The sequence below is a fragment of the Nicotiana tomentosiformis genome, chromosome 5, assembly GCF_000390325.3.
Source record: "Nicotiana tomentosiformis chromosome 5, ASM39032v3, whole genome shotgun sequence".
NCBI lineage: Eukaryota > Viridiplantae > Streptophyta > Magnoliopsida > Solanales > Solanaceae > Nicotiana > Nicotiana tomentosiformis.
Genome location: NC_090816.1, coordinates 2,057,173 through 2,201,351, shown reverse-complemented (window position 1 = coordinate 2,201,351; position 144,179 = coordinate 2,057,173). Strand labels below are relative to the sequence as shown.

At 35.8% G+C, this 144,179-nt stretch overlaps 11 protein-coding genes and 1 non-coding gene across 16 annotated transcripts; 8 read left to right on the top strand and 4 right to left on the bottom strand.

Moving 5' to 3' along the window:
• The first annotated feature begins 33,923 nt into the window (after nt 1-33,923).
• LOC104094879 (F-box protein PP2-A13-like) lies at nt 33,924-36,981 on the top strand. The gene is made up of 3 exons (XM_009600926.4): nt 33,924-34,351; nt 34,793-34,911; nt 35,833-36,981. Exons 1-3 carry the CDS (start codon nt 34,028-34,030, stop codon nt 36,254-36,256), a joined length of 867 nt encoding a protein of 288 aa, XP_009599221.1. The 5' UTR covers nt 33,924-34,027; the 3' UTR covers nt 36,257-36,981.
• Nucleotides 36,982-38,691: 1,710 nt separating this feature from the next.
• Nucleotides 38,692-41,736, top strand: LOC138891748 (serine/threonine-protein kinase BLUS1-like). The gene is made up of 2 exons (XM_070175497.1): nt 38,692-39,605; nt 40,925-41,736. The coding sequence occupies exons 1-2, from the start codon at nt 39,009-39,011 to the stop codon at nt 41,582-41,584; spliced, it is 1,257 nt and encodes a 418-aa protein (XP_070031598.1). The 5' UTR covers nt 38,692-39,008; the 3' UTR covers nt 41,585-41,736.
• Nucleotides 41,737-43,272: 1,536 nt separating this feature from the next.
• Nucleotides 43,273-48,161, top strand: LOC104094964 (ATPase GET3A-like). Its single transcript, XM_009601014.4, has 7 exons — nt 43,273-43,780; nt 44,479-44,600; nt 45,755-45,905; nt 46,008-46,118; nt 46,948-47,086; nt 47,227-47,342; nt 47,842-48,161. The coding sequence occupies exons 1-7, from the start codon at nt 43,514-43,516 to the stop codon at nt 48,016-48,018; spliced, it is 1,083 nt and encodes a 360-aa protein (XP_009599309.1). The 5' UTR covers nt 43,273-43,513; the 3' UTR covers nt 48,019-48,161.
• A 610-nt stretch (nt 48,162-48,771) lies between these two features.
• Nucleotides 48,772-51,534, bottom strand: LOC104095180 (protein yippee-like At4g27745). The gene is made up of 2 exons (XM_009601275.4): nt 51,260-51,534; nt 48,772-50,511 (listed from the first exon to the last, which is right to left on the bottom strand). Exons 1-2 carry the CDS (start codon nt 51,353-51,355, stop codon nt 50,284-50,286), a joined length of 324 nt encoding a protein of 107 aa, XP_009599570.1. The 5' UTR covers nt 51,356-51,534; the 3' UTR covers nt 48,772-50,283.
• Nucleotides 51,535-54,319: 2,785 nt separating this feature from the next.
• On the bottom strand, nt 54,320-54,392 carry TRNAF-GAA (transfer RNA phenylalanine (anticodon GAA)). Its single transcript has one exon. It is a non-coding gene; the product is annotated as a tRNA-Phe (tRNA).
• Nucleotides 54,393-84,671: 30,279 nt separating this feature from the next.
• LOC104095253 (protein LEAD-SENSITIVE 1-like) lies at nt 84,672-87,250 on the top strand. 2 transcript variants are annotated; one of them, XM_009601436.2, is made up of 3 exons: nt 84,672-85,240; nt 86,176-86,218; nt 86,388-87,250. In XM_009601436.2, the coding sequence occupies exons 1-3, from the start codon at nt 85,238-85,240 to the stop codon at nt 87,074-87,076; spliced, it is 735 nt and encodes a 244-aa protein (XP_009599731.1). In that variant the 5' UTR covers nt 84,672-85,237; the 3' UTR covers nt 87,077-87,250. The 2 variants fall into 2 exon arrangements, with proteins under 2 accessions (XP_009599731.1, XP_009599666.1); XM_009601371.4 differs by lacking the exon at nt 86,176-86,218 and having other exon boundaries at nt 84,676-85,240.
• A 1,675-nt stretch (nt 87,251-88,925) lies between these two features.
• On the top strand, nt 88,926-91,039 carry LOC104095385 (protein LEAD-SENSITIVE 1-like). The gene is made up of 2 exons (XM_009601542.4): nt 88,926-89,158; nt 90,234-91,039. The coding sequence occupies exons 1-2, from the start codon at nt 89,065-89,067 to the stop codon at nt 90,902-90,904; spliced, it is 765 nt and encodes a 254-aa protein (XP_009599837.1). The 5' UTR covers nt 88,926-89,064; the 3' UTR covers nt 90,905-91,039.
• A 7,987-nt stretch (nt 91,040-99,026) lies between these two features.
• On the top strand, nt 99,027-106,817 carry LOC104112650 (pyridoxine/pyridoxamine 5'-phosphate oxidase 2). Of its 4 annotated transcripts, none has more exons than XM_070201916.1 (10): nt 99,027-99,186; nt 99,301-99,350; nt 99,442-99,499; nt 100,526-100,558; nt 100,698-100,793; nt 101,480-101,644; nt 101,727-101,790; nt 102,825-102,871; nt 105,263-105,503; nt 106,666-106,817. In XM_070201916.1, the coding sequence occupies exons 1-9, from the start codon at nt 99,094-99,096 to the stop codon at nt 105,278-105,280; spliced, it is 624 nt and encodes a 207-aa protein (XP_070058017.1). In that variant the 5' UTR covers nt 99,027-99,093; the 3' UTR covers nt 105,281-105,503; nt 106,666-106,817. The 4 variants fall into 4 exon arrangements, with proteins under 4 accessions (XP_070058017.1, XP_070058016.1, XP_070058014.1 ...); XM_070201915.1 differs by having other exon boundaries at nt 102,825-104,574; XM_070201913.1 differs by having other exon boundaries at nt 102,825-105,503.
• LOC104112648 (laccase-6) lies at nt 103,448-105,516 on the bottom strand. The gene is made up of 4 exons (XM_033660381.2): nt 105,237-105,516; nt 104,760-104,888; nt 103,671-104,612; nt 103,448-103,584 (listed from the first exon to the last, which is right to left on the bottom strand). The coding sequence occupies exons 1-4, from the start codon at nt 105,514-105,516 to the stop codon at nt 103,454-103,456; spliced, it is 1,482 nt and encodes a 493-aa protein (XP_033516272.1). The 3' UTR covers nt 103,448-103,453.
• Nucleotides 106,818-110,693: 3,876 nt separating the features above from the next.
• On the top strand, nt 110,694-111,053 carry LOC138891723 (uncharacterized). Its single transcript, XM_070175476.1, has one exon. The coding sequence runs from the start codon at nt 110,694-110,696 to the stop codon at nt 111,051-111,053; it is 360 nt and encodes a 119-aa protein (XP_070031577.1).
• An 8,683-nt stretch (nt 111,054-119,736) lies between these two features.
• Nucleotides 119,737-123,078, top strand: LOC104112651 (uncharacterized). Its single transcript, XM_009622633.4, has 3 exons — nt 119,737-119,899; nt 122,073-122,155; nt 122,872-123,078. The coding sequence occupies exons 1-3, from the start codon at nt 119,821-119,823 to the stop codon at nt 122,905-122,907; spliced, it is 198 nt and encodes a 65-aa protein (XP_009620928.1). The 5' UTR covers nt 119,737-119,820; the 3' UTR covers nt 122,908-123,078.
• Nucleotides 123,079-124,705: 1,627 nt separating this feature from the next.
• On the bottom strand, nt 124,706-128,846 carry LOC104112652 (uncharacterized protein At4g00950). Its single transcript, XM_009622636.4, has 2 exons — nt 128,307-128,846; nt 124,706-124,783 (listed from the first exon to the last, which is right to left on the bottom strand). Exons 1-2 carry the CDS (start codon nt 128,844-128,846, stop codon nt 124,706-124,708), a joined length of 618 nt encoding a protein of 205 aa, XP_009620931.1.
• Nucleotides 128,847-144,179: the final 15,333 nt, after the last annotated feature.

Sequence of the window (144,179 nt, the reverse complement as noted above, 5' to 3'; positions counted from 1 at the left end):
TTTAAATTGTATGATTTCAATCTCAATTTTTTAGCATTAAACTCATTATATATTTAAAGTTATACGTTCATATTTACTATTTATTATAATTTTAATGAAGTAAATAAATTATGCTCAACGTTAAAAGTATTGGGTTTAAACGAATCCGATAATAATATAAGACTAGCTACGCCCTTGTACCTACTATCTCCTACCAACACAATTACTACTGATTAACTTTATCCATCAAGGCTTATAACCTGTTTGGTCAAGCTTCTCAAGAGGTCAAAAGTATTTTTTTTCTCAAAAGCACTTTTTTTTCCTAACTTGAAGTGTTTGATCAAGCCTTTTGGGGGAAAAAGAGTGTTTTTGGGAAGAAACAGAAGCAGAAAAAAATAGTTTTCTCCTAAAAGAAGAAGCAGTTTTGACTTTTCTTCTTACCAAAAATGTCGTTAACAAAATATAGTATATACCAAAATAACCGTTAAACCTAATACTTAGGATATTAATGTATAAATATTTTTTATTATTTTTAGGATAACTTTCTAATATATAGTGATTTTAGGGGTGAATGTTTTTATATTTGTTGAATAATTTTTAATATATTTAACTTATATTAAAAGAATTAATTAATTTTAAATTTTATTTCCATATTTTACTTAAATAAAATAAAAAGATTTAATTATTGCATGTAATAACAAATTTTTAAGATTATTTATTTACTTATAATATTAACTATTAAGTAAATCTATTCATGTCCTTATTCGTAATTTGATACTTAAAAGTACTTTTTGAAAAGTTTGGCCAAACACAAATTATTGCTCAAAAGTGCTTTTTAGAGTGATTAGTCAAACACAAACCACTTCTCTCTAAAAATACTTTTTTTAAAAGCACTTTTGAAAAAAACACTTCTCAAAATAAGTTGATTTCTCCAGTTTGGCCAAACAGGCTATTAGGCTGATGAAAAGATTGATCTTTCGAACTTCTCAAATAAGATAAAGATATCATAGCTCACTTGAAGTGGAAGTAACTACTCAACGAAAATAACTTTAACCATAGAAAGTAGACCATTATATTACAGCAATTAGTTAACCATTATTGTGCTTTTTCCAAAGAAGTTTGTGAACTAGTATTCCTTTCGTGCACTTGGCTCTAGAACTTAGTTCAAACTCATTTCTTCCCTTTCCCACCCCTCTACTTGGTGTTCTTCAAACCAAATAAAACTGAAGAATAATGTAAAACATTTGTGACAATAGTCATTGGAGAGGGCCGGAATTGAATACTTAGATGGATTCTTTTTTCAGTCAACTAAAATAATCTACTGGCTGGTCTCAGTAGATGGTTCCCTAGGGACCAAATAATGCATGTAATAATTCTAAATAAAATAGCGTTTGTGCCTTTTTTGTTAGTCCAATCTACGAGTCTGGATTAGGGGCAGCATTTTCTTCTTATTTGAAATCTTTTGTTGCTCATGAATTTGCTACACTAATCTATGAAGCAATAATAGAAAGATATATGTCAAGCATACAAGCATGCATATCTCCACCTTACTTTAAGAATAAGAGCAACGTTCGTAAACAACACCTCCCAATCAAGGTATATGGCGGCAGTCTGATCTCATAAGTAGTAGAAATCAGGATGGAAACTGTACATTCTAAATAAGGTATATTTTTTGGCCTATATTGGCTAGAAATGGCGATCCCTGAGAGCACTGCGAATGAATTTGATTTCACTCCAGATATGATGCCATATGTGATCAGAGCAAACCTTAGTGTATGTGAAAGAAAGAAAAGAAGACAACCCCATATGAGTAAAATGAAAAAGTCAAAGAAAGAGAAGAAAAAGATATGTGAAAAAGACAGAGAAAAAAAGGTCGGCAGAATGAAAAGACTGCAAAATGTGAATGCATTAAATTCGTTTACAATTGCGGTGTCGTCGTGTCACATGTCTTGCTGAAGATTTCAGCCGATTCCTCTGCATATAAATAGGCATTCCATTCTTCAGTTGAAATCATCCCTCAACTTCTTCTTTCTCTTCAATTAATAAAAAACTATTCTTTGTGTGTCCGTATAGTAGACAAAAATTACCGAATCACATAAATCTTATCTTGTCTTATGCAATTTATTGCTTCTCTTTTAAATATTTTTTCTATTCTATTAGCCTGACACGCATCCCAACAACTGGCATCAGAGCACAAACAACATAATTCTGGTAGAAAAAATATAGTATTGGTGAAATTTACTATTCATATGAATAGTGCAAGACTATTGGTCACTATTCATGAATAGTAAAGTACTGTTCACAAAATAGTAAAGGCATTATTCATTTTTTGTGTGTAAAATGACGTCGGAAGAAGAAAAAATAAAGATTGACAAGTTCAATGGCAAAGATTTTGGATTCTGAAAAATGCAAATAGAGGAGTATTTGTACTAGAAAAAATTACACTTACCACTGATCGGGGTAAAACCAGAGAATATAGCCAAAACGGATTTGGGATCTATTAGATCGCCAAACTCTTGGGGTGATTCGTTTGATGCTAACACGAAATGTGTTATTTAACATCATTAACGAGAAGAACACTGCAGGCCTCATGAAGGAATTATCAAATATGTACGAGAAACCATCTGCTTCAAATAAAGTCTATTTGATACGTCGATTGTTCAACTTAAAGATGACAGAAAGTGGATCTGTTACCGAACATATCAATGAGTTTAATGTAATATTAACTAAGGTGAGTTCTGTTAATATAACATTCGATGACGAAGTCAGGGCATTGATTCTACTATCATCTCTACCGGAGAGTTGGTCTGCAACAATAACTATAGTTAGTAGTTCATCAGGAAGTACCAAACTCAAATCAAATGATATTAGAGACTTTGTTCTAAGCGAAAATATTAGCCTAAGAGAATCAAGTGATTCCCCAAGATCTGCTTTTAATACCGAAAGCAGGAGGAGAAGCAGTCAAAGAGGACAAAGTCATGATCGTGGCAGATCAAAGTCAAGGAAAAGAGGGCAATCGAAAAATCGCAAAGATATTACTTGTTGGAATTCTGATAAAAAGGGTCACTACAGTATTCAATGTAGAGAGCCAAAGAAGAAGAAGAACGATCAATACAAGGATGATAATTCAGCAAATGCAATTGCTGAACAAATCGGTAATGCACTAATTTGCTGTGCAGATAGTCCGGTCGAATCTTGGATTCTGGGATCAGGAGCATCCTTTCATTCTACCGCATGGAAAGAATTATTGCATAATTATATTGCTGAAAAATTTGGGAAGGTTTATCTAGCAGCCGGCGAACCCCTGGATATTGTCGGGAAATGTGAAGTTCATATAAAGACTTCACAAGGGACGCTATGAAAATTGTAAAATGTCCGACATGTTCCTGGCCTCAAGAAAAATCTGATATATATGGGTCAGATTGACAGTGAAGGATACACAATGGTATTCGGTAATGGATCATGGAAAATAATCAAAGGAAATTTGGTTGTGGCATGAGGCTTAAAGAAGGGAACATTTTATGCAACTGCAATACAGAGAGATACTATAACAATAGCTGATCATGGTCGTGATACAACATTGTGGCACCGACGGCTCGGGCATATGAATGAGAAGGAAATGAAGTTGTTGGCATCCAAAGAAAAGTTGTCAAACCTAAAGCATGTTGAATTAGGTTTGTGTGAAGATTGTATTTACGAGAAACAAAAGAGAGTTAGTTTCTCAAAGGCGGGAAGGACGCCAAAGAAAGAGAAGCTGGAACTAGTGCATACAGATGTGTGCGGACCAGCTCCTAAAACTTTTCTGGGAGGCTCACACTATTATGTCACCTTCATTGATGATTCTACAAGAAAGGTGTGAGTTTATTTTCTAAAAAATAAATATAATGTGTTTGTTACCTCTAAAAGATGGAAAGCTGAAGTTGAAAATCAAACAAGTCTAAAGTTAAAATGTTTGAAGTCTGACAATGGGGGAGAGTATAGTCAAAAGTTTAAAGCATGGAACAAAATGGTGTTGCTGAGAGGATGAACATAACCCTGAATGAACGAGCCAGAAGTATGAGAATACATTCTGGATTGCCGAAGTTTTTTTGGGCCGAGGTTGTTTACACGACAGCTTGCCTCATAAACAAGGGACCCTCTGTACCGTTGAATTTTAAAATTTCTGAGGAGGTATGGATTGGAAAATAGGTAACTCTCTCGCATCTGAAAATTTTTGATTGTGTTGCTTATGTGCATGTAAACTCTAATGATAGAGATAAGCTAGATCGTAAAGCCAAGAAATATTTCTTTATTGGTTATGATGATGATAATTTTGGTTATTAATTTTGGGATGATCATAATAGAAAGATCCTAAGACACGGGGATATCACATTTAATGGAAATGTGATGTACAAGGACAAACTTAAAGTAGAACCAACCAACACCAGCAAACAGACATCTGAAACAATTGAGTTAGAAGAAATCTCAATAAATGAAGTGGCTAGAGGGATTACAACTAATTCTAAAATTGAAGATGAAGAACTAGGAGCCGAATCTGGATCAAAATCAGAATCGGAACCAGAGATAGAATCAGATACAAAACCAAATCTGGCGTCAGGACTTGAATCAAATTCGGGATCAGTTACTCGTAAACCTACATTAAGGAGATCTAAAAGAGTCACGAATGCTCTATATAGGTTAACTCTCTCTCCACTATTTACTTCTGACTGATGCTGGAGAATTAGAATATTTTGTTGAAGAAATGCAAGTCATAAACTCTGATGAGTGTAAGTTAGCCATGAAAGAAGAGATGAATTCTCTTCAAAAGAATAAAATATGGATACTTACAGAGTTACCACAAGGAAATAAGGCATTGCAAAATAAATAGGTGTACAGGGTCAAGGAAGAGCATGACGGTAAGAAGAGATACAAAGCACGATTAGTAGTAAAAGGATTTTAGCAGAAGGAAGGAATTGACTACACCGAGATCTTCTATCCTGTAGTCAAATTAACTACTATCAGGTTGGTGCTAAGTATCATAGCTGCAGAAAATTTGCATTTGGAGCAGCTAGATGTTAAAACTGCTTTCTTGCATGGTAACATTGAAGAAAATATCTACATGAAGCAACCTGAAGGTTGTCAAGTTTCTGGTAAAGAAACCTTTGTGTGTAAGTTGAAGAAGAGTTTGTATGATTTGAAACAAGCTCCCCGATAATGGTTCAAGAAATTTGATGGATTCATGCATAACAATGGTTTCACATGATGTGAGATGGACAATTGTTGTTATATCAAAAATCTTGATGAATCATATATCATTTTACTGTTGTACATTGATGATATGCTAATTGCAGGATCTAGCATAAATGAGATCAACATGGTTAAGTAACAACTAGCGGAGGAGTTTGAAATAAAAGACTTAGGACCAGCTAAGCAAATGCTTGGTATGAGGATTAGCAGAAATATGTCGGAAGGAACCTTAAAGTTGTCTCAAGAAAAGTACATTCAGGAGGTACTAAGCATGTTCAGTCTTCATGATGCAAAGACCAGAAATACTCCACTCGAAAGCCATCTTAATCTGTCAAAAGACCAATCACCAAAGACAGATGAAGAAAGGAAGTACATGTCCAAAGTTCCATATGCCTCATCAGTAGGAAGTTTGATATATGATATGGTATGTACTAAACTTGACATAACCCATGCAGTTGGAGTTGTCAGTAGATACATGTCAGATCTAGGAAAGCAGTATTGAGAAGGTGTAAAATAGATATTGTGATATCTCAAAGGCACCTCACGTATGACACTTTTTTTAAAAAGAGCAATATTATCTTACAAGGTTTTATTGATACAAATTTAGGCGGCGATCTGGATAGCCAAAAAAGTACCACAGGATACGTGTTCACTTTGGGTAGTACTGTTGTTAGCTGGATGTCCGGACTTCATAAAAGTGTTGCTCTCTCTACCACTGAATCAAAGTACATGGCAATCTCAAAAGTTAGAAAAGAGATGATTTGACTCAAGAATTTTCTTAAAGAGCTACGTAAAGAGCACGACAATCGTGAGCTTTTCAGCGATAGCTAGAGTGCAATTCATCTTGCCAAGAATCTAGTATTTCATGCAAGATCGAAGCATATCCAACTGAGATATCATCATATCCGAGAGTTGATAAGTAAAGGAACTCTTTCCCTGCAGAAGATACCAGTATCGAAGAACCCGTCAAACATGTTGACCAAAGTTATCGGTATTGACAATTTGAGGCCGTGCACTGCCTCAATTAACCTTCAAGATTGATAACGTGATGGCGCCACCAGAGGATAGCAAATTTTTTTTTTAATTTCTTTCTTGATGTAGCATAGGTTTGAGGGAAAATTGATGGGAGAAAATCTTGGTGTATGTGAAAGAAAGAAAAGAAGACAAACTCATGTGAGAAAAATAAAAAAGTCAAAGAAAGAGAAGAAAAAGATATGTGAAAAAGACAGAAAGAAAGGTCGGCAGAATGAAAAGACTACAAAATGTGAATTCATTAAATTCGTTTACAATTACGGTGCCCTCTTGCCGCATGTTCATATCTTGCTGAAGATTTCAGCTGATTCATCTGCATATAAATAGGCATTCCCTTCTTCAGTTGAAATCATCCCTCAACTTCTTCTTTCTCTTCAATTAATAAAGAGCTATTTTTTGTGTGGTCGTGGAGAAGGCAAAAATTACCGAACCACGTAAATCTTGTCTTGTCTTGTCTTGTGCAATTTATTATTTTTCTCTTTTAAATATTTTTTTTCCTTCTAATACCTTGACACGCATCCCAATAATATGATACGATAAGCTTTCAATGTAGGCAGGATATATCTGGCCTAATGATATGGTCGAAGAAAAAGATGCAATTTCTAGAAATTGGAGGGAGATGTAGGCTTCAACAAAACATAAGTCGCAATTAAGAAATGCGACTTATAATTCGCAATTTACCAAAGTGATTTATATGTTACAATTGACGAATGCGATTGACGAGTCGCATTACCTAAATACGATTTATAGATCGCGTTCTGGATAGCCATACAATCTCCATCCTCAAATCCCGTTTTAGACTTTCTAATTAATTACACTTAAATTTTCTTTTAAAATATTAACTCTTTATTTATAATTCTCAAAATAGAGAATGATCTATATAAAAAACACGGTTATCCTCTAATGGTAATCATTTATATAATTTATGATTATCAATTCTTTTGATAGAAGTAGAAATTCATTTATATATATGGTATCAATACAAGGAAACAAAAGGAAAAAATATATATAGTAGCATTATCACTCAAACAATGAACTTTGAAGAGAGTAAAGTGTGATACTTAATAGGTGTTTGGACATGAATTACAAATTTTTTTTTTTAAATTTGAAATTTCACTAAAATTTGAATTGAAGATAAAATTGTGTTTGATTATAATTTTCGCAACATATTTGGATGTCTTCTTTTCAACATAATTTGTAACTAAACACTAGCAACCTTCCCATTTTCAATTAAAAAATTGGTTCTCACTAGTTTTTTAAATTTGAAAATGCATTTTCAAGTTAGATTGGAAAAATTGTAAGATTTTGATAACCAAACATTGTTTTAAAAAAAAAAACTGAAAAAAAGAAAAAATTTCTTATGTCCAAACGAGCTCTTAAAGAATTAACTCTATAGAAAAAATGAAGGGGAATCTTGGAATAACAGTAAAATTATCTCTGTATGATTTATAAGTTATGGGTTAATACCGTAGAATCAGTCATTGATACGTGTATCAGAGTAGCTTACCTACATCATACCCCTTTGTCATTTCATGTGTAATAAAGGGAAGACTAACAATGGGAAAGCAATTTGAGCTTACAAAAGGGACAACAAAAAATCTTACCTAGTCAAGACTGATAAAAAGTTATGCTTTTCCAACTTAGCAAAGACTATTACTCAAAAATATTTTGCAGCGGGTACAAAAAAAGAGAAGGTTAATAAAATAAGTATTGTCGCTCCTAAGCTTCACTGGACGAAAAAACTGTGAAGAAAATGAACCTTGGTAATTCTATTCAAACGCTTGCTCATGAGGTAAAGATTTTTCGAAACTTTATATGAGACAACAACTTATCATGAAAAATTGAGCTCAATCAATCTTTCGATGATCGGTTAATTATCGATTCGATATGCGTTTTAAGTCAAATTAACAATTATGAAGCTAAGGGTTTCTTTTTCCTTTTGGAATTTTTTTTCCGGAAAAGGGCCAAAAATGTCCTTGAACTATTTGAAATAGCTCAAAAATATCCTCTGTTTAGTTTTGGTACCAAAAATATCCTTGTCGTCTATGTTTTGGATCACAAATACCCCTTAAACCATTAGTCTTGCCATTGAAATATGGCGGTCCAACTGTGTTAGATTTGCTTACATGGCCATCCACCTAAGCAATCCAGCATGGCGAAAAGTTTGTTCTTTGTTCTTGAATCCTAATCAGAAAAAAAAAAGAAATCAAAAAATTAAAAAAATACCAAAATAGTTCTTGATTGTCTCTATCATTTAGCTTTGATGCTTAAAAGATGTGAAGAGACAAATTTAGTTCTTAATTGGGAAAAATGTCACTTCATGGTAACAGAGGGAATGTAATTGTTTTGCTAAAGGAATAGAAGCTGATAAGGCTAAAATTGATCTTATAACAGGATTACCCCCTCCTACCACTGTTAAAGGCATTAGAAGTGTCTTAGGGCATGCAGGTTTTTATAGAAGGTTTATAAAAGATTTTTCAAAAATTTCAAAACCTCTGACTAACCTACTGATGAAAGATGTGAAGTTTGAATTTTCAGATAATTACAGGAAAGCATTTGAGATTCTCAAGGAACATTTAACTAATGCTCCAATTGTTGTTTCTCCTGATTGGAGCGAAACATTTGAAATAATATGTAATGCAAGTGATACAGCAGTTGGAGCGATATTGGGACAAAAGAGAGACAAAATTTTCAGGCCTATTAACTACGCTAGTAGAACCCTCCATGAAGCTCAAAAGAATTATGCCACAACTCAGAAGGAGCAACTTGCAGTAGTATTTGCATTTGACAAATTTCGTTCTTATTTGATAGGAACGAAGGTAACAGTATTCACTGATCATGATGCTTTAAAGTACCTCTTAGCAAAGAAAGATGCTAGATCCAGATTGCTAAGATGGATACTTCTTTTGCAAGAATTTGATCTTGAAATAAAAGATATGAGAGGTTTAGAAAATCAGGTAGCTGACCATTTATCACGTTTGAAAAATCCTCCAATGGAGACAACAGATATCAAGGAGGAATTTCCTGATGAGCATGTCTATACAATCACAACAATTGCAAATCAACTACCTTGGTTTGCTGACATTGCCAACTACTTGGTTGGAGGGTGGATCCCAAAAGATTTGTCTTACGAACAACGAAAAAAACTCAAAAAAGAAATAAGATATTATTTTTGGGAAGATCCTTACTTGTTTAAATTTTGTGAAGATGTCATGATCAGGAGATGTGTACCAGAAACAGAGATGAATGATATCCTAAACCACTGTCATGATAGAGTTGTAGGAGGACACTATGGAGGAAGACGAATAGCCGCAAAAGTGCCTGAAGCTGATTTTTTCTGGCCCGCTTTATTTAGAGATGCGAGGAATTAGGTCGCCACTTGCGACAAATGCCAGAGAAGTGGTAACATTTCAAAAAAGGATGAGATGCCTCTTAACTCTATCCTTGTATGTGAAATATTTGATGTATGGGACATTGATTTTATGGGTCCTTTTCCTCCTTCAAATGGATGTGAATATATTTTAGTTGTTGTTGACTATGTTTCAAAATGGGTAGAAGCAGTGGCTACTAGGAAAAATGATGCTCATGTTGTTTGTGCTTTTCTCAAGAAAAATATATTTTCTAGATTTGGAACTCCAGTTATCATAAGCGATCAGGGAACTCATTTTGTATATAAACAATTCGCCAGTTAGTTGTCAAGATATGGAGTAACTCATAAAACAGGAACTACATATCATGCTCAAACAAGCGGGCAAGTTGAAGTATCAAATAGAGAATTAAAAAGAATTTTAGAAAAAACTGTCGGTTCTTCTCGAAAAGATTGGTCTTTAAAGTTAGATGATACTTTATGGGCATACAAAACTGCTTTCAAAACTCCCATAGGTACATCTCCTTATAGACTAGTTTTTGGAAAAGCTTATCATTTACCTGTGGAACTAGAACATAAAGCATATTGGGCTATAAAGTTATTAAATCTAAATTTGCCAGATGCAGGTAAAAATCGTCTGTTGCAGCTTGATGAATTGGAGGAGTTCAGCCTTGAAGCATATGAAAATGTTAAATTGTACAAAGAAAAGACAAAAAGGCATGATAACTTCATTCGCCATAAGGAGTTTACAGTTTGAGAACAAGTTCTTTTGTACAATAGCCGGTTGAGATTATTTCCTGGAAAATTCAAGTCACGTTGGTCAGGACCATGCATTGTAACAGAAGTGACCCCCTATGGTGCCATTGAAATACAACGTACAGATGGGGGAGACAAATTCAAAGTAAACGGTCATCGTTTGAAGCCTTATATCAGCAGATTCTTCGACAAACAGGCTTCAACAATCCTTTTTTCCTAATTCTTAAAATAAGTCGAGCTGGCGAAGTTAAACTCAGAATTATTTTCTCTCCCTCTCTTTAATCTTGTAAGTAATTATTAGTAGTAATGTCACGACCCAATTTCACCTATAGGTCGTGATGGCACCCAACACCACATTTAGGCAAGCCAACTAGTAATTTAAACATACATCAATTATTTTCAGAATAATTTTCTAAGTAATTTTATTATTTTACCAGCAATATTAAAGAAAATAGAAAAGATACCAATCAATTTAAATCCAAGAAAAAAAAATAATCAACTCCCAATTCTAACAATGTGTATGTCAAAACCCGGTGTTACAAGTGTATGAGCATCTAGTAGATTATACAGAACTCCAAATACTGTCTGAAATAAACTAGATAGAATGCAAAGAAAAGAAGAAGCACTGGTAGCTGCAGAACGGCTCAGAAAGGCAGCTCACCACTAGGCCTCAGGATAATGCGGGGGTGTGCGATGATAGGGCTTCCATTAGTGTCTGCCTCAGATCCTGCACAAAAAGTGTAGCAAGTGTAGAATGAGTACGTAAAGAACGTGTACCCAGTAAGTATCAAGCTTAATCTCGAAGAGGTAGAGACGAGATGACCGACTTTGACACTCACTATGGGTTAATAATAATAATTGAAATAAAACTAGAATATCTAAATAAACATGATTCACAGAGTTAACAATAATTTATTTAAACAACAGAAATAATTTAATTCCTTCAAATACAACAATTTCCAATCTATTAACTAGATTCGCAAGCTACAATTAAAATACCAAGGTATTGTGTAATTATAAATTCTATTAGGCACGATTTCTGCCGAGGTCGTACGATCCGATCCAGAGTGTCGTGTACACTGTCGAGGGACGTGCGGCCCGATCCATAGATGTATCTATACTGCCGAGGCGTTCGGCCCGCTCCATAATAAAATAGGATATTTTTTTATGTACCTCCGGAATGAGAGTATATTTATTATAAGATAAATTCGAGAGGATGAACAATTTTTTTTAACAATTAATTAATTTAGACAGAAAATTAAGCATATGAGATTTCCATCTCCTACTATCTTTCCCTAACAATTCACAATATATACCAAATAATTTAATTAAATAACATATACAATTTACACAAGTAATTTATGCTTTGAGTCATAAACTACCCGTACTTTAGCATTAGTAGTTGCTATGCACGGACTCTCGTCACCTCGTGCATACGTAGCCCCCACAATTAGTAACAATTATTAATTTAATTACCTATGGGGTAATTTCCCCCTCACAAGATTAGACAAGGAACTTACCTCAATTTTCTCCAATTTAATACAATAGAAGGCCTTTTCCACGATTATCCAACCCTGTCTGGCTCGAATCTAGCCAAAATAATTTGATACAATCAATAAAAATTATAGGAATCAATTTCATAAGAAAATACTACATTTTTCAATAAAAATCCAAAATTAATTCAAAAAATCATTCATGGGGCCCATGTCTCGGAATCCGGCGAAAGTTATGAAATATGAACGCCCACTCAACCACGAGTCTACCCATACCAAAATTACTAAATTCCGATAATAATTCGGCCCTCAAATCCTCAAATCTATCCAAAAAGGTTTTCAAACTTTTCCAACTTAATTCACCAATTACATGATAAAAACAATGATGGATTAGGGAAATTTAACCAATATTGAGTTAACAACACTTACCCCATTATTTTCTCTGAAAATTTCTCAAAGTCGCCTTAATTCGAGCTCCAAATCGTTAAAAATGAAAAATGTCCCATTTTCAGAACTTAAACTCTTTGCCCAGTGATTTCTTCTACGCGATCGCGAACATCCTCACGTGATCGCGAAGTACAATTTTTACACTGCCAAAATTAACTCTACGCGATCGCAAACAATGCCACGTGATCGCGATGCACAAGGTTCCAACTCTATGCGATCGCATCCCTCTTCACGCGATCGCATAGAGCAAACGTGTGGCCCAGCTTCCTCTCTAGTTTCCCCTACGTGATCGCAAACAACGCCACGCGATCGCGATGCACAGACTGGCCCAACCTACGCGATCGCGGACTTTCCCACGCGATCGCATAGAACAAATTTCCAGCTGCCCAATTAAGCCTACGCGATCGCGTCCCAATTTTCGCGATCGCGAAGAAGCTTTGAAACAAACAAACAGTAGCTACCAGAAATCTCCCAAAGGCCAAAAATGATCCGTTAGCCGTCCGAAACTTACCTGAGACCCTTGGGATCTCAACCAAATATACCAACAAGTCCCAAAACATCATACGAACATAGTTGAACCCTCAAATCACACCAAACAATGCTAAAACCATGAATCATCCTCCAATTCAAGCTTAATGAAACTTAAGATTTTCAACTTCTACATTCGATACCGAAACCTATCAAATCAAGTCCGATTGACCTCAAATTTTGCACACAAGTCGTAAATGACATAACTGAGTTATGAAAATTTTCGGAACTGGATTCCAACCCCGATATCAAAAAGTCAACTCCCCGGTCAAACTTCCAAACTTAAATTCTTGTTTTAGCCATTTCAAGCCTAATTTAACTACGGACATCCAAATAAAATTTCGAATACACTCTTAAGTCCAAAATACCATACAGAGCTATTGGAACCGTCAAATGCCGATTCCGGGGTCATTTTCTCAAAATATTGACCGAAGTCAAACTTAGCATTCTAAGGCCAACTTAAGGAACCAAGTGTTGTTATTTCAACCCGAACACTCCCAAATCCCGAACCAACCATCCCCGCAAGTCATAAATTAATAAAAGCACCTACAGGGAGTTTTATTTAGGGGAACGGGATTCTAAAAGTCAAAATGACCGGTTGGATCATTACATTCTCCACCTCTTAAACAAACGTTCGTCCTCGAACGAGTTTAGAATTGTACCTGGAGTGCTGAATAAGTGTGGATATCTGCTCCGCATGTTTTCCTCGGCCTCCCAAGTCGATTCCTCGACTGGTTGGCCCCTCCACTGGACTTTTACTGCAGAAATTCTCTTGGACCTCAACAGGCGAATCTGTTTATCAACAATGGCAACTGGTTTTTCTTCATAGCCCAAACTATTAGCTAGTTTAACTGTGCTGAAATCTAACACATGTGATAGGTCAGCATGATACTTCCGGAGCATAGATACATGAAAAACCGGATGAACTCGTGATAGGCTAAGAGGCAAGGAAAGCTCTTAAGCAACCTCCACAACTAGTCTCAACACCTCAAATGGGCCTATAAACCTTGGGCTCAACTTTCCCCTTTTCCCAATTCTCATAATTCCCTTCATCGGCGAAACCTTCAAGAGAACTTTTTCACCCATCATAAAAGATAAATCACGCGCTTTCTGATGCGTAACTCTTCTGTCTGGACTGCGCTGTACGAAGTCGCTCCTGAATCAACTTTACCTTTTCCAAGGCATCTTTCACCAAATGAGTACCATATAATTTATCCTCACGGGCTCAAACCATCCGATGGGCGAACGACATCGCCAACCATATAAAGCCTCAAATGGAGCCATCTCGATGCTGGATTGGTAACTGTTATTATAAGCAAACTCGGCCAAAGGCAAGAAACGATCCCACTGACCTCCAAAGTCAATCACACATGCCCTGAGCATATCCTCCAAAATCTGAATTGTCCACTCTGACTACCCGTCGGTCTGCGGATGAAAATATGTGATGAGCTCTACACGGGTCCCCAATTCACTCTGTACTGCTCTCCAGAAATATGAAGTAAACTGAGGGCCTCTATCTGATATGATAGAAATTGGCACACCGTGCAACCGAACTATCTCCTGTATATATATATATATATATATATATATATATATATATATATATATATATATATATATATATATATCTAGGCTAACCTCTCTAAAGTATACATAGTCACAACAGGAATAAAGTATGCCGACTTGGTCAACCTGTCAACAATGACCCAAACTGCATCAAACTTCCGCAAGGTCCGCGGCAACCCAACTACAAAGTCCATAGTAATGCGTTCCTATTTCGACTCCGCTATAGTCATCTGCTGAAGTAGGCCACATGGCCTCTGGTGCTCATATTTAACTTGCTGGCAATTTAGACACCTAGCTACATACTCAATTATATCCTTTTTCATTCGTCTCCACCAATAATGCTGCCTCAAGTCGTGATACATCTTCGTATCACCTGGATGAATAGAATACTGAGAACTGTATGCCTCCTCTAGGATCTTTTTCCTCAGTCCATCCACATTAGGAACACATAGACGATCCTGGAGTCGTAGAACACCATCCGCTCCAATAGTAACTTCCTTGGCACCACCCCGTAGTACCGTTTCTCGAAGAACCATTAAGTGTGGATCATCATACTGGCGAGCCTTGATCTGTTCAAATAGTGAAGACTGGGCTACAACATATGCAAGAACTCGGATGGGCTCTGAAATATCCATCCGCACAAGTCTGTTGGCCAAGGACTGAATATCCAAAGCTAATGGCCTCTCCTCTGCTGAAATGAAAGCCAAACTACCCATACTCTCCGCCTTTCTACTCAAGGCATCTGTAACCACATTTGCTTTGCCCGGATGATATAGGATAGTAATATCATAATCTTTCAGTAACTCCAGCCATCCGTGCTGCCTCAAATTTAGGTCCATCTGCTTGAACAAATGCTGCAAACTGTGATAATCAGTGTAAACTTCACAAGACACCTCATAAAGATAATGCCTCCAAATCTTAAGAGTGAAAAATTGCAACTAACTCCAAATCATACACCGGATAATTCTTCTCGTGGGGCTTCAGCTGACGTGAAACATATGCAATAAGTCGCCATTCCTGCATCAATACACAACCCAAGCTAATGCATGAAGCGTCACAATACACTGTATACACCCCCGAACCGGAAGGCAACACTAATACTGGTGTTGTAGTCAATATTGTCTTGAGCTTCTGAAAGCTCACCTCACAATCATCGGACCATCGGAACGGAGCACCCTTCTGGGTTAATTTGGTCAAATATGGTGCAATAGATGAAAAACCTTCCACGAACCGACGATAATAACCTGTTAAACCTAGGAAACTCCTGATCTCAATCGCCGAAGTAGGACGATGCCAATTCTGAATTGCCTCAATCTTTTTGGGATCAACCTTAATACCCTCGCCCGATATAATATGCCCCAAAAATACTATAGACTCTAGCCAAAACTCCCATTTAGAGAACTTAGCATATAGCTTTTGTTCCCGTAGCAACTGAAGCACCATTCTCATGTGTTGCTCGTGCTCTTTCTTACTGCGCGAGTAGATCAAAATATCATCAATGAAGACAATGACAAACAAATCAATATATGGTATGAATACCATGTTCATCAAATTCATGAATGATGTCGGGGCGTTAGTTAAACCGAAGGACATCACCAAAAACTCATAATGACCATATCTAGTACGGAAAGCAGTCTTCGGAACATCCGCATCCCGAATCTTCAACTGATGGTACCCCGACCTCAAGTCGATCTTAGAGAACACCCTAGCACTCTGCAACTAGTCAAATAGGTCATCAATATTGCAACGGGTATATGTTCTTAATAGTGACTTTGTTGAATTGACGATAGTCAATGCACATTCGCATCGTTCCATCCTTCTTCTTCACAAATAATACCGATGCACCCCAAGGCGATACACTCGGTCTGACGAACCCTTTGGCTAGTAATTCTTCAAGCTGTTCTTTCAATTCTTTCAATTCTTTCGGAGCCATGCGATACGGTGGAATAGATATAGGCTGGGTATCTGGAGCCAAGTCAATACAAAAATCAATATCACGGTCAGGTGGCATACCTGGAAGATCTGAAGAAAATACATCGGAGAACTCCCGAACTACAGGCACATCAATAGTCGGAGTCTCTGCAGTAGTATCCCGTACATAGGCTAGATAAGCTAAACAACCCTTCTCAACCATGTGTTGAGCCTTCATAAACGAAATAACCCAATTAAATGCACTAACAGACGAACCCTTCCACTCCAGCCTAGGCAATGCTGGAATAGCCAAGGCAACAGTCTTGGCATAACAATCTAGAATAACATGATATGGAGATAACCAGTCCATGCCTAGAATAATTTCAAAATCGGTCATCTCAAGCAATAGGAGATCTGCTCTAGTTTCATAATCACATAATGTAATAATACAAGACCGGTAGATCCGATTCATAATAACAGAATCGCCCACAAGAGTGGACACATAAACGGGAGTACTCAAGGACACACGAGAAACACCCAGAAATTGAGCAAATAGAGAGGACACATATGAATATGTAGATCCTGGATCAAATAATACGGAGGCATCTTTGCCGCATAGAGCAAACGCGTGGCCCAACTTCCTCTCCAACTTCCCCTACGCGATCGCAAACAACGCCACGCGATCGCGATGTACAGACTGGCCCAACCTACGCGATCGAGGACTTGCCCACGCGATCGCATAAAATAAATTTCCAGCTGCCCAATTAAGCCTACGCGATCGCGAAGAAGATTTGAAACACAAGCAAACAGCAGCTACGAGAAATCTCCCAAAAGCCAAAAATGATCCGTTAGCCTTCCGAAACTCACCCGAGCCCCTCGGGACCTCAACCAAATATACCAACAAGTCCCAAAACATCATATGTACTTAGTCGATACCTCAAATCACACCAAACAATGCTAAAACCACGAATCATCCTCCAATTCAAGCTTAATGAAACTTAAGATTTTCAACTTCTACATTCGGTACCGAAACCTATCAAATCAAGTCCGATTGACCTCATATTTTGCACACAAATTATAAATGACATAACGGAGCTATAAAAATTTTCGGAACTGGATTCCGACCCCGATATCAAAAAGTCAACTCCCCGGTCAAACTTCCAAACTTAAATTCTTGTTTTAGCCATTTCAAGCCTAATTTATCTACAGACTTCCAAATAAAATTTCGAATACGCTCCTAAGTCCAAAATCACCATATGGAGCTATAGGAACCGTCAAATCCTGATCCGGAGGTCATTTTCTCAAAATATTGACCGAAGTCAAACTTAACATTCTAAGGCCAACTTAAGGAACCAAGTGTTCCTATTTCAACCCGAACACTCCCAAATCCCGAACCAACCATCCCCGCAAGTCATAAATTAATAAAAGCACATACAAGGAGTTTTATTTAGGGGAACGGGGTTATAAAAGTCAAAATAACTGGTTGGGTCTGTCACAACCCAATTTCACCTATAGGTCGTGATGGCGCCAAACACTAAAGCTAGGCAAGCCAATTGATAAATCAAACGTACATTGGTTAAACTTTTAATCCAAAAAAATAATAAAATACTAAATTCTACCAATGTGTGTGCCAAAACCCGGTGTCACAAGTGCATGAGCATCTAATAGATTATACAAAACTCTGAATACTATCTGAAATAAAATAGACAGAATATAAATATAAGAAGAGATACTGGTAGCTGCAGAACGGCTCATAAAGACAGCTCACCACTATGCCTCGGGATGACATGGATATGTGATGATAGGTCCTCCACTAGTACCTGTCTCAGATCCTGCACAAAAAGTGCAGCAAGTGTAGTATGAGTACGTAAACAACGTGTACCCAGTAAGTATGAAGCCTAATCTCGAAGTGGTAGAGACGAGATGGACAACTTTGACACGCACTATGGGTCAATAATAATAATTGAAATAAGACTAGAATATTTAAATTAGCATGATTCCCAGAATATAACAATAATTTATTTATTCAGAAGAAATAATTAAATTCCTTCAAAATGCAACAATTCTACGTATATATATATATATATATATATATATATATATATATATATATATATATATATATTAAATCCTTCAATTTCAATAAAATTCCAATATATCAATAAGTTTTACAAGCTACAATTCAATTTCAATGAATTTCCAAATTATCAAATAGCTTTACAAGCTGCAATAAACCGTCAAAGTATCGTGTAATTATTACTATTATTAAGCACGATTTCTGCCGAGATCGTTCGGCCCGATCCAGAATATTGTGTACACTGCCGAGGGACGTGCGGCACGATCCATAGATGCATCTATCCTGCCGAGGCGTTCGGCCCGCTCCACAAGAAAGGAGGACATTTTCTTATGTACCTCCGGAATTAGAGTATATTTGTTATATGATAAATTCAGGAGGAAGAATAATTTTTCTTAACAACTAAATAAATTTAAACAGAACAAAACAAATCAAGTATATGAGATTTTCATCCTCTAATATTTTTATCTAACAATTTACAATATGTATGTATATATATCAAATAATATTAATTAAACAAAGAATATAATTTACACAAGTAATTCATGCTTTGAGTCCTAAACTACCCGGACTTTAGCATTTAATAGCAACTATGCACGGACTCTCGTCACCTCATGCGTACGTAGTCCCCACAATTAGCAATAATTATTTAATTTTTAATCACCTATGAGATAATTTTTCCCTCACAAGATTAGACAAGAGACTTACTTCGTCTTGCTCCAATTTAATCCACTAGAAGGCCTTTTCCACGATTATCCAACTCTGTCTGGCTCGAATCTAGACAAAATAATTCGACACAATCACTAAAAATTATACGAATCAATTCTATAAGAAAATACTACATTTTAAATAAAAATCCCGAAATTAATTAAAAATTTGTCAGTGGGGCCCAAGTCTCGGAATCCGGCAAAAGTTACGAAATCCGACAACCCATTAAATTACGAGTCCAACCATATAAGTTTCACTCAAATCCGACTCCGAATCGATACCGAAATTTCCCAAATTCGTTTGTATAAGATTTCTAAAAATCTCCCAAATTTCCATCTCAAAACACTAATTAAATGATGAGAACAATGATATATTTATGTTTATAGACCAAATCCAAGTTAGAATCACTTACCCCAATATCTTTTCTTTGAAAATCTATCAAAAATCTCCTCTGTTCAAGCTTCAATTTGTTAAAAATGGCAAATGGGACGAATGTCCTCTTTTATAAACTGCCCAGGCAGCCTTCGGAATTGGGCCTCGATCGTGGCTTCAATCGTGGCCCTCGAGCCTGTAGCTTCGATCGTGGCCCTCAAGCCTGTGGCTTCGATCGTGGCCCTCAAGCCTGGGCTTCGGTCATGGCCTTGATCAGGGCCTTGAGCCTGGGACTCGGTCATGGCCTCGATCATGGCATCGAGCCTGGGACTTCGATCGTGGCCTCGATCTTGGGTCTTGATCCTGGCCCTCGAGCCTTGCCTTCGATCATGGCCCTCGAGCTGGACCTTCGATCGTGGCTATGATACTGAGCCTCGTCCCTGGCTTCGACTCAGGCCTCGATTGTGGGCTCGATATCTGTGCTCGATTTGGGGCTCGATCACAGCCCAGAATATACAGCAGAAGGGAAAATTGCAGCAGCTTTTTTTTAAGTCTAACTTTTGATCCGTTAACCATCCGAAACTCACCTGAGGCCCTCGGGACCTCAATCAAATATACCAACAAGTCTTAAAACATCATACGAACTTATTTGAACCCTCAAATCACCTAAAACGATGCTAAAACCACGAATTATGCTCCAATTCAAGCTTAATGAAACTTAGAATTTCCAACTTCTACATTCGATGTCGAAACCTATCAAATCAACTCCGATTGACCTCAAATTTTGCACACAAGTCATAAAGGACATAACAGAGCTATAAAAATTTTCAGAACTGGATTCCGACCACGATATCAAAAATTCAACTTCCCGGTCAAACTTCCAAACTTTAAATTCCTATTGTAGTCATTTCAAGCCTAATTTCACTACGGACTTTCAAATAAAATTTCGATCATGTTCCTAAGTCCAAAATCAACATGCGGAGCTGTTGAGATCATCAAAATTCTATTTCGGGGTCGTTTGCACATAATTAGACATCCGGTCACTATTTGAACTTAAACTTTTAATTTTTCATCAAAATTCCATATCTCGGGTTAGGGACCTCGGAATTTGATTCCGGGTATACGCTCGAGTCCTAAATTACGATACGAACCTACTGGAACTGTCAAAATACTTAACCGAGTCCGTTTGCTCAAAATATTGACCAAAGTCAACTCAATTGAGTTTTAAAGCTCTAATTCATATTTTAATCCATTTTTCACATAAAAACTTTCCAGAAATCTTTACGGATTGAGCACGCAATTCGAGAAATAATAAATAGTACTTTTGAGGTCTTAGAATATATAATTAATTATTAAATTTAAATATGACATTTTAGGTCATCACAGAGTCATTACAAGTAACATATAATATTTCCTTTCTAGTAAATATATATAATAAAATTAGTTTTTTAAAAATAATATAAAAAATTAAAATAAAAATTTAATAATTGCATGTTTGTATTATATTATATATGTGTGTGTATGTAGTATGTATTAACATATTTTTCCATGATAAAGAAGCACTCCCATTATTTCGACAATGAAAGTTTTCTCCTATCATGAAAAAGAATATTTTCTTTGCCATAATCTTGTCTTTGTTATATGAGAAAAACCTTGAGAAGCCAAGAAAAAGGAAATGAGGACAGAATCGAAAAAAAATCAGGGAAACTCCTTTATCTCCTTTTATTTTAAATTTGTTTATCATGAGAACATGATATTATTTAAGCTTGGTGATAAAGGAATATGTTTGTTATATATATGTTTCTTTAAAGTTTTTTTTTCTCTGTTAAAATCAAAAGGTAAAAAAAAAAGTACATGTTACAACTAAAAAAAAAATATATGCTTTAGTAAATTTTTTTTTTTTTAAAAAGAAAACTGAATAAACTTGATAAAATTTGAGTTGCCTTACTCCTAATGCGACTTATTTCATGTACTTCCATGGATTTCTTGTTCGGTTCTTTTCCATGGTCGTAATATTTTGAACTGGACATTTTTTAAAACTTTTAGTTGTTTAATTTGTTTTGGTAAATAAGTTGGCTAACTTGATTTGACTTGAAAAGCATGAGACTTTTTTAAAAAAAAAGACGAATTTGATTAACTACCATTCATGGGTTTTATGATCACCTTTCTAAGCTCATACTTACTTATTGGTGATTGAAATCATAATTTTCGTAGGTTCCAAGCGTATTGTGCCGTTAGCTTATATTGTCTAGTTTCCTGCTTATTTGGAAATCTAGAACTTGCCTTGAATGTGGTTTGAAGCGAAATTCTAGGTAGATCTTTGAGTTGAGAAATGAAAGTAGGCCTTCTTTGTTGAGCCACAACCTAAATTAACCTACCTTAATGATCTTTATCCCTAGTTAGCCCAATTGAGCCTAAATAAATTATCTCTTCTTTTTTTTGTTGGTCGCCAAGCTTTAACCCTTAGCTTGTTTGTTGTTACGACTTATTGTTTATTCACCCAATTCCATTTGGGCACTTTAAGAGTTGATCTAAATGTAAAAATATAGGGATAAGGTGTAATTGATGAAAGAACAATTATTTGAGTTTGTTGATCTCTTGAGATTTTTTATGAGAAGAAAAAAAAAACAAAAATAGTTACTTCTGAAATTCTGGAAAAAAATTACAAAAGAAAAGGGAATAACAAAGAGATATTGTCATCTCCATTTAATTAAAAAAATGAAAGTTGTGAATTGGTTACAAAAAAAAAATAAAGGATATCGATTGCTTAAAGAAATACGGAAGACAATCGTGCTTGAACGAAAAAAGGAATTTGAGTCACTATTATCCGTATGTATCCTTCCGATCCCTAAGCCTTCATTACAACCTTGTAAAAGTCCTACATGATCTCAAATCATAGACTCCTATATTAGTAGAGAACTACATAATAATCAAGCTTATGGCTATTTCCAGTAGCTTGAGATACTTTTTTTTTTGAGAGTGAGCGAATTTTTCTATTCATGCCCTTCTATGTTCTTTATCTATACATTGTATGATATATGAGTATCTCTCTTCATCTAGTGAGACACACTTGGGATTAGAAAATATTATGATTTCGATACTGTGAACATGAGTACGGTTAAAAGTTGTTTGAACTCGTGCATTGGTCTTAGTTAATTCTTCTACTTTTCATGATTTCACTTAAAGTGTTTAGCTACCATGTTTATTTGATTTTTTTTTGCTCGAGGACAAGCAAACATTTAAGTGTGAAAGAATTTGATAAGAGAAAAATATCATGCATAAGTTGAGTTGGAATCTAATTTTTAGTACTAATATTTTTTCTTTCTTTGCAGGAAATAATTAAACTAATAAGAAAAAGGAACAATGAGAAGAAAAAATTTACTTTCCAAATATGCAAAAAAGAACTATAATACTGAAAATTCAAAAGCAAAGTGATGTATGACTTTACAAATGATGAAAGTATTTGTGCACATGAAAATATCCAAGCAAATGACCCACTTGTCGATTTGGAGGATTACTGCCAACTTGGGAACATACATGCATGATATATTTTTTCATCTATAAATAGCACTACATTGAGCTTCTCATAACATACAAAAAATTAGGAGGAGAGCTTCTTCTTTTCCTTGCTTCTTTCAGTACTTTCTTTTCTTCTTTTAGTTATTACATTATTTTCATTTCTAGTTCTGAATAAATTATAATGTTAAAAATTACTCTAGCACCTATTTTTAATTAAATAGGGGAAATTATTCTCTTGAATATTTTTTTCTATTTTCTTATTTAATGGGTAAGAATTGTCACGACCCAAAATTCATTAAAGGTCATGATGGCGCCGGACACCGCTGTCAGGCAAGCCAAAAATAAATACTTAATTTGGTTCTAATTTTAATATTTTTGAAATCATATCTCCTTCAATTAAAAAGTAAAAGATGGAATTTACAAAATAAATAATAATATTTTTAACAATTTCAATACAGGGCAACCCCTAATCACCCCAAGACCCGGTGTCATAAGTGTATGAGCCTCAACTAGAAATGTAAAATAAAATTACAATATCTGTCCGAAATACAAATTTGGACAGGAGAAATATAAATACTCTGAAGGAGACTCTGCTGGTTGCACATCGTAGTATAGAATGCATCTCACCTAAGTCCCTGCCATAACCGCGCCTTTGCGCCCACAAGGCTACTAAACATATATGTACCTGCACAAAAATGTGCATCAAGTATAATACAAGTACGTAAATCAATGCGTACCCAGTAAGTATCCCGTCTAACCTCGAAGAAGTAGTGACGAGGGGTCAACCTCGACACTTACTATGGTTATAAATACAATATCAATGATATAATTAAGCATGGATTATATAAAACGGTTGCAAGCTCAATACTTTGAAGTAAGTAAGCAATTCTTTTATAATTAAGAAATCTCCAAATTTATTTCCCACTATTTAACAATTTATCTCAGGCCAAGGAGGCAATATCATTTATTATAAATTCCAAAGCAATCAATTCAATCATGCGCAAATCATGCCGAGGTCGTACGGCCTGTTCCAACATTAATATTTAAAATGTTTACTGCCGAGAGTCGAACGGCGCGAACCATAGATGCATCTATTAAATCTGCCGAGGCATTCGGCCCGCTCCACAAAACGATAAACACATTCAAACAACCAAGTCAAGAATTTATTAAGGGGCAATTATTCAAGAAAATGCCAAATTCTCATTTAACAGTCAAGAGAACAAATTCTATCCTTTTAAAAATTCCTTTATCAAGTTCAATGTGATTTAAGCAAATCAAATTAACAAGAAGGTTGCAAACATCACAAGTATAGCATGATTTGGATCCTAGACTACCCGGACTTAAAGCATAATAGTAGCTACGCACGGACTCTCATCACCTCGTGCGTACGTAGCCCCCATAAAGAGGAGCACATATTGAATTACTTCACATATGGGGTCAATTCCCTCTTACAAGGTTAGAAAGGAGACTTACCTCGCTCTGAAGTTCCATAGCCGGCTCCCAAGCCTTTCCAACAACTCAAACCGATGCCCAACGCTCCAAAACTAATCAATAAATATGCAAACCCATAAGAATATACTCTAATACTCATAACAATTCGATTTAAACAAATTCCCAACTCCGCTCGAAAAGTTGATAAAATCACCTTTGGGCCCACGTGCCTGGATTGCAAAAATTTTTGAAGATAAACTTTACCCATAACCTCACGAACTCAAATATATAAAAAAATTTCCAATTCCATGCCCAAATTCGTGGTCAAAATCTAAAATACCAATTCTAGGTTTTCTACCAAAAATCCCACAATTTTCCCAAATTTTCCTCCTTAAATCCACATATAAACTTTACATTTAGCTCACAACAAGTAAGAAACTATTTACCCTGCGTTACATGATGAAGACTCCTCAAAATCGCCCAAGAACCGAGCTCCAAAAATTCTAAATGAAAATGAAGAAATGACCAAGTTCGATCCCTTATGTTTTGCCCAGTTTCCGCTTCTGCGGATCTCCCATCACTTCTGCGATCCAGGGCTTCCAGCTCATTTCCAAATATGCGGTCTCCCATGCGCAGATGCGCATCCGCATCTGCGGATCTGCTTCCGCACCTGCGCCCCCAGGCTTTCTCTCAATCTCGCACCTGTGACGCATCTCCGTATCTGTGACCTCGCAGGTGCGGACAACCCTTCGCACCTGCGGTAACTGCCCAGCTTCACCCAAACGACACCTGCGACCATTTCCTCAGTTCTGTGGTCACACACCTGCAGTCAAACTTGCGCAGATGCGATTATACTAGAACTGGTGCACTTCATCCATTCCTTAAGTCCAAAACTTGCTCCGTTAACCATTCGGGACCCACCCGAGGCCCCCGGAACCTTAACCAAATATATCAACATGTCCCAAAATACATTACGAACTTGGTCGAGCCTTCAAATCACATCAAACAACGCTAAAACCATGAATCGCACTCGAATTCAAGTTTAATGAACTTTAGAGTTTCAAACTTCTATATTCGATGCCGAAACCTATCAAATCACGTCCGATTGACCTTAAATTTTGCACACAAGTCACATTCGACATTACGAACCTACTCCAACTTTCGAAGTCGGAATCCGACCTCGATATCAAAAAGTCCACTCCAGGCCAAACTCTCCAAAAACCTTCAAATTTTCATTTTTCGCCAAAAGACTCCGTAATGACATACGGACCTCCAAATCCACTTCCGGACGCGCTTCCAATACCAGAATCACCATACGGAGCTATTTCTAGACTCGGAATCCCAAAAGGACATTGATAACATTGAAATACACCTCAACCCAATTCTTTTGAAATTCTTCCAAAATGCCAATTTCCATAATAGGCGCCGAAACGCTCCCGGGTCATCCATAACCCGATCTGGACATACGCCCAAGTCCAAAATTATTATATGAATCTGTTGGAACCTTTAAATCCCGATTCCGAGGCTGTTTACTCAAAATTCACACTTTAGTCAATTCCTCCAACTTAAGGCTTCCGAAATTAGAATTTTCTTCCCAAATCAACTCCGAACTTCCCGAAATTAAATTCCGACCACTCGTACAAGTCACAATACTTGAAGTGAAGCTGCTCAGGGTCTCAAACCGCTGAATGACGCTTTAGAACTCAAAACGACCGGCCGGGTCGTTACATTCTCTCCCACTTAAACATACGTTCATCCTCGAACGTACTAAGAACTGCTCTGGAGTTATTTGAAATCACTGTTTAACACCTCGTGCACCTACCCGTGCTACCACAACCTAGCTGAGCACATTAGCATGAGCAAATCTGAAGATCCTCCCCTTTATTTAGTCAATTAAGCCTTAGAGCCGAATTCCAACATCTGAAATTCTCTACCAGGTCTTTTTCCAACATACGAACACCGCATCCATCACTATCTGATGTACCAACATATGAGTGTATACCCTTACTGAATTCTTACCATGCACTGCGTAGCTCGTTTGCCTAAGGCAATCTTTCCAAGGCACAACAGCTAAAATTTCCACTGACCTGAAGCCCGTGGTGTACTTCATGACCAAATAAGCCTTGCTTTAACTCTTGCAATACTGCCACGACAGAGAAGATGTGCAGAACTCATAGCCATCTGCCGAATCACAATTTATGGAGTCTCTCCTCCCGACAAGAACCATTACCTCATTTTGGACTGATTAACAATATTTGCTCTTTAATATGCTTCATATAAATCTGATCGCACCGATCCCAAGTCCAATAATCTCGTCTCACCCAGTACAAGTTGCTCTGGCAATAAAACGGGTTCTCTGCCCCTGCGGGGATGGAGCGACAGAAGTTTTTTTGAGAATTCAAGAGAAGGTCACGGCGAGACAAGCCGTTTATCATTACGATAGGTGTCAAGTGGAAGTGCAGTGATGTATGCAGCTGAGGCATCCTAACAGACCGGTAGACTTGAACCTTGTTCCTACATGACCTGATCAATTCGATCAGGCACTCGCCATTATTTTCATTGTTCATACTTGAATCTGCATTGGGGATGGGATTGCCTACCTGTCTAGTTAGCTTGAATGAAAGCGTAAGGCAAGTGCAAGGCTTAGTAGTAAGGCATTGGGGATCGTAGACCACTAAGGAGAGAGGCCAGTCTTCCTACTCAACATAGGACTTAGCTGGGAAGAGACTTTCTTCTTCTCTCCCTGTCGATCTGGGAGCAGCCTTGTCTTTTCATTTGTACTATTTGTAGTTGATAAAGAATAAGCTCTGGAAGTGGATAGGCCGATGGTAGGGAAGGCTAGCACACATCATTTCTCTAAGAATAAGTGAGTTTCAACATGCCACCTCAGACACTGCCAAAAGCCTCATATGATACCACGATGTGTCCACAAGCTACAAACTCGAATATGATACATAAGGAAACGAACTCTGGAAAGAACTACTCAACCCACGTAACTAATTAAACAACCGTAAAGATGTTATGAACTTTCCTCAGAAAATGAGAAGTAAAACACACAAGAATAGGTATAAGGAACTGTACTTAACCTCACACTGTTGCGGCGTGCAACCCGATCCACACATGACACCGTTTGCGGCATGCAACCCGATCCAACCATGATACCCGTTGTGGCGTGCAACCCGATCCAATCAACATCTCCGTGGAGGCGTGCCACCCGATCCGCACATAGTAATAAATGTGGAAATACCCATCAAGCCAGAAATGTTTATACCTTACGAAATGCTCGAATATCAACCATAAGCACGCCAAGTGCATAATACAAAACCTGAGGAGACGGTTAGCACCATACGCTATAAAACTTAAGCACAACTAAGGTCGATATATGATCTGCATCTCGAGAGACATCCCGCTCACATAACACCACCGCTACGCGGGACCTCAACATATTGTACAAATAATCAAGCCATCTCACAACCCACACGGCACAATAGAGCATTACATGAAGTAGTTGATGACGAAATTAACATCCAACAATCGAATACTCCTCAATAAGGAACGCTATGCCGAATGAACATACCCAGGTTGGTGTAGAGCACACATCCACATTTGGACCCATCAACGGACCCCAAACCGATTTTGATCCTACTATGCTTGGCTAAATAGCCCCTCAAGTACCCACAATGACCTATTCACGACACATAAGAACAGTCGTCAAATCCAGAACAAACTTTCACATTCCACAACCAAATGAACCGAGCGCCCTTCAAGCATAAATCCTCACATTAGCAATAGTACCAAATCTATATACTTGGTTCCAACCTTTAATCAATAAGGTGACTACATGTCACACTTATGCCATCTTCCCATGGGATACACTCCCACGACCTTCCGCACCAGGTAACAAGTCTGCACATCCATACCACCGGCGCCGAAGACGTGCCAACTCAGGTGGGGGAGAATGTCATGGGCAGCTTTCCAGTCATGTCCCATGACCCCTTGGACGCGCCCCATGGCGTCCTAGCAATCAAACTTTCTTTTTTAAGTCATGTACTTCCATTATGTTCCTTGAGCTTAGTTAGGTCAAGTCATGTAACTTTGGTTTATTTTTTTAAGCATTATCAGGGGAATCAAGCAATCAAACTTGCTAGCAAGCAAGCAATTCTCTGTACCGGTGCCTCTCCCCCTCGACACCGTGTTACTTTTCTGTAATAGTTTTCATTAATGCAATCAACCTTTCTTTCATTCTCAATTCTCTTTTCTGTTCTCTCAATTGCTCTTGACATTGATTTTTTCGTACAACACTGACAATCTAGTCTAGCGTACGGAGGGGATCTCAGTTGGCTGATAATAACTATACGGACGTCTCTCTTCCAAAAAATTTCAGGAAGGTGCCGCGTAGCATAACACAAGAGGTGAGGATTATCTAATAACATAAAAGGAGACAATAGCTTATTCCCCAATTAATCGCGGGACACTTAACACAAAGCAGTAGACAACCATTTCCCTATTCGCGATATCAAAGAAAAATTGAGCTCAATCAATCTTTGAATGATCGAATTATCAATTCGATATGCGTTTAAGTCAAATTAGCAATTATGAAGCTAAAGGTTTCTTTTTTCCTTTTGGATTTTTTTTCAAAAACAAATTCTAGACAGAATTGAGTGTGGAGTCAGAACAAAGCTTCCATAGAAGCAATTGGGAGAGACAAAAAATAATGAAAAGGAAAAGAGCCTTTGGAGTATTCCTTTTTTTTTTTTTTTTTTCCTTTTGGTTTGTGCTTTAATGATTCCAATAGTGGGTAAAGTTCAAAAATAGTTATTTTCCAGATTTGTATTTAGGAAATAGCAACAGATTTAAAAAATATCACGGATTCAAAAATCATCGAAAATAGTTAATTTTTAGAATTTATAATTGTATTATGGATTTTGAATTTAAAAAGGTGAAATTCCATAATAATATCGTGAATAATCGAACCGAAAATTGAGTGAACCAAACTTTGAATTTTCAATTTACCTAACAACGAATTCAATAATAAGAACCTTAAAAATAGAACTTATCGAGCCAAATTCAGAATCCGTCTCTCACCACAAGCATATATGTGAATTGGAGTTTATTCCAGCAGCTCGTTACGTATTAGCGGATAGGATCGGAAGAAATTTGTGGCCAAGAAACATTGCTGACTCAAGTACACATGCAAAATTGTGGATTTTGGTCATTATGTATAATGTCTTTATGCAAATGACTCATTACCAAATTCAATTGGGATTATTAAAATGTTACTTTGTTGCTTTTCAATTAATTTAAGCTGCAAAACTACTAACTTGTGGTGAGTAGAGTGATTAAGGCAAAAATAACTTTTTAATGCTAATAAAAAACTAGCACTTTTTCTCTAATGGAAGATAAAGTGCAATGTGAAAAGGAAAGGATGGACCATCTTGAATATTTTATGTTTAGTTGATTGATGACCATAAGAAATTTTCCTCACTATTCATTTGGATAAAGGAGCTATATTCTCTATATAAGGTAAGAATTTAGCTACTACATTTTTGTCAATTTTATGCTCATTTAATTCAACATATGATATATGAAGAATTAACATAAATAGTCGTCCATCACTCAACCGCTTAAACTAAAATAGTCTACGAATGTATAATATATGTATAATAAATTTATAATCATATATAATCAATTATATATTAGTTAAAAAAAATAAACGGTAATACGATCGTCTAGTTGCGTGAAGATTTCTTTATTTGTTGGTACCGGCCAGAATCCAATTATTTTGGCTCCCAGCTATTAGATCATCTGACAAACAATGGCCAAAATGTATGTGGTATTTGCACTTTGCAGCATCCAAGGAAATTGATTAAAATATGCAATTAGAATCACCTTTTAAGTAGGGGCAAGGGGCATATATATATATATATATATATATATATAGGGTATGACTATTCTTCCCTTAACCAGAGGTCTCGAGTTCGAGCTTTATGAAAAAATCGTTAGTAGGTAACGCTGAGTATTAAAATAATAATAAGATGTGCATCAATGACAAGGAAATTAACTATTTAAAGACAAAAACGTCATTTTTAGAATAAGGAATTTTTATATATAATCCGTTCTTTGTTAGTCACCACATAAATTAACCAAATTTGGTATGTGCACCAAATAAATGTTTGTGAAAAGAGAAGAAAAGGGTGTATGACTAGGATGTGGAAAAGAGAGGGAATTCTTATCCGATTAGCCATGGATTGTAGGACGGGTCGTTACGCGCTCGTTAAATTCGTTAAAGACACGTAATGACGATAAGCAGTCAGCTTGATACGCTAATGCACTTATCAGGTATTTTGGTTTGGATAATAATACTCGATCCGGTCCATAATAAATGATTTTTTGATTGTTTTCACACAGATTAAGAAATTCATATTTTAACATTAATTAGCAATAAAATTGACCATATTAACATTTACTATCTCTTCACATAAATACTCCTAACACATACTCAAACACTATTTACTCTAAGGGCAATATAAAAAAAATTAATTATAAGAAATATTTTAATTTGAAGTATATTCTTCTAACTTTTTGAGATACAAAGTTGTTAATTATCTTTTTTACAATCGATTTTCTGTTATAATTCCTTTTCAATTGATAATATAGCCAACTCATTTAATTTTTCTTTAGATATTGTTGATCTTAGATAAGATTTTATAGAGAAATAGAAGTATAGAATATTTGGAAGCTTAAAAGCATTGTTGAACACTTGAACTAATGAAATTTTGGAGAAAGAAGGTGAAAAGTGAAAGCTTGGAGAAAGAAGGTGAGTAAAAATATCAAAGAGAAAGACAGAAAATATGTAGGAGTTTCTGAAATATAAAAAGATTAGAAAACAGAAAGATTGACTTGGACAAATTAAGGATGAGAGAGTAAAATTTTTAACGGAGTAAAAAGTGGAAAAATTGAAACGTCGGAAAAATTATTCATCTATCTTTTTTAAGCAAGTCAAATCGTTACTTTATTTATATATCTAAAAAAATTCTTTTATATTAAAAACTCTACTTTTGTATTAAAAACAGTGTTTTAAAAGGCGTGGGCGTAAGACGGGGCGTTTTACACATGTCTTAGTGAGGCGTAAGCCCCGAGGCACGGGGAGTAAGCCCCATAGGTATTTAATTTTTAATATTTTATAAAATAATATAATGACAGTAAATATTTATAAACAGGTAAATTTGCATAAAAAATGAAGAAACTATATATATATATATATATGCTCTATCCCCGCAAAAAATTAGTCAAAACAATCTATTATACGCTACTTACAAGCACAAGTAACTTGAGTTTAAAAGAATAAAGTTTTATATATGGAGGAACAAAAAAAATGACTAACCTGCAATTTGAACTTTGAACTTGCTGCTACGAAGGAGAGTGGAGTTCTCTTTATATTTGTAAAAGAGATTAAATATTCGTTACATTTGGGAGATATTAGTAGACTAGCGGACAAGATAAAGAATTGAGAAAGACCATGAATTAAGACTTCAATTAATAAAAAAGGTCTTGACTTTTAAATTTAATACTTTTGAGTCCCTTTTAAACTTTTGAGTAATTATCAAACTGACTTTTGAGAATTTGGGTATTATATGAAGGACTTATTCAACAAATTTTGTTTTAATTTGAAAAGGTCTCTAGGGCTTACTCCTCAGTAGAAAAACGCGCCTTGAACGCCCGGGCGTATATCCCGAATTGCTGGGCGCACGCCTCTTGAGACTTTTGCCCCACACTATTGCCCCAGGGCATTTTTGGTACGCCTCGCCCCGGGGCGAGTCTCAAAAACGCCTTTTAAAACACTGATTAAAAATACTAAATATTACTTCTAAAATACTTACGAACTTATTATCTTTAAAAAATGGGGTCCCCCAAATTTGGGGATAAGGCACAAGCCTTACTACTTATAACATTGGAGCTGGCACTGAGTGCCACCGTGTCAACCCCCATATCCCCATATAGGGATGGCAATGGGACAGAGTGAGGCGGTTTTAAGTGTATGCAGGTGCGGGGCGGGGCGGGCTGATTATAACAATTATTTTTTAAATTTAGGTGGGGCGGGGCGGTTTGCGGGTTGAGAAATCCAATCTAATGCGACCCATAATTTGAACTAAAACCCAATTACCTAAAATGGAGTTTTCACTTTTTCTCAGTCTTTCCAACTCTTTATTTGCACGAATGAAGGTATATGAAGCATTAGTTTATATATATATATCAAAGTTTATCAAAGTTTTTTTTTTCTAGACTAACTGTTCCCAGATAAATTATTAAGAGAGTGTAGTTTCATGCTAGTCCAAAACTTCAAAGTTTAATTCTGAATAGTTAGCCAACAGTTTAGTTAAATGAACTTTGATATTTCAGAATTTGTGAAAAAATTAAAATAATAACTATTGTTTATGGCATTCTCAAACATTTTACCACATATCAAAAGCGAAAGAGTAGCAAACGATTGGGAAGACAGAATATTAGTTTGAATTTCTTTAATCTAGCTTATTTATCTAAATCTCTCACCTGGGAATCATATTACAAGCTAGATAACAAGTTAATTAAGAGAAATTAAGAACTCATTAAAAAAATAATAAATGAAAAAAAAAACTTATGCGGGGCGGGGCGGGTGGAAAACAAACAAAATCACTTTGGTTTCATTTCTTCAATCTCTCTAATGGCATCTCTATTTCGGATGAACTTAATATATATAGGTTTTTATGTCTTCTTTATGAGAAAAGGATATAAATACAAAATTTTAATAGCAGTTTGTTGAGTTCCACTTTAGATATGAAAGTGTCTTTATATGGTCTGAACAATGTACTCATTTATTTTGATATATTTGATCCGAAATGAAATTTAAGAATTTTTTTTCTTCATAAAATGTATGGTGTACAAGAAGTTACATACTGTGTAGCCAGCGGCGGAGCCAATGTATAAGTTACAGGTTCGGCCGAACCCACTAATTTTAGTCTAAACTCTGTATTTGTTCTAAGAAATTCATTGAATATATACAAATTATTAATTTAAAACTCAATAACTTAAAATGACTAAAATCTAGAACCCGTAAACTTTAAATCCTGACATGCAAGGTCCCATAAACTAGAGGCGAATGTAGAGTACCGGTACAAACAATGACGGATCCAGAATTTTCATTAAGGGATGTTAAAATATAAATAATTAGATATATCGAAAAGTCAAGGGGAATCAACGCATAGCAAATATACATAAAATAAAATAAAATAATCTACCAAAATAGTGTAATTTTTCGGCGAAGGAATATCGCTTAACACCCCTTGCTTCAATGTGGCTCCGCCTCTGGCTACAAATTCATCTGAACGATCCGTACTTTTCTCATATAGTATAAACTTATGTAGAAAAATTACTAAAATTATAAATAGTATACTCAAGTGAGGTAATATGGGGAAGATTGTGTATACCTCTATCTTTTATAAATAAAGTGATTATTTTCGATACAACCTCGACTCATACCAAACATGACATTTGAGACAAGGTCCCAAAATTTAACACCTATAAAAAAGAACCAATATTTCTCTTCGTTTCTACATTTTTTCTACTTCTCTTTTGCTTCTCATGGGCGCTAACTCTTCTTCCATAGACTCAAACTCTGCTAATGGCTCAAACCATCCGCCATTGAAAACTAAGCTTGAAGATATACCAGAAGCTTGTGCTGCTCTTATTCTCTCTTATTTGGATCCACCAGAAATCTGCAAATTAGCCCGTCTTAGTCGGGCCTTTTCGGCCGCTTCTTCTGCGGATTTTATTTGGGATTCCAAATTGCCCTCCAATTATCGGTATATTCTCGAGGAATTGCTGGCCATGAGTATTGCAGGCATGGGTAAAAAGGACATTTTTGCAAAGCTTTCCCGGCCCAATTCTTTTGATTCTGGCACAAAGGTCTGTTTTTTTTTTACATTGTTTTCATTTGGTGAAACGGTAAACTTGTCTCCGTGTGATATATAAGTTATGTTGTCCGAACTCTTTAAAATATTTTTCCATGTCGGATCCTCCAATACACCACTGTTGGAGGATCCGACACGCACGCACAGGGGCGGATGCACCGTACGGATCAACTGAACCCAGTACTTTCGACACGGAGTATAAATTTATGTGTAAAAAAATATTAAAATTAAAATAAATAGTAGATATGAACTCATAAGCTTAAATGTTGAACCCATAAAACTAAAAAGTACCCCTTGTAGTGCGGCACTTCTTCGGACTCTACGTGAATGAGGGGTACTTTGTGCACCGGACTGCCATTTTTTCATTTGCTTATGAATTTTTATTAAAGTAAAGAAATGTTAAATCTTAGAGTTGATTTTTTTTTTGGTAATTCAGGAGGTATGGATTGATCAGAATAATGGAGGGGTTTGTTTGGCAGTTTCAGCTAAAGGAATGACGATTACCGGAATTGATGATCGGAGATATTGGAATCATATTCCGACAGACGAATCAAGGTATGTTAATTTACCTGTTATTTTATGTACTTATTAGAAATGATGTTTTTGAGTTTTTTTTCGTCATATATTGAGATTGAAAGCTAAACAATGGTTTGGTTGTGATAATGATCTGTTTTGCTATGCATATCCAATTTTATAATGTGATTCGGACCTCTTAATTTTATTTCTATGGAAGCACACCTTATAATCATATAATGAACATTAATGGAATTACAAAAAGAAAGCCTTTTTAAGGGAAAAAGTCTAATTTTACCCCTGCGCTGTCTGAAATTGCTCAATTTTTTCCTTCCATTAAACTTTAATCAATTTATATTCTTGGGTTAGTAAATACTGCCCTCGTCCCAATTTATATAGCAGTGTTCGAATTTTGAGAGTCAAATGAGTTTTTATTTGACCATAATTTTTTAATTTTTTATGTCTTTTAAATATTTTTAATTATTATTTATTGTGACTTAGATTACATTTTATTTAATTTTCAAATATGTAATTTTATTTCAGAAAAATATAAAAATTTTATGTCCAAATTTACAGTTAAAATACTCTCAAACTCCGCAAACCGCCACACAATTTGAGACGAAGGATGTATCTTGTATTTACCCTTGCCTTTAACGAAGCTCCCATACGAACTGAGTGGACCCCAGTTATTTAAATTCTTTGACAAATAAGTTCCAAATTTGCCTCACTGTTTTCGAATGTGATCTAAACTAACCCTCAACTTCGGGCATCATTACGGGTCAAGGACCAAAAAAAATGAAATTTTTTCCTAATAACAAGGTAATATTAGACCAAAAGTTAAGTAAGAAAGTTGCTCAACTTCGGATAGTATAGGAACAAACCTGACCTTTTTCCCCTTTTAATTCATTTATAAAGTTGATTGGACCTAATTTAAGGTACTTATTTTTCTTATTCTTCATGTAGATTCGGAATTGTCGCTTACCTTCATCAAATCTGGTGGGTTGAAGTTGATGGAGAATTAGAGTTCCAATTTCCTGCAGGGACATATAGTGTATTCTTTAGACTTCAGCTTGGCAAATTTACCAAGAGGTTGGGACGTCGAGTCATCACTAACACTGAACAAGTTCACGGTTGGGATTTAAAGCCCGTGCAGTTCCAGTTAACGACGTCTGATGGTGGATGTGTCATGTCCAAATGTTATCTAGATAATGTAGGAACTTGGGTACATCACCATGTGGGAGATTTTGTGGTTAAGGATTCCGCGGCCATGACAAAGTTAAAATTTTCTTTGATGCAGATTGATTGTACACACACTAAAGGTGGTTTGTGCGTAGATTCTGTGTTAATATGCCCGATAAGTTTAGCAAAAGAGTTGAGATCTTCCTGATAGTTTCATAACAACCACATTATTATTTGCCCCCAAGACTTTGGTCTAGTGGTAAGAGCGCAACGCGTGATAAGTGGGTTAGGTGCATGTCACGGGTTCAAAATCTGCCGCAGATAAAAGCTTGGTATTTAAGTGGAGAAAGGTAAAAGGACGGGTTCACCATCCATCGAATTTTGAACCGTCCGCCAGTTAACGACGTCTGATGGTCGATGTGCCATGTCGAAATGTTATCTAGACAATGTAGGAACTTGGGTTCATCACCATGTGGGAGATTTTGTTGTTAAGGATTCCACGGTCATGGCAAAGTTAAGATTTTCTTTTATGCATATTGATTGTACACATACTAAAGGTGGTTTGTGTGTAGATTCTGTGTTAATATGTCCGATTAGTTTAGCAAAAGAGTTGAGATCTTCCTGATGGTTTCATAACGATGATCTTTTGCGCCCAAGGCTTTGGTCTAGTGGCAAGAGTGATGAGCGAGTTAGGCACACGTCAACTAGGCACACGTCAACCGTTGAAATCCTGTCGTAGACAAAATCTGATATTTAAGTGGCGAATGATAGAAGGGCATGTCGATTATCCACCAAGTTTCGAACCGTGCCCACTATCCTCGGGAATTTCTCAGTTATAACAAAAGGGGCCTATGATCTTTGGGAGCCAGAATGTTTTTGCTCTAAGAGTTAAACCAGTGTGTATAGTTTGCTTTTGCTGATTTCTTCTTTTTATACCCTTTTTGTTCTGCCTCATCGAAGTCCTTCTAGTAGTAGTTCCTATTTGAAGTCTGGAGCTTCAGATTTTGTCCTGTACATAAATCTAATAGAAACTTTGGTAGTTGATTTTGGTTAGAAATTAAATATATCCGTGGTGTATCTTCACCAGCCTTTTAGCTCCATTTTTTGGACATAGATTGATTTTTTTGGTTAGAAATTAAATTATTCCAATTGCACATGATTTCATATAATTTTTTTTTTGAAGTTTAATTAAGTCTTATCCAGCGCATAAAGTATATACTTTAATAAATTCAATCAAGTTGGTTAAAAATTAACTGCAGTTAAATGTTTACATCATCAAATATTGATTAGTAATCCAGAAAGAGTGGTAGTAAACTAGTAATGTTTTGGAATTTTTTACACAGTTAACTTATTAAGGAATAAAACTTACACGCTTCCTTTGATTATTTGGATGAAATTAAAGAAATCATAATTGTAGATTAAATAATCTATAGACGTTATTTTAAAACTTCTTTTAATTTTTTTTTAATCTCTAGACGTAAATAAACTTCTTTTATAACAAATGCAGGCTTAGTCCTTCTGGCCCTTTTTTCTTTTCACTTACTGAGGGTCTTAATGTAAATTATTCATATCTCAAGTACCCTTTATTTGTAAATGGACATAATGAAAATTAATCGATTATAGTACTTCAACTACAGTACGACAAAAAAAAAAAAAATACAGTCCGACAACTTTTTAAATTGAAGATATTTCTAGACGCTTAAAATTTTAATGGGTCTATATAAAAAAAAAAATTGAAAAAAGAGATTCAATACAAAACGTGGCTAAGTCCTAAAATTCAAGAAATATAATGGCCGGAAAACAACATTGCGGGTCAATAAATTTGATTTCTTTTATTTATGTCAAATTACATCGATATAGTGAAGTTCAATTACATTTGATTTAGTCATTAGTTAGCTTTTATAAAATTATCCCTCGAACCTTGGGAATGGAAATATCCTAACGGGGAGCGATTTTCTTTTAATGAACCTTACATGGTACGAACCTGAATTAATCGAGACCCCAAAGTAAATATCGAATATCGATTAAGAAAAAAAGCCTTTGAAGAATAATACTATTATTTGAAAATTTTACATTTGAAATAATTGAAACACCTCCATGAAATACTTAATAGGAGTGTTATTCATGTTTCAAAATGAATGATAAGGATTAGATTATGAGTGTTAAGCTATTAAATTTGGAGTTTAAGTTATAGACACGTTAGTTAAAGAAAATTGTTACACTATATAGACTCGAATGTACACTCACGTTCAGTTGTGATTCGAAGCTAACCGCGATGTATTTCAAGAAAATCTTATATGTATCTATGTATTCAAATGATTTGAAAGTATCAATAGATTAGATTGAACCCGATAGAAAGTTTACCCAAGGATAACTCTAGTAAGCTTCTCTTTTTATCTTTTTGGGATTTATAATCTTAAAAATTAAAAAGGTTACTCGGTAAAACTGGTAAAAGTAACCTCATGGTATACAAATGAGCAAAATACAAAATTGACTTTTCAGTCGAAATTAATTGCATTCGCTAGCCAAAAATATATAATATATATTGACTGCTATTTATTAGAGCGGCTAAAAGTATACATTTCATAAAGGGTAAATCCTTACATTAAATATACCTTAAACTCTTAAATTTTCAGCCTCAATTTGGACATATATTATACTAATTATAGAATTAAAACTCACATAAAAATTATAGAATTAAAATAAGTCGGTGCTTCTGTTTAAACGGACTTTATAACAATTCTTATTCCCCCCATTTAAGAGAAGCTTAAAAAGAAAAACTGAAAACCGGAACTCAACCGCGCTATTCTAACGGCTTTTCGGACTCAACTTCTTGATTCTGTTAATCATATAAATACACTATAAACCCTTCATCTTCTACTTCTTCATTTCTCTTAACCTGAAATCAAACCCAAAATCTTTCTCACAATCCAAAACCCCCAGAAATTTTTCTCCAAATTATGGGTAGAATCACAAGAGCTTATCGTCCAGAAGTTGGAAGACTAATCACAGATCCAAACACTGATATTACTTACTTATTTGAAAAAGTAATCGGTATTTCAGGTTTAGATTATGTTTACAAAGCTGCATATTACGCACGTGATAAACATACCAATAAGTTTTCTACTGGTTATGTTACAGTAAAATATCTGAGAAAAGGTAATCCAGATATTGGAACGAGTTTTACTGCAACAGATAAAATTCCAACTCGGAATATTATTAATATTGAATCTTGGTTTATACATAGATTTGACGATGGGTATTTGGTTGCATTACCATATATGTCAGAAGGATCTTTACGTTATATTCTTTCTTCTAATTTTTACTATGGTTTGCCTGAAGATTGTATTGCTATTGCACTTAAAGAAGCATTATTTGGTTTATTGGATATTCATAATTCTGGTCGAATTCATAAGTATTTCAATGCTGGGAATATTTTTGTTAATAAATCTAAGGCTGTTGAGGAGATTGAGATTAAATTGGCTTTTGGAGCAGCTGTTTATGATTCGGATCTTCAATTCAAAGTGAATAAAGAAGTAGATGCTGGAGACTCTTCGGTACGTAATATTCAGTTTGAGAATTTCTAATTTTGATTATTTTTTTGACTAGTTTCTATTTTTTTCCACATAATTTGTTAAGTCAAAATGATATAGTAAATTATGTGTTTAAATTGTGGTAGTAGGTTAATTTTTGTTTAGATTTTAGGCATGTTTAGTTTATTGTTTTCTTTGATAATGCTCATTTGGTTGATATTTTTTGAAATTGAAAAAAAAAGAGTATTTGAAGTTGGAAATGTGAATATTAATCAAGAACGTCAATTTGATTTCAAAGTTTGATTTTTGTTTATTTGAGTAGTTTCAGTTAATAAGTCAATATAATATAATAAATTATGTGCTTAAATTGTGCTAGTAGGTTAATTTTTGTTAAGATTTTTGGCATGTTTATTTATTGTTTTCTTTATACTCATTTGGATGATATTTTATGAAATTGGAAAAAAATGAGTATTTGAAGTTGAAAATGTGAATATTAATCAAGAACGTCAAGGAGAAGATCAGGGTTCCTCTTTGGTACTGTTGAATATTAATATTTCAAAGTTTGATTTATTCGATATTTTTGTTTGTTTAAGTAGTTTCTGTTTTTCTCAATTTGTTAGTCAAAATGATAGTACTATTAAATTGTGTCTGTTATAAAATTGTGCTAGTAGATTTTTCTTAGTCAGGCATGCATGTTCGCTTTATTGTTTTCTTTGATAATACTAATTTGGACAATATTTTGTTGAAATTGAAAAAATAAATATTTGGAGTTGAAAAAAAATGATATTTAATGTTGAAAATGTGAATATTATTTCCTCTTCGGTACTGTTGAGTATTAATATTTCAAAGTTTGATTTAATTACTCATTTTTTTTTTGTTAGAGTAGTTTCTGTTATGTTAGTAAAAAAATGATATAGTAAAATAATTATGTGCTTAATCTGTGCTAAGTGTGTCTTTCTTATTTAAGCATGTTCACTTTATTGTTTTCTATGATAATACCCATTTGGACAATATTTTGTTGAAATTGAAAAAATAAATATTTGGGGTTGAAAATGTGAATATTATCCTCTTCTTACTGTTGAATATTAATATTTCAAAGTTTGATTTATTCGTTTTTTTTTTTGAGTAGTTTCTGTTTTCTCAATTTGTTAGTCAAAATTATGTTTGGACATGATGAATTTCACTTGAAGTTAAAATTATAATGGATAAGAGTGTAAGCCAAATATTGATTTATATCCAAATTAAATGCCTACTTAAGTTAGTTTTCACCTTTTTTTTTACTATCTTAATTAGCCTTTTATTCCTACAATTTATATTCTAAGTATATTTTAATTTTGAAACAGGTACCACTTCTAACGAATATTTCTGCATGGGCAGCTGCACCAGAGGTTTATTATATATATGAAGACTCTGATTCTGATGATCAAATTGAGAATTACTACAGTGTTAAATCTGATATTTGGTTAGTTGGAATTACAGCATTGGAATTAGCATATGGGAATATAAGAGTAAGTCATCGTGAAGATTTTGATGATATGATCAACAAAATAAGAAAGTCAAAAAAATTGCCAAATAGATTAGAAGATTTGTTTGAGGAAATTACTTATCCAATAGAAGAAGAAGAAGAAGAAGAAGAGGAGAAAAAAGATGGGAAAATGAAAAAAGTTGTGGGATTTTTTAAGGATAAGTTGAAATTAGGAAAAGAGAAAGAGGGTGATTTGGTTGAGGAGATTAATGATAAAAAAGGTAAAATGAAGAAAGTTATGGGATTTTTTAAGGATAAAGTGGGAAAAAAGAAAGAAGAAGAAAGGCTATTTTCTAAAGAATTTGAGAAGGTGGTTGTGGATTGTTTGGCTAAAAACCCAAGAAAAAGGCCAAATGTGGAAAGGCTATTGAGGCAACCATTTTTTGAGAAAGCTAAGGACAAGAATTGGTTTCAACGTAATGTGTTACATGCCAAGAATCCAATGCCAATAATAAGTGATTCTGATTCTGATGATTAATTTGAAGTTTTTTTTGGTGATAATATTACACACTTATATTCATATAGTATAATTGGTAGCTAGCTTAGATTCTGTTTTGTGACTGAATTCTCTATGTGTAAAAGCTAGTTATATTGTTGTTGGGATTTTATGTGACAATTTTTTGAGGATGGTTTAAGCAGGAAATAATATGTTTAGAATAAAAGAAAGATATGTTCATAGTATTGATAGCTAGATTCTGTTTCTGTTTGAATTTTCTCTTTGTGTCAAAAAATAGTTATTCTGTTAATTTAAGTAGGAAATTATGATCTGTTTAGAGTAGGGGAGTTAGCTTAATGATCTTAGAGAAAGTTTTCGAATGATCTAATGTACCCTTTAAGTTGTTACAAAGAGTACTTATTATTTAGACAATAAAAGTTTTTAAAGGAAAATATGGAGTGTAATTCTTTAAATAATTATAAAGGGGTCGGTTGGTTTACTGTTTAGTTATATATAAATTATAAGGCAGGGATTGTGTGACGAATAATAATATAATATATGAATTGCTATACATTGAATAACAATGCAGGAATTGTGTGACGAATAATAATATATGAATTGCTATACAATGAATAACAATGCAGAAATTATTATAGAAAGATTCTCTGTTTTAATGATATTTTTATCTTTACATACTCTTAATTCACTCACGTATTCTTATTTCATAATTTATCTCATATTAAATACTCCATAGGTTCATAGATATAAAGCCGTTATTAATAATATGGGGTTTGGTTTCCAGTATTAAATTTAAAAGAAGATCTAGTGTTTAAACGTAAATTCTTGTTTGGATGGTTGTTATCTGTTGTATTATGTTATATTGTTACTTTAAATACAATATTTGTTTGTTTTGATTGTTATTTAAATTTTATTGTATCGTGTCGTTAAATCTGTCGTTACATAACGACGAAAAGTATTATTGTAAGTAATAACCTATTTGGTGTGGTCGCATCGTTACCTTTTTTTTTCCTTCTCGTCTTACCCTTCATTATTATTAAATAATCCTATTTTATTCTTTATTATACCTTTTTATATAGTAATTCTATCTTGTACCTTACTTTTTTTTTTGTAGTATTGTAAGTTTATTCTTCATATTGTTAGTGCATGACATCATAAACGGTGACAAACAATTCAATCTATTCAAACATTGTAAACATCAAAACAATAAAGTAATATGCATTAAGAAATGATACATAAACCATCCAAACAAGGTGTAAGCTAAAAAAAAATTATACATTAAATGTAATTCTTTAAACCAATAAATTGAGGTTATGAATTTTGTTACTTTTGGAGATTTAACATTTTCATTTTTATGCCTCAAAATGAATGATGAAACAACAATCGAGGTTATCAGAATCAGATCCCTTACACCCTTCTTAATCACCATTCACCGGGCCGGAGCTACCGTATGACTCACGGGTTCGAACGAACCCATTAACTTTTTCGGAAATCTTTTACAAATACCCACTCACAGACAAACTATTTACTCATCCCTACCCATAAAGTTTTCTTCCTACCCAATTTTTTTAGCCAAGCCAAACCAATGCGAACCAAGTCAAATCAAGCTAAGTTAGGTTAAGTTATTAGTTTTAACTGGATATATATATATATATATATATATATATATAACTAAATAATTTTCAAATGGAGATGGTCAATGAGTATTTTGTATAAATTTCTCTTTGTTTTAGACTCTATACTTGTATTAAAAATTTATTAAATATATATAACTATTTAATCATGAATTCAATCGCTGATTGATAACCCATAAACTTTATACCCTAATCCCACTATGTTAATCACCGGTACTAGCCAGTGATCAACTATATAATTAAACTGTGGTGTGATTTCCTATAATTGGACTCTCCCTCTTTCTAAAATTGTACTAGAGATTAGTCTCTATTTCATTTCATGGCTTTGAGTAATAATCAAGAAATACCAGAAGGGACAGTGCAGAATTTAATGGAACAAGACACGTTAAAGTGGGTATTTGTAGGTGGAAAAGGTGGCGTTGGGAAAACAACATGCAGTTCTGTTCTTGGAATCCTTCTTTCTCAGGTCCGATCGTCTGTTCTCATAATTTCCACTGATCCAGCTCACAATCTCAGCGATGCTTTTCAACAGCGTTTTGCAAAAACTCCCACTGTCGTTAATGGCTTCACCAATTTGTACGCCATGGTATTTGCTCTCACTCTTGGTTCCTATCGATCCTTTTTATTCGTAGAGTTAGTATTTGGTACGACGGAAATTATTTTCTGGTGTTTCGTTACCCGACTCGTGGGAAAAAAACATTTCGGATTGAAAATTATTTTGTTGAAATATATTCCAACTTTTGCTCCATGCGCATTGTTTCAATCAGGGTGCATTGTTATCAGCTTGTAATACTCAGAATTATTATCCAAACAGTGACATTAGACCGTAGGATTTAACTTATATACACTGCAGTGTGAAGAATATTTACATTATTCGTGTGATTGAAATTGAAAATGTAAACGGGAGCAGCCTTGCCGTAACTGGTAAAGTTGTTGCCATGTGACCAGGAGGTCATATGTTCGAGCCGTGTAAATAGCCTCTTGCAGAAATGTAGGGTAAGATTGCGTACAATAAACCCTTGTGGTCCAGCCCTTCCCCGGATCTCGCACATAGCGGGAGCTTAGTCCACCGGGCTGCCCGTTGTGTGATTGAACACGTTATAACTAAAGAGTGCCACATAAAATGGAACAAACAGAGTAATTACTAGTAGTCCTTTTCTCTTTTATCTGGAACTGAAGTTTGACCCTTTTAAATTTTGAGAAATACTCATTTTGAGCAATCAATTCTGTTCTGATATGCTGCTATGGGGTAATGATTTTTATGATTGAAGTTGTGTTCTTTAGGAAGTTGATCCAACTATAGAGAATGAAGAAGGCGGTTCAGAAGGAGTGGACGGTTTTTTCTCGGATTTGGCCAATGCAGTTCCAGGAATTGATGAAGCCATGAGTTTTGCTGAGATGCTAAAGTAAGTAACATTTCTTCAGGGCACACAAATCAGATTATAGCATTTTCTCCACCAAAAAGATGTTAAAGAAATAAGTTTAAGTGTTCTTAGAACTATCATTTTCTTTCGAAGTATTAAAGATACTATGCTTAAACTAAGCCTTATTTGATTCCTAAACAATAATAATTAGCAATGAACTAAACGATAATATACAATGTGGTATTAGTCGACTGGGGTGAAAAAGGGATGTTTGGAGATAATGCAAAGTAAATCAAGCAACTTAAAGAGGGGCCTTGCAACTAATTTGTTTCGTTTTCTAAAGACTCAGGTTTGACTTATTTCAACTGAGGTTAAGAGTTTAGGCATTTTGCTTGAGTTTAAACTTTCAGCATTATATCTTAATCTAGATTAAGGAAAGAACTGAGATATTACCTTCAAAATTGTGAGGTTCAAAGCTGTGTCAGCAAGTTAATGCTACACCTTACATTACTACATGAGCTGCCCTGAACACCTGTAATGTAAAGGAAAAATCCTTTCTTTAGTGATGCATTCCATAAGAAACGCTGAAATGCCAACTTGGAGAATGATTTGAATTTTGTCTTGGTTGATCTTATATGCAGACTGGAAACTGGTTGATTTGCGCCCAAGTCTTAACTCGTGTAGTGTTTATTTCTTTCACAGATTTATAGCATCTCTTAGCTGCGTCGCCCTTTTTTTTTCTTATTTTGCATGATTTCAGTTACTTTGCAGAAAGATCTGGAAAATCAATTTTAATTGTAAGGAAGTCCACTATATAGTTTTGGATTATAGTTTTTTTTTGAAGTATCTTAGTCAAAAGTAACCAATTTTCCTCTGTCGGGCAGCTCATTTGAGCTATTTCATTCAGTAGCATCATATCTAGAAGCTTTAGAAGTAGAGATCACGGAGATTACCTGTATTATTTTCACTATATGGGATCGCATTGCCAGACACTTGCCATTTTTTTCCTGGACATCAGAATCATATGCAGCTAATCATCTTTCTAACATTCTTCATTGCTAAGTTTCATCTTGTTATGGTACATTGATAGTGCTTTTAAGCTTTTTATGATTGATATACTGTTTTCTGGTTATACTTACAGTTCTGGTGTTTTCTTTATAATCTGACTTGAACTTTATTCCGTTTGCTCTTTATAGATTGGTGCAAACAATGGATTACTCTGTAATAGTGTTTGATACAGCACCAACGGGACACACTCTCCGGCTATTACAGTTCCCGTCGACACTAGAGAAAGGGCTCGCCAAAATAATGAGTTTGAAGAGCAAATTTGGTGGTATGCTGAGTCAGGTAACAACCCTTCCTCCCCTCCCCTCCCTTCCCCCCTTGTAGGAATTGGATGATATGTTTCTGTATATCTCTTATTAATACACTTAGTACTGTCTATTGCAGATGACTCGTCTCTTTGGTGTTGACGATGAATTTGGTGAGGATGCAATTCTAGGCAAGCTTGAAGCCATGAGAGATATTATTGAACAAGTGAACAGACAATTCAAGGATCCAGTAAGAGTTTTCCTTATAATGGTCATTTGTTATTATGAAGAACTTGTTTTTATATTCGTTAATGTTGGGCGGGAGCCATAGTGACAAAACTAGTCCAGAGTCCAAACCTTATATTTGTATTAAGAAATTTCAATAAATATATATAAAGATTAAATTCAGAACCCAGTTACTAACACATGTTGTTTCTATCCTAGAATTTAGAGCCCATAAAGTTCAAATTATGGCTTCGTCTCTACATGCACCAATTTATAGATTATGGAAAATTTGAGTCCAGAGGTTCATGCTATCTGAGCCTTTATTGTTTCGATAGCAATGTATGTGAGACCTCGCAGTAGTAAATAGTTTCTCAATCCAGTTGAATATTTATTCATTTGATTTAATGTCCGAACTTTATGCTCAACTTTTTCTTATGTTTTGAATAAAACGGGAACAATCTCTCTGCCCTTCCAGGGTAGGGGTAAGGCTGCGTACATCCTACTCTCCCCAAATTCCACTTGTAAGATTACACCGGGTAGTTGTTGTTGAATACAACGGGAGTATATTGATATTTGGATGAAAGCACATAAATATACACAACACATATTCTGCTGATCTTTTTATTTGATTGTGGAAAAATCTACTAAAATGGAGTACAAGTATGTGTTATATGTACGCATGTGCTTTAACTATTTAGAAAAAACAAACATAAAGGAAATCAGCTTCTTGTCCTGTGCAAGGCAAGGTAAAGATCATTACAGTGATTCTTACTAATGGCTAAATACTGACTTTCCTTAATGTTCTTTGTTAACTTTGAGTTCTGCTTATGAGTTTAACACATCTTTTCTTATAGGAAATGACGACGTTTGTTTGTGTTTGCATTCCGGAGTTCCTCTCTCTGTATGAGACTGAAAGACTTGTTCAAGAACTCACTAGGTTTGAGATTGATACACACAACATTATAATTAACCAAGTCCTCTTTGATGTAGAAGGTACACAAGCCCCCTCCTTTTAGTGATTCCTCAATTGTTTTCCCCTTTAATCTGTTTTCTTCTTCGATCTCACTTTTGTTTATGATAATTAGTTCCTGTGCAAGAGAAAACATAATTCTTGGACTTGTGACTGTTTTCAGTTGTTGAATCTCAGTTGCTGAAAGCTAGAATGCGGATGCAACAAAAATACTTGGATCAATTCTACACTTTATACGACGACTTCAATATCACGAAGCTGCCTTTGCTTCCGCAAGAGGTATGAAGATACTCATGTAGATATTACAACTTCAAAAGTACGAGTTTTGAAGTCATCAAGTTTAAATCTTAAATTCGTCTCTGATAACATACCTCTTTTTTTCTTTTTCTTTTTATTTTGGTGCATTCAAAGAGGATAGTAGTGTATTGGAAACAACATCTCTACCTTCTAGGTAGGGCTAAGGTCTGCGTACACACTACCCTTCCCAGACCCCACTTATGGGACTATACTGGGTTTTGTGTTGTTGTCGTTGTTGCATTCAAAGAGGATAGCGACCATAAAATCTTCTCTAATCAGTAAGATGGTGCTAGTGCACCATAGCATCCATGTTAGATCAGACATTTCTGGTTTATTCCTGAAACAAAAGTTGATGATATTTAGGTGATTCTATTCTGCCTTCTGCTTTTATGTAATTCCAAGCAAGAAACTATGGAGATTGGGCATTACATTTCTTGTCAAACCAGTTGTAACTCACATTACTAAGTTCTTTTGTTGATAGGTTTGTGGTGTTGAAGCTCTGAAAGCATTTAAGTATCATTTTCTAACACCGTACCGACCTTCTCGTGTGCGAGCTTCAGCAGAAGAGCTGGAGAGTGGGATAGCTAAACTGAAAGAACAGTTGAAAGATGCTGAAGCAGAATATGAAAGAATTAGGAAAGGGAACAATCAGGTTTAATCTAGAAAGACTTTTCAAATGTTAGGGGAATAGTGTCATTGAACAAATTATTCTGTTCTTTCAGAGGATCATGATATATAATTGTTTCATTTATAAAAGTTCATATGTGCTTTTCAGAAGATAATGAATCTAGCTTACGTGAATTGACTACCTTTATCCGAGCTTGAGACCGATAATGTGAGCAAACTCATACGACCGGAGTTGGGCATCCCAAATACACAATAAGAAAATTCTTTCTATGTAATCCAATGATATCTTACACACTATGCACAATCTCTACAGGAACTTGGCGTCCCCCGTGAGGCCGTGACGGAGGCAGGATTTTCATCAAGGGAATTCAAAAAAAAAAAAAAAACACGTGAAGATGCCAAGGGAACTCAACATCTAATATTTATACATATCTGTTGCCTTATATAAATAGTGTCATTTTCCGGCAAAGAGAGTTGCCCCCTCCAAAAGATTTGGCATTTGGTAAGTCTCGTATCAGGCCATAACTATCAAGCTTTAGATTATAGATGGGCTGAGTAAAATTATTGTTGGGCCAGACAAGTACAATTCATATCCTGGAATTACAAAGCCCAAGAGAAGCTAGCTTTGACATTTGGTCAACTGGTGGCTGAGAAATTATTCTGTTTCTTTTTTGTATCTCGTGCATTAATTCCCACCACAATTTTCAGAAACTCTGCTTCACTTCTTCACCTATACTTCATTTCCTTTCTCAAAAATTCCTTACCAAATTAATTCCAATGGATACTCTCTCCACCTCAGTTTCTTCACTCAAAGTTCCAACTCTGCGTAGGAACTCGGCTGACCTTTACTCATCTCATTTCAACTTCCCAAATCACCACTTATTCCCTACTTTCACAAAACCAACTTCAAAAATCTTAAACAAAACCAACTCTTTTATCCAAACCAAGACTTTCAATATCCCTACTTCCGTTCCATGTAAAAATCTACCACTCAAACAATCCTCCTCAAGACATCAAACAACTCATACTAGAGCTTCAAGTGGTTATGCTGCAGCACTAGTCGATATAGCTAAGTGCAACAACTCATTAGAAATTCTTGAAAGGGACGTTATTAAGCTATCCAAATGGCTAAGAAAAGACCCTTTTCTTTTCTTGGAAGATAAAGAAAAAGGGTATGTTCTTAAGGAGATATTGTCAAAGGGGAAATTTCACAAACACTTGGTGGGCTTGTTGAAGCTTTTAGTGGAGAAGAACAAAGTGGGGATAATAAATGAAGTGTTGATGGAATTTGAAAGAATTTATGATGAGGTTTGTGGGGCACAAATTGTGTTGGTTTCATCAGATGTGAAAATGGAGAAAGATAAAATTTTTGGAATAGCTAAGAAAGTACAAGAACTTAGTGGGGCTGAAAAAGTGAAGGTTAAGGTAAGACATTTGGTTGATGATAATAAGAAGAGGTCACGCTTCTCTGCTCTATAACTAATTAACTTTCTATAGTGATAAATTCAAGATTTAAAGTCCGTGTATTCCATTTTGTATATGCGTGCCAGTTTTTTTCATGTCTATGTGTTGAATATATGGTCCAGATCCTGCATGAACGGGAGGTGCTTTGTGCACTGGACTGCCTTTTTTTTGGTTTAATATGTGGCGTCTAGTCCGCCACTAACTTATGAAAAATGCTCTAAACTATGGTCAGGTGTAATGTTTAGATTGTAATTGCTGTATAGTTTGGAGCTGCAAAGGTTTCACCTTTGTGAATGATAGGTAACATATTGCACTTATGAATGATGAAAAGCCAAAAAAATTATATGAATAAATGTACAATTATAGTATTTTGCTTAGAGTGCAAACTTTACACAAATAGCCGGCTGAAATCACTATTTACTTTTTCTGGTCGGTATACATAGATTATGTTCTGATTTTACACGATTATACATGAATTATATTATTATACTTCTGCCAGCTATTTTTAGCTTAAACGGCTGGGTGGACGGCTATTTAGGTTAATCTTCTATTGGGGTGCGGTCCCACTTATAGTATTATATTGAATTTGTTATTGTTGGGTTGCGTGATATACACTTATTCGATAAAAGTGATCAAACATTAAAGAGGTATGTCATGTAAAAAGTTGCCCGTGAAATTGGGGTGTGTCATAAGAATTTGTGTAACTCGTTCTCTGATCTAATTTAAGTTTATTTATCAAACAAATAATGTTCAAATTCTTTGTACAAATTTTCCAATTAGGCACATACTTACACTTTAAATATGTGAAATCAACATCAATTTCCCACACAGGCTACCAATTATCTTTTACAATCTTAAATCTTTCGAAAACAAATTTTCCTTCTTTGTATTTCTGGCTTTCATCATATGCTCTTTCATATTTCCATCCTAAAACTTCCCCACAATCAGAACACTTAACATCTGCCACAGTATGCAAACCTGTCATTAGGTGCCGATCTTCCTTCTGCCCTATTACTACATTCATGGCATGTGTAAATAAATAAGCTCTCCCTGTTCTTGCCTGTCTTTCACAAAATACTGTGTCATAAATAAAGACGGACATAATACGAGTTCAATAAGTTCAACTGAACTCAATATTGTTTTGCACAAAACACAGAAATATGTACGCGAAAAACAATTACTTACTAAATTTTTTAACAAATTTCAAATGCTAAACTTGTAATTTCAAAACTATAATTGAACCGGCGTGAGAACCTCAAAGATTGAACCTCATCATAAACAAAGGCAGATGTAATATAAGTTCAATGCGTTCAACTGAACTCAATGTCAGGGGAGGAAATAGGGAGGGCGTACGGGGGTTCATCTTTACCCCCTTCGCCAGAAAATCACATCGTATATACGAGATCAAAATTTTGTTTTATGTATATATATTAGCTGTTGAATCCCCTTGGTGAAATCTCGCCTTTACCACTGCTGACAACAACAACTCAGTGTAATCCCACAAAGTGGGGTTTGGGGAGGATATTGCGTAAGCAAATCTTATCTCTACCTTGTGAAGGTAAAGAGGTTATTTCCGATAAACCCTCAACACTAGAAGAGATGAAAAAGAAGCCGAAACAACAAAACAGTAACAACAACCGAATGTGAATGATCACTAAAATTTTAAAAAATATTAACTTCTAAACTCATAAATTTCAAAAGTTTAAGGGTTTCATGGCGTAAGAACTTAAAAGGTTGAACCGTCAAGTTCAAACAGAAAAAAGGAAAAAAAAGAGAAGCTTAAGATTAAGTGAAAGAAAATTCATAACCTGAAAATTTTTGGAGACGATATCATCATGAAAAGCAATGTGATTTCTGCATTTACAGCAACTGTATATCCGTGGACCAACTAATCCTTCTTCCATATGTTAGAAAAAATTGAATGGTCTCTCAAAAATGGAGGATCTTGTAGTTGGAAGCAAGTAATAAGTATGATTATTTTTAAAAAAAAGTGTGATTAATAGTAATTGAATTCGTTTGTAGAAAGATTTGTTGTTTGCTTGAAGCAAAAGCTTTCTTCAAGTTGCTGGCATCAATAATTAGACTGAAAATGAGATGAAAGTGAACGAATTAATAAGAAATTGAAACGCTTGATTGAAGATTTCTAAATTAAACAAGTAGTAGTAGGCTGCAATCAACCACCATTAGATAAAATAATTAGGTGTTGATAAGGATGAGATTAGTCACAATTTAATTTTCCCCTTGTTCTAGAGATAATGATTAATCTCATTATTATAACTTACAAGTAGTAGTAGCTAGTAAGTATATAAATTTAAATTCTTTACAAAAATAGCACCATGACGTTGCTACTGCCATGGTCCAAGAAACCTTTATTCTTTATTATTATATTATTCCTAAAAAAGAAAAATATTGAACGCGATAAAGAACTAATTATAGGTTGAACAAATTAATTAAAAGCGAAAACATAAGCTTGAATTAATGATTAAATTCAAAAGTAGCGAAAATAAAACAGTGGGAATTTCAAAATAATTTGGAATGTCTTATAGTGAGTAGTGGGGCGAAGTGCACCGGTAGCAACTTTTAAGCATGCTGTTTAAATATATTCATATTTTATAATTTATTTAAAGATTAGTCAATTCACCTAAACTTTAGAATTAATAACATGTTTGACCAAGCTTCTCAAGATGCCAAAAGTATTTTTTTTCTTCCCAAAAATACTTTTTTTCCCCTAACTTGAGGTGTTTGACCAAGTTTTTTTGGGAAAAAAAAAGTGATTTTGGGAAGAAACAGAAAAAAATAGCTTCTTCCCAGAAGCAGGAGCAGTATTGACTTTTCTTCTTACCAAAAATACCCTTAACAAAATATAGTATATACCAAAATAACCGTTAAACCTAATACTTAGGATATTAATGTATAAATATTTTTTATTATTTATAGGATAGCTTTCTAATATATAGTGACTTTAGGGGTGGATGCTTTTATATTTGTTGAATGATTTTTAATATATTTAACTTATATTAAAATAATTAAGTATTTTTAAATTTTATTTTCACATTTTACTTAAATAAAATGAAAAGATTTAATTATTGCATGTAATAACTAATTTTTGAGACTATTTATTTATTTATAATATTAACTATTAACTAAATCTATTCATGTCCTTATTCGTAATTTGATACTTAAAAGCACTTTCTGAAAAGCTTAGCCAAACACAAATTATTGCTCAAAAGTATTTTTCAGAGTGATTAGCCAAACACAATTGATTATCTCCAAAAATACTTTTTTCAAAAACACTTTTGAAAAAAGACTTCTCAAAATAAGTTGATTTCTCCAGCTTGGCCAAACATGCTATAAGTATCCTGAATTCCAAATTCAGGACTTAGTGTCCTCAATTTTTGAGCTGCTAATTTTAAATTCAAGACTAAGTGTCCTGAATTTCTGAGCTGCTAATTTAAAATTCAAGACATAAGATTCAAACTTTTGGACATAATTTTCGAACTTTAGGACATGTTGTCCTAAAGTTTGAACTTTGAGGTTTAAACTTTAGGACGTCGTGTCCTGAAATTTGAGCGAATTGACTAATCTTTAAATATATTATAAATTATGAATATATCTTAAACAACATGCTTAAAAGTGCCTCCATGATGTCATTTTCACCGAATAGTGATATCTAACTATCTCTGAAAATTACACATATCTTTGTGGTAAGAACATATATCGCATCCGCATCTGGTATTTATACCAAACCAATAATAATATGACATGACGTAAACCGTAAACGCCGAGTACAAATAAATTTTTACCAATCTCTAATGTAGATTCAGTCAGTGCGTATCACTCAAAAATCAAAACTCTTCTGCTAGGAAAATAAAACAGAAAGAAGAGAAGAACACTGCAATAGATGCATAGTGACTAATTGACTATGATGAGATATGTATTTGGCCATATCTACCAGGCCAAAGAAATACTAATTACTTTGAAAATTATAAACTTGATTGCATAAAATGAAAGTGGAATAATTTCCTTATAGGCTTTTATGCTCTAATCGTCAACTTTCGTGGCTTTTTGCTCGTTTGGTTTCATTATTTCATTCGTGATTCTCTCTTTCAGGCTTCTTCGTATCTTGTGGATTTCTTCTCATTCCGTTTTCTGTCATAACAAGTGTAATTATGGACAATATTTTGACTAACGGAGTCCATCTCACATAAACATAAGTATCTTTGCAAAGTATAAACTTTGTTGTCAATATTCTTTGGGACCCAAAAATATTGCATTGTGTGGTGGACATTATTTGCACAAGTTATATCTCTTCTTTTTTTTACATCTAAGAGGCCAAGATTTTTTTGCTTATAAAATGGAAGGCCATTAGTTCATTTTATACTTACCAACAAGACTTGAGTCTTCATTTCTTGTTTCTTCTTTTCCTCCTTTATTAAGAGTGTTTTGTATGAGAGTTAGTGTTGGGAAGCACTTGTGTGAACCCTTTCTTTGGAGTGATCTTGTGAGTTTATTCTCTTAGAGTATTTGGGATTAATTAGAGCGTTTACTCTAATTTTGTACTCTCTTTTGTACTCTTGTTGGTATAGTGAAATTGCTTCTCTCCGCTTGTGGACATATGCCACTTTGACCGAATCACATTAAATTTGTATCTTCTGTATATGCTTTAATTGGCCGTTGTTATCAATTTACATTGTCTTTGTTATTGTCATTATACCGTTGTTTGGCTAAATTTCGCACTACGCGGTTCCGATCCTAACAACAAGTTTTATTTTCAATCTATTCTTGTCTGATTAATAGAAACATTGACAAAAAAAATAAGAAGAAAACAATTAAAAGTTCCGCTTGTTGGAAAACGGATAAAATGTATTTGCGGTGAACGTGGATCGAACACGTGACCTTCAGATCTTCAGTCTGACGCTCTCCCAACTGAGCTATCCCCGCTGATGTTGCATTTAATACAATGAAAATTTGATATAGATAACTAAGAATACCATGGCCTTTGTCTTTTTAAAGCTGAAGTATTAAGATATTGTCTCTGAATCTGAATATTAAATAATTATTAATATTATTTATTTTCTAAAACTCAAAAAAAGAAATTATGAACTAAATTATTGGAGTACCATTTAAAAAAGAGAAATAGAATAATAATAACTACACTTCAATCTCAAACAAGTTCAAACCGCTATATGAATCCTTATAATCCGTGTTTCTGCTTTTAAAATCATCTCACACCAATATTGTACAACAGAAAATAAAAATACTCGAAATTCTTTATATATTTGCTACTTGAATAAAACCTCTGCTAGGGTTAAAAAGACTCTTACAAAGCATAGGACTTAAAGTAAATGTGCTAACATGATTAAATCATATTCCCAACTAATTGATACCGTCTTTTTCTTTCATTTATTACTCTATGTATTTGGGCTATATTTATATGGATTCAAGAGATTATAAGTGTTTCAAAACAACTTTCCTTTCATTTAATTTTTAATTTGCTTTGTCTTTTTAATACCTTCATTCACCATGATTTCACCCTTATGCATATGGGCAAAGCTACATTGCCTTGAGGGTGGTCAGTTGACCATCCTTTATTAAAAAATTACACTGTGTATATAGATAAAAATATTAAGTTTTAGATGTGTATAATATATATTGAATACCCTTTGTCGAGAATTTTTTTTTTCACTTCTTTCAAGTTTGAACATTCTTAAGAAAATTCTTGGCTTCGCCCTTGCTTACGCACCCATGCATATGAAAGTTGACATAAGATATGACCAAATCACTTCAAGCTACTCTCATTTTATCATCAAGGTATGTTACACCTTTTCATGAGTGCGATCATTTTACACTTAAAAAAAAATGTAAGATGCACAAAATTTGTGTAGTATAATACTGCTTTGAATTTTTCAAGGCCAAAAGGCTAGTTACCTGCTTCCCTTTTCCTGAGGTCATGAATGACTTGGGTATATATCTACTTCATATTAAAAAACCTTCGAAAATTTCAATACTAGTAGCTTAAAATCCATATAATCTAAGAAAAATGACACTATATAGCCGTTATAAAAATAATAGCCGAAAAATGTATAAAATTTGTATATCTTTTGTATATATATACATTCTATATGTTATATACAAAAATTATACAAGTTTTATATACTTTTTCGGCTACCAAATATAAATAGTTTATGTCACGGGCTAAAAGTGATAATACCCTATAATTAACTAATGTGGTTGACTTGCAACTTATGCTAACAACACAGTTTTCTTAGAATAATACTTTCTTCATCCTATTTCATAGAAATTTTTATTGTATAATTATAAATCATCTTAATAAGGTTAAAATGAGAAGTTTAAAAGTTCAAATTGCAACAAAAGAAATATAGAGGGGGCAAATAGTAGTATTGGTCAAATTTTGACGGGTTAAAATAGATCAAATTAAACGAGACATGATCCAAATCATCTAATATTTTCTTGTATTAAAACAAGTAGGATCAAATAAAATAAACCTAATTCCCCAGCACAAGCCAACCTCTCTCCTTTCTAATTAATTTTGCTATTAATTTAATTTTGACCGAGAAGACCAAAAATCATAGACCCCACAAAGCCAGAAACCTAACTCAGCCATTTTTTCTCTACTACAGTAATTTATCTTCACCCCTTAGCATATTTCCTCCAAAATTAACAGTCCCTCACAAAAGCTAAAGCTGAAAAAGAAAAAGAACCAAACATGCAGACTCATCATCAGTCATCGTCACGTTATGGATTTTATTAGTATAATAATATATAGTACATCTTTTTTCCATTGGTAACAGTTGTTGAAACGTGTCCATTTGCATGATTAATCAAACATTTGCTAACGTGATTCTCTTCAAGAACAGAGCGGAGAAGATGACAAAAAGAGTGGAGATGAATGAGATCAAAGCATGGTAAAATTCACAATAGGTTGCTGCTGCTGTAATCTTTGATTTCCTCTTTTTATTTTTTTCATTTGGTTTTTACAACAACAACAAATTCAGTGTAATACCACAAGTTGGGTTTGGGGAGGGTAAATGTATGAAGACCTTATCCCTACCTTCAAAAAGTCAAAGAGGTTGTTTCCGGAATACCCTCGGCTTAGAAAAAATAAAAGAAGAACAACAGCAAGCACACCAATAAGAAAACCAAAGCAAAATACAAAGAAACAAAACAAACACTTTTGGTTTTGAGATTGTTAAAATTGTTACTTATATGCTTTCATTGTTTATTTTGCATTTTTTGGCCCTCACATTTAGTAGAGAAGAATGAATTAAATTATTGGAGCATTTGGAAAAGGAAATACAGCAACTATGTATAGGGTAAAATATGTTATATTAAATGATATAAAGAAGTGACACATGGAGCCGAAAGCAGAGGATAACTAAAACTGAAGGCAACTATTCTGTCTGTTACCAGAAAGAATGATACTCATAAAGATGAAATAAATGCATGTCCCCGGTAATATTTAATGAAGAATATTCTATAGCATTTAGTACACTGCCCGTTACAAAGAATATGACATTCATGCTCGTCGTTACACATTCTTCAATGGCCCTCATAATTGACATTAAAGAAGGGCTTGATCCTAGGACCTTATTTCCTAGGTGCAACTATAAATAGTGAGTTTTATTAACATTGTAAGGGACACAAATTTTCTGGCAAACTTACGCTACACTCTATTCAAAACTTTATATAATTTTATCTTCTTGCTTTTTGATTTCATTGCTGTTGTGCCCGGAAGCTCTGCTCCCGGAACTATTATTTTTGTTACTTCATCTCCATCTCAAGGCTAAGTATTGCATATTTATCTAATTCTTCTATTATCTCACGATCAAATTAATTCACCTGTATAGAAATCACGCATAAATTAAATTATACCGTTTTACGGGTAAACAGTTTGGTGTCCACTGTGGGGCCTTGACAGTCGTGTAATTAAGTTGGTCCTTGTCTCTTTTACTAACATATTTTGATTATTTGTTATTAGAAAAAAATCACAGAAAATGGCAGATAATGGTATTAACAACACCCACAATCTTAAGGCCCAAGGAAACTAGCCTCAACACGAGGATTCAATCAGTGATACTCGCAATGAGGGGAACAATGCCACGCCAGTCCACGGCAGGCGGTACCCGTGACATGTTCGGGAGGTGACTCCTGATGATGCTGAAAAGGAGCATGTTGTTGAAGCGGTAAGGGTCCTGCAGGAGCAACAAGAGGTCATTCTAAGCCATCTCACACGGCATGATAAGGTTATGGCAGAACTAAAACTGGCATTATTAGGTTGCTTCCAATAACGCGAATGGGGGAGGTCCAGTTCCTCCCGGTACTCCCGCAAATCAATCAATGCAGAGGATCAACAAAAATACCTCGAGGGGCGAGGCTGGCTTCGATGGGGCCGGGGGAGCGGATCCGATCCTAAAAACGAGAGCGATTTCTTCAAAAGCGAACTCATACGGTTTCTAAGGGAAGTGAACGCCCGCATGGACCAAATACCGGGTGCACCACCGGTGCTGAAAGGGCTAAACTCAAAGAAGTATACTTAATTGTCGTACAAACCAAGCTCGGTACCCGAATTGATCCCGAAGAGGTTTAAAATGCCTGACGTGCCAAAATGTGATGGGACTTCGGACCCTCAGGAGGATATTACCACCTATACAACAGTGGTGAAGGGGAACGATTTAGCTCCCCACGAGATCGAATCAGTTTTGCTGAAAAACTTCGGAGAGACTCTCACGAGGGGAGCCTTGACGTGGTATTCGCAGTTACCTGAGCATTCAATAGATTCCTTTGAGATGCTCGCGGATTATTTCATTAAGGCTCATGCTGGGGCAAGAAATGTGCAGGCTCGGAAGATCGACATATTCATAATTGTACAAGGAGAGTCTGAGTTTCTACGGGAATTCATAACCCGGTTCCAGAAGGAAAGGATGTTGCTCTCGGCTGTTCCGGGTGAATGGGCGGCTGAAGCATTCACCAAGAGTTTGAATACGAGAAGTTTCGATGCTTCCCGAAAGCTAAAGGAAAGCTTGCTCGAATTCCAAGCGATGACTTGGGCGGATGTTAACAACCGGTACGAGTCAAAGATAAGGATTGAGTATGATCATCTTGGCTTCACAGCGTCAGCTAAAGGTCGGGAGAAGAATAAAGAGAAATCAAAAGATAATTTTGACATAGATAGATGGTCTTCGAGTGGTCGGCTTTTACCCTATGAACGGGACGAAGGACGCGGTAGAGGTTTCCGGACTACAAATAGGTTTGCTACTGATAGAAGAACTGATCGCGGAAGAAACAACAGATCACTACAGGACAAAGAAACATTAGGTTCTCGAGATCCTTCCTACCCAGACTTTCAGAATACAACTTCAATGTCAATGTAGTAGAGTTGTTATCGGCTATGAGAAACATTAAAGAAGCACAGTTCCCGAAGCCGATGAGGTCCGATCCCAGCCAGAGGGATCCTAATTTGTGGTGCGAATACCACGGGATGAACGACCATCGGACTGGGGACTACCGACATCTGCATGAAGATGTGGTGACACTACTGAAAAATGGCCATCTCAGGGAATTCATAAGTGACCGGGCCAAAAATAATTAAGATCGTAACCATGATAACATGAAGCCCTCAAAAGCAGGAGAGATCCACCGCGCCAGACGATCAACATGATTTTCGGGGGGAACGAGACTAACGGGGTTACCTTCTCGGTATCAAAAAAGACGAATGTAATAGTAACCCACAACAAGAGGCTCCGGGAAGTCGCTGAAGACGACATCTCTTTCACGGAGGAAGATGCAGACAGATTATTGCTGTCGTTTAACGATGCATTGGTAATTTTTTAAAATTTATTAGATTTTAAAATTAAACGTATTCTGATGGATCCAGGGAGTTCAACCAACATTATACAATAGAGGGTATTGGAATAAGCCAAACCTACCAGAAACATCATTCCAGCCACAAAACTCCTCCTTGGGTTCAACCTCGTAAGCGTGACAACTCGAGGAGAGATCCCGCTACCCCCAAATGTTGAGGGGGTGATGAAGACGACCCTTTTCGAGGTTGTGGACGGTGATATGGGTTAAAATATTATCCTGGGAATACGTTGCACGAGATGAAAGCTGTACCATCGACGTATCATCAGCTACTAAAATTCCTAACTCTTGAGGGGATTAAACAGATAAAAGGCGACAGTCAACAGCAAGGGAGATGAATGCAATTTTGGTCTCCAGTAACAAAGAGAAGGAGTATGCGACATAACAATTATAGGAACCGACGCCCGCTCCCAAATAAAGTAAAGTAAACCAGGGGAAGAGGCATCAGAGTCTTATCAGGTGCCAAGATATTTCCAGGTCCCAGAAGAGACGGGCATAACGAAGTCCACGGTGGAAGAGCTTGAGCAAGTCGCATTGTTTGAAAAGTTCTTGGAGAGGAAATTCCACTTAGGGACAGGTCTTCACCCCTAGCTCAGGTCTGGATTTATTGAATTTATTAAATTTAATATCGATTGTTTTACGTGGTCGCATGTAGATATGGCAGGTATCCCGATGGAAGTAGTCGTACACATGCTAAGCTTGGATCTCAGCATCCCTCCGGCAAGACAAAATAAATGTCCTATTATCGAGGACAAAAATAAATTCGTCAAAGAAGAGGTAACTCACCTACTTGAAATCGGTTCGATCCGAGAGGTAAAGTATTCGGACTCGCTAGCTAACGTAGTAGTAGTTCCTAAGAAGAACAATAAATTTTGCATGTGCATAGACTATAAGTAATTGAATAAGGCGTGCCTATAAAACTCATTCCCACTGCCAAATATCGATCAAATGATTGATGTAACGGCCGAGCAAGAGTTAATGAGTTTCCTCGATGCTTATTTCTGGTACAGCCAAATTAAGATGAACCCGAAGGATCAGGAAAAAACTTCGTTCATAATAAATTTTGGCACATATTGCTATAATGTGATGCCCTTCGGGCTAAAGAACGCCGGAGCCACTTATCAGCGGCTTGTAGACATGATGTTTGAAAAACAGATAGGGAAAACCATGGAAGTTTATATAGACAATATGCTTGTTAAGTCTTTGAATGCAGGTGACCATCTTAAGCACTTGCTAGATACTTTTGACTTCCTAAGGAAGCATAACATGAATCTTAACCCCGAGAAGTGTGCATTCGGGGTCAGCTCCGGCAAGTTCCTAGGATTTATGGTGTCACAAAAGGGGGTTTGAGATAAACCCCAATAAAATCAAAGCTATTCCAAGACATCCCGGACCAGCTATCAAGCGTAAAAGAAGTTCAAAGGCTCACATGGAGATTGGCCGCTTTGAGCAGGTTCATTTCCCGGTCATCGAAGAAGTGTCATCGTTTCTTCGTGCTACTCAAAAAGAAGAACGACCTCAAATGGACCCTGGAATGCCAGCAGGATTTGAGGGATTTGAAATGGTACTTGTCAAGCCCTCCATTACTATCGAAGCCGGAGGAAGGCGAACAATTGTTAATCTACCTAGCAATCTCGGAAGTAGAGGTAAGCACCATATTAGTCTGTGAGGACGAAGGTACGCAATCTCCCATCTATTACGTTAGTAGAATTTTAAGGGAGCAGAAATTCGCTACCCGCATTTGGGGAAGCTGGCCTTAGCTCTCGTAGTCGCCGCTTGAAAGCTAAGGCCTTACTTCCAATATCACTTGATAGCTGTGGTAACCACCTTTCTCCTACGGAATATTCTTCATAAGCTCGAAATTTTGGGTAGGCTGGCCAAATGGGTCGTCGAAATGAGTGAATTTGACATAGAATATAAACCTAGGACTGCGATTAAGTCACAGGTTTTGGCCGACTTTGTGGACGATTTTAGTTTGGGATTGCTGGCTCTAGCAACCAAAGAAGCAGTGATAGTGTCAGAATCGACATCAGTAGTTCGGAACCTATTTACGGACAGAGCTTCCAACTTAAAAGGGTCCGGGCTTGGCATAATATTAATCACGCCTTTGGAAGAAACCCTAAGGCGGGCCATAAAAATGGTCCCTTTGATTAATAAGGAAGCAGAGCATGAAGATTTGATTGTAGGACTCGAATTAGCCCGGGGACTAGATTCCGAGGTCATAAAAATCAAATGCGACTCCCAGCTGGTGGTAAATCGGTTCTACGGGATCTTCGAAGACAAAGAGGATCGCATGCAACAATACGTAGTGAAGGTTCAGGATCTGCTTGCTTGATTTTGGGAGTGGTCAATTACGCATACCCCGAGGGAAAAAAACTCAGAAGCGGGCGCATTAGCTAACCTCGACTCATCAACGGAAATGAAGGGATTAGATTTTGGTACGGTAGTACAACTCATGCAATCGGTTCTGGACGCAGATAGCTACTATGAGATAAATACGACTAATTTGGTCTGGGACTGGAGGAATGAGATCATTGATTATATCGAACACGGGAAGTTTCCCGAAGACCCTAAAGCATCCCGGGCTCTGCGCGCCAAAGCAACACGATATAGCTTCAAAGGAGGCCAATTGTACAAAAAATCTTTCCAAGGCCCGCTGGCCCAATGCTTGGGAGCCTCCGATGCTAATTATATTATGCGAGAAGTCCACGAAGGGATATGTGGAAATCATTCGGGCGCAAACTCCTTAGTACTAAAATGTAAGGGCGAGATACTATTGGCCCCGAATGTAACAAGACGCCAAATCTTTCGTAAAAAAATGCGATAAGTGTCAATGCTATGCACCGCTGGTACATCAACCAGCAGAACCATTGCACTCAGTTTTGTCTACATGACCATTCATAAAATAGGGAATGGATATCGTCGGACCACTGCCGCCGACCCCTGGTATGGTAAGATTTCTTTTGATTGATACTGGCTATTTTTCTAAGTGGGTTGAAGCAGGTCCTTATCAGAAGATCGACGAATGTGAGGTGGTGGATTTCTTATGGGAGAACATAATTTGCAAATTTGGAATACCAAAAGAGATAGTCTGTGATAACGGGCCACAATTTATAGGCACAAAGGTCACAAAGTTTCTTGAAGACTTGAAAATCAAACGAATCACCTCTTCGCCCTATCATCCAAGCGCAAATGGTCAAGCGGAATCAACGAACAAAGTGATCATATAAAATCTCAAAAAGAGATTGGAAGCAACTAAAGGTAAATGGCACGATGAACTGCCTGGAGTACTGTGGGCATACCGAACAACGGCCAAATCGAGCACAAGAGAGACTCATTTCTCCCTTGTGTACGCAGCAGAAGACTTGATCCCGGTGGAAGTAGGGGAACCTACCTTGAGATATTTCTAGGCAAATGAAGAGGCAAACAACGAATCAATGCTAGTCAATTTAGAGCTACTTGATGAGCATAGGGACTTGGCGCATATAAGGATGGAAGCTCGAAAACAAAGAATAAAAAATATTATAATCGAAGAGCCAACCTCCATTATTTCAAAGTGGGAGACTTGGTTCTAAGGAAAGTAACTCAAAATAACAGGGAATTTAACGCTGGGAAGTTAGGTCCTACATGGGAAGGCCCTTACCGGGTTTCAGCTGTCACCGGGAAAAGGATCATACGAATTGGAGAACCAAGATGGAGAGAAGTTACCAAGCAACCGAAACGTGGCACACCTAAAGAGATACTATTGCTGAAGAATATCACGTGTGTTGCTACAGCATACTTTATTATTATGGCACGTGAGTTGTCCGTGCAGATTATAGCGCTTGGGCGGAAGGAGCCCCTCCGGAGTCTGTACACACCCCCAGTGAGCGCAGGTACCTACTGAATGCGAGTGCCGAGTGCCGAGTGATGAGTGACTGGGAGGCATGAGTGATTGTGAGGTATGCCGAGTGGCAAGAGTGATTATGAGGTATGCCCGAGTGGCACGAGTGACTGTGAGGTTTGCCCGAGGGGCTGTATATGAGTGATGTTCTGCCCGAGGGGCTGTTTATGATTTTATCAATGAGTTGCATTGCATTGGCATGCACACATGACATACATGCATAAAAATGTATTTCCTCGTATTGTACTGCATCACAACATTCATGATTTTTCACACATTATTGACAGATGGGCATAGTGATGCATTTGTTTTTACACGGGTTATTCGGAAGGAAAATGAAACATCTTCTTTATTATTGACAAGATTTTGGGAGAAATTTATTGTTTTCAAACTATTCATATTTTTGGCAACTCCAGCAAGCGATTTGGGTGTTCACTGAGGTATTTGAAAGGAAGAACTATAATTTTTGAAACCATTATTTGGCTGAGTATTTTATCCCTGAGTTACTTCTGGTATTATTTGCCTTATGTTATTATGGATTGTTGTGGACTATTGGTTTTGGACCCGACTTGGTGGAAGCTCGTCACTACTTTTAACCCACGGCTAGGTTTGTTACTTACTCAGTACATGGGGTCGGTTGTACTGATACTACACTTCTGCACATTGCGTGCAGATGTTGGCTGTTGTTGCTGTGCTCGATGGTTGCGGGACTTGAAGATGTACATGCGTTCTTATTGTATAGCTGCCTTTTGTTCAGGGTAGCCTTAGATTTATAAAAGCTCTGTTTATGTATTATTCAAACAGACTATGTATTTATTTTGTTTCTGCTTTGTATACTCTATTCTTAGAAGCTCGTGATTTATACTACCAATTCTTGGGGAATGTATAAGGTTAAGATAATTATTCACTTAAATTTCTTTAATAATTGTTATCGGAATTGGATAGTTGAAAGTTGGCTTACCTAGCGGGTTGGGTTAGGTGCCATCACGACTAGTTGGATTTTGGGTCGTGACAGCCAAGCAGCTACCTCGATAATCTCCAATAGATAAAACTCCGAGAACTAGCAACCGCCATGTCCAGAAGTACCTGGATCTGCACACGAGGTGCAGGGTGTAGTATGAGTACAACCAACTCAGCAAGTAACAATACTAAATAAAGAACTAAAAGTAGTGACGAGCTTCACAACTAAGCCTAATTACAGTAATTTACACCATAAGAAAGTAGGCATGCTTGTAAGTTTAACAATTAAGGCCCAAACGGTAATTTCATATCAAGTTCAACTGAAACAAGAGATAATATCTTTCAAAATTTCCAACACAATGATATATGACAATTGTAGTACAATAAGAATGAAATCAAATGCATACTCTCAGGACCATAGTCACTTAGGCATTCCATTCACTCAGCACTCAGCACTCGCACTCAGTAGGTACCTACGTTCACTAGGGATATTACAAACTTCGAAGGGGCTCCTTCAGCCCACGCGCTATAATCCGCACGAACAACTCACATGCTATAGTATCAATATCTGGATCCGCACGGACAACTCACATGCTGCACGAACAACTCACGTGTTGCACGAACAACTCACGTGCTATAGTATAATATCTGGATTCGCACGGACAACTCACGTGCTGCACGGACAACTCACGTGCTATAGTATAATATATGGATCAACACGGACAACTCACGTGCTGCATGGACAACTCACGTGCTATAGTATAATATCTCACAATCAGGCCCTCAGCCTCACTCAGTCATAAATCTCTCCAGTCTCTCAGACTCTCAATAATCATGAAATCAGCCCAAACAACAATGATATGATGCATCAATAATGAACAATAAAGACTGAGATAAAATAAACAAGTAAACTGTGGCTGAGTACAAAACAACAATTAAGAAGATAGTTCAACATGTACACGACCTCTATGGGTCCCTACAGTGCCAACACATAATCTAAACATGATTTGTGGTTCAATTTCTCTACTACATGGAGAATGTACAGATAACAACAGATTATTCAACTACACAGTTCCATGGAATTTGATCAAGTCACAATCCCTATGGTGCACGCCCACACGCCGGTGACCTAGCATATGCGTTACCTCGAAACTGATCACATAACACATAATCCGAGGTTTCATACCCTCAGGCCAAATTTAGAACTGTTACTTACCTCAAGCCGATCAATTCTTTATTCCAATAAGCCTTTGCCTTGCAAATCGGCCTCCGAACGCGTCGAATCTAGTCACAATTAATTCGATTCAATTAATTCAAATTATAGGAATTAATTCCATATGAAAATACTAATTTTTCAACAAAATTCAAAATTTGCACTCAAAAATCGCCCGTGAGATCCACATCTCGGAACCAGACAAAAATTACAAACTATGAACGCCCATCCAACCACGAGTCCAACCATACAAATTTAACTAAATTCCGATATCAACTCAACCCTCAAATCTTCAATTAATGTCTTTGAAGATTTCTACCATTTTCAACCCAATCTTTACCCATTTGAACTCAATAATCTTTCCACAAACTTTATTGGTACGTGTAAGTTTAAATAATACTCTTACATCCAATAATCATACTCCCAATCATCCATCTTTACCCAAACTCGAAATTGAAGACTAGGGTTAGAAATTCCTACCTCTTTGAAGCCCTACCAAGATCCTTGTGAAATCTTCAAACCTTGAACTAGAATTGATGGACAAATGACTAGGTCTTCACTTTTGCTTTAAGATGCTCTCACCTCTCTCTAAACTATCAGATGAAACCCTTCAAAATGACCCCTAATAGTGTTTTATAAGAATGGGGTCGGGTTTTTAAAACCAAAAAAATGAAGCTCCGAAACACACTCTACGGTCGCATATGCGACCGTATAATTCTTCTACGTCCCACATAATGGGTCGCAAAAAGGCCCTTCGGAACTGGGCAATACTGCTTCAGTCTGCGATCATTATGCGTCCTACATACATGTTCTGCGATCGCATAATGCGCCGCAAACCAGACTCTGCAAACTTGGCCTAACCTGCTTTACTCTGCGGCCATTATGCGGTCCGCAGAAATGTATTTATTTATTTATTTTCAAAATTTTCCTTTAGCGCATTGTTCAACCCACGAAACCTTAATTTCCTTAGCAAAAAATTTTCGGGGTCGTTACACATAAGTCAACATCCGATCAACCTTTTCAACTTAAGTTCTAAACCTTGAAATTAAGTGTTTCAAATCATTCCAAAACCTCACCGGGCCCAAACAAATTACCCCGACAAGTCAAATAACAATCGTAAATCAAAATTTGAGCAGTAATTAGGGAGACCGGGTTGTAATACTCGAAACGACCGGACGGGTCGTTACAGAAGATCACTAAAGCAGACATCAAATATTTCTCTCATATCCAGTTTGAACCAAAAAAAAGTGGATGAGGCACTTGGGGACAAAAGATGGATAACTGCAATGAAGGAAGAGCTTGATCAATTTGAGAAAAATAATGTATGGGAACTCATTCCTAAACCACCAAATACAACCATTGTTGGAATAAAATGGGTGTACAACAATAAGTTGAATGAATCTGGACAAGTCGTACGAAATAAAGCTAGACTGGTCGCACAAGGCTATTCATAACAAGAAGGAATTGCTTACGAGGAGACCTTCATCATTGTCTCAAGGTTAGAATCTATTCGCATGTTACACCCTATATTTTCGTACATAAAACTGCGTCGTGAGCAAACTAATGTAGGACCCAAAAAATAAAAAATGAGATCATCTTTGAAAATATATAAAGCAAGTTAATCATGTTACCTTGGAAGTTATAAATATTGAAGATCATGAACAACAAGTAAAAATAGGGTTGGAAGGTTCAAAAGCTAAAGGAATTGAAGTAAATAATGTTTCGTCGAAAGCCGACAAGTTGGGAATGTTATAGCATGTACTTTTGGGGTGAGACCAGGGTGTTTAACATAATAATGAGGTTATGTTATTCGTATGATAGTCGTGTATTATATTTTGAAGTCAAGCGAGTGGTGGAACAAAAGTCGATGAAAGTCATCACAAGTTACGTTCATACGTTTTACTGAAACTTTGGGTCAAATGTAACTGTGATTTTCTCCCAATATCTTAGCGTTATGGGGTGTTCCACCCATAAATTTAAATATCTATGAGTCTATTTTACAACGCATTAAACTGTTTGTCAATACGATATCAGAGTAGAGAGATATGGGCATTTTTGCGAGACTGCGCAGACTGTCACCTACTTGCTTAAACGAGAATCCAAAACTGGGCTAATTCAGGTCGTCCAAAATTGGGCCATTTCGGGTCGTTCATAGAGGCCTTTTGAAAGGCCTATCCCCTTCATATATTAGGATGATAATAGGGCAAAATAACCAGACTTAATCTCTGCAAAAAGCCTCCCAAAAATTTCCCACAAACCCCAATTGATTTTCTCTCCCTTTCAAGTTCTAATTGGAGGTAAAGCCCAGAGTTTGAAGAACCAAGATAGGAGCTGAGTTATCCCACAAATAAGGTAAGTTTACTGCTCTCTTTCATCAATTCTTTATAGTTTTAGATGCATGGTAAGTTGTTCTATATTTGTAAGAACTCACGGGACGGTGATCGGAAGCCGTGAGTTCGAGTTATTCACTTGTAGCGGACTATTTTATGGATTGTTTTGTAGACTGTTTGGTGTTGCTGTTGGGCTACGTGATTTACTACTATTTTGTGGAGTTTTGGAGGAGGAAGTGTGTGGATAAACACCACATAAATACAAGATGTTGGGCTGGTCGTTCATCATAATATTTTCGGGGTTGTTGACACTACTACGGTGGTTGTTTTGTGTATGAAGAGATTGGGGTGTGTTGGGCTGTTTTGTAGTATTGTGTGGCGTACATAAGTTTGGAAAATAATGTATATATGTTGTTATTGTTATTTTTGGTGTTGTTGGTGTTATCTTGAATTTGGAGGAAGTAAGGATTATAGAGGAGAGGTTGTCCGTTTTAATACAAAATAAGCATGTCGTTCGTTGTGCGATAGTTATACGTTTCATAACTTAATGATAATATTATTATCGTTGTTGTAGATTAAGGTGAGAATAGGCGAGTTCAACTTGGTGATTGGAAAGAGTGTGATAAGGTATGTTAAGGCTAAGCCATTCCTTCATTTTGGCATGATCTCATAGCTACGTGTGTTAATAATGAGACATAAAGAGAAGTTCATATTCATGAATTTATTCACATTATTCTAGTCTCATAAGTTACAGTATTATTCATTATCGAGACTCTATATTCAATTTAGTATTGTCTTCTTCCAATCAAGAGAGCAGAGGGCCTATACATATACAGTATTACAGTATTTTCACTACCATCGAGCTATAATCGGTGGGCAGGCCCCTATTGGGCAACCTCTGATCAGATGGTAAGTTATATATACCGAGCCTACTGTGGCCGAGCGCCTATGAGCGAGCCTAGGATGACCGAGATACAGAGCCTAGTATGGCCGAGCGCCTATGAGAGAGCCTACTACGGCCATGCAGTTACACGTACCGAGCCTTATAGGGCCGGACATTTATTTTACTTAATATATTGAAGGAGTTGAGTTAGTATCAGCATGTAAGTATATCTCCAGATCATCTTTGACTCCCAGTTACTTCCAATTATTATATTATCAGTTCAGTTTCAGTTTTCAGTTATGTTATTACCTTACATACTCGGTACATTATTTCGTACTGACGTCCCTTTTTTGGGGACGCTGCATTTCATGCGTGCAGGTTTAGATAGACAGACGGGTAGACCTCCTCAGTAGGTGTTTTCAGAGTTCAGCCTGATCGGTAAGCTCCACGTCCTTCGGAGTTATCGGGTCTAGGTTTTTGTGTACATCTTTTGTATGTATGTATATATGTTATGGGTAGGTCGGGGCCCTGTTCCGATCACAATATATCCATCAATAGAGGCTTTTAGACATATCCTGTCAGTTAGTGCACTATGTTGGGCTTGTAGGCCTGGTATGTATATTTTGGTGGTTACTCAGTTGTAGTAGTTATGATGGCCTTGTCGGCCCAACTTTATATTGATGTTTAGTCAGCGCTAGTTTTCATTCAGTTTTATATTTTGCTTCGCAAATTGTCTTGCAAGGTGGCCCCATGGCCAAATTATGATATTATATGTTCAGAGTCCCTTAATCGTAATTTGGTACACCAGGTTAGTTAAGGCACCGGGTGCCAGTCTCGCTCCCAGGTCGGGGCGTGACATCGCATTCTATTAGCCTATGCTGCTCACAAATATTTTAGACTATTTCAGATGGATGTGAAAAGTGCTTTCTTAAATGGGTTCATCTCTGAGGAAGTATTTGTTAAGCAACCTCCAGGATTTATAAATGAATCCTTTCCAAATCATGTCTACAAATTGTCCAAAGCATTGTACGGTCTAAAGACAGCTCCTAGAGCTTGGTATGAAAGGTTGAGCTCATTCTTAGTCGAACATGGGTTTGACAGAGGTAATATTGATACTACTTTTTTTATCAAACGATCATCTCAAGGTAATTTAATTGTAAAAATCTACGTAGATGATATTATTTTTGGCAGCACTAACCCTGTTTTATGCAAGGACTTTTCAAACATCATGAAAGGAGAATTTGAAATGAGTATGATGGGGGGGAATTAACTTTCTTCCTTGGGATTCAAATCAAGCAAGTACATAAAGGGATTTTCATTAGTCAAACAAAATATACAAAAGAGCTCATCAAACAATTTGGCATGTCCAATGCAAAGTCCATAGGAACGCCTATGAGTTCGTCAACTACCTTGGATGAAGATAACAATGGTAAGAGTGTCGATGAAATAATGTATCGAGGTATGATTGGTTCTCTACTCTATCTTACAGCTAGTCAACCAGATATTATGTTCAACATTTGCAAATGTACAAGATATCAGTCTGCTCCTAAAGAATCCTACTTGACTGTTGTTAAACGTATTATCAGATATATGATAGGGACAGTCGACTATGGATTATGGTACGAAAGCTTAGATGTCTTTGATCTCAAAGGTTTTTCAAATGCAACTTTTGCAGGAGATAAAATTGACATAAAAGTATAAGTGGAATGTGCCAATTACTTAGAAAACCTCTTATATCCTGGCACAACAAGAAACAAAGTTGTGTAGCCCTATCTACTATTGAACCGAAATATTTGGCAGTAAGAAACTGCTGCACCCAAGTCCTATGGATTATGCATCAACTATTAGATTATGATTTACACCTTAACTGCTTTCCTATTATGTGTTATAATACTAGTGCTATTTGTCTATCAAAAAATTATGTGCATCATTCTAGGGCTAAGCATATTGATATTAAGCATCATTTTATACGTGATCACGTTGCTAAAAGTGATATTGTGTTAGAATTTGTCAATACTGAAAATCAGTTAGCGAATATTTTTACAAAACTACTGCTTGAAGAAAGATTATGTTTCCATCGTAACAAAATTGGTATTTGTACAATTGCCGTATAACTGTACTTAGTGTTTTCTATAATTGTCTAAGTTTAGTTTATGTCCATATATATTCTTCATAATTTTTGCCAAAATATTTTTTAGTACTTGATTAGTCTGTGCATGTATTAATTGTGAACTGACGGCGGGCTTGCAGAAGGAAACCTTTTAGTTGCCCTTCACACGTCTCTCTAAGAATCGAGGCTTCCACTCAAACCCTTTCTTAACCCCTTCCCCCTCTATCATATCTCCCATTCTCTCAAAGAAACTCTATCTCTATCTCTCTGTTCATTACTCATGGCCAAAACCAAACCCCCTCCTTCCTCCTCTATACCCAGAAGAAGCCATCGCTTCAAGAAAACCAAAGATGATCTTGTTGATGTAGAATCCTCTGAAAGCACAGACCATCTATTGACCGAAAAGAGGGCAGGAAAACATCCAATGGAGCCCATCCCTAAAAAATCTTCTTAGAAAAGAGGGAAAACTGAAAGTGTAGAGTTTGGCCCTGAAGACAAAATGAACTTCTATGGCCCTAAAGAGAAGGCTAGGTTTGTTGCTTTCAAAGTAAAGTCGATTACTTTTGGCCGCACTGTAAGTTTAAAATCTATACAAAACTCTCACTCTGATGTTATCTCTGTGTTCAAAACTTAGAAACTTGTCTCTCTACTTGCTACTGTTGGTATTACTGTCTATGAAGAACCTGTGCGTATGTTTTATGTAAATCTATTTGTGAATTATAAAGATGATCCAGAATCCATGATTTTAGGAATTCGTATTATTCTTGACTCTTATCAGTTTGAGAAAATCTTTGCAACAAAGTTGGATGGGTATAGTTTTTTTGTGCAACACTCCAAGCCAGATAATTTTGAAGTGTCGTTTGAGGAAGCCAAAAGTATGTTGTCAGAAAACCCCCCTGATATTGGTCCAAAAAGTTTGAAATTTGAACACCGCGTACTAGCCCACATTATCGCTACCACTTTGCTACCCCGTACTGGTTCTCTTATGACTCTGTATCTCAGAGATGTGTTTGTTTTGTACTGTTTGGTAAATGGGAAGGCCATCAATTGGTTTGCCTGGGTACATCAGTACATGCTTGAAAGCATCAGGGATGTCTCATCTTCTGCGAACAGTTTGCCCTATGATTTACTAATCTCTCACATATTAAAAGTTATGAAAGTGGATATGTCCCTATATGCTCTTAAAACCATCTCAAGGACATATGACAAGACTGCTTTTGCCATGATGGGATATACCTTAATTGAGGGAACATAGCTTAAGAAAGACAAAGCACTTGAGTCCATCCCTCATCAGAGCACTGGAGGGATTAAATCTGAAGCCAACAAATCCTCTTCCTCAGATCAGCTGCTGCTAATGCAGTAAAACATTGCAGGTATCAAGGAATTACTAACCTCTATGCAGGAACAGGTGGACAAGATCAGAGCAGTAACCAAGGAAACTGAAGCAGATGTGGCTAGGCTAAGGATCACTCTCCAAGCCACAAGGAAGCAAGGAATCAGGGCTATGCAGGATGTAACTGAGAAGCTAACCAAAGCCACCAAAGATATTGATGCCTCCTATGACAGTTTCAATACCAAAGTGATCAACACCTTGAAGTATTTCCTTGGAAGGAATTAGGTGTCTTTTTATTTTTTGTTTTATGTGGTAATTGTTAAAATTGTTTCTTTTGGTTGTGTCTGGATGAGCATGTCAGTCGACTATGCTCAGTATAACTGCTAGCTGTATATAATTTTTGCCTACTTCACTAGTACTATTATTAGCTATTGTTCTTCTTGCTCTTTTTTGATTGATGTCAAAGGGGAGAAGAAAAAGAGTACAAAGACAAGGGGAGAAACAAACAAGGAAGAGCTCCAAGATAGGGGGAGTACACTCGTAAAAGGGAAGTACCCATAAATTAGTCGAACTCTTTTTAGATTATTGTCATCATCAAAAAGGGGGAGATTGTTAAGTTTAGAATTTTAATAATGATCAATAATCTAAAGAATCCTTGACTAATGGCATCTCATTGTGTGCAGATCTGGAAAGCAACGACAATGATGAAAGGAAAGAAGATCATTCTCAACGGCTATATATTTTGAACTTTGCTTTACATGAAAAATGAATCAATCAATCAAAGAACAAAGAAGGAAAGTCAACCAGTCAGCCCTGTCAAAGATCCTCAAGAGCGCAAGAACGAGAAGAAAGCTAATCATGGCTATAGATCAAATCTAGAACAATCTGCGGAAGTTCAAATCAAGGAGAAATGGAGGAAGCAATTCATCATGATTAAGGATAAATCTAGATACCCTTTCAAGCTAGATTCATGAGGCTACCATTAGGTCTCACTCTTAGATGTCTATGCCTCGGAAGGAAAGATCTACAATAATTATTGTCATATAATCCCAGAAGATAAGGAAACAGAAGACTCATCGAGCTATAAAGGAAGAAGTAGAAGAACATCCAAACGCACGCAACTACATCATATATTTCTACGCCTTTCTAGTTATTAGTACAAACACCGTATTCTTAAGTCTACAAGTGTCACAAAAGATAGTATGAGTTAGAAAAAAAAAATGAGAGTTGTGTCAATACTAAAAAGAATCATTGTTTTTGTATATCGTTAGTGGTGAACGTACTAAAATTGTCACTGTTGTAAACACTTACTAAAAGATCTAAGAGAAACCTTGTGACCCAAGGGAACTGGACGTAGGTACCACACCGGTACTAAACCAGTATAAAAATTATTGTGTCTTCTTTACCTTTCTATCTCATCAGTTTATTTCTACTGCGATCAATCACTATGTAAAGTCTAGTTGACTAAATTCCTACATAGTCAATTAAGATTTTTAAATCAGTTACAATTCACCCCCCCCCCCCCCCGTACTTTCACTCGGTTTGTGTAACTAACTCAACAGATTGAGCAGTCTGTTGAGTTGAGGAAGGTCGTCGTCTTCTGTGTAGAAAAGCCCTTTCCTCGCTGGCTTTTCCATCATCGCCAATCATCACGATATCATTGGCCGGCTCGGGCGGAGGGCTAATCACCACGACTTTTGGAGATGACTCGGGGGTAGCATTTTTCGCCCTCGTATTCTTTCCCCTGGTCGCGGAGGAACGCCTTATCTTTAGTTGCTTGTTCTCCGGTCGGGGAATCCGAGAAGAAGCACTCACACCAGAAGCAGTCTCGGAGACGCCTATCGGTGAAAAAGCCTTCTGCAGCAGCCTCGCCGCATCAGTAAGATTGACCAAAACGTTCTCCTCAGGGACGACAATCGAGTCGTGGGGTAGACTTGAATTCAGCAAAGAGAGAAAGGATTAATTAATTTCCTCACACAAAATGCAGAGATGAGACGAGTCTAAGTAACCATGATTTTTGGCCTTCCACCCGTATTTAAGGGCCAGTTCTTTCCACGTGCGGGTTTCAGGCGTAGTGACGTCCAAGATTTTCCTGACCCACTGGTCCAAGACTTTAACCCTAGGTTGTACCCATCGAGTTGCTAAAACATGCGAAATAAGGAAGGTCAATAATGATATGAGTGTCACGACCCCAAATTCCCTCCGTAGGATGTCGTGATGGCACCTAGTCTCTAAGACTAGGTAAGCCTATCAATGCAGAATAATAATAAATATCTGAAATAAATAAACTACAATTCAAACAATTTCAACTCCCAAAATCCGGTAGAAATAAGTCACAAGCTTCTAAGAATTTATTCTCTATGTCTCTATACATCCGAGTCTAAAGCAAATAAGGAAGATAACATAGTAAGATAGAAGGGGACTCCTGAGTCTGCGGACGCTGCAGATATACCTCGAAGTCTCCTCGTACAACTAGTTTACTAATGCGTGGTTTGATAAAATGTACCTGGATCTGCACAAAAGGATGTGCAGAAGCGTAGTATGAGCACACTACAGCGGTACTCAGTAAGTGCCAAGCCTAACCTCGGTAAAGTAGTGACGAGGTCAGGTCAGGCCCTACTGGAGAATAAATAATGGCATGGTAAAATGTTTAAACAATATTATAAGATAAAATGACAATGGAAATGAATCAAGTAGTATGTCACATTTAATTACATCAAATAATGGCAAATAAATACCTCGTGGAAACAAAACAGAATTCTTTTCAACTTTAAGAAAATCACAACAATAATCAAAGGCAACTGCGGCCATAAATCAATATCAACAAGGGAACTCCCGAGGTACCACCTCGTAGTCCCAAATCATAAATAAGTTCACAATATCTCATTTTCTTATCTCACCGCGGGAGCCTTCACAATTTATTTTAAAGAAAATATTTTTCCGAAAATAGCATCCCACGTTTTAGTCATCCTTATCACACCGCATGACTTCTAGTAGTTCCCCCTACTAGCCACGTGTATCAAGCCACCCTTATCTCACCGCATGCGTTTCAATACCCAAACCTTATACCACCGCATGCGTATCAATATCACAATTTATCACAATTTGCACCTCAGGTGCTCAAAATATTAACTTGCCAAAATAATTCAACAACAATATTTTTTTACAATAAAGAGCTTACGGCTCATGTAAAAAATAATTCAATAATAATATTTTTCCACAATAAAGAGCTCACGGCTCATGTCAGAATAATTCAACAATAATATTTTTTTACAATAAAGAGCTCACGGCTTATGTCAACATAATTCAACAATAATATTTTTTCACAGTAAATAGCTCACTGCTCTATCACAATGAGTACGAAAATCTTACAAAAATATTCAAGAGTAAATAATTCAGGAAAATAATATTTCAAAATCTTTAATACGTTGCTTCAATATCAAGTTTAAAAATGTCAAATACTTCATATTAATAATATTTAATTTAAAGAAAATCAACCTTCAAATAATGCACAGAATAAAAGAAACCAAGTTCCAACTAAACAGATAAAACAATTAGCAGGAAAAAGGTCAAGCAAATTTAAAATATAAATATTAAATCAATAATGAAGAATATAACAAAATGAAATAATTTAATTAATGTGCAACAGTGATCTATACAATTTAAAACATAATCTTTCACATTTAGCCCGTGTACACACTCGTCACCTCGTGTACACAACTTTTCACACATTACAATTATCAATCCTAGGGGAAATTTTCCCCACACAAGGTTAGACAAGTCACTTACCTCGACTTGCTCCAATTTAACCAAGTATTATGCTTTTTCCTCGATTTTCCGACTCCGATCGACTCGTATCTAGTCATAATTAATTCGATACAGTCAACAAAAATTATAGTAATCAATTTCATAAGAAAATATTATATTTTTCAATAAAATTCGAAATTATCTCAAAATTTACCCGTGGGGACCACATCTCGGAATCCGGCGAAACTTACAAAATCTGACAACCCATTCAATTACGAGTCCACCCATACCAATTTTACCAAATTCCGATAACAACTCGGTCTCCAAATCTTAAATTTTTATTTTTGGAAGATATTGCAAAAATCTTGATTTTTCTTCCATAAATTCACGGATTCATGATGTAAATGAGTATGGAATCATGAAATATAATCAATATAGGATAAGGAACACTTACCCCAATGTTTTCCCGTGAAAATCGTCAATAAATCGCACAAGAACCGTGCTCCAAAAATCCAAAACGAAATGAAGAAAATGACCATTTTTGGTCCTTAACTTTCTACCCATCCGTCACTAAAAGTTCATTTTCCGTCACTAAAAGTCCACCGGAACTTGCTTATACCAGCCTTCCTTCAATCAATCATAACTTTATGTATAAATGTCCAAATGATGAATGGTTTAACTTTCTCGAAATTAGAATCAAACTACTACAACTTTCATATTTTGAAACTTTTTCGATTCCTTATGAATTGCGAGATATAAGCTTCCAAAATCGGCTCCACGCATCAGAAATGTCTGGCAAAACTACTCTACCAGCTTTCATTCAATCTAGCATAACTTTATATACAAATGTCCAAATAATGAATGGCTTAACTTTATAGAAACTAGAATCAAACGACTACAACTTTCATGTTTTGAAAGTTTTTTGATTCCTTATGAATCGCGAGATATAAGTTTCCAAAGTCGGCTCCACGCGAAATTTCTGCAACAGAAATTTCCAACAATCCTCTTTGTCCGAAATCCATTCTGTTTACCTTCCGAAATCCACCCGAGACCCTCGGGACCTTAACCAATTATTCCAACATGTCCCAAAATACAATACAAACTTAGTCGAGACTTCAAACCACATCAAACAACATCTAAACGACGAATCACACCTCAAATCAAAATCTATGAACTTTGAACTTTCAAATTTTATATCTTGTGCCGAAACACATCAAATCAATTCGGAATGACTTCAAATTTTGCACCCAAGTCATAAATGACATAACAGACCTATTTTAATTTCCAAAATCGGATTCCGACCTCGATATCAAAAAGTCAACCCCCGGTCAAACTTCCCAAAAATTCAACTTTTGGCATTTCAAGCCTAATTCCACTACGGACTTCCAAATAAAATTTCGATCACGCTCATAAGTCCAAAATCACCATACGAAACTATTGGAATCATCAAAATTCTATTCCGGGGTCGTTTGTATGTAATTTGACATCCGGTCACTATTTGAACTTAAACTTTTAATTTTTCATCAAAATTCCATATCACGGGCTAGGGACCTCGGAATTTGATTCCGAGCATACGCCTAAGTCCCAAATCACGATACGGACCTATCGGAACTATCAAAACACTGATCCAAATTCGTTTACTCAAAATATTGACCAAAGTCAACTTAGTTGGGTTTTAAAGCTCTAATTCACATTTTAACCCATTTTCACATGAAAACTTTACGGAAAATTTTACAGACTGCGCACGCAAGTCGAGAAATGATAAATAGTGCCTTTTGAGGTCTTAGAATAAAAAATTAATTATTAAATTTAAAGATGACATTTTGGGTCATCACATTCTCCATCTCTAAAACAAACGTTCGTCCTCGGACGGAGTTCGAAAAAGTACTTGAGCTGGTGAATAAGTGTGGATAACAGTTGCGCATATCATGCTCGATCTCCCAAGTCGCCTCTTCGACCGGATAACCCCTCTACTGAACCTTCACGGAAGCAATGTTCTTTGGCCTCAGCTTTCGAACATGCCTATCCAAAATAGCCACTGGTTCCTCAACATAAGATAGATTCTTGTCCAACTGAACTGAAGTCTAACATATGAGATGGATCGCCGTGATATTCCCATAGCATAGAAACATGGAATACCGGATGAACTGCAGAGAGACTAGGTGTTAATGCAAGTCTGTAAGCCACCCATCCAACTCTCTCAAGAATCTCAAAAGGCCCAATATACCTAGGGCTCAACTTGCCCTTCTTCCCGAACCTCATCACACCCTTCATAGGCGAAACCTGGAGCAATACTCGCTCACCAACCATGAATGCAACATCATGAACCTTTCGATCCGCATAACTCTTCTATCTAGATTGGGCTGTACAAAGTCGATCCTGAATCAACTTAACCTTTTTCAAGGCATCCTGAACCAAGTCTGTACCCAATAGTCTAGCCTCGCCCGGTTCGAACCAACCCATTGGGGACCAGCACCGCCTACAATACAAGGCCTCATACGGAGCCATCTGAATGTTTGACTGGTAACTTTTGTTGTAAGCAAACTTCGCAAGTGGTAAGAACTGATCCCAAGCACCACCAAAATCTATCACACACGCACGAAGCATATCCTCTAGTATCTGAATAGTGCGTTCGGACTGCCCGTCTGTCTAAGGGTGAAATGTTGTACTAAACTCTACCCAAGTACCCAACTCACGTTGTACTGCCCTCCGGAACCGTGATGTAAACTGCGTACCCCGATCAGAGATGATAGATACCGGTACGCCGTGAAATCTAACAATCTCGCGAATATAGATTCGAGCCAACTGCTCGGAAGAGTAGGTAGTCATCACAGGATTGCAATGAGCTGACTTGGTCAATCTATCCACAATCACCCAAGTTGCATTGAACTTCCTCTGAGTCTGTGGGAGGCTAATAACGAAATCCATAGTGATCCTCTCCCATTTCCATTCTGGAATCTCTAACTTCTGAAGCAATCCACTCGGTCGCTGATGCTCATATTTAACCTGTTGACAATTTAGACACCGAGCTACATACTCCACTATGTCTTTCTTCATCGTCCTCCACCAGTAATGTTGCCTCAAGTCCTGCTACATCTTCGTAGCACCCGGATGTATGGAGTACCGCGAACTGTGAGCCTCCTGGAGAATTAATTCGAGCAAACCATCTACATTAGGCACACATAGCCTGCCCTGCATCCATAAAACGCCGTCATCTCCAATTGCGACTTCCTTGGCATCACCGTGTTGAACTTTATCCTTAAGGATAAGCAAATGGGGGTCATCATACTGACGCTCCCTGATACGATCATAAAGAGAAAACTGAGAAACCACACAAGCCAAAACTCAACTCAGCTCGAAAATATCCAATCTGACAAACTGGTTGGCCAAGGCCTGAACATCCAAGGCCAAAGGCCTCTCTGCTACCGGTAAATATGCTAAGCTGCCCAAACTCTCCGCCTTACGACTCAAGGCATCGACCACTACATTGGCCTTTCCAGGATGATAGAGAATGGTGATATCATAATCTTTAAGCAACTCCAACCATCTTCGTTGCCGCAATTAAGATCCTTCTGTTTAAACAGATGTTATAGACTCCGGTGATCGGTGTAGGCCTCACAATGGAAACCGTAAAAATAATGCTGCCAAAATCTTCAAGGCACGAACAATAGCTGCTAACTCAAGGACGTGGACCGAAAAATTCTTCTCATGTACCTTTAACTATCTGTACGCGTAGGCAATCACCCTACCGTCTTGCATCAACACCACGCTGAGACCAATATGCGACGTGTCACAATACACAGTATAAGACCTTGAACATGTAAGTAATACCAACGCTTGTGTCGGAGTTAAAGTGATCTTGAGCTTCTGAAAGCTCAACTCACACTCGTCTGACCCTGTAAATGGGGCACCCTCTTGGGTCAATTTGGTCTTAATAGTTGTTCATAATCAATTACAGAATCGTCATTTAACCTCATGTTAACAAAAATATCGTTGCAAACCTTCACAATACTGATAACTAGATGCAAGGCATGAAGACCTCATAATTATTTACCTGAATTAACGAGTCACATTTAACGCCACCTGGGCGGGCACCTACCTCGTAGGTTAAAAATTAATAATTACAACACGAATTTGACAACTATGCACAGAGAATTTCATATAAGAATTTTCAAATAAGCCTAACAGGCATGACTCCCTATTAGTACTATAGTACAAATTTAATTTCATAAGGGAGAACTTAAACACAAGAATTTTTCCTCACAAGGATCTCGTCCTTATATAACTTTTACCGCAGCTCGTAGCCCGGTTTAAACATATCAATTTATATAAAAATGTGAGGATCTCGTCCTCAGTTCTGAATCACAAGTAATATGCACGTCGTGCCAATTGAAAATTTCCATTTTCTCCTTTTAAACAATTTCGGTTACACCAAATCACAACACATAATGAACCCCACATCGGTAAGGCATATAATTCACAATTTGCAATTAATTATTCGGAATTTACATCAAAACTTACCGAAATGAGTAACAGAAAGCCACATTTAGCCTCACAGATCTTATTAGTGACCAACATGGAATGATAGGCGTAGTTATCTCCATGGAATCTCCCAACAGGAGTAAACACATAAGTAGATTATAGAATTATGAAACTCACTCATAAGTGGAGCACAATAGGAGGACTCGTCTCGATACTCAAAACCGAATCAAGTTAAGGAAATTATTACTTTATATTATATCAAGGTCATACCTGTAACGACACCAACTGATGTAGCGACCTTCGCCATACCATAAAACAAATATATCAACGGTTGGGTCTCCACCTCTAGGATGCCTTCTACCCGTATGTCCTCCACCCCTAATTGGTCGTGTGGGTGGTATAGCAACTGCAATGGGGCACGTAGCCTGAGTTCTTTGATGAAATAATTCTCTCCCAAGTTTGGGACAATTTTCTCATAATGTGCCTAGTATCACCGTATTCATAACAACCCCTTTGCGGGTTTGGCTGGTCATATTGATTTTGTGCCAGATAACTAGAATAACCATTGTAGGAAACTCATGTCGGTGGTGCATTAAACGAACTTACTGGAGCACATCAAATAATTCGGTGTGCCGACTGGGCTAGCCGACTGCCCGAGTCCCCGCCATAATGATTTATACTTGCAGATTAGAATCCATTGAATCCCCCAGAATCTCGAGACGTCTTAGTCTCCTTAGTTTTCTTTTTCCTCACCCCGAACACATTCTAATATCTTGGCAATTTCTACTACTAGCAGAAATGAAGTATTAGCCTATAGCTCCCAAGTCGTATAAACTTTTACGATTATAATTGGGTCCTTTAATGAGTCTGTGGACTCGCTCTCTGGTCGTAGGAAGCAAAGGAGGAACATGACGGACTAACTTATTGAACCTGATGGCATATTATGACACAGTCATGGTGACCTGACGAACCGTTCACACCCTATGCGCCACGCATTATGGAGAGTCCGGGAAACAAACTCTTTCAAAAGGGTTTCTAAGAACTCAGCCAAGTGGGCGGTGTTGCATTGGCTGGTCTTCCCTCTTAATAGGCTTGCCACAAACACCGATGGAGAATTATCTCTCCCAAAGCCAATTTCTTCTTTTGTTATGCTGACTCAACACTGTTGAGCTAAACCCATTTCTTAACATACTCTTCGATTCTTCTTTGGGGTAACCCTTTTGTTATTCTGTTTTGTTTTCACAAAAAGATGTGCAGAAGAGTAGTATGAGCACACCATAGCTGTACCAGTAAGTGCCAAGCCTAACCTTGGTAGAGTAGTGACGATGTCAGGTCAGGCCCTACTGGAGAATAAATAATGGCATGGTAAAATGTTTAAATAATATTATAAGATAAAATGACAATGAAAATGAATCAAGTAGTATGTCACATTTAATTACATCAAATAATGGCAAATAAATACCTCGTGGAAACAAAACAGAATTCTTTTTAACTTTAAGAAAATCACAACAATAATCAAAGGCAACTGCGGCCATAAATCAATATCAACAAGGGCACTCCAGAGGTACCGCCTCGTAGTCCCAAATCATAAATAAATTCACAATATCTCATTTCCTTATCTCACCGCGGGAGCCTTCACAATTTATTTTAAAGAAAATATTTTTCCCGAAATAGCATCCCGTGTTTTAGTCATCATTATCACACCGCATGACTTCTAGTAGTTCCCCCTACTATCCACGCGTATCAAGCCACCCTTATCTCACCGCATGCGTTTCAATACCCAGACCTTATACCACCGCATGCGTATCAATATCACAATATATCACAATTTGCACCTCAGGTGCTCAAAATATTAACTTGCCAAAATAATTCAACAACAATATTTTTTTACAATAAAGAGCTCACGGCTCATGTCAAAATAATTCAACAATAATATTTTTCCACAATAAAGAGCTCACGGCTCATGTCAGAATAATTCAACAATAATATTTTTCCACAATAAAGAGCTCACGGCTCATGTCAACATAATTCAACAATAATATTTTTTTACAGTAAATAGCTCACTGCTCCATCACAATGAGTACGAAAATCTTACAAAAATATTCAAGAGTAAATAATTCAGGAAAATAATATTTTAAAATCTTTAATACGTTGCTTCAATATCAAGTTTAAAAATGTCAAATACTTCATATTAATAATATTTAATTTAAAAAAAATCAACCTTCAAATAATGCACAAAATAAAAGAAACCAAGTTCCAACTAAACAGATAAAACAATTAGCAGGAAAAAGGTCAAGCAAATTTAAAATATAAACATTAAATCAATAATGAAGAATATAACAAAATAAAATAATTTAATTAATGCGCAACAGTGATCTACACAATTTAAAACATAATCTTTCATATTTAGCCTGTGTACACACTCGTCACTTCATGTACACGACTTTTCACACATTATAATTATTAATCCTAGAGGAAATTTCTCCCACACAAGGTTAGACAAGTCACTTACCTCGACTTGCTCCAATTTAACCAAGTATTATGCTTTTTCCTCGATTTTCCGACTCCGATCGACTCGTATCTAGTCATAATTAATTCGATACAGTCAACAAAAATTATAGTAATCAATTTCACAAGAAAATATTACATTTTTCAATAAAATCCGAAATTAGCTCAAAATTTGCCTGTGGGGACCACATCTCAGAATCCGGCGAAACTTATAAAATCCGACAACCCATTCAATTATGAGTCCATCTATACCAATTTTACCAAATTCCGATAACAACTCAGTCTCCAAATCTAAATTTTTATTTTTGGATGATTTTGCAAAAATCTTGATTTTTCTTCCATAAATTTATGGATTCATGACGTAAATGAGTATGGAATCATGAAATATAATCAATATAGGATAAGGAACACTTACCCCAATGTTTTTCCGTGAAAATCGTCCAAAAATCCAAAACGAAATGAAGGAAATGACCATTTTTGGTCTTTAAGTTTCTGCTCATCCGTTACTAAAAGTTCATTTTCCGTCACTAAAAGTCCACCAGAACTTGCTTGTACCAGTCTTCCTTCAATCGTTCATAATTTTATGTACAAATGTCTAAATGATGAATGGTTTAACTTTCTGGAAATTAGAATCAAACTACTACAACTTTCATGCTTTGAAAAATTTTCGATTCCTTACGAATTGCGAGATATAAGGTTCCAAAATCGGTTCCACGCATCAGAAATTTCCGGCGAAACGGCTCTACCAGCCTTCATTCAATCCATCATAACTTTCTGTACAAATGTCCAAATAATGAATGGTTTAACTTTCTGGAAACTAGAATCAAACGACTACAACTTTCGTGTTTTAAAATTCTTTTGATTCCTTATGAATTGCGAGATATAAGATTCTAAAATCGGCTCCAGGTACCAGAAATATCTGGCGAAATTTCTGCAACAGCAACCCTCTTTGTCCGAAATCCATTCCGATTACCTTCCGAAATCCACCCGAGACCCTCGGAACCTTAACCAATTATTCCAATATGTCCCAAAATACAATACGAACTTAGTCGAGGCTTCAAACCATATCAAACAACATCAAAACGACGAATCACACCTCAAATCAAAATCTATGAACTTTGAACTTTCAAATTCTATATCTTGTGCCAAAACACATCAAATCAATTCGGAATGACTTCAAATTTTGCACACAAGTCATAAATAATATAACAGACCTATTTCAATTTCCAGAATCGGATTCCGACCTCGATATCAAAAAGTCAACCCTCGGTCAAACTTCCCAAAAATTCAACTTTTGGCATTTCAAGCCTAATTCCACTATGGACTTCCAAATTAAATTTCGATCATGCTCCTAATTCCAAAATCACCATACGGAACTGTTGAAATCATCAAAATTCTATTCCGTGATCGTTTGCACATAATTTGACATCCGGTCACTATTTGAACTTAAACTTTTAATTTTTCATCAAAATTTCATATCTCGGACTAGGGACCTCGGAATTTAATTATATTTTAGCACCTTCATTGGCCATGATTTCACTTACAGGCCAGTACATCTGAAGATCGACGCAAGACATGACTAAACCATCTCAAGAATCTTTCTTTTATTTTATTCTTAATGTGTGCTATTTGCACCTTTTACCGAATATGATCGCTTTTAATCCTCTCATTTTACATTTATAATACTGCTTTGCTAAATGGAGCAATAAGATTGAATTTGTCAAGGTCAGAAGGCTACCTACTTCCCTTTTCCTTAGGTCATGAATGACTTAGGTATATAAAAACCTCTGAAAAGTTTAATGCTACTAGTAGCTTGGATCCATGTAATCACAGACATAGAATATATAGCTAAAGCTTAAACATAAAAAGACCAAACCTACAGACTCATATTCATGTCATGGATTTCATTAGTATAAATATATCTATCGTTTTCCATTGGTAACAGTTGTTGAGCAATCATTAGTTTAAATGTATCCATCTTTTTCATTAGAAGGTGAGTCTTGGAGCAACAGTAAAGTTGTTTTCACGTGACCTATAGGTCTTGGGTTCGAGCCGTGGAAGCAGCCAATAATGCTTGCATTAGGGTAAGTTGTCTACACCGTACCTCTTGGGGGTGTGGCCCTTTCTCGAACCCTCCGTGAATGCGGAATGCTTTGTGCACCGGGCTGTCCAATAGTTGTTGAGCAAATTGTTCGTTAAACCATCAGTTTCGGACACGTATATATTTTGTTAATATTAAGAGACGATGAAATGTGTCCATTTGCATATATTATTAATCAACATAAGCAGTGGAAATTATAAAAGATACTAATGACTTTTTACTAAGTACATTGTCTTCTGGAATAGAACAGTTGAGCAGAGAAGATGGGGTTGTTGACAAACATAGTTGAGAGGAGTGAAATCAAACCGGGAGACCATATTTACACTTACAGAACTGCCTTTGCTTACACCAACCATGGTAAAATTCATAATAGGCTACTGCTGTAATCTTGATTTTTAATGTTTCATTTGGTTTTGACAGTCAAGATTTGTCTTTTCTCATAGAATAGGCGCTCCTGATATCTTTCATTGTTTTATTTGGATTTTTTGGCCCTCAAATTGGCAACATTTTACCTGCATCAGGGATTTACTTGTTTATATATTATTCCATTCGATCTTTTAGATCCTGACTTCACCTCGATGGTTAGACCACCTTGCCCTTAAAGTCTATACACGATAGTTTTGAGGAAGTGAGTCGCTTAATTTATACATATGGAGGTTCATATGAGTTATGTCGCTTGGAGCCTTGGACTCTCCAAAAATGCTGCGCGCTAGTGTCGGATACTCCAAAAATACATTACTTTTGGATGATCTGACACGCACTGCGGCATTTTTGAAGAGTCGGAGCAAACACTGCATATGTGTATAATGGCTTGAATCAACAGCTTGTGTGTAATTTTATATTCAAACAATATTGAATTTAGTAGAAGTTACCTACATCAGGATGACAAATTTTCATAATTGAGCAATAAGTAGCTCACTTGTATCTATAGAGGTTAATATGTATATCTGGCTTAAATTGATGTCTTGCATGCGAATTTTGATATAGTTACTGAAATCAGCATGAAATTTTTAGTGTTTATGCCCCGAGCACCTTACTTTTTATGTATGGAGGTTCATATGTGTACAACAACAACATGCGTCAGTCCCAAACAAGTTGAGATCGGCGATATGAATTCATTACTTTCACTGGCATTCAGTTTATATAGGTTTTGTACTACATCATTAATTAGACACTGAAATAAGGTAACATGATCAAAGTAACATGATTAACCATACGAGAGTCCACTTCATCTTATAAATGCAGCCTTAAGCTATGATTTTAATTAAGTACTGTTGCTTGCTCTACCACAGCATGAATCTATTGGAAACGGCCACTCTACCTTCCCATGCAGGGGTAAGGTCTACGTACACACTATCCTCCCCAGACCCCACTTGTGAGATTCCACTAAGTTTGTTGTTATTAATGTTGCTCAACCGCGTACTTTTCTATCTTTCTTGGTGGTACAATAAAACCTATGTATGACTCCTCTGTCTTATATCTTCTGAAAATATGGAATTCATAGGTATTTTTGTTGGTGGAAGCAAAGTGGTCCATTTTAACTGTGTCGAGGCCTCGGCCTCTGCCTCTGCCTCTTCTGATGCTGCGGCTGAGGAAACATCAGACATTTCTTCGTCATGTCCAACTTTTCCTGACTGTGGATTTAAGCTACCTAACAGTGGCGTCGTTCTTTCTTGTCTGGATTGCTTTCTTCGCAACGATTCACTCCACAGATTCGAATATGGAGTTAGTTCACCTGTTTTTCTTGCCAAAGTAAGAGGGGGAACTTGCTCTACTGCAGTGTCCGACCCTCCAGAAACAGTCCTACACCGCGCAATGTATCTACTTCAGAAGGGATTTGGGAACTATATTGTGTTCAAAAACAATTGTGAAGACTTTGCATTGTACTGCAAAACAGGACTTCTAACAGTTGATAGACTCGGCGTTGGAAGTAGTGGACAAACTTCTTCTATCGTTGGCGCTCCTTTAGCTGCACTTCTTTCCTCCCCTCTGAAGTTGCTAATTCCTCCTGTTGGTGTGGCCACAGTAACAACAGGGATGTATTTTATGAACAGATATAAAACTGATTTTGGTGTTCGAAAAGATGTTGTCAAAGTAGCAGTTGAAGAACTTGCAGCGAAGCTTGGCTTTGGTTGCAGAAATGAGAGATCGATTGTAGAATGTGAGGCTTCTAATTCGGGAACTGGTAGATGACATCAGTACTCTAATTACATACAAAATGTTCTTGATATTGTACATTTAGGATGAAAGTTGCGTATTTGATTAGCGTATAATGTGTCATTCTCTTATTATACATATTGTTACAGAAACTGCTTTTTGGTTATTAATGTGTGAAAGGATAATGATCCTCTTCTAAGTTGACAGTGAGTTCTTTTTAATGATGAACCTGCGGTTGATTTTGGCCAAATACATAAGCAGATCCCTTTTTTTCATTTAGACGCTTAAACTAAGTGTTGTTCCTATTAAACACTTGAACTCAAGCTCAATTGTATCTATTAAACACACATGGATAACACGGCACTATGCGTGTAAAACATCAAACTTGAGCGTGTGAGGGCCAGAAAAAAAAAATCTAATTGGTATACTACAGTTTGAGCTTAGGTGTTCAATATGTCAGTCTTAGTTCAAACGTTTAAATGAATTTTTTTTGACAAGTTTAAGAGCCCGTTTGGCCATGACAATTTTTTTAATTTTTTTTTCGAAATTGTTTTACTTTTTTCGAAATCATTATTTGGCCATAAAATTTTCAACTTCCACTTTTAAGATGAATTTTGGAATTTTTCGAAAATTTAAAAAACTCTAAAATATTATTTTTCAAAATTTTCACTTAGGTCACTAATTAAAATTCAAAAACAACACAAAATTATATTCATGTCCAAACACTACTCTAATTTTCAAATATCATTTTCACTTGAATTTTTTGGAAATCTTACAATTCTTATGTCCAAACGCCCACTAAATAAAATATATAACAAAGAGATATAAACATTTTTATACTGGCTCGCGCACCGATATAATATTTACGTCTAGTCCCTTTGGTAACAAGGTTTTCTTATTAGCTTCACAGTGCAAGTTGATTACAGCACTTGTGGTTTTGCTCGTTCACCACAAACGATCTAGTTCCTCTTTTGGTTTTATAAGCTCACCAACGAAACTACAATCTTTGACACACCTTATCTCATTTTCTATCACTAGAGTATGAATTGTTGAGTTGTAAAATTATTTTTTGTCATATTAATATAACTGAAATTTACTTATTATGACACATAAAAATATATTTATATTGTGACTCTCTTTTTTTGACTTTATTGTTAAGATAGGTAATATTAAGTTATTCAATGTGACAAAAAATAGTATTGTGACATTACTAACATAGCGGGTAAATTCAATTAGATTAATATGATTAAAAAAATAAGTTTTGTGTCTTACGGCTTGTTTGGAGGATTGTTACATGTTGTATTGTACCGTATTGTTACTTTAAATACAATGTTTGTTTTGATTGGTACTTAAATTTTATTGTATCGTATCGTTAAATCTGTTGTTATGAAACGACGAATTTGGTGTGGTCGCATCATTTTCTTATTTTATTTTTTCCTCTCATTTTGCTCTTTTTATTATTAAAAAAAATCATATTTTATCTTTTACCCTACCTTTTTGTATAATAATATTACCTCATACCTTAGTTTTTCTTTATAATATTGCAAGTGCATAAGTTCATGATACGACGGCAAACAATACAATCTATCCAAATATTATATACATCAAAACGATACAGTACGATACATTACAATACAATACAATATAATATTATATTATACTATACATTACGAAACGAAACATAACAACCATCCAAACAAGCTGAAGTTACAGACATAGAATAGCTAAAGCTGAAAAAGAAAAATGACCAAACATGCAGATTCCCTCATTGTCAGATAATATAATGTATCCATCGTTTTCCTTTGGTAACGGTTGGTGAGCAGATCGTTCGGTGAACCACTGATCTTCGGACACATTGTGTCTATTTTGTTATCTATATGGGGATTAAGAGACGGTGAAATTTGTCCATTTGCATGATTGACCAAAAGTTTGCACTAGTGGGTCTATGTAGGAGTTCTAAAAGATTGTGACATTTTTGCAAAAAAGTACATTGTTTTCAAGGACAGAGAAGTTGAGTAGAGAAGATGGGGTTGTTGACAAACAGAGTGGAGAGGAATGAGATCAAAGCAGGAGATCATATTTACACTTATAGAGCTGTTTTTGCTTATTCCCACCATGGTAAAATTCACATTAGGCTGCTGCTTTAATCTTTGATTTCCTTTTTTTAATGTTTTACTTGGGTTTGATGGACTTATTCGAGAGGCATTGATGTTTGCATCAAACATCAGGGTAAGCTGCCTACCCTTGGCATGTGGGGTTCGAGCAGTGTAATCAGCCATTGATGCTTGCATCAGGTAGGCTGCCTACCTCACACCTCTTGGCGTGCGGGGTTCGAGCCGTGGAATCAGTCACTAATGCTTGCATCAGGGTAAGTTGCTTACCTCACACCACCTTAGCGTGCGGGGTTCAGGGTAGTTTACCTACCTCACACACACCCTCACACACACCCTGGGATGTGGCCCTTCCCCGGACACTGCGTAAAGGCGGGATGCTTTGTGCACCGGGCGACCCTTTTATGCTTCCATTGTTCATTTTGGCCCTCAAATTGGGTAGAGTTTACCTGCAATCAGAATGATAATTTTTGTCATTGAGAAATGAGTAGTATATGGTGGTTCATATGTGTATAATGGCTTGAGTCAACACCTTGTGTGTGATTTTGGATTCAATTAATACTGAAATCAGTAGAAATAAACGCATTAGGATTCAGAACTCAGAACTTCTTTAATCAATTAGAATAGCCTACCTTTTAATCTCAGTAGAAAATCCATGGTGTTATTATGTGCTTAGATTGAACCATATCTTTATAAACAATACCATGAATCTAGTGCTTGGAAATTTTTAATCTCATACGTTCTTTTATTATATTTTCTTGTCTATCAGAAACAATCCCTACACACTACCCTCCCCAGACCCTACTTGTGAAACTCCACCGGGCTTGTTATTGTTGTTGATCTCGAAAGTGGACATTCCCCCCTCGCCCGAATCTTCACAAAAAAAGGAAAAAAGAAAAAAAAAAAATTCCTGTGGTCAGCTACAAATTTCTAAGATATACAAGTCCATGTTGTTTATATGATTTAACTTATCGTGCTACTTGAATTACTGTTGAATAGTGAGGTCAAATTTTCTTCCTGAAAACTAGTACAATTATTTTTTCAACTCTAAAGTCTTTTGAGAAATCTGGTTGTATTCATAGGTATTTTTGTTGGTGGAAGCAAAGTGGTACATTTTAACCGCGTCGAGGCCTCTGCCTCTTCTGATGTTGCCGAGGAAATATCAGATCTTTCTTCTTCATGTCCAACTTTTCCTGACTGTGGATTTAAGCTACCTAATAGTGGCGTCGTTCTTTCTTGTTTGGATTGCTTTATCCGCAATGGTTCACTCTACATCTTTGAGTATGGAGTAAGCCCATCCGTTTTCCTTACTAAAGTGCGAGGAGGCACTTGCACTACTGCAGTGTCAGATCCTTCAGAGATGGTCATACACCGAGCAATGTATCTTCTTCAAAATGGATTCGGGAACTATGATGTGTTCCAAAACAATTGCGAGGACTTCGCGCTGTATTGCAAAACAGGTCTTGTGACAGTTGATAGACTCGGTGTTGGAAGTAGCGGACAAGCTTCTTCTGTCGTTGGCGCTCCTTTAGCCGCGCTTCTTTCCTCACCTCTGAAGTTCCTAATTCCTAGTCCTGTTGGTATTGCCACAGTAACAGCAGGAATGTATTGTATGAGCAGATACGCGACTGACATTGGTGTTCGAAGTGATGTTGTCAAAGTAGCAGTTGAAGAACTTGCAGTTAAACTTGGCAGCAGAAGCAGCAATGAGATTGTAGAACATGAGGCTTATAATAGGGGAACTGCTAGTTGACATTAGTCTCATTGTCTAACATATAAGGTATTCTTGATATTGTATCACTTAATGATAAAGTTAGTATTTGTGTAACATATAATGTGTAGTTTTCTTATCATGAACTTGCTACATATAAATGTATATACTTGGATATTCATAGTTGTAACTTAGAGTGATTCTGGAAGTATCGACCTAATTTCGTAGAGTCTGAATGCAACATAAAGAACATAAGCCAGATGACATAACGGGAATATATGAGATGTAGAAGATCATAACACGAGAGATCTTGGCAAAATCATGGATCGCCTATGTGTTATCTTGAAATGGACCATATATTATTTATGATCATCTAAATGAATTTCCATTGATCGCTTATTAGTTATACTATGATCGTTTTTATATAAAATGGGAGATTCAAGTAAAATCATAGGTCGCCTATGTGTTACCTAGAAATCGCTCATGCATTATATGATCGTCTAAGTGATCTCTGATTGATCGCTTATATGTTCTTATCCGGATTATGTTTTTATAAAGTGAGAGATCCTGGTGTAATCATAGATTGCTTATGTGTTACCTAAAAATCGCATATGTATTATAGTTGATCGCCTAAGCGATCTTCAATTGATTGCTTATTAGTTATTAGTACGATCCTTTTTTATAATGGTAAAATCATAGATAGCCTATATGTTATCTAGAAATCATCTTTGTTGGTCGCTTATTAGCTATTACTAGGATGATTTTTTTTATAAAGTGGGAGATCCTGGTAAAATTATAGATTGCCTATGTGTTATCTAGAAATCGTCCACGTATTACTTATGATCCCTAAGTGATCTCTGATTGATCGCTTATTAGTTATTATTAGGATATTATAAAGTGGTAGATCTTGGAGAAATCATAGATCGACTATGTGTTACCCAAAAATCGTCCATGTATTATTCATGATCGCTTAAGTGACCCCCAGTTGATCACTTATTATTTATTATCAGGATTATTTTTTATAAAGTGGAAGATCTTGTTAAAATCATAGATCGCCTATGTGTTACCTAAAATAACATATGTATTATTTACGATTGCCTAAGTGATCTACGGTAGAACACTTATTAGTTATTACCAGGATCGTTTTTATAAAATGGGAGATCTTGGCGAACTTATAAATCGCTACGTGTTACCTAGAAATCGTCAGTGTATTATTTATGATCGCCTATGTGTTGTCAAGAAATTGCCCATGTATTCTTTATGATTGCCCAAGTAATTTTTGGCTAGTCGCTTATTATTTATTATTAGGATCGTCTTTTTAAAAAGTGAGAGATCTTGATAAAATCACATATGATCTACATGTTGTATAAAAATAGCACATATATTATTAATGATCATGTAAGTGTTTAATACACTTCACTTTCACGGGCCATGAAATGCTTTTTTGGCCAGTTGAGCGTTACTTGTTCGCCTTTGGGCCATATAATGCATTTTTGTTTCATTTTATATTTTCTTTCTTACGCTAGTTACTAAAAATGAGTATTTATAAGATATTTACGAGAGAAATTCAAAAATTGCCAGATTTATAAGTGGTAATTAAAAAATAGTCACATTTTTAAAAGTAATTAAAATTTAGCCACTTTTCATGTAATAATAAATCTGAACGAAAACACTGTTCAAAATCCGAAAAATATTCCAGCATAATATACTGGAGTTCCAGTATAATATACTGATCCAGCATAATATGCTGGAAGTTCATACACAAGTACTCCAATCTCCAGTATATTATGCTTAAACTTTCCGTGTGTTGGAGTTCTAGCATAATATGCTGGAAGTTCATACACATGTGCATCAATCTTCGGTATATTATGCTGGACCGGTCCGTGTTGCAGTAAAATAGTGGCTATTTTTCAATAATTTTATAAATGCTGGCTATTTTTAAAATACCAGTCCAAAAACTGGCTAGCCCGTGCTATTTTTACGATATTTACTGTGTTATTTTAAGAATCAGAGTAGCCTTAAACTTTGGCATCATGAGTTTAAAATTCAAGATTTTCATATGATTATGCACATTTAAGAATAGTAACTTAGCAAAAAGTTTATTAGCACTCAATGAGTGAATTAAACTAGTAAATATACTATACGTATCATTCTTTTTACGTTAACTTTTATTACTTATTCATGATTAAGCTAAAAAAAAATATGCTAAGAAAAACATTAACTAAATCTTAAAAAATATACTCCATCAAAGAAATAAAATGTAAAAAAAAAACTGAAATATGAGTATTACACCATATCAATAACAAAAAATAGAAAACCATGTCCTATATAAATATTTAAATAAAAATATTATTTTAATATGTAATAATACGAAACCCCCCCCCCCCCCCCACCACCACCATCTTGGAGTAATTATTTAACATTGATGCTAGAGTTATTAAGTTTAAAAAATACACTGGATATTTTAAGTTTTGGTATAAAATAAAGACTTTAAAGTAAAGACAAATATAGGGAGAAACTGATATATTATTCAAACTTCAAATTTATGTACATAATGAACTGAAAACTCCTCTATTTATAGAAGAAAGGAAGCAACTGCGAGGCTTTTCAGGAAGCAGCTGCGAGGCTTTTCTTTAGCTGCTTGTAAGCTGTCTGCATGAGCTGCTTGCAACCTGCCTGTTTAATAAGAAGCTGCTGCAAATCATTTCATTGAGCTACTTACAACCTGCCTGCATCAGCTGCTTGTAGATAAACTTCAGCAGAGTACTAAATGGATAATCTTCTTCAGGAAGATTATCTATAGCGGAGTAATAAATGAACATCCACAATATAATTATTTTCATAATACTCCCCCTTGGATGTTCATTAAAAGGTATTGTGCCTCGTTAAGACCTTACTAGAAAAAAACCAGTGGAAAAAATCCTAGTGAAGAAAAAATAGTACACATATTTAGTAATACGCATTTCTAGCTGCCTCATTAAAAACCTTATAAGGAAAACCATGTGGGAAAAAAACTTAGTAAGGAAAAAAGAGTACATCGCGTATTTTACTCCCCCTGATGAAAACCTTGTTTCAAATATTTGAGTTTCCGCATTCCAATCTTGTATACCATCTTCTCAAAAGTTGAAGTTGGCAAAGATTTAGTGAATAAATCTGTCGGATTGTCACTTGAACGGATTTGTTGCGCATCAATGTCACTATTTTTCTGAAGATCGTGTGTGTAGAATAATTTTGGTAAAATATGCTTCGTTCTATCTCCTTTTATAAATCCTCCCTTCAATTGGGCTATGCATGCAGTATTGTCTTCGTATAAAATTGTGGGTCTTTTCTCACATTCCAAACTATATTTTTCTCGAATAAAATGAATTATTGATCTCAACCATACGCATTCCCTACTTGCTTTATGAATACCTATTATTTCAGCATAATTTGAAGAAGTAGTAACAATAGATTGTTTTGTGAAGTGCCATGATATGATAGTATCTCCACATGTAAACACGTACCCGGTTTGAGATCTAGCTTTATGGGGATCAGATAAATAACATGGATCTGCATAACCAACAAGATCTGCATTATCTTTGTTAGCATAAAACAAACCCATATCAAGAGTTCCCTTTAAATATCGCAATATATGCTTAATCACGTTCTAATATCTCTGTGTAGGAGAAGAACTATATCTTGCTAGTAAATTAACAGAAAATGCTATGTCAGGCTTTGTAGCATTAGCAGCATACATTAGTGCACTAATTGCACTGAGATAGGGTACTTTGTGACCAAGGAGTTCCTCATCCTCTTCTGGAGGTCGGAACAAATTTTTATTCACTTCAAGTGATCGAACAACCATTATACTCAATGGGTGAGCTTTGTCCATATAAAAGTATTTTAAGACCCTTTCTGTATAGGTAGATTGATGGATAAAGATCCTGTGTGCTAAATGTTTAATTTGCAGACCAAGACAAAGTTTTGTCTTTCTAAGATCTTTCATCTCAAATTCTTTCTTAAGATATTCAATTGCCTTTTGGAGCTCTTCTGGAGTTCCAACAAGATTTATGCCATCAACATAAACAGCAAGTATAATAAATTCTGAAGCCATTTTCTTTATAAAAATACATGGACAAATAACATCATTTATGTAACCCTCTTTCAGCAAATATTCACTGAGGCGATTATACCACATGCGCCCAGATTGCTTTAAACCGTATAAAGATCTTTGTAATCTGATTGAGTATATTTTCCGAGATTTTGAATATGCTTCAGGCATTTTAAATCCTTCGGGGATTTTCATGTAAATTTCATTATCAAGTGACCCATATAGATAAGTTGTAACCACATCCATTAGATGAATTTCAAGCCTTTCACGTAAGGCTAAACTGATGAGATATTGAAATGTTATGGCATCCATAACGGGTGAATATGTTTCTTCATAATCGACTCTAAGTCGTTGTGAGAATCCTTGTGCAACAAGGCGAGCCTTGTATCTTTCAACTTCATTTTTATCATTCCTTTTTCGCACAAAAATTCATTTATGACCAACTGGCTTTATACCAGCAGGTGTTTGGACTACTGGTCCAAAGACCTCTCTTTTAGCAAGTGACTTCAATTTCCGATTGAATTGACTTTTGCCATTTTAGCCAATCAGATCTTTGTCGACATTCTTCGATAGATTGGGGTTCAAGATTCTCACTATCTTATATAATGTTAAGTGCAACATTATATGCAAAAATATTATCCACCACTATTTCAGATCGATTTAAATTAATCCCATCACCAGTAGAACTTATCAAAAGTTTCCCACTCACTTGAGTCTCGGGTTCATTGATTTCTTCAGGAATCTCAGAACTAATTAGATCTTGGGTCTCTTCAGGAGATCTCTTCATAATCATTTTGATCATTTGTCGATTTTCTTTTTCTAGGATTTCGATCCTTAGAACCCAAAGGCCTACCACGCTTCAGGCGTGCTTTAGGTTCACTAGCTCTCATGCTAGTAGATGGTCCTGCTGGGACATCAATTCGGATAGGCACATTCTCTGCAGGGATATGTGACTTAGTTATCCTTTTCAAATCAGTAAATGCGTCTGCATTTGATTTGTTATATTCTATAAATGGATGATCTTCTGGACCTCCTGATTACATATAGGGGTACGTGGATCAAAGTGAGATAATGATGAAACTTTTCGCACAATTTCTCTTTTGATTTCCTTTTTCTCTCCCCCTAATTGTGAGAAATTTGTTTCATCAAATCGACAATCTGCAAATCGAGTAGTAAATAAATCTCCCGTCAATGGTTCAAGATAGCAAATAATAGAGGATGATTCAAACCCAACATATATTCCTAACCTTCTCTGCGGGCCCATCTTACTGCGTTGTGGTGATGCTACTGGCATATATACAACACATCCAAAAATTCGTAGATGGGCAATATTTAGTTCATGACTAAAAACTAATTGTGACAGAGAATATTTATTATAATGTGTCGGTCTGAGACGGATAAGTGATGTTGCGTGCAAGATAGTATGGCCCCAAACAGTAGTAGGCAATTTTTTTTCCATAAGTAGTGGTCTTGCTATCAACTGCAGGTGTTTAATAAATGACTCTGCAAGGCCATTTTGAGTATGAACATAAGCTACAGAATGTTTAACTTGTATCCCAACTGATAGACAGTAATCATCAAAAGCTTGAGATGAGAATTCTTCAGCATTATCAAGGCGAATAGCCTTTATAGGATAATCTGTGAATTGTGCCCTTAATCGAATTATTTGGGCTAATAACTTTGCAAACGCTAGGTTGCGAGATGATAGTAGGCACACATGAGACCATGTTGAAGACGCATCTATTAGGACATAAAATATTTAAACAGCCCACTTGGTGGGTGAATAGGTCCACATATATCCCCATGTATACGTTCTAAAAGGGCAGGGGATTCAATGCCAACCTTCATTGGTGATGGTCTAGTGATCATTTTGCCTTGATAACAAGCATCACAAGAAAATTCATTATTTATAAGAATCTTCAGGTTCTTTAATGGATGCCCACTCGAATTTTCAGTAATTCGTCTCATCATTATTGATCCAGGATGGCCCAAATGGCCATGCCAAAGCACAAAAGTATTTGAATCCGCAAACTTCTGGTTTACGATAGAGTGTGCTTCAACTGTACTAATTTTTAAATAGTATAAGCCAGAAGATAAAGTTGGTAACTTTTCTACAATGCATTTCTGGCCAGAAATATTCTCTGTAATACAAAGATATTCCACGTTCATTTCATCTATTGTCTCAACATGATACCCATTTCGGCGGATATCTATAAAACTCAATAAGTTTCTTCGGGACTTAGAGGACAACAATGCATTATCGATAATAAGTTTTGTTTCCTTAGACAGAAATATAATGGCTCTTCCGGAGCCTTCAATCAAACTTATATTACCAGAAATTATTGAAACATTTGCCTTTTCCTTATGCAAATAAGAAAAGTATTTCTGATCCTTAAATATGGCATGAGTTGTTCCACTATCAATTACACAAATATCTCCATGATTGATCTTTGGTCCAAACATAATTTGAGAATTATCCATATTTTTCAAAATACATAAATAAAATATATTATAGTAAATATCATTATCAAAGCAAAACTTTTATTTATGTATAACAATTACATAACCATACCATTTACTACAAACAACCAAAATTAAAATATTTACATTTCTACAGATTCACTACCGATCACATGACTTGTTTCTCCTTCTGGGAGTGCAAAGTAATCAGCTACATCCAAATGCATGAAGTCTAAATTATCTTCAGAAATAAAATTTGCTTCAGTATTTTTCTCTGTCTTCTTCAGGGAGGCTTGATACAACTCAACCAGGTGCTTTGGCGTACGACATGTACGTGACCAGTGTCCTTTTCCTCCACATCTATAGCATGCATTTTCTGGCTTTGCTGCTTGCACCGCTTCATGCTTTTGTTCCTTCCTTTTCCACTGCTGGTAGTGAGGAGGGTTTTTTGGTGCATTATTATTACCACGATTAGAGTTTCCTCCCCAACCACGACCATGACCATGACTGGGGCCACGTCCTCTTCCACGCTTAGCTTGGAGGAAGTTCGTCTCATTCACTTCAGGGAATGGACAAGAACCAGTAGGTCGGCTTTCATGGTTTTTCATTAATAGCCTATTATGTTGCTCGGCTACAAGAAGATGTGAGATAAGTTCAGAATACTTTTTGAATCCCATCTCTCGATATTGCTACTGCAGAATCATATTCGAGGCATGAAAAGTGGTGAAAATTTTCTCCAACATATCATGATCAGTAATATTATCACCACATAGTTTCAATTGGGAAGTAATTCTGAACATAGCAGAATTATACTCACTGATAGATTTAAAATTTTGTAGCCTTAGATGAGTCCAATCATAATGTGCCCGTGGAAGAACGATAATCTTCAGGTGGTCATATCTATCTTTCAAATTATTTCACAGTATGACTGGATCTTTAACAGTAAGATATTCCATTTTTAGGCCCTCATCAAGGTGATGGCGTAGGAATATCATTGCTTTGGCATGGTCTTGGTTTGATGCCTGATTTTTATCTTTGATGGTGTCTGCCAGACCCATCGCATCAAGATGAATTTCGGCATCAAGCACCCAAGACATGTAGCCTTTGCCCGATATATCCAGGGCTACAAACTCAAGTTTAGAAAGATTTGACATTATTTAGAAAAAGAAAGTTCGTACCTCTGATACTTTCAAAGTATTTTCTCGAGATGGCAGAGTCTCGTGCTGATAACGTGGTATAAAATAAAGACTGTAAAGTAAAAACAAGTATATGGAGAAACTGATATATTATTCAAATTTCAAACTTATATACATAATGAACTGAAAACTACTCTATTTATAGAAGAAAGGAAGAAGCTACTAGACTTTTCAGGAAGCAGCTGCAAGGCTTTTCTTTAGCTGCTTGTAAATTGTCTGCATGAGCTGCTTGCAACGTGCCTGTTTAATAAGAAGGTGCTGCAAATTGCTTGCAACCTGCCTGCATAAGCTGCTTGTAGATAAAATTTAACAACATAATACTAAATAAATAATCTATAACGGAGTAATAAATGAATATACACAATATAATTATTTTCACAAGAAGTTTCTATATTTCCTTCTTACCAACAAACATTTTCTTTTCCCCTGAAAAATACAAAAAACCTCCTCAGAATCTTTTAAAAAAAAAAAATAAAGTCCCGAAAATGAGTAGCTCAGCAACAGCGCCATGGAAGCAGCTTCTTCTCAAGTCCCTCAGCTCCAATTCCCATCTTAAGCATTCCACTTACTTTCAGCTCGTAAAATCCCTTCATTATTTCAATCTTTATTCCAATTTCTACTTAATTTCATGAAATAGAATTTACCGGAAAAATCAGTTCTTTATGATCTGATTTTGCTTATTGCATTATCAGGCAACTGTTGGATCCAATGGCCGACCCTCTAATCGAACTGTTGTCTTCAGGTTTATTTTCACCCCTTAAGCTTATAGTAATGCTAAATCCAGTGATTATTTTCATTTTCATTTTGGGTTTTATGGTTTTTGTTTTTCACAGAGGGTTTCAAGATGGTACTAACAAGATTCAAATTAATACTGACTCGAGAAGCCACAAGGTCTGTTTTTCTATGTACCCTCTTCCATGTTATGGCTGGTACTTGGGAAATTGATAGCTTTTTGTGTTAGAAAAAGTTTTTTTTGACATCCTTCTATTTTTTTTAATAAATTTTTGGAACTTTCAAGAATTCATATCATAAACTATTCAAAGTTTAAAACTTTTAGTAAGATGTTACTCCCTCCGGTCCACAATAAGTAATTTTTTGGCCCTTTTTTGTGGTCCAAAATATCTGATTTTTTCAGATTTCAAGAATGAATTAATTGTTTTTTTCCTACATTGCCCTTGGAGTAAATAATGTTGGAGTATGTGATAGGATTGTTTATGTGAAGAGATAGTAAAGGTTAATATGGTCAATTTCATTACTAATTAATGTTAAAAGGTGGATTTCTTAATCTGTGTGAAAACAACCAAAAAATTACTTATTGTGGACCGGAAGGAGTATTTATATTGTGAGGACTCATCATGAATTGGCTAGTGGTACGCTGAACTACTGACTGCCAGCCTACCGCAACTCCTCCTTTATCCGGGCGTGGGACCACCAATGTGAGCAAAAGCTCACACTGGGAGAGTTTGGGAAACATGGTCAGTAGGGATTCATATAGCCGATCGCAACCTATTTGGGACTTAGGCGTAGTCGTCGGCGTTGTTGTTAGTATGATGTTATCTCTGACAAACTAACTTTTTCACTGTTACTTTATAAATAGTATCTTCCACTATTATTTATTTAATATAGGTCACCTATAAGTCACAGGTTCGAGCTGTGGAATCAGCCATGATGCTTGCGTCAAGGTGGGTTGTCTACATTACTCCCTTGAGGTGCGGTCCTTCGCTGGACTTTGTGTGAATGCGGGATGCTTTGTGCGTCAGGCTGCCCTTTTTCACATAAATATCTTATAGTCCATGGTTATTCCAACAACCATCTCATAGAATAGGACAGATGGAGTACAATTGATCTTTTAGTTTTTTCCATTTAAGTTGTGAATCTTTGCTTAGAACTGATGACAGTTTACTTGAACCAGTGCAGATTGAAGAACTTAAGCATTGCCCATTTGCAGAGGTATTTGTTACTTTGTTATTTCAGTGTTACTGAGGATAATATAATATGATTCGGCTCCTTTCTTTTTTATGGCTCGTCAAATGTGAAACATTTTTTTAATTAATCCAATGTCGTTTGGACGAATCTGGTAATGATTCAGGTATGCTGGTATTTCACTGAAACTTGGGAACAATATCGAATTCTTGGAAGAGTAGATATGATTGATGCATCAAATTCTGACCCAGATAAACTTAAGGTAATTCCCGTAAATCTTTACCATTTCATGTGCATATCTTTTACCTATTCTTGTCAAGTTCCTGAGTTTGTATTTGTTTTTCAAGTAATATATCTAGGCCTTTCACCTCCAGTTTCAAAGCTAAGTGCCTCACTCTCATCCTCTGATTTTAAGCTGTCTTAAAAGCTCAATTAAAAAGCAAAAAGTGCATTCAGAAAATTGCTGTATTCAGCACTTGGCTATGTTCAATTACCATGCATATCTGATTGTACTTGGAGCTTTTATACAAATGTTTCACAGTAAAATAGTAGTGGCACTTTCAACCAAATTCTATTGGTTTCATACTTCTGCTCTAGATATCCTTGAGTTATCTGCACAGCCCATATGTTCAGTTTTTGTATTTCAAATATCAAAATATAATCAGCATAATTGGGTAAAAGAGCTAGTTGATCAGATCAGAACATTTTGAGAGTAGTCAACTTTTGCTATTGCCTCAAATGACATTAGCTACATAACTGGTCACTTGATAAGATGCCTTCTATATGTAAGATATTGATATTTATAAAGCAGAGATCTCACTGTCTGTGATGTTGATCTCTACAAAATAGAGATCTCTCGCATCAACTTGATGCAGTAATTAAACTTACTGCATCAATTTTTTCTCTTGGTAAATAATACATTTTTTTTTTCTGGTTATAACAATTCAGCAAAGAGAGGCAGCTTGGTTTGCTGGTTCTGTGAGATCAAGACTACAGTATTTGGGGCCCACTCCAGGACTTCCTTCTCTAGATGAGCAACCATTGCACGACTCGTTGGATCCCTCTGCTGGTCCAGTTGATGCATTCTGCCTTCTATTTCTGGACCCTGAGCAGGTTTGAGTTTTCCCTGTTCATGTAACTCGTACCAAGGAGAATATCACCTCTGTAACTTTTCAGTATTTGTTGTTACTTACAGGTTGATTATCTGAACTTGAAAAGTAACGAGAGGCTATCATTTACGACTGGACAAAGTGTCAATGGTGAGAACTTTTGGACGCAAAATAAAGTCAACCCATGATATTTGATTTGCCATCCCATGGATTATGCTTGAACTATTGCCGGTTCAAAACCCCAATCATACTATTGGCATATGTACCGTAATGAATCTTTTTAGTACTATTGATATGATTCTGAGAGGAACGTTGCTCTCTTTGACTAAATAAACGAAAATATAGCGTTTCATATGTAATACGATCTACCATTACATTATAGAAATTTGATGTCAGAATCATAAGAGACAGGAAGTTCAAGTGTGAGAATTTTATTAATCAGATTAGTCATGGTTTTGCATACCTGTCTACAAAGACCTCCAGTATTCTCCTCTTGCTCCCTCAGTGCGTTCTACTTCTGATTGTACTATACGGATCCATGATTTGAACGCGATATTGCTTGCAAAGCTTCTGTGCAAATGAATATTTCAAGTTATGCCAAATCAGAAGCTTAAAAAAGGGACTGTGACTTTGTTTAATGAGATTGTGTAATACTCATTTTAGCAAGAAGCATCCCCAAGGAAGGGCATGCTAGGTGATTATTCCTATATGTAAAATTAAAGGGCCTATTTATATTAATTTTGGTTAGTTATCTGCCAAATTGTGTGTCATAGTGGGAGTTCGTCGTATCAGCCATGCAAGTTATGGAGTCAGTCAAGTTTCTAGACATTCTTTTATCCTTCTCCTCAGGGGATTTCTTCAGTTGTTAGAATGTGAGATATAACTTGTTCCACTGTGGATTCATTATGGATTTGTTGGTAGAATGGAATTTAACTAAAGCCTATTTTAGATTCCGAAAATTCGCTGAATTTTAAATCTCTAGTAAAGTATTATATACAATCATTGTACATTTCTTGGTTTCTCTAGTTCAGTGGACTACCAAGATGTTCTGGGTTTAATCTGTTATGATGCTCAGCATCTTCAGTCAAGACTATTGAACGTGATGAAATAAAAATATTAGTTATCTGTATTGTTATATAATGACGGTGTCAAGATGCGAATTCTAATCTAATGAGATTTCACAGTTCCTGATGAAAGCAATCAGCTGAAGTTGAAGCACATGTGTACTAAGGTACCTCATCCTAACCTCTAATGCTTCACTTTCTGTTTGTGGTCCTGATATTCTTTCCCTTGTATCATTGTCATTTGGAGAATTCTGGTGGCCTTTGAATTTCTGCATTGGAATCCCTTTTTTCTGTCTTGTGAGTTGTGACTTACCAAGCTGATTACTCGTCAAAGTTTATTATGCTTTGACAGTTTGAATGTCCCAAGTGTTTGTGCTAAGCACTTGCTAGTTTTACTTGAAGGAAATGTTAAAAAGTGAGTTTTAAATGCAATTAGTTGGTACCAACCTCTTCTTCTGTTTTATTTTTTATTATTTGTGGGGAGTAGGGAAGGGACATAAATTTTCCTACTTGCATCTGTCTATATGCCTTATAAGGGCACCTTTGTCATGATGCAGAAGACAAACGGATAAACAGGAAAGACATACATGAACTTAGAAATCTCAACAAATGCCAATTCTTTGAAAAAAGGAAAAGAACAATGTATAGGCTTGCACACTTGGTTGGTCAAAGAATCTCCATTTGGAAAATTATAAACCATCCATATTTTGTTGTTATCAACCTCAACCCTAATAAACACATATATATAGTTAGCATCTGGGCAAGTCTGCTGGAGGATGAGGAAGTCTTTGTAATGGCCCTTCCCCATTCTTCACAATGAACACCACCGATAATCCCCAAGATAAATGTATCTCCAAATGACAGTGCATAAACCATGCCCCTATGCACAAAAAATGGTCCAACCATGAGTTTATTACAACAGACTGTAATAATTAAGAGATGAAGTTCAGTTTCTAAAATTATTACCTGGATTGTCAGCAATGAATCGAATGGCAGCCCATCCACCTACTGGAACTCCAATTGTGTTCATGTATGGTGGATCCACCAGATTGAAGTTGGCTGTTTCGGGATCATAGTTTCCGGTACCATAGCCCACAACATAAAAGCTGTAGCCATGAAGATGAATAGGGTGGTTCTCTGTTGTGATAGTTCCGGTGTCCTGTAGGATAAGTTGAACCCTAGTCCCATAGTCAAGGACATACGTTCTAGTTCCATTTAGAGAATTTGTGTCATTAGGAGCATTATTAGGTGCCCCATTCACAAAATCATAGAACTTCAGGGGTACCCCAGGAAAATCTTGAGTGAAGTACCCATTGATGTTTTTGTAGTAAGCTTCTAAAATTGAAATGTTAGGCTTAATAAAGCTGATATTATTCATGGAAGCAGCCATGACTCCACCCCCTTTAGCTTGGCAATCTTTCTGGGGATTCTTGGACCGGCATTTTTGCACGTTTAGTCCAATTGTCAAGAATAGGTTTTTGTCAATCTCCTTAGGAACAGCGACAGGATTAAGACTTCTAAGCCTGTCCATGACTGTCTTAACTGCAAGATTATCATCGAAACGCGGTAAAGCTGCAGGTAAACTCAAGTCATTTGCTCTGGCGCCATAATATTGGAAGTAAGCAATTGATGATATGTTTTGAAATGAGACATTTCTAGCAGACTGGTAAGGTCCCATGGCCATCGAATATCTTGCTATGGGTTGATCTGCTGTCACTAGGGCGTTTAATGTTTGACCTGGACCGAGCATGACTCGGTCTGTGGTCAGCGGTTTTGTGTACTCTGCATCAACTTCAATGATTATCAACTTGTGATTTGCTATGGCAAAGAAATGCTCCTGGTTCAGAGCTGCATTGATTATCCTTAACAGGTATGTGTTCCCAGGAACCACATCTATTTTATAAAAATCTGAAACAAATCATGACACTTTTAGCTAACACGAAGGGTTTAAAAGTAACAAATATTCCCATTAATGGTAGAAGTTTTAACATATTTTCTTCATACTTGAGTTAAAAGTTTTGAAGTAAAAGTTGAGTAATGGATGTCAAACTTTACCATTGGCGGAGCAATTATAGTTAGGGCCGGGGTGGCCATTGATGGTAAAAGCATCAGCAGGTGGCGGCGCTCCACCGCTAGCTAGAACTCCCTGCTCAACTTGCATGATGTCTTTCATCCAATACTCTCCTGTATATTCCCAAGTTTGAGAATAGTAAAACATTTTTGTGAAAGTCAGTGTATATAAGCATCTTTTAAGAAACTCTTTGGAAATAAGATTGTTTTCGGATTAGTTATTGAAGAAAATAGTTCTCGATAACATTCCTATGCCAAATAGGATTTACGTCATATACAGTCAGTGCATAAAATTTTTACACTACCAGTGTAAGATTACGTTTTATAGCAAGTTGCTTACCATTTACTCTAGGTGATCAATAAACAATTGTAAAATACATGATTGTGTAAATAGTTTTGAGTCCGTTATTACACAGAATTTAAACTCTTCTAAAAAAAGATAACTATATTGAATTAATGTACCTAAAATAATGATATGCTCTTCATAGGGAAACTTGAAAGGGTAAGGGACACCCTTCTTAGGGTAAACAACAACAGCGCCATAAACAGTGGCGCGAAGCCACGAAAAATGAGCATGCCAGAAAAATGTGCCCTTCTGTTCTACCAGGGTGAACTCGTACGTGAAGTTTTGTCCAGTTTGTAGGGGGCATTGTGTAATGTAAGAAGGGCCATCGTACCAACACGATAGCCTCTGCCGGATTCCATGCCTGATAATCTTCAAAAGCTCAGGTAAGTTTTCCATAATGTGAAAGAAAAATAGATGTGAAATAACCTAAGGAAAAAGTTTGTAATTAATCACCAGTGGATTGTGATGTTGTATGGGGATTCATTTGTTACTCTGACGATAATTTTATCGTCTTCTTGAGCATAAACAACTGGTCCTGGATACATTCCATTGATGGTTGGAATGTCTTTGGTGTTACATAGCTTAGTTATTCTAGTTGTTTGCACCTGCAAAAGAAGAAATAACATTTTGATTATAAAAGAATAACCACTGAGTAAATAAAGAAACTAGGTAAAACAAGAGGATTAAACCTTGAAGTCATAGAATTTTGTTGATCTGCCTCTTGGCCATTGTGATGTAAAACCTTTAACATTGTTGCTGTAGTTACTGTAGAGTAAAAAGTTTAAGCAAAAGTAAATAAATAATGTACTGACTAAGTTTGTCATGTTGAGAGTTGGAGAAAGGGAATTTACAAGTGGGCAGGAGACTGAAATAAGAAGACATGTTTTATATATAATACTAAGGCTTGAATATATACAACGAAGAGAAATTATTATATGTTGTGTAGATGTTTATATTTGGCAGTTTCCATGATTTCTCTCACATGGTTTTGTAATAATAAGTTGTTGGGAACGTCTTTATTCATATATGCTCAGAGATGAGCAAAGACTTTTGTTTTCATTTCCTTTTTTTTTTTTTTTTTTAGCTTTTGTTTAATTAAGTATAGCTCATTATAGTCCTTTAACATACTAGCTAGCATTTTTCTTTCAAATTGGATTTAAATTATACATGTAATAGGTTTTTTTTCCATAATTTGCAGGTTACATAATATTACTCCCACGGTTTGACTGGACAAGAAGTTTAAAAATATAAATAAGACGTTTGAATCTTGTGGTCTTTAACTGATATAACATATCAAAAACACCATTTGAATCTTGTGGTTTTAAACAAGTCATGTTATTCCTATAAGTGAGTGTCATTATCGAAATTAAAAAGTTACTAAAATATAAAATGAGGCATCCTTTTTTTATACAGGAAATAATTAAGACTATGAGACGGAGAGAGTACTTATTATAGGGTTTTAAGTGATCACTAGTGTCAAAAAATCTTGTACGTCCGTGTATAGAAGCTAAACTTTTTTCTTTTGTATGAATTTAAAAATTGCAGTTCGGTGCACTAAGCTCCCGCTATGCGCGGGGTCCGAAGAAGGGCCGGACCACAAGGGTCTATCGTAAGTAATTCTTTTGTATGAATTATGAATTGTATATTTTGACTGAGAAACGAATGTATGCATGCAAACCTGCACTTTTGAGTAGGGACGACTACTTCTCAACACAAACATAAACCCCCCCCCCCCCCCCCCCCCAAACAAACAAATTAAAACCCCACTTCTCGTCCGTTTATCCATCAAAAGGATAAACATAAATTCATACAATTAAATCATGAGGGCCATGGCATGATCATATACAAGTGCCACAGTTGTCTACAATAGCTAGTAATAAACAAGCTATATCTATAATTTGTCAACTCGTGCTTAAGTAAATTGTGTCATTTAAAATGAGATGGAAAGACTACTTGTATACATATTTAGGTCACCGTGTTGAGGGTATTTCCGACATGACTTTCTTATTACTGTTCTTCGGTTCACACTCGTCGAGAATTGTTTTCCTTGAGCCGACTCCATAAGGTAGGGGTAAGGTTTGCGTACACTTTACCTTTCCCAAACCCCACAATGTGGGATTATACTGTGTGTTATGTTATTGTTGTTAGTTGGAGGGGGAGGTTATAATCTATGTTGCACAGACTCGCCAAAATGTTGTCGCAGTCAGATCCTCAAAAAATATACTACTTTAGAAGATTCGACACACACATCCAGCGATATTTTTGGAGAGTCCGAGCAACAATGTGTTCGTACGGAGTATTGTATAAACCCCTATTAAAAGGCGACCAAAAGGGAAAAAGTTCTGTAGTTTTTTATGGTCTTTTCTCGACATTTTTATCACTCAAAATCATAAGCAGTTTTTGCACGCCTTCTTAACCCTACCACTCTGAGGGCCCTAATTAAATCATCTATAAAAGTATGATCTCCCTATATCTTTGTAAAGTTTAATTACTCTCTTTTTCCATTAAAGCATTCCTTCTAAGAATTACATTTCGGTCTCTTTTGTTTTCTTCTTTTTTCTTAAAAGGAAATTCATTAAAAACCATAAGGAGAAATAGTTGCCAATAATTAGCTCTTTACCAAAGCACTTCCTTGACGTGCATTTAAAATCAACCAGATGAAGATTGGTGTCTCTCGTACGAAGACGCGGAATCAGGATTTAAAGCTTATGGGTTTGATATTACGATCCTTTTAAGCTTATGGGTTCTAAATTATATATTTGTACATATACAACTACTAACGTCAGCTGCTTAGCTAACAGTTTATATACATTAGTCTTTTTAACAAGCTAGTAATATCAAGGAATCACATAGATAAGAATGGGAAAATTTTGACAATCAAATCAATTCAAGGGCCCAATTCCAAAGATTTTCTCCACAATTTGAAGAAGCAAAGGAATCCAGAGCAATGTGGAAAACGTGTTTTAACAAATGATTTAGCAAGAAATATTGTTATATGGATCAAATTTCTTAATTACTCGACTATCTCTCCTACATAATGATATATTGTGACCCGAAAATCATGTCAACAACAAATTAATCCGTCAGCAAACAAGAGTTTTTTGTTTTTCTACATATGAAGGAGTACAACCCATTTGAAAAGATAAGCCTCTCATTAACTTAAAATGACATAAAGTAGGCAGTTCATAGATTTATAAAACAATCAAGATCAAGGGGTAATATAACCACAACATTGAGAGTGGAAAGAAGTCACATAGACTAGGTTGCTCGTATCTTTCACAATGTTATCTCACCCCTGCTGGATTCTCTAAAAGTGCATAATTATTGAAAGATTCGATACACCCTAGCAAGATTTTTGAATGATCAGAACAACATAGCACATAAATAACACGTCTATAATGAATCAAAGAAGAGCATAGAAAGAGTAGAAGGGTTCAAATTCCATCAGTAGCGTTATGTCCTCCTTCTCCTCCGCTGATGAAACAAAAGGGAAAAAAAAGGGACCCCCAAAAAATAAAAGAATCTACAACCATGCATCTTCCTAGCACATGCTTTTTGCATGCACGTAGACAATGTAGCTCAGATCCTCCAAAATGTTGTCATACCCCGTCAGATCCTGTAAAAGTGCATAATTTCTAAAAGATATGATACACTTCTAAAGATATTTTTAAGAATCCGAGTAACATAGTGCATACATAACACGTTTAGTAATAAATCAAGAAGAAGGAAGCTTAGAATTAGGGGTGGAATTGTGGGGGTAATAGGTGAAAGAAGCATGTTTTGTAAGCAAAAGAGGGTGATCTTTGGCTTCTTCTTCATCATCTTCGTCATGGAAAGTGCTAATATTGATGCAAGAGCAACGTACAAGGGAGGCAAAAAATGCAGATGCCACACTCGTCCCTATCCTATTTGCCATTTTATCCAATTTTTCGCAAGAAATAAAGTTGCAATTAGGCTGCGACATGGGGGAAAAAGTTTTAGTATATGTTTAATTTACTATACAAAATGGAGGCTTGAATGCGGTATTGAAAGTTTGAAAGATCCAAATCACCATTAAAGAGTATGATGAGATGGATACGATCCTTCAACTTTGACCAAAAGTAGGATCTCAAATTTTGTGCCTAAGGAATGGAAAAATTTCGTAGTGAATAGCTCTTTACCTTTAATAGGCTCTACGCGATAAATATGGAGGACTAATGACATAATGAATTTTGAATAAGGAATGATTAAATAAAAAGATAATGAATTTTGTTAAACTTTAGATTAACTAGTTTGCTGACAAAATTTCACTCCAGTTGGATAGTTACGATTTACCAAGGATCTTTTTTAGTTACACATAATTAAATGGATAACAAATGGAAAAATAATAAATAAACAAAAAAGAGCTAAAATTATGCTGATGAACCTTTTCCGAATTATCGTTTATATTTTGACTCCATTAAAGAAACTTTTTGGGAAAATAGCCCTGCCCGAATCTTGAAAGGTAAGTTAAACATTTGACCAATCAGCCAAAAATAATTACATTTGCTAGCTAAATATATATATATATATATATATATATATATATATATATATATATATATATATATATATATATATATATATATATATATCAATATACAAAAAATATATATTTTGTCGACTATTGTTTTTGGGAGTGCCTATACTATATAGTTTTCCCAAATTGTTTTTGAAGCACCATAAATTATGGTAGTATGCTTTATAATCTTAAAAGTGTGCTTCAAAATTTTAGCAGAGAGGCTATTTATCCAATTTTTTTCTTAACAAGGTTAAAATTTAAGCGGTTGCATTAAGCCATACATATATTATACACTAGTCTTAGAGTACGCGCTATGTGCGTAACCCTATTCTAATGAATATATAGTTTCAAAAACTTACATAAATATTAATATTAAAGAGTGTGTTTAAGTTTTTTATTTAATAAAAAGTTAAATAAAATATATAAGTTTCTGAAAATCGTGATATTGATATTTATTTAGCTAGCTCAATAAAAGAAGAAATTATGCCCCCACAGAAGTCCTGATATGGCTGTGAATATCTTATGAATTTGTTGTTATTTTTGCCACTTAATAGAGAAAACAAACAAGTAACACAAACATGCTTTAATCACAAATCTTCAAAGATTTTGTCAAAATAATAAAATTAAAAAAATTGAATATTTCGGTCCATGGAGATTTATAGAAAAAGATTGGCAAGTGACACTATAATGTCTATAAATAACTAATGTTGAGTTAATATTTATAACAAATAATTTAATATATTAAAAATATTATAGGGAGTTGTCATTGATCAGAATGAATGCTTAAAGAAAGAAAAATAACTATTGATATCTCATATAGAATACAAACTTATTGCTATAAGTTTGCATTTAGAATATATTTGTTGTCTACTATATTCCGGGTGAGACACTCGCGACGCATCATAGGCTCTTGGTGATGGACGTTGGTATTATGTTAAAGAGGAGGAAAAGGTCTACTCGAGGAAGACCGGGAATCAGGTGGGGAGCCTTAACTAAGGATAAAGCCCAAGCGTTGGAGGGCCGGTTGTAGGCTATGGGAGTTTGGAGGAGCAGTAGTGACGGGATCACTATGTGGTCAGCGATAGCAGACTATATTAGGGAGGCTGCGAGAGAGGTGTTAGGGGTCTCGACGGGCATCTCTGGTGGGCACAAAGAAGACTGGTGGTGGAATAAAGTGGTCCAAGGTAAAGTGGAAGCAAAGAAGGCGGCGTACCTGAAATTAGTGGGGAGCATAGGTAAGGAGGAGAGGCGAGTGAGCATGCAGAGGTATAAGGCAGCTAGGAAGGAGGCTAAGCTGGCGGTCATGGAGGCTAAGACTGCGGCTTATGGTCATATGTACGAGGAATTGAGGGAAAAGGTGGGGAGAAGAAGTTATTTCGGCTGGCCAAGTTGAGAGAGAGGAAAGCTCAGGATTTGGACCAAATGAGATGCATCAAGGACGAAGATGGTAGAGTATTGATGGAAGATGCCCAAATTAAGAGAAAATGGCAGACTTACTTTCATAAACTTCTGAATGAAGAAGGGGATCGGGATATTGTGCTAGGCGAATTGGAGCATTCCGAGAGTCACCGTGACTTTGGGTACTGCAGGTGTATCGAGGTTGAGGAGGTCGTGGGAGCTATGCATAAGATGAGTAAGGGCAGAGCGACCGGGCCAGACGAGATTTCGGTGGAATTTTGGAAGTGTGTGGGGAGAGCAGGTTTGGAGTGGTTGACTAGGTTGTTTAATGTTATTTTTAAGGCGAAGAGGATGTCGGATGAGTGGAGGTGGAGTACAGTGGTTCCATTGTATAAGAACAAAGGTGATATCCAGAGTTGTAACAATTATAGGGGTATCAAATTACTGAGTCATACCATAAAAGTGTGGGAGAGGGTGGTTGAAGCGAGGGTGAGGATGACAGTGTCTGTATCCGACAACCAGTTCGGGTTCATGCCGGATCGTTCGACTACATAAGCTATACACCTTGTTAGAAGGTTGGTGGAACTGTACAGAGAGAGGAAGAAGGATCTGCACATGGTGTTTATTGACCTAGAGAAAGCGTATGACAAGGTTCCTAGAGAAGTTCTCTAGAGATGCCTGGAGGCAAAAGGTATGTTGGTTCCCTACATTATGGCGATTAAGGACATGTATGATGGGGCTAAGACTCGGGTTAGGATAGTAGGAGGCGACTCTGAGCATTTTTCGGTTGTAATGGGGGTACACCAAGGTTCTGCGCTCAGTCCGTTCTTATTCCCCCTGGTGATGGACACGTTAACATACCATATTCAAGGGGATGTACCATGGTGTATGCTATTCGCCGATAACATAGTTCTGATTGATGAGTCGCGAGCCGGTATTAACGAGAGGCTGGAGGTTTGGAGACAGACTCTTGAGTCTAAGGGTTTCAAGCTGAGCAGGATGAAGACGGAATACCTGGAGTGTAAGTTCAGCACTGAGCCAGCGGAAGTGGGCGTAGATGTGAGGCTTGATTCGCAGGTCATCCCGAGTAGAGGCAGCTTCAAGTACCTTGGTTCAATTATCCAGGGAGGGAGGGGAGATCACCGAGGATGTTACACACCGTATTGAGGTAGGATGGATGAAGTAGAGGTTAGCATCTGGAGTCCTGTGTGACAAGAGAGTGCCACCGATACTCAAAGGTAAGTTCTATAAAGCGGTGGTTAGACCGGCCATGATATATGGGGCTGAGTGTTGGCTCGTTAAGAACTCACATATCGAGAAGATGAAAGTAGCATAAATGAGGATGTTGCGGTGGATGTGTGGGCATACTAGGATAGATAAGATTAGGAATGATGTTATTCGGGAAAAGGTGCACGTGGCTCCCATTGATGACAAGATACGGAAAGCGAGACTTAGATGGTTCGGACATATTCAAAGGAGAAGCCCAGATGTTCCGGTACAGAGTTGTGAGCGGCTGGTTGTGGAGGGCACGAGAAGAGGTAGAGGTCGGCCTAAGAAGTATTGGGGAGGGGTGATCAGACAGGATATGGCGAGGCTCCAGATTTTTGAGGACATGACACTTGATAGGAAGATGTGGAGGTCGAGTATTAGAGTTGTAGGTTAGGAGGTAGTCGAGTCGTGCCTTACTTCTTACCATTGTGGGACTAGCCATGTAGGGTTTTTGTCTAAAATAGCTTATGGCAATGTTGTGTCTTACTATTTCATTTTTCAGTGCATGTCCTATTTACTAGCTATCGCTTTTGCTTTGCATCTTTCTTCTAGATTTCATGGTATTCCTATTTTTCTTATGATTGCTGTGGTGATACTAATATTTACTAATATTGTCTCCCTTTGCTTTGCATCTTTCTTCTGAATTTCATGGTGTTCTTATTTTTCCTATGATTGTTGTTGTGATACTAATATTGTCTCCTTTTTGTCCTTTTGTCTTTTTGTTATTTTTGAGTCGAGGGTCTTTCGGAAACAACCTCTCTACTCCTTCGGGATAGGGGTAAGGTCTGCGTATACACTACCCTCTCCAGACCCCATTAGTTAAATTTTACTGGGTTGTTGTTGTTGTCTACCAATTCATCCTTATTGCTATAAATTTTTATGCTTCCAATTTGACTCTTAATATTATACAATAATCGATTTTTTTCTATTCTCCCCCTCCCCTCCCCCCAATGTTAGAATTCTTACATATTTAAATATTACAAAATTTTAAATATTTAAAAATAATTAAATAAAAATTATGTCTAGTATGAAAGTAATTATTCTACCCTTTGAAGATAGATTCTTATTGAACAAAATTATAACTATTAACTATGTTTAAAACTTGGAATAATCTAACTACGTACAGTTTGAATTCGTTTTCGATCTAGTCTTGGGATTCTTCTTCTTGTTTGCTCTCATTACTTAACATTATCAAATAAGTTCTTATTTTTCATCTTTTTATCTTTATTCTTCCATCTTTTAATTTGTTCTTGTCGTGGTAATAAGTTTTATATGAGGATGCACGATATTTAAAATTTCTTTAAAAAAACTTCTTGTTGCTAGTAAATACCATTATTTTTTTGTATTGCTGATTTTATTAATTATTCAGTTGAATGTTCAGAATTCAAAAAGTTTTAAAAAAATAGTATCTTAATTGTTTTTTAACAACAATGGGTAATTTGTAAATATTGAAGATAAGAAATAGGCAATCTAACCAATGTTAATCTACAATAAATTATTTAATATATAGAAAAATAATTAGGAATAATTTATTGAAATTACTGAAAAATAAAATAAAAATAATATAGATGCACTATACGTTGGATGCTCTCTAAAAAGGTAAAATACTCCTTACATAAGAAGGCCATTATTTTTAAATTTTCAAGGGGATTATTTTGCCATTAAATTGAATATTTTGTACAATTACTTAATTTACCTTGGAATTCCAATGCACTAAACGTTAGGCAAGATATTTATATGAATAAATTGGTATTTTCTTTGAAATCCCTAAATATTAGGAAGACTTACTTTATTCAAATAAGAAAAGTGTTAATGGTCAAAATTTTAGTTAATTTTAAAGTCCTAAATTTTAGGAAAATAATTAAATGACTACTTTGTCCAATATGAAATCTATCTTTAAAGGGGTAAAAAAAGTCGAACGACATTTCGCTAAGGGCCTTCGTGCTTTTAGTGTGGTGCGCGCGTTGCGCGTGTACCTATGTTAGTGAGTATACAACTTTTTAAGAAATCGTATAAATACTATTAAATAAAAAATATATACATTCCTAAAAATTATGAACATTTTTCCTATTTAGCTAGCTCGATAAATGAAGTAATATGACTTATTGTGATTGTATTCCCGCCAACTACGTATCGAAGTTATCTGACTATCATCTTTAATTTTCTCTCTCATGAATTATAGTCATGTTATGAGAGAAAAAGAATTTGGTCATGTTACATTATTTAAATAAGAACGTAAAATTTCGATTGTGTTTTAAATCCTAAATATCTAAACTTCCAACATATTTTAAAAGAAGAAGGATTCAAAAGATAAAAAGTTGATGGATGTTTCAATTTTGAATCTTTGTATTTAACTATTACATTTGTTTCCATTCACCAAATGGGGTTAGGCAAAATATGGACCGGTACGAGGCAAGACACTCGTGAAATACTCTTGGACTTACGTGTGAGCTCCTTCCTATCTTGTGAAGCTTACGCTCAAGCGCTCGACATATACTTGGTATGTGCCCAATGCCTTACACACGGGCTCGTCACACAATTCGTGTGCTACTTTGTGTAATTAGCTTTGTAGATCATAAAAAATTCATTATCAATCTTTTGACTTGTCAAAAACTCTCTTAATTAATTGTATTTCAGAAATTGAAAACAGTAATATTACGTCATGAAAGTAAATTTGATAGAACCTCTCGTCTAGAACTTCTTCATGTTATAATTTTTGTTAGGTCTTCACTATTGAATTCTTTATAATATTTTCTTCAAATCTTGATTTTTTATTTTATTTCATTTGAAAATATTTTTTTCACATTTGTATGTGATGAAACTTATTAATTAATAGTTAGTGTTTAGTGAATAACAACTTATAAATATTTATATCCATTAATGTTCTTTTACTTATAAATATTTATATCCATTAATGTTCTTTTAGTAGGGATTAGAGTATTGAATTATTTTTTAATTTATTAATAGCTTATTGGAAGCATATAATGCTAAATTTGAGGGGAAAAAAGGGAGGAGGAAAAAGGGAGAAGGAAAAAAAATAGGGAGGAAGAAATTGAGAGAAATTTATTTTCTTCTTCTAGGATAAGGAAATTTCTATTCGTGTCATTCTTTATTCGTCTTTCTTTCGAAAAAATCAGCAGTTTCACTGCCCAAAAACAACCCTTAAACCTCCATAGAACAGCCCTTTTAATACCAAAACCTACCATCCAAACCCAGTCGAAACAGTGAGGTTTTTAGTTGAGGTCGCCGACGAGTTTCGATGCTCCGTTTGAGGTATTGCGTGCGGTCTGAATGTGTTTAAGATTCAAAGCTGTAAAACCGTAAAGTTTCAGATTCAACTTTTGAGGTCCACTCCTTATCTTGTTTTGATTAACGATATGAGTTATTTTTTTCTTTTTCTTTTGGTGTTCTTTGGTGTTCATTTATATCTTGAATGAATGAAATTATTTTCTGTTAAGCATGCTGCCAAATTTTGAGCTTCCTCTTTGTATATTTATCTTAGTTCATTAGCATGTTCTCGTAAAGAGTAAAATGCACAATATGTCTAAAACGTGTAATAAATAAGATAATTATGCTAAGTATTAATTGTTAAGCGACCGTACTAAAATCACAGAATTCGGGAGTGCCTCACACCTTCTCCCGGGTTAACAAAATTTCTTACCCGATCTTATGTATTCGCGGACCATAAATAGAGTCAATTTTCTTGATTTTGGATTTTAAAATAAATCGGTGACTTGGGACACCATAATAATTATCCCAAGTGGCGACTCTGAATTAAATAAATAATCTCATTTCGAATAATGTCACTTTAATTGGAAAAATTCCCTACCTCTACCCATCGAAAAAAAGGAGGTGTGACACAAATAAAGAAAACTCTAATATAGAAAATTTTGTTGATTTAAAAGTCCTAAATATTAGGAAAATAATTAAATAACTATTGTCCTAAATATTAGAAAAATAACTAAAGGACTATTTTGTCCAATGTGAGATCTATTTTTAAAGGGTAAAAAAGGCGAACGATATTTCACTAAAGGTCTTCGTGCTTTTTATATAGTACTAGTCTCTATGTTCGCGCGATGCACGAAATATCTTACCAAAAATATTAAACATTCAACTACATATGTATGGTAGTTAATGAAGTTTTAACATATATTAAGACAGTATGAGATACCATGTATAAGGATTGACCTATACTTGTGCATGATTCAAATTTTGTACTCGTTGTAACCTACAATCTTTATTTTAGTTGGATTGAATGATTAACTCAAACCTCTAATCACTTCTCTTCTAATAAGTATGAAGTAAAGCTTTCTATGTTAAAAGAAAAGCAAGCTTTATGTGATAAAATCTAATAATTTCAGTCGTGTTATCTAAAAAGATATAGAAACATGAACTCAAGCAAATTTACACTACAAAAGAGAAATCTGAATTACTGAAGGAATTCATGATTCGGGCAGAAACCTAATATTTAGATAGGCAAATAATCATAGAATATCCTTTTAGCCTTGTTAAGTGCGGCACTGGTTTTTGAGCAATGGGAAGTTTAAAGTACATCTATTTTATTCGATGAAAAATATTTTATATGAGAAATAAAATGTGTAATTAAAATAATATAACTATTTTTTGTAATATTCTTATCTGGAGTCAACCTTGCAAAATCTTATAACCAGGGTGCTGACCTACACAAAGACAACATAACATTAATAACCATTTAGAAAAGAACTAAACAAACGATTAAATGGACAAAACCAAAAGAATAAAACAAAGAACACCACCTTCGGGTGGTATCTAATACATAAAAAACTAAACACAATCAACATAAAAATTAAAGCAAGAAGGAAATCAAAAATTACAAATCAATTCTATTTTTCTAAGTTGATCTCCAAAGAGATAAGCACTCCCTTCCATATCTTATTTTTCCCTATTAAAGATAAAAACTGTAAAATAACATAAAACATTAATTCCTTAATATACCTCAATTTATCCAAAAGAAATAAAAATATTTTCAATTTTGTACTCCAACATTCCAAGAATGTGTGCCGCTTGATGTGGTTGCAAGAACGTCCATGGGTCTATCTGCATTATAGAAAAGACCAACACCAAAAAACTAATAATTAATAGATTAAAGGTAGTCGAAACAATGCTTGATTACCAGCAATGATGCAATCGTCTCTGTATCTATATAAATTTGCAAATATAAGAAGGTTGAAAAAATTATTAACTTTCGTGCTATATAATTTGATGGAATAATATATGTTGATTTCGTTAGAGTTCTTAGGGTCCATGTTCTCTTTAATCAGAAGTTGCATCGATGTAGGACCTATTCTAATTAAATTATAACTTAGTATTTCCTTACCATTTTCAAACTACACAATTTGTATCACCAAGTGAATTAATAAGAAAGATTCCTTGGTCTTGTTCAGCCGTGTAAGACAAGGGTTAGTTTGATGTGGCGGTGATTAGCAGTCCACGAATTATACCCGATATCAATTTTGTAGGGTTAGCCATATGTTTAATTTTAATCGAAAAAGAATTCTACTATTGGATAATTTACAATTACATCCTTAAATTATATAAATATTTATGAGCAATAAAGTCGATCAATGTTACGGGTATATTTTAGTCGTTCGACATTTAGCATGAAATATTTATGCTTTTATAATAATATATATAGATACTAGTCTTTAGGATACGCGCGTTGCGCTTGTATCTCGTATTAATAAATATAAACTTTAAAAGAATTACATAAATTTTAAATTGAAAATTATTTATGAGTTATTGTAAAAGAAATCTAAAAAAAAGGTATAAGTTTTTTAAAATAATAATTATTGTATCCTATTTATCTAATTACTCAATTTAGGAAGAAATTTTGCACTACGTATCTTCATATAAATATGCAGTATTATGAGTGTGCTTTTATTTTAGAACTCATATAGTACATATTTAACTACAATTTTAATATACTTTTACTTATGTAAGGTACCTAACTTTCGTAAAAGTTCAAATATTTACATTAGTGCTCAATTTGATGTGTTTATTCCATTGAAGTGGTAGAATCTAAATAGAATTTAAATTTTTAATATTATTTCCTATCTAATTTTGATTAGGAAGGATTCAATCAATAAAATTTAGTTGATTTCAAAGTGCTAAGAATTAGGAAAATAATTAAATATTCTTAGAAAAATAATAAAATAATTATTTTGTTTAGAGTTAAAATTATTATTAATGGGTTAAAAAGGCGAACGACATTTCGCTAAGAGACTTCGTAATTTTAATATAATGCTAGTTTTAGGATACGTGATTTGCGCGTGTACCCCATATCTATAAGTATACCATTTTAAAACCTATATAAATATCTTTAAGTTATGTATACTTAAACGTGCAATTGTTAAATGTCGTTTCAAAAATATTTCTAAATTTCGATGCTGAGTTAAAAGAGTATTAATAGTATATGCTAATTTAGTATTTATTAGCACACTTCGTTACCTTTGCAAACACGGAATCTACAATTACATGCCTTTGCAAAATTGTCCATAAAATCTTAGATAATTTTAAAGTTTTAAATATTTAAGCAAGCAATTTGTAATTTTAATTTTTTAGAAATTAGGAATTTGTACATAAATAAAATAATTAGAAATATTTAATTGCCAATAAACTTTAGCTAACCTAACTCCTAAATAGAGGTTGTTTTTTCAAAACAATTAGAGATGTAAAATGCATAGTTCTTGCATTACAATTTTCAAAACCATAATAAGAGTTTAAAAAGAAAAGATGTTTCATTAAACAACTATTGAAAAAGAGCCAAAATTCGGTCTCTTTTTACTATTGGAGACGTAAGTTTGTGCATATCACAATGCTAGATTATACATTTCATATTTCAAAATCCTAAATATTAAAAAATTTATCATGAAAAAGTATTATGGTTATATTACTGTCGAGTTAAGGAAATGGTTTATACAAGGTAAAGTTATAGTGAAAATTAAAGTCCTAAATATTAGAAATTCTTACATAGTTTAAACAAGGAAAGATTTAATAATAAAATATTTTAATTAATTTTGAAGTACTAAATATTAAAAAAATAATCTAATTACTATTTTGTCCAATATAAATTCTATTTTTCAAGGGTAAAAAAGGCGAACGATATTTCGCTAAGGGGTTTCGTGCTTTTAATATAGTATAAATATAGATATAGATAGATAGATAGATAGATAGATAGATAGATAGATTAATGGTACAGAATTATACACCTATAATACATAAATTATGTATATATTATACTTCCATTGATTATTTTTAGTTTAAGCGATTGAATAGACGGATATTTGGGTTAACAAAAGAATATGGGCCAAGTTTCAATATTATGGGCCGGGTCATAATTTTGACATAATTAAGATCACATCACTAGAATCCAACCCGTTTCCGAAAATCTTCTTCAGGCATTTGATCTCAGGAATTGAGAGCCTAAAAAGGAAAGTAATCGAAGAGGAAGAAAGATGCCGGTAATGGAGAAATTGAAAATGTTCGTAGTCCAAGAGCCTGTTGTAGCTGCTTCTTGTCTCATCGCGGGTTTCGGTAACCATCTAATATCTTAAAATGTTATATTTTGCTCTTTAATTTAGAAGAATCTCGCTTTTCTGCTAAATAGCTATTTCAATAGTGTAATTTAGCTAAAGTTTTTTTTTTTTCCTTTTAAATTTAGTTGTCCTTTTCGTTTTTCCGGCTGACTGATTCTTTTTAGATTCGACCTTTACTGATATGCATGGATTTAATTCAAATTTAGGCTTATAATTTATTTAGTTCAATCGCATTTGGATATCAATCAATTTATTATGAATTTGAATTTTCCTAAAGGCGTACCACTGTGAAGAAGCAAACAATAAAGCATTGGTTCGGGCTCACTCGGCTTGAACTCAATTATATTGTAATAAAGCTTAGCTATTAGGCTCGGCTATACTGTAATAAGCTCGGCTGGGTTTGACTCGATGCTCGGCCTTACATGCTGTGAATCTACTGGTGCATTTGGTATTGTCTATCAGCTGCATATAGAGAGTAGTTAAGAGTGTGTGTGTGAGTCCTAGAGAGACATGAACATTAGTAGAGAAAATGCATGCCTTGATCTATCTTAGCCAGAGGCGGATCTAGTATTTAAACTCTATGGGTTCAACTTTTAAGGTTTTTAGCATTGAACCCATTATAGTTAAAAAGTTATGGGTTCATATCTATTATTTTTTGTAATTTAATGAATTTTTGCACATAAATTTATGCTACGCGTCGAAAATATCGGGTTCAGACGAACCCGGTACCAAAGGGCTGGATCCGCCCCCTGATCTTAACTGTGAATAGTGTACAATTTCTGACTCTTAGCATCTTATTTATACTGATATGTGTAATTATCAACCAAGAAAAAGGAATACACACGCTTTGTGCGTGCGTGCATCAAGCATCTAAATCCAGAGTACACCAATTATAGGTCGAGGGGTTCTCTGCATGTGTTATGATAGATAAGGGGTTGTTTTTGGGGGGTGGGTGGGGGTGGGGGGTGGGGGCAGTAGTTATTCAGATTATCTTGTCTCATATTTTGGACGACTTCCAATCCAAAATAGAAATGATCAAATGATTCATCCAGTAAACAATTTCCATCAAGTGCAATGTTTTCGATAATTTCGGTTTTGTTTGAGGCTGGAGTTGATCTTAACATATGCTGACCTAGTGGATTTAAAAGCCAGTGTTACTGTGACAAGAGATTGGAGAAGTGTGTCTGTGTAACTATTGAGCCATTTATCTTGCATTAGAGTTTATTACATAAATCCCTCTGTTTTCAGTTGTCTCCTCTACCACAGAGATATTGGCTGCATACACAATAGACTCCATATTTTGCTCTCTCGGGGAGCCTCGATCCTGTTGGTGTCAGTAGTGCTTAGTGGATTATTTTCTTGTGTGGCGCAGGCTATTAGGTCAAGCCTTACATGGGAAGTTTTGGAGAGTTCTGATGTGTGACGTCATATGTTACTCATGTGTTTTCACCATATCACTCAACTTTTTTTCTTTTATCTGAATCTTGGGCTTGTTTCGATTCCTCTCCCATATAAGCTTTGGGTTTCGGCAAATTGACGTTTAAATCCATTAAAACAAGTCCCTCAAGCATTGGATTTAAACGTCAATCCATTAACAGGCGCTTCAATGTTGTCATCAAGGCTCTAAGACATACTTTTCCTGCTAACGAGCATAATCCGGAAGAGGCGACACTAAACAATTGATATTTCTTCTTCAATTTCTTTGTCCATATATTTGGTATTCATGCTTATATATATTAATCTTGGACTACACATACATATTTGTAGTTTTTCTCCATTTGCGCCTTCTTCATTAAAGCCCACGCTTTATTTGCGCTTTGCGCTTAAAGCCCCAACAAGACCTTAGAGTTTTTTTGCGCTTTTCGCCTTTGATAACACTGATCTTAGTTTACATCACCCAGTGTCAAACCCAACCCATTCCTGGGGAGGCAATGCATATGACCTTGTTGCGCTGGAGTCTAACATGCTTAGTGATGGTTGATTCCTTATGACCTATTCAAGAAGTTGGTCAATAGGGATGATAAATGGGTGAAGCTAATTAGATACTGTTGAAGTGCAGGTTTGATATTGTCTTTGAAATGCACCTTTCCTCGTCTTTGCCTCCTGAATTTTGCTTTAACTTTTGTCTGTGAATTAGTTGGTCTTACATTTCTTGTATTGTCAACTTTCAGGCCTTTTCCTTCCTGCAGTCGTAAGGCCAATGCTTGATTCTTTTGAATCATCAAAACAAATCCCTCAACCTGCTCTAAGTGATGTGAGTTAATCTGTTCCTACTGGTTCAAGTGCAACTCTCCTGGTTATTTCCTCTCTTTTTTCTCAATTTCGTTGTCAGTTTCAGCTTGTTAGATATTGTATTTCAGTTTATGTCCCTCTTGGTGACGCATAATGGTTGTAATCTTATTTGATGGGTAACAAAGACATAATGGGTGTAATCTTTTATGCAGTAAGGCAATTTGTAACAGGCTATGCTAGTCTCTACATGCTATAAGGATCTAGTGGTTGCTAAAAATCATGTCTTTCATTTTTTGTTTTTCTTTTGAATGGCCTTCATTCTATAGGGGTAAGGCTGCGTATATCTTACCCTCCCCAGACCCCACTTGTGGGAAACTGGGTTTGTTGTTGTTGTTGTTGGCCTTCATTCTGTAGTTTTTTCTTTTTTGCCACTCTAAGCGGTAATTTTAAATTTGAGTTGTAAACTGCTAGGACTGATAGGCGGCGTATGTCAATCTACCATCTCCTACTAGATAGTTTGTATCTCTTTGGTCAATAGAATAGACCTCTTGAGTTAGCCGGATATAACATTCCAAAGGCTGAGAAAGGATTATGACGGTGAAGTATGTGGAATCTATTTAAGGATCGCGTCTGGATTTCTAAAGATCCCTTAATTACCCTCCAATTCATTAGTTTAAGTAGAAGATGAGGCGTCTACTTTATACTTGAACAGAAATCTTCCCTTTCCATGTTTTGCAGGTGGTTGCTGGTGTGTCTGGTAAAAAACAAGGATAACCTGCCGGTCAGGTTTGTATTGCAAGTGTTAGCTACACCTCTCTTTGTTCATTCTGATAAAAAATGGAAATAAGATCTTCATTTGTGTAAAGATTTTGTATTCGAGCTCGTTTGAATGAGAAATTGCCTTCACTAATTACCCAGTCAATGCATGTAAGAGGCTTTTCACTATTTGAGTTGCTTGTATTTATTCTCTTTCTCCGGGAATTCGGCTCGTGCAAGTAGGGATGAGCATAATACAGATCGAATCGAAAAAATCGGCCGAACCGAAAATTTCAGTTTATTCGGTTTCGGTTTATTCGGTCGGTTTGCGGTTTATAGTTTTAAAAATTTCGATATTCGGTTCGGTGATCGGTTTTAACGGTTCGGTTTTCGGTTAAACCGGAAAACCGAATTTTTTTACAAGTTTTTTACTTAGTCCCTTACCGTGTTACTCTTTCTTAGCCTTAAAGCCCAAAACTAATTCAGAAGCCTAAGCCTCCTACAGATTATTCACAGTCCAACTGATACTCTTCTCCTTCTGTGCTGGAACTTGCTCTTCGCGAGCTAACGTGTAAGTTCCCCACTTCCCCTTTCTTTTTTGTCCTCAGTTAGCAAAATCTTTCTCATTACGGCCGATTTCATTTTCAATTCATCTCAGTTCGACAATTCCTTGCATTTAATATCATTTTATTTAACGTATCCCTAAAATCTGAATTAGTCCAGATGGATTTTTGAGTTAATATAATTGAACATGATAACTATTATTTCTTGTACTTAACTATTTTTTTTGGGTCTACGAAAAGTAAATTTGGAATTTGCGTGTGATTGTTAGAATGTTATATTTTAAATTAGGTATATTGTCGCACCCAAGGGTTGTGGCCTAGTGGTCAATGAAGTGGGTGAAAACTATGAGGTCTCAGGTTCAAATCCCAACGGAGGCAAATATTAGGTGATTTCTTCCTATCTATCCAAGCCTTGGTGGATAGAGTTACCTGATATTTATTGCTGGTGGGAGGTAACAGGTATCTCGTGGAATTAGTCGAGGTGCGCGCAAGCTGCCCGGACACCACGGTTTATCAAAAACAAAATAATTACGTATATTGTCTCGCATTAGGAGAAAACGTATTGTGTAGGCATCTGTAGTAGCTTCTATGTATCAATCTCTTTACTTATATTTGATCGAATAAGCTTAATCAAGAATCCGGTTACTATTTTTCTCCATGATATTATTTAAGTTTGAAAACTAACAAAGTTTTGAACTGTTATTTAGTAATAGGATAAAGTTGAAACAAGGCAAGAGCTCGAAATTGTGCACCTTAACTCTTAAAACATGAATAAGAGCATGTTTGGATGGGCTTGTTTTAAGTGACTTTTAAGCCATAAGTTAGGAATTTTAGTTTTTGGCTTATTTTTGTCATTTTAGCTTAAAAACAAGTGCTTAAAAAAACTTTTTTACTTTATCCAAACACTACAAAATGACTTAAAAGTTATTTTGGCTTAAAAGCACTTAAAATAAATCAATCCAAACGAGCTCTAAATCGAACCGAACCGAAGTTATTATGCTTCGGTTTTGATTATTAAAATCACAAACCGAATAAACCGAACCGAAATTCTACCGAACCGACTGATGCCCACCCCCTATTATTTCGACTTTAAGTTGAAATATAATTTGCAAATACCATTGATTGTACTTGAAATATACTCTGCAAATAGCATCGATCGTACTTGAAATATAATTTACAAGGATTCTAGTAATACTAGACGAACATCAACTAACAAGTTTCCATAAGATCAAAATGACTGTTCGTGTTGAAAGTTACGAGAAGTGCACTTCCTTCTTTGATTTGCTATTCTTCCTTGGTATGACTTGCTTGAAACCCTCGTATATGGCTGCCTGTGTAATTTTGTCGATAAGAATGAAGTTCAAAAAGGAAAACAAAATAAAACAGAACAAAAGGCGAACCATATGCCTACTACGGTCAAACCTCTATATAACAACCTCGTTTGTTCTGAATATTTTTGGATGTTATAGCGAAGTGTTGTTAAAGAGGACATATATTATAACATAAACATAAAAATTGGTTCCGAAAAAGCTTGACTTTTATAGTGAAGTATTATATAGGAATGTTATAGAGATGTGTGACTGTAAAACATTTCAGTCCAGATCTCTCAGCGATGCTTACTTTATAATGGGTATTTAGAAGAAGGAAAAAAACATGTTTTTGTAAATGTTGATGGAATAGTAGTGCCGTCAAATTTAGCCCAAGCCCAAATGACCTGCCCAACTCGTTTAAGGTTGGGCTGATTGTTGACCCGCCCATTTATTAAATTTAGTCCATCTTGACACAACCCATTCTCAACCCGTTTAAAGTTGGATTGATATTTAGTCCAAATTGATCCATGAGTAGTTTGCCAAAATATTTTAGAAATAATTTATCTTCTTGGTTTGATATGTTATATATGATTATGATAGCAAAAGAAAAAAAAAAATCTTATTTAGTAATTATACAATTCATAAGAAAACAATACATATTAACTAAAGCTTGGTAAGAGTTGAACGGGTTGGACTATAACCCAAATTTTAGCCCATCTTGACTCAACTCATGTATATAAGCTCAAGTAACTTTTGGGCGGGTCATTTGACCCGTCCATTTATTAACTCAACCCGTTTTGACCCGTTCAAAATTGGCTCAACCCGTCCATTTGACACCTCTATGAAATATCATTCAAGAGGTATGACCTAGTGGTTAATGGAGTGAGTTATGAACCATGAAATTTTTGGTTCGAATCTTAATCTAGACAAAAATATTAGGTGATTTTTCTTTATCTTTCAAAACAGAAAAGCTGGCGAAAAAGTATAGAGTGGGCGTCTCTCACCTTCCATTTTAATATTGTTGGTAGAAAGTAGAAACCCACTGATATGGAATTAGTCGAGGTCAGAGACCATACCGTTTCAATGATCCAACTCAATACATCGCGCATATGATTTCTGACAGAACATAGATTTCAATGGTAATGTGTAGAAATGTTAGACAGAATATGCAAAGAAGTTGGTGCTTTTTTTTTTCTTTTTTCTTTTTTACCTTTTAAGTATTTGAAACTAGTGAGTCGCAAGTTTGACTAATCTAGGTTCGCACTAAACTAAAGGAAGTAACTTCGTTAGTCTGACTAATCTAGTTTCGCACTAAATTAAGAGGACTAACTTGGTAAATTGCTTTCTTTAAAAAGGTTCTCCATTCATAGGATTTGATGTCGAAACATCTTTTTAAGAATAAATGATTTCTGACCGATCCACCACACCACTCGATTGTAGGCACATATTCGGGGAAAGTGCACAAACAACCATTCTTAGTGCTCCTGTTTAGGGATTAGTCACTATCATTACTTGTTTTGTCCTGAAAAATTGAACTAAAATCTTAATTTTCAGGACAATTTAGGACATTTATATCTCGAAAAATTGAACTGATAAATTAAAATTCAGGACACATTAACTAATTCCTAAATAACAGCCCTTTAGAGTGGCTATTTGGTATCATTTCTCTCACATATTCCCATCATTATCAAAATATCAAAATATCTTCCTTATGGATAGAAATTGAGCAACCTATATGTGAAAACAACACCTATCTTTCCACCCTATTCATGCTTATAAATTGATAAAGACAATCTTGATATATTTTTTTAAACCCCTCCCGAAATAGAAGAATCTATAGTGTTTACACACTTCTCCTCCAGCGTGATTCGAATTCGGACCTAACGGTCGTGGGTGGAGGTGCTTTTACCAACTGAGCAGGCCTCACTTGTCGACAATCTTGATATGTATATGCATATAGCCTTGGCTAAAAGGGAAGAGTAGGTTAGCTCTTAGCTCCATAGCCATCTTCTTCAATTCAACCGCCCCATATTATTAGGCAGTCTTACCCATGTGCTTATATTTATGTACCTACCGCAATTTGTTGAAAGTTTGATAGTTTGGGCTATTGATAACAAACAAAATAAATGTAAATAAAGGTTGAGAGTATTGATCAATTTGACCTGTCAAAACTTTCGGTTAATAAAGTGTAACCTAACATATGCTATTACTAAATTAAGAATAAGCAATAGATTAAATTTCTTAGCTAAAAACTAAAATGAAAAACGAAATATACGGAGAAAGAAAATCTTTTTTTAACAATTTGTAACAAACTTATTTTAGAAGTGATCTTGCGTTAAGAAGGTATATACCTTGACTATATTCATATTGATTTGACTAAGTTGGTTGAGTCAAGACCTGTAGGACCAAGTTACCTATTAAACACCCTTTTATCCTACATTCCTACTTACACTTTCCATCTATTTAGAATCTTATTATGATTCAAGTACTATTTGTCAATCGAGTTTAAGTTTTATGTACGAATAATAAAAAATATTTGTAAGTTGACCTACCATTTCAATAGTGTACAAAATATTTACGTTGTCAGTAATATAAATTACATTAGGGAAAAAAATCGACAAATCGCATTAAACCGATAATCTGAGTTAAACCGGAAAAAAAAAAATCTTATATGGTTTGATTTGGTATGGTATTGGAAAAAAAACCCGACGATAATTGGTTTACTTAGGTTTAACTAAAAAATTCAAACCGAAACCAAACCAAACCGACAATACATTTATACAATTTTTGAAAATATTTTATTCATATAAATATTTATTGTAATGTAATTGTTAAATATTTCTTGAACTTTTTCACAGTTCTATCTTTTAATATATTATTTCAAATTTGGACTTAACATTCTTGAATGGTTCAATAAGTTATATAGTTCACAAAAGTGGTAACTCTAATAAAGTCAAATCAATACTAATGCTAACAAAATAAATTCAATTCAACACTAAAAATGATAATATCGTTGGATATCTATTCTTAGTTTTGCATTTTTATAACAAAATGCATAAATTAGTTTATCTTTTTCTTTAGTGCTTAGTCATGTAATTAATAGTACTTATTAGATGTACTTATTTTAGCATGACTTATATAGTACTTTTAGATTATGTTCTTTTTTATGGCTTACTAATTAATAATATTTTTTATGCGATTTTATTATCTTTGTTAATGAATATTTTAGTAAAATGATATAACCCATCTCATATTATTGTGTTATTTTCTTAAAAATAATCCGACTTTGTTGGTTTGATTTGGTTTATAGAGTAAAAAAACCCGATATCATTAGTTTGGTTTGGTAATTAAAAAATTCGAATCAACCCGACCTATGTAATCCTAACTTACATCCTATCTTTTTCTATAAAATTGAAATACGAATAATATAACAACAACAAACCCAATGTAAACCAAATAGGAATAATAAAGTGAAGAATATCATCTTGTGAAGTGTAGAAGAGATAAGAGAGTGAAAACTGTGAAATGGAATTGTAAAACTTACCCATATATGAGACCTGCTAGAGAGATTGGATAAGCTTCCATTTTTTCTAAAACTTGCCATTCTTGCACTGGAACTTCTGCCTTTATTATCACAATTACCATTACCAGAATCTGTTGAATCAATAGAGCATAAAAATACAGAAGAACTTGTACTATCATCAGCAGTATTACCCTTACGTTTAACATTAATCTTCTGCCACCAATTTCCTTGTAAATTATTTTTCAAGAACCTAAAGGAAGAAGAGGAAAACTTAGGCTTATTAATATTGATATTATAAGGTCCATCAAATACAGTATTGGGTGATGGTGTTTTAATAGAGTCTAGATAAAGTCTTGGGGGAGGTTCTAAGAATTTAGGTTTAATATTGAAAGTGGAATTTGGAAGATTAGGTTTGCCAGGTTCTTGTTCCCATTGAAAAGGAACAGAAGCTAAGGTGTGAAGTGGTGAATTTGGCATTTCTTTATGTTTTTGTGACTGTTTTGCTGGTACTGAAAACTCAAGAAGCTTTGGTACTCTAGAACTTGGCTCCTCTGACCCCATGGCTGTGGATTCTTTGGTGGTTTTTTGAGATGGGGTAATATATATAGTTTGAAGATGGAGAAAGAGAGTTTTTTCAAGAGATAAAAGGGAGGTTTTTTCTTATTTTTGTTGGTAGGAGAGCCGAGTTTTTGACGTAATTGGTAAAGTTGTTGTCATGTGATCAATAGATCATGGGTTCGAGCCGTGAAAATAACCTCCTGCAGAAATTGTAAGGCTGCATACAATAGACTCTTGTGGTCCGGCCCTTCCCCGTACCCCGCACATACCTGTAGCGTGTCGTGCTGTTTTTATTTTTAGCGAGGAAGGAGGAAAGACCATAAGAAGATGTGTGTGATGGATGAGATTTCTTTACTTGTTTTTAGAGTTTTCGGGTTCAAACTTTAGAAATAAAAAAAAGAATCTAGTAAAAAAACATTTTCCTCTTTAATAACCTTATGCAGCAGAAATATGAATTAGTCCGATCAATAAATACTAAAACTTGATGATTAAAAATAGAAAAAAGAAAAGGAAAGAAAGGAGCAAAGGGTGAGGAAAAGACTAACGACTTTCAAAAGTATAAAAAATATGATATGCACTCATTGATTATCTGCTCCTTTTATTATTACTCAGCTGATTTGATAAGGATAAATTATCCTCCTGTTAGTCCAATGTTTTTAATGTGGAATAAATCGAACAGCATAAGAAATTACGACACATAGGTTAAGTGCCAAATCTTTCAAAATGGATAATGAGTACCAATAGTGATTTTAAATTATTACGTAGTAGTTTATTGTATGCATTGTTTTTGTCTTGTTGTGAAACAAAACTTCTCTAACACTTGATTAGAGCTCGTACCACTGCCAATTCTTTGTTACATACCCTCCATCCTAACTTGGTAGTTCTAAATAGGGGTGGCAAGTGGATCGGGCTCGGTCCTAAGTGAGCTTTACGGGCCCGATCTTAAGTGGGCTGGTCCTATGCGGTTCGGTTCTAAACGGTCCTGGGTTTCGCGGGCTTATTGCTGGAACCGGCTCGGGACAGCGACCACGAACTAACGGTCCCGGATTAAGTGGGCCGACCCCGGGTCTAAACGGGCCCAACAGAAACTTTATATTTTTAATTTTTTTTTTAATAGAAGTTAGAGAAAAAAATAGTAATAAAGATATATAAGCTATATTTGATTTATATACTATATATACATCTTAAAATATATATATACTATATTATATATACATAGTATACATCTTAAAATATACTATATATACATCTTAAGATATACTATATATATATATAGTATAGTATAGTAGATCTTAAGATATGACTTATAAACTATGTATATATATATATTATAGTATATATATATATATATATATATATATATATATATATATATATATATATATATATATATGTATATCGAATATAGCTTATATATCTTATGAGATGTATATATAGTATAGACTATAGTATAGTATAAATATAAGCTTATATATATATATATATATACACACACTATAGTCTATACTATATTATACTATAAGTGTAGCTTAAGATATATAAAAAGACAAAAATATTGTAAAGAGATATCCAAATCAATGCGTTATATTTTTATTATAGCATTAAAAATCATGGCAATATCTTTCTTAGTCTTCCTCCCCCTATGGAATGAGCACAACAAGGTGCTAATACCACCATTGAGAAGAAAAAGAAACTAATCAAGATGTGCCAAAATACAAGTTACATATTAATTTACATGGTATCTCTTACAAATTTCATAAATCCTTCAAGGTCCGGAGGAATTTCCGTTGGTGGCGGCGAAAATGAAGCTTGGTCATCACCGCTTCCAGGCGAAGCATCATCCTCCGCAAGTTCAGCTAGCATTTCTTCGTAAGCTTCGTCTACCTCTAGTTGTGATTCAGCAAGTCCAAAATTTCTTCTTTCCGAATGGATCCAATCTCTGAAAAGTACTGATTTTTTCAAGCTCTCCCTCATAGACACTCTATAATCACCGAGTTGAAATCTTGCTTGACTGAAAGCGCTCTCTGATGCCACTGTTGAAGCTTGAATAGTTAAAATATCTCGGGCCATCCTTGAAAGAATCGGAAAGTATTTTTCTTTGTCCTTCCACCATTCCAAAATATTAAAGGAGCCGTCGGGATTCACTTCCTCAATTCCCTGTGACAAATAAACTTCAAGCTCATTTAGTTGTGAAAAATCACTAGTACTAGAACCTTGAGAACCCCTAAACCCTGCCGAAGCACTAAGTGCTCTTACTCCCGCAGTTCTTTTAGATGATTGAGAACTAGAAGAAGAAGGAGTTGGAACATTTGGTTTAGCATGATCTAATGCAACTTGATAAGCATTATAAATAGTTTGAACATTTATTTTAATTGAGGCTATTGCGTTCGGAAGTTTAGACAACTCCTTATTTTCAAGTGCTAAACCATTATAAACAGTTTCATACCAAAATTGAGGACCTCCTAATTTTATAGTAGGATTTAACAATGCAGCAATACCATAAATAGGAGGAATAGGGAAAAAATATTTTTTAAATTTTTTTCTCATGGAATCAATAGCAAGTTGATAAATTTCCCCACCCTTTGAAAAATGATCAAACAAATTTGCAAGTTCATAAACTAAACAGTTAGAAATAGTAGGATAATATTGCCCAGAAAATTCATTTGTAGCAATATAAAATTTTTTTAAAAAATCTACAAGTATTTTAACATTAGCCCAATCTGCATTTATAAGGTGCTCATCATCATCACTTACATGAGCATTAAACGTTGAGTTTATGGGTTTCTATATTCATATGCAACAACTAAACTTTCATACATGTAATTCCATTTAGTTGGACAAGGTTTAGGAACCTTTCTTTCTCTTAGGCCAAATTCATCGCATCTTTTAAAATATTCTCTAAGTCTACTACTACGGTTTGAATAAAAAAGGTAATTAAGAGCCATTTTAACCTTCCACAATTAAATGGTAAATATGACAAATACATCTAACATAAAAAATGTTACTAAATACAGGACTTAGTATAGTGGTAAGCAAGGCTACAACATTTGTGTTACTAGTAGCATTATCCATTGAAACTGACATTATTTTATCACTAATGCAAAAATATCTACAAATATCCACAATCGTGCTAGAAATAAACTGCCATGTGTGACGTGAATTAATTATTCTATAAGCAATAATGCGCTTTTGCATTATCTAATGCTCATCAATCCAATGACTGGTAACAGTAAGGTAATCATAGTCATTACCACTTCTACCAATATCAGTTGTAATAGCAAGACGGCAATTTATATGAGTAAATAAATAGCGCAAATATTGTTCATATTCATGTTTATATTTATAAATATCACTCTTTACGGTTGTGCGATGAAAACCTTTATAAGTAGGATTATAAATTTTTCTAATATAATGCACAAAGTGGGGTTAGAAGGAAAACTATAGGGTAAGCACATAACAGTGACCATTTTTGCCAATTCTTCCCGATCTTTTTTTGGATCATAATATAAAATACCACCGGTAACAGTGTTAATTCCCGATTAAAATTGATTTGACCCGGTACTAAGGTCAGCCTGACTAGGTGCACTTGTCCCCTCAGCCAAAGTTTTCATACGAAAATATCTAGCTTTATCTTGAGGGTGTAGCAATATGTGTCTAGTCAAACTTTCCGTCCCCCCTCCCCCGACTTCCAACCCCCCCCCGACTTCCAACATATTGAAAAACTAACTCTTTGTCACAAGTTTTACACTTAGCCCTATTTTTTTCTCTTAGTTGAGTAAAAAATTACCAAACAAGAGATGTTTCTGCCCGTTTAGAAGGTTGTCTAGAAAAAGTAGGGGCACTAATAGGAGGGTCAGACGGGGGATCATCTAGATTATTATTAGTTGGGTTAACTTCAGGAGCAAGACTAGTGGGTGTATCATCATCCGGTTGCGTTTCATCAAAATCTATTTCTTCATCATCATTTTCATCAATAGTTAGATTACCATAAAGAGCATTCATATATTCATGGTTTAATTGTTCACCGGGTGTAATATTATGGCAAAATTGACTCTCAGTAAATTGTAATAAACTATTATCGCTATCAAGAATAGGAGGTGTAGGACGGGTAACATGTTTGGGTCGGGGAGCCTGGGAAAGTGGAGGAGGAACATATTGGCCACTAGATTCACCACTCTTCGATTTTCTCTTATTTTTACTAAACATATTTTTTAAGGAATCAGCCATCTTAATTATTCAAGCAAAGTAAATAAAACAAACAAAATTATAATATTAAAACTTAGGAGTTGGAACGAGTTTACCGAATTGACAAACAACTTGTTGGAAATTGATTATCGTTGAAGATTTCAATTCACCAACTTCACAATTATTTCACAAATTGTAACAATAAAGTAAGCAATAATAGCAATTATAGAAGTAAATTAGAGAGAGATTGTGATAGATTGATGATTTTGTAAGAAAAAATAAAATAATAATGGGGTATTTATAGTTAAAAATAGGGAAAAAGTATAATTATAAAAAGTTTGGGATTAAAACAAAGTTGGAGGTTAAATGGCTATTTCATAAATAGCCAACGGCTATTTTTGACAGCCCAACGACTATTTTTTTTAAAAAAAATAGTCGTTGGGCCCGCTAGGCCTGCTAAGGGGCCGGGCCAGTTCCGGGTCCTGCCGGGCCAAACGGGCCCGAGCCTGGCGGGCCCAAATCATAGGACCGGCCCACGAGACCGGCCCAGACCCGCTAAAATCGGACCAAACGGTCCTGGCCCGTTTAGCCCATTTGGCCCACGGTCCCGGGCCTGGACCGGCCCACTTGCCAGCCTTAGTTCTAAACAATAGTTTGCCTAATTATCATTTATAGATATTGTTCAAATATTATCAGTTTGTATTACTTGTATTCAATACGCAATAAATATAATATGTGTTAATTGTATTCGTTCGCGTAACGAATACAACATGTATCAACTGTATTCGTTCGCGCAACGAATACAACATATATCAATTATAACGAAGGCGAAATAGAAGGGTGTATACAAAAGATATAATATATGTATCGACTGTATTCGTTCTCGCAACGAACACAACCAAGACAAAATACAAAAATAAAGGGAAAAAAATGCTCTTGTTGAGAGTCAAACATAATACCTTTGCTAACTAAGCGGACGCTCTAACTAACTAAGCTACGAGAGCTTGTTACTCTCTTGTTTTATTTCAAAAATAATTAATCTATTATTTCATGAATATGATATAGTGTATATGTTTGACGTATTGCATAGTTTTCCCTTTTAATTTCGGCTTGTTTCTATGAAATTTTGACTTTTCAGTGTATTGGAGACTGCATTGGATTCTAAAGCATATTATTAGGGAATGTCAGCTCCACTCCAGGATCATAGACATGTTTGCTTATACTTTTACCTGCTCAAATATGAAAAGACTGGTGAAAAAGAAAAAGAAAAAGAAAGAAAAGACATAACCCAGAGAAAGGGGAAAAGCAAAAGCAAAAAACCATAATTCCTCTGATGCAATTTCAAACTAAAGAAAGAAAAAGAAAGAATCAAAACAGCAGATACAAAGTACAATATCTTTCTAGGGATAATTCTCTTTAGCCTCTGGTTTGATTTTTCTTGTTCTCTTTTTTCCAGTAATTTCTTCTCCCTCAGAAAAATGCTCATGTAATGAACATTCAATTCTCAAACTACTTTAATCTTAAAATATAGAAAAACCACAAGGAAAACAAAAATGGAACTAGATTAATTCATTGTTTTAATTTAATTTATATTCTGTCATATCAAAATGGAATCTGTAGTTTGATGGTTGTACGCAAGGGCGGCTCAACAGATCTCGGGGTCTAAGGCGAAACTATTTTCGGAGGCCCTTACATTTATTTTATAAAATATTTACACTAATAACAAAATTTGCTTTTTAAATAACAAATAAATCATTTAAGACAAAAGGTGAATTTCAAAAAATAATTTAGGAAAATGAGCACAAAAAATAAAGCGGTGAACTATTGAATATTGAGGTCTAGAACTCAAAGTGAAAATTTTGATTCGGCTATCATCACAAACAAGAATAAAATAAAATAAACGTACATAACGTAATAATTTAAGTTTTGAGTATTGACGGTGTAAAAAATATTTACTCCGTCTTATCAATTTAAATGGTGATTGTAGTTCATTCTATTAAGTAGCACTTATGGGTGAATATCTAAAATAAATTGTAAATAACCTAATATAATATGTCGAATTACACTAAAAGAAAATTGGTGGATGAATGCTTTTGTGTTCATATTGTTTCAGAGAACATTATAAAAGAAATTTATTATGTTGTCAATATATATAATTTAATTCCTATATATAAAAGATAAAATTGAAGAGTGAAGCAGCAGCAACAACAACAACAACAACAACAACCCAGTATAATTTCACTAGTGGGGTCTGGTGAGGGTAGTTTGTACGCAGACCTTACACCTACCCTGGAGTAGAGAGGTTATTTTCGATAGACCCTCAGCTCCTTCCCTCCAAAAACTCCCCACCTTGCTCTTGGGGTGACTCGAACTCACAACCTCTTGGTTGAAAGTGGAGGATGCTCACCACTGAAGCAACTCACTCTTGTCAAATATACTAATTAATGAGCGAAGAAAATTATTATAATTTATAAATTTATTGTATAAAATAACCTCAATCAAGTAACAAAAAATATATTGTAACACTCTTCTTTATTCTAATTATTTATATAAATTATATAATATATAATAATAACAATAATAATAATAATTTAAAATAAATTTGGGACCTTTAAAATTTTGGGGATAAGGCAATAGTTTCACTACCCAAAGCCTTACAGCCGCCCTGGTTGTACTTGTACGTGCTAATAATTAATACATCCCGTTGTATTATTTATTCCTGTCTTTCGCAACACTTCGATTTATCTCTACTTCAACAGTAAAATCGATATTTGAGTAAAGCCAAAATCATCGAGATACCACATCCCACAGGGCATTGACATTAGGCTACTTTGCTTTCCAACAATTGGGCCTTCTTTAAATATGGGCCAAATTTAAAAGAAAATATGGAAAATATCACAGTATAGCTGCTTACAAAATTAGGGATTTTTTTACGAAAATTTTACCTCCTATAGCAAAGGTTGATACCTTATTTATTATAAATAAATTAGTATAAGAACCCGCATGATGCACGAATAATTTGACAGAATATTAATCTTATAAAATTATGATCTAATATATCATATTAACTTAATAAATATTAGTCGTATTTTATTATTTAATATAGTGTGCAGAAATATAACACAATCTGTACAAAATTAAATGATACACATCATATAGTAATCAAATAAATTGTTTGATCCTTTTTATTTTTATTATTGAATTAGCAAGTACTTAGTACTATTGATAATTTTCTTGAGTGTTATTTATTTATCTTTTATTTTTTAATTAATTTAAAATATAAATATCATAAAATCCCCCTCTTTTCGTACATTTATTTCTATTGTAATAATTATTTGATTAGTTTTCAAATTTTTTAGTTTATTAAAAATTTAAATAATGTAATATTTTTTTACTAAATTATAATTCTTAATTCATCAAAAGTATACAGAGATAAGCATTTATATATATATATATATATATATATATATATATATATATATATATATATATTGTCACGACTCAATTTCACATATAGGTCGTGATGGCGCTCAACACTACAGCTAGGCAAGCCAACTAATAAGTCAAACATACATTGGTTAAACTTTTATTCCAAGAAAATAATAAAATTCCAATTTCTACCAATGTGTATGCCAAGACCCGGTGTCACAAGTGCATGAGCATCTAGTAGATTATACAAAACTCCAAATACTGTCTGAAATGAAATAGACAGAATATAAATATCAGAAGAGACACTGGTAGCTGCAGAACGGCTCAGAAAGGTAGCTCACCACTATGCCTCGGGATGACGTAGGTATGTAATGATAGGTCCTCCACTAGTACCTGTCTCAGATCCTACACAAAAAGTGCAGCAAGTGTAGTATGAGTACGTAAACAACGTGTACCCAGTAAGTATCAAGCCTAATCTCGAAGTGGTAGAAACAAGATGGCTGACTTTGACACTCACTATAGGTCAATAATAATTGAAATAAAACTAGGATATTTAAATCAGCATGATTTACAGAATTTACAATAATTTATTTAATCAGCGAAAATAATTAAATTTCTTCAAATGTAACAATTCTCAATATATTAATTAAATTTCTTCAATTCAAATAAATTTTAATTTATCAATTAAATCTCATTTACAGGAGTAACAATTAATTCCAAAACAAGCAAGAATAATAATTCATTAAATTTCAAGGATTTTTCAATTTATTAATTAGCTTCACAAGCTGAAATAAATTATTAAAGTATCGTGTAATTATTATTATTAAGCACGATTTCTGCCGAGGATGTACGACCCGATCCAGAGTGTCGTGTACACTGCCGATGGACGTGCGGCGCGATCCATAGATGCATCTATCCTTCCGAGACGTTCGGCCCGCTCCACAAGAAAGGAGGACATTTTCTTATGTGCCTCCGGAAGGAGAGTATATTTATTATAAGGTAAATTCGGGAAGAGAACAATTTCTTTTAACAATTAATTGATTTAAACAAACAATCAAGCCTATGAGATTTCCATCCTTTAATATATTTATCTAACAATTCACAATATATTCATATAGATATCAATTAATATAAATAAATCAAAGAATACAATTTCCACAAGTAAGGCATGCTTTGAGTCCTACACTACCCGGACTTTAGCAATAATAGTAGCTACGCACGGACTCTCGTCACCGCGTGCATACGTAGCCCCCCACAATTAGCAACAATTATTTAATTTTAATCACCTATGAGATAATTTTTCCGTCACAAGATTAGATAAGAGACTTACCTCGTCTTGCTCCAATTTAATCCACTATAAGGCCTTTTCCACGATTATCCAACTCCGTCTGGCTCAAATCTAGCCAAAATAATTCGATACAATCACTAAATATTATAGGAATCAATTCTACAAGAAAATACTACATTTTAAAGAAAAGATCCCGAAATTAATTAAAAATTTGCCCGCGGGGCCCACATCTCGGAATCCGACGAAAGTTATGAAATCCGACAACCCATTCAATTACGAGTCCAACCATACCAGTTTCACCCAAATACGACTCCGAATCGATACCGAAATCTCAAAATTTCGTTTCTATGAGATTTCTAAATTTTTCCAAATTTCAATCTCAAAACACTAATTAAATTATGAAAATAATGATATACTTGTATATGTAGACCAAATCCGAGTTAGAATCACTTACCCCAATATTTTTCCCTTGAAAATCTGCCAAAAGTCGTCTCTGCTCAAGCTCAAGTTCGTCAAAAATAGAAATTGGGACAAATGCCCTCTTTTTATAAAACTGCCCAGTAGCCTTCGGAACTGGTCCACGAACTGGGCCTCGATCGCGGCTTCGATCACAGGCTCGAGCCTGGACCTCGGTCATGGCCTCGATCAGGGTATCGAGGTTGGGCCTTCGATCATAGCCTCAATCATGGCATCGAGCTTGAGCCTTCGATTGTGACCCTCGATCTTGGGTCTCGATCTTGGCTCTCGAGCCTTGCCTTCGATCATGGCCCTCGAGCTGGACCTTCGATCATGGCCCTCGAGTTGGACCTTCGATACACTAGCTCGAGCCTGTACCTCGTCAACCCTGGGCTCGATACCTGGGCTCGATATCTGGGCTCGATCACAGCCCAGACTGTCCAACAGAAGAGGAAAAATTACAGCAGCTTTTTAACTCAAATTTTTGATCCGTTAACCATCCGAAACTCACCCGAGGCCCTCGGTACCTCAACCAAATATACCAACAAGTCCTAAAACATCATACGAACTTAGTCGAACCTCTAAATCACATCAAACAATGCTAAAACCATGAATCATTACCCCAATTCAAGCTTAATGAAACTAAGAGTTTTCAACTTCTACATTCAATGTCGGAACCTATAAAATCAACTCCGATTGACCTTAAATTTTACACACAAGTCATAAATTACATAACGGAGCTATGAAAATTTTCGGAACTGGATTCCGACTCTGGTATCCAAAAGTCAACTCATCGGTCAAACTTCCAAACTTAAATTCTTATTTTTAGCCATTTCATGCCTAATTTAACTACGGACTTCCAAATAAAATTCCGAACACGCTCCTTAGTCCAAAATTATCATACGGAGCTGTTGGAATCATCAAAATTCTATTCCGGGGTCATTTTCACAAAAATGTTGACCAAAGTCAAATTTAGCACTTTAAGGCCAACTTAAGGAAACAAGTGTTCTGGTTTCACCCCAAACACTTCCAAATCCCGAACCAACCATCCCCGCAAGTCATTAATCATTACAAGCACCTACGGGAAGTTTTATTTTAGGGAACTGGGTTCTAAAAGTTAAAATGACGGTTGGGTCATTACGTTCTCCACCTCTTAAACAAACGTTCGTCCTTGAACGGGTTTAGAATTGTACCTGAAGTGCTGAATAAGTGTGGATATCTGCTCCGCATATATTCCTCGGCCTCCCAACTCGCTTCCTCGACTGGTTGGCCCCTCTACTGGACTTCTACTGCAGAAATCCTCTTGGACCTCAACTGGCGAACCTGTTTATCAACAATGGAAATTGGATCCTCTTCATAACCTAAGCTATTATCTAGTTGAACTGTGCTGAAGTCTAACATATGTGATAGGTCGGCATGATACTTTCGGAGCATAGATACGTGAAAAATCGGATGAACTCCCGATAGGCTGGGAGGCAATGCAAGCTCATAAGAAACCTCCCCAACTCGTTTCAACACCTCAAATGGGCCTATATACTTTGGGCTCAACTTGCCTTTCTTCCCGAATCTCAAAATTCCCTTCATCGGCGAAACCTTCAAGAGAACTTTTTCACCTACCATAAATGATATATCACGCGCTTTCTGATCCGCATAACTCTTTTGTCTGGACTGTGCTGTACGAAGTCGCTCCTGAATCAACTTTACCTTTTCCAAGGCATCCCTTACCAAATCAGTACCATATAACTTAGCCTCACCTGGCTCAAACCATCCGATAGGTGAACGACATCGCCGACCATATAAAGCCTCAAATGGAGCCATCTCGATGCTGGATTGGTAAATGTTATTATAAGCAAACTCGGCCAAAGGCAGGAAACGATCCCACTGACCTCCAAAGTTGATCACACATGCCCTGAGCATATCCTCCAAAATCTGAATTGTCCTCTTTGACTGTCCATCGGTCTGTGGATGAAAGGCTGTGCTGAGCTCTACACAGGTCCCCAACTCACTCTGTACTGCTCTCCAGAAATGTGAAGTAAACTGAGGACCTCTATCTGATATGATGGAAACTGGCACACCGTGCAACCAAACTATCTCCTGAATATAAATCTGGGCCAACCTCTCTGAAGTATACATAGTCACAATAGGAATAAAGTGTGCCGACTTAGTCAACCTGTCAACAATCACCCAAACTGCATCAAACTTCCACAAGGTTCGCGGCAACCCAACTACAAAATCCATAGTAATTAGTTCCCATTTCCACTCTGGTATGGTCATTTGCTGAAGTAGGCCACCTGGCCTCTGGTGCTCATATTTAACTTGCTGGCAATTTAGACACCGAGCTACATACTCAACTATGTCATTTTTCATTCGTCGCCACCAATAATGCTGCCTCAAGTCACGATACATCTTCGTAGTACCTGGATGAATTGAATATCGAGAACTGTGTGCCTCCTCCAGGATCTTTTTCCTAAGTTCATCCACATTAGGAACACACAGACGATCTTGGAGTCGTAGAACACCATCTGCACCAATAGTGACTTCCTTGGCACCACCTTGTAGTACCGTTTCACGAAGAACCACCAGGTGTGGGTCATCATACTGGCGAGCCTTGATTTGTTCAAATAGTGAAAATTGGGCCACAACACATGCAAGAACTCGGCTAGGCTCTGAAATATCCAGCCTCACAAGTCTGTTAGCCAAGGACTGAATATCTGAGGCTAATGGCCTTTCCTCTGCTGAAATGAAAGCCAAACTACCCATACTCTCTGCATTTCTGCTCAAGGCATCTACAACCACATTTGCTTTGCCCGGATGATACAGGATAGTAATATCATAATCTTTTAGTAACTCCAGCCATCTGCGCTGTCTCAAATTTAGGTCCCTCTGCTTGAACAAATGCTGCAAACTGCGACGATCAGTGTAAATTTCACAAGACACCCCATAAAGATAATGCCTCCAAATCTTAAGAGCGTGAACAATCGCAGCTAACTCCAAATCATGTACCGGATAATTCTTTTCGTGGGGCTTCAGCTGACGTGAATCATATGCAATAACTTGCCCTTCCTGCATCAATACACAACCCAAGCCAACGCGTAAAGCGTCGCAATACACTGTATACATCCCCGAACCGGAAGGCAACACTAACACTGGTGCTGTAGTCAATGATGTCTTGAGCTTCTAAAAGCTCACCTCACAATCATCGGACCATCGGAATGGAGCACCCTTCTGGGTTAATTTGGTCAAAGGTGCTGCAATAGATGAAAAGCCTTCCACGAACCGACGATAATAACCTGCCAAACCCAGAAAACTCCTGATCTCCGTCGCCGAAGTGGGATGATGCCAATTCTGAACTGCCTCAATCTTTTTGGGATCAACTTTAATACATTCGCCCGATACGATATGTCCCAAAAATGCTACAGACTCTAGCCAAAACTCACATTTAGAGAACTTAGCATATAGATTTTGTTCTCGCAATGTCTGAAGCACTACTCTCATATGCTGCTCATGCTCCTCCTTACTACGTGAGTAGATCAAAATGTCATCAATAAAGACAATGACAAATGAGTCAATATATGTCCTAAATACCCTGTTCATCAGATCCATAAACGTTGCCGGGGTATTAGTTAAACCAAAAGACATTAGCAGAAACTCATAATGACCATATCTAGTACGAAAAGCAGTCTTCGGAACATCCGAATCCCGAATCTTCAACTGATGGTACCCCGACCTCAAGTCGATCTTAGAGAATACCCTAGCACCCTGCAACTGGTCAAATAGATCATCAATACACGGCAACGGGTAATTGTTCTTAATAGTGACTTTGTTCAATTGACGATAATCAATACACATCCGCATTGTTCCATCCTTCTTTTTCACAAATAATACTGGTGCACCCCAAGGCGATACACTCGGTCTGACAAACCCTTTGGCTAGTAACTCTTTAAGATGTTCTTTTAATTCTTTCAATTCTTTCGGAGCCATGCGATACAGTGGGATAGATATAGGCTGGGTATCTGAAGCCAAGTCAATACAGAAATCAATATCACGATCAGGTGGCATACCTGGAAGATCTGACGGAAATACATCGGGGAACTCCCGAACTACAGGCATTGAATCAATAGCTGGAGTCTCTGCGGTAGTATCCCGAACATAGGCTAGATAAGCCAAACAACCCTTCTCAACCATGTGATGAGCCTTTATAAAAGAAATAACTCGATTAAATAAACTAACAGGCGAACCCTTCCACTCCAGCTTAGGCAATGCTGGAATAGCCAAGGTAACAGTCTTGGCATGACAATCTAGAATAGCATGATATGGAGATAACCAGTCCATACCCAGAATAATTTCAAAATCGGTCATCTCAAGCAATAGAAGATCTGCTCTAGTTTCATAACTACAGAATGTAATAATACAGGACCGATAGATCCGGTTCACGACAACAGAATCGCCCACAGGAATGGACATATAAACATGAGTACTCAAGGACTCACGAGAAACACCTAGGAATGGAGCAAATAGAGATGACACATATGAATACGTAGATCCTGGATCAAATAATACTGAGGCATCTTTGCCACAAACAGAAATAATACCTATAATCAAGGCATCTGAGGCCTCTGCATCTGGTCTAGTCGGAAAAGCATAGAACCGAGCTGGAGCGCTAACTGTCTGGCCTCCGCCTGGCTGACCTCCACCTCTAGCACGACCCCTACCCATATGTCCTCCACCTCTGGGTGGTCAGACTACTGGTGGAGCAACTGGTCCGGTAAGCATAGGCTGCTGACCCTGCTGTACTGGTCTACCCTGAAGCCTGGGGCAAAACCTCCGCATGTGATAGGATCTCTGCACTCGTAACAACTCTTCGGTGCGATGGGCTGCTGACTAAGTGTCTGGCCTTGGGGACGTGAATACCCACTGGGAGGACCCTGAATAGCTGGTGGGCGATAAGAACTCTCTGGGATAGCACTGAGATAAGGCCGCACTGGAGCACCTAGAGGAGGTGGTGGTGCTGCATATGGGGGTCTGCTGGACTGTCCCCTCACGAACTGACCTCTACCCCCGGACGGAGCACCTCCGAACTCTCCAGAGTACCTGAACCATTTATCTCTCATAATCTGCTCTTGGCTCCGCTGACGTACACCCTCAATCCTCCGGGTTATCTCCACAACTCGCTCATAAGAAGTACCCATCTCAACCTCTCGAGCCATAGTGGCCTGAATATCAGTATGTAAACCGGCAACAAACCTTCGCACTCTCTCCGCCTCATGAGGGAGTATCATTAGTGCATGGCGAGATAATTCAGAAAACCTCGCCTCATAATCAGTCACTGATATCTGACCCTGCTGGAGCTGCTCAAACTGAAACTGTAACTCTTCCCTCTGGGAGGGTGGAATATACCTGTCCAAGAAGATACGGGTGAACCTGTCCCAAGTCATGGGAGGAGAATCTGCTGGTCTGCCAAGAGCATAAGACTGCTACCATCTACGAGCTCTACCCTCTAGCTGAAAAGTAGCGAAATCAACCCCATGGGATTCTAATATCGTCATGTTGTACAGTCTATCCTTGCAACGATCAATGAAATCCTGTGGATCCTCATGCCGCTCACCCCCGAAGACAGGGGGATGTAGTCTAGTCCATCTGTCCAATAGTTTCTGAGGATCGGCGACTACAACTAGCCTGGGCTCAGGTGTAGCTGCTGCCACTGGCTGGACTCCACCCACGGGTAGTGCACCCTGGGTTTGATATACAGCAGCTGCCTGTCCATGAGCCTGCGTGGTATGGGTCTGTGCTCCCCTGCCCGCCTGAGATGTGGCTGGGTCTGCTGGAAATAAACCGGCCTGAGTCATATTGTCCATGAATCGCAACATATGACCCATGACATCCTGAAATCCCAGTGCAGATAGGAAGTCCACCGTAGCTGGCTCTGCCACAGGCACCTCACCCTGCTCCTCAATAATGGGATTTTCTGCTGGATTCAC

Coding starts and splice junctions, on each gene's coding strand:
- LOC104094879 (XM_009600926.4), top strand. CDS start 34,028: ATGGGCGCTAACTCTTCTTCCATAGACTCAAACTCTGCTAATGGCTCA. Junction 34,352..34,792: donor CTTTTGATTCTGGCACAAAG/GTCTGTTTTTTT, acceptor TTGGTAATTCAG/GAGGTATGGATTGATCAGAA. Junction 34,912..35,832: donor ATTCCGACAGACGAATCAAG/GTATGTTAATTT, acceptor TTCTTCATGTAG/ATTCGGAATTGTCGCTTACC.
- LOC138891748 (XM_070175497.1), top strand. CDS start 39,009: ATGGGTAGAATCACAAGAGCTTATCGTCCAGAAGTTGGAAGACTAATC. Junction 39,606..40,924: donor TAGATGCTGGAGACTCTTCG/GTACGTAATATT, acceptor ATTTTGAAACAG/GTACCACTTCTAACGAATAT.
- LOC104094964 (XM_009601014.4), top strand. CDS start 43,514: ATGGCTTTGAGTAATAATCAAGAAATACCAGAAGGGACAGTGCAGAAT. Junction 45,906..46,007: donor TTGGTGGTATGCTGAGTCAG/GTAACAACCCTT, acceptor TGTCTATTGCAG/ATGACTCGTCTCTTTGGTGT. Junction 47,087..47,226: donor AGTCCTCTTTGATGTAGAAG/GTACACAAGCCC, acceptor GACTGTTTTCAG/TTGTTGAATCTCAGTTGCTG.
- LOC104095180 (XM_009601275.4), bottom strand. CDS start 51,355: ATGGAAGAAGGATTAGTTGGTCCACGGATATACAGTTGCTGTAAATGC. Junction 50,512..51,259: donor TCGTCTCCAAAAATTTTCAG/GTTATGAATTTT, acceptor TGTGAAAGACAG/GCAAGAACAGGGAGAGCTTA.
- LOC104095253 (XM_009601371.4), top strand. CDS start 85,147: ATGGGGTTGTTGACAAACATAGTTGAGAGGAGTGAAATCAAACCGGGA. Junction 85,241..86,387: donor CTTTGCTTACACCAACCATG/GTAAAATTCATA, acceptor TGGAATTCATAG/GTATTTTTGTTGGTGGAAGC.
- LOC104095385 (XM_009601542.4), top strand. CDS start 89,065: ATGGGGTTGTTGACAAACAGAGTGGAGAGGAATGAGATCAAAGCAGGA. Junction 89,159..90,233: donor TTTTGCTTATTCCCACCATG/GTAAAATTCACA, acceptor TTGTATTCATAG/GTATTTTTGTTGGTGGAAGC.
- LOC104112650 (XM_070201915.1), top strand. CDS start 99,094: ATGAGTAGCTCAGCAACAGCGCCATGGAAGCAGCTTCTTCTCAAGTCC. Junction 100,794..101,479: donor CTGACCCAGATAAACTTAAG/GTAATTCCCGTA, acceptor ATAACAATTCAG/CAAAGAGAGGCAGCTTGGTT. Junction 101,791..102,824: donor GACTGGACAAAGTGTCAATG/GTGAGAACTTTT, acceptor GAGATTTCACAG/TTCCTGATGAAAGCAATCAG.
- LOC104112648 (XM_033660381.2), bottom strand. CDS start 105,516: ATGGAAAACTTACCTGAGCTTTTGAAGATTATCAGGCATGGAATCCGG. Junction 104,889..105,236: donor AGAGCATATCATTATTTTAG/GTACATTAATTC, acceptor GGGAATATACAG/GAGAGTATTGGATGAAAGAC. Junction 104,613..104,759: donor CTATAATTGCTCCGCCAATG/GTAAAGTTTGAC, acceptor GATTTGTTTCAG/ATTTTTATAAAATAGATGTG.
- LOC138891723 (XM_070175476.1), top strand. CDS start 110,694: ATGGGAGTTTGGAGGAGCAGTAGTGACGGGATCACTATGTGGTCAGCG.
- LOC104112651 (XM_009622633.4), top strand. CDS start 119,821: ATGCCGGTAATGGAGAAATTGAAAATGTTCGTAGTCCAAGAGCCTGTT. Junction 119,900..122,072: donor TTGTCTCATCGCGGGTTTCG/GTAACCATCTAA, acceptor GTCAACTTTCAG/GCCTTTTCCTTCCTGCAGTC. Junction 122,156..122,871: donor CTCAACCTGCTCTAAGTGAT/GTGAGTTAATCT, acceptor CATGTTTTGCAG/GTGGTTGCTGGTGTGTCTGG.
- LOC104112652 (XM_009622636.4), bottom strand. CDS start 128,846: ATGGGGTCAGAGGAGCCAAGTTCTAGAGTACCAAAGCTTCTTGAGTTT. Junction 124,784..128,306: donor CTAGCAGGTCTCATATATGG/GTAAGTTTTACA, acceptor AAAATTACACAG/GCAGCCATATACGAGGGTTT.